This window comes from Thrips palmi, unplaced genomic scaffold, assembly GCF_012932325.1.
Source record: "Thrips palmi isolate BJ-2018 unplaced genomic scaffold, TpBJ-2018v1 HiC_scaffold_19, whole genome shotgun sequence".
Classification (NCBI taxonomy): domain Eukaryota; kingdom Metazoa; phylum Arthropoda; class Insecta; order Thysanoptera; family Thripidae; genus Thrips; species Thrips palmi.
In genome coordinates this window covers 8,913,689-9,046,750 of record NW_023144628.1, presented here as the reverse complement: position 1 = coordinate 9,046,750, position 133,062 = coordinate 8,913,689, and the positions used below count along the sequence as shown (strand labels likewise).

General features: G+C 58.0%; 12 protein-coding genes across 21 annotated transcripts; 7 read left to right on the top strand and 5 right to left on the bottom strand.

The window, feature by feature from the left end:
• Positions 1-17,943: 17,943 nt before the first annotated feature.
• Positions 17,944-31,729, top strand: LOC117646269 (diuretic hormone receptor-like). Of its 9 annotated transcripts, none has more exons than XR_004587772.1 (13): positions 17,944-18,028; positions 19,484-19,640; positions 22,315-22,513; positions 23,005-23,107; positions 23,217-23,307; positions 23,378-23,458; positions 23,836-23,912; positions 23,987-24,091; positions 26,868-27,086; positions 28,300-28,448; positions 28,959-29,176; positions 29,499-29,718; positions 30,820-30,944. XR_004587772.1 is itself a non-coding variant. In XM_034387108.1 (12 exons), exons 3-12 carry the CDS (start codon positions 22,383-22,385, stop codon positions 30,921-30,923), a joined length of 1,164 nt encoding a protein of 387 aa, XP_034242999.1. In that variant the 5' UTR covers positions 17,944-18,028; positions 19,484-19,640; positions 22,315-22,382; the 3' UTR covers positions 30,924-31,729. The 9 variants fall into 9 exon arrangements, 3 of the variants coding, with proteins under 3 accessions (XP_034242999.1, XP_034243000.1, XP_034243001.1); XR_004587771.1 differs by lacking the exon at positions 30,820-30,944 and adding an exon at positions 30,102-30,194; XR_004587770.1 differs by lacking the exon at positions 30,820-30,944 and adding an exon at positions 30,102-30,152 and having other exon boundaries at positions 29,499-30,022.
• An 8,677-nt stretch (positions 31,730-40,406) lies between these two features.
• LOC117645892 (chorion class high-cysteine HCB protein 12-like) lies at positions 40,407-41,438 on the bottom strand. Its single transcript, XM_034386434.1, has 2 exons — positions 41,298-41,438; positions 40,407-40,879 (listed from the first exon to the last, which is right to left on the bottom strand). Exons 1-2 carry the CDS (start codon positions 41,361-41,363, stop codon positions 40,625-40,627), a joined length of 321 nt encoding a protein of 106 aa, XP_034242325.1. The 5' UTR covers positions 41,364-41,438; the 3' UTR covers positions 40,407-40,624.
• A 3,045-nt stretch (positions 41,439-44,483) lies between these two features.
• On the bottom strand, positions 44,484-48,963 carry LOC117646494 (ATP-binding cassette sub-family F member 3). The gene is made up of 12 exons (XM_034387492.1): positions 48,804-48,963; positions 48,162-48,448; positions 47,849-48,072; positions 47,658-47,762; positions 47,404-47,562; positions 47,111-47,311; positions 46,820-47,002; positions 46,566-46,739; positions 46,312-46,486; positions 46,000-46,180; positions 45,698-45,918; positions 44,484-45,591 (listed from the first exon to the last, which is right to left on the bottom strand). The coding sequence occupies exons 1-12, from the start codon at positions 48,919-48,921 to the stop codon at positions 45,436-45,438; spliced, it is 2,184 nt and encodes a 727-aa protein (XP_034243383.1). The 5' UTR covers positions 48,922-48,963; the 3' UTR covers positions 44,484-45,435.
• On the top strand, positions 48,891-50,283 carry LOC117646497 (peptidyl-prolyl cis-trans isomerase H). The gene is made up of 3 exons (XM_034387495.1): positions 48,891-49,123; positions 49,529-49,705; positions 49,797-50,283. Exons 1-3 carry the CDS (start codon positions 49,040-49,042, stop codon positions 50,088-50,090), a joined length of 555 nt encoding a protein of 184 aa, XP_034243386.1. The 5' UTR covers positions 48,891-49,039; the 3' UTR covers positions 50,091-50,283.
• On the bottom strand, positions 50,152-51,688 carry LOC117646496 (coenzyme Q-binding protein COQ10 homolog B, mitochondrial). The gene is made up of 4 exons (XM_034387494.1): positions 51,453-51,688; positions 51,132-51,281; positions 50,851-51,042; positions 50,152-50,778 (listed from the first exon to the last, which is right to left on the bottom strand). Exons 1-4 carry the CDS (start codon positions 51,536-51,538, stop codon positions 50,505-50,507), a joined length of 702 nt encoding a protein of 233 aa, XP_034243385.1. The 5' UTR covers positions 51,539-51,688; the 3' UTR covers positions 50,152-50,504.
• Positions 51,689-53,051: 1,363 nt separating this feature from the next.
• Positions 53,052-62,171, top strand: LOC117646493 (splicing factor 3B subunit 1). Of its 2 annotated transcripts, XM_034387490.1 has the most exons (22): positions 53,052-53,082; positions 53,685-53,869; positions 54,012-54,098; positions 54,177-54,303; positions 56,648-56,727; positions 56,817-56,993; positions 57,131-57,353; positions 57,441-57,731; positions 57,846-57,986; positions 58,065-58,246; positions 58,380-58,661; positions 58,747-59,017; positions 59,110-59,342; positions 59,423-59,569; positions 59,654-59,779; positions 59,906-60,127; positions 60,247-60,429; positions 60,502-60,690; positions 60,775-60,950; positions 61,048-61,320; positions 61,398-61,614; positions 61,695-62,171. In XM_034387490.1, the coding sequence occupies exons 1-22, from the start codon at positions 53,052-53,054 to the stop codon at positions 61,851-61,853; spliced, it is 4,002 nt and encodes a 1,333-aa protein (XP_034243381.1). In that variant the 3' UTR covers positions 61,854-62,171. The 2 variants fall into 2 exon arrangements, with proteins under 2 accessions (XP_034243381.1, XP_034243382.1); XM_034387491.1 differs by lacking the exons at positions 53,052-53,082; positions 53,685-53,869; positions 54,012-54,098 and adding an exon at positions 56,106-56,166 and having other exon boundaries at positions 54,289-54,303.
• Positions 62,172-62,412: 241 nt separating this feature from the next.
• LOC117646495 (corepressor interacting with RBPJ 1) lies at positions 62,413-64,630 on the bottom strand. The gene is made up of 6 exons (XM_034387493.1): positions 64,366-64,630; positions 64,073-64,167; positions 63,811-63,960; positions 63,625-63,725; positions 63,268-63,535; positions 62,413-63,174 (listed from the first exon to the last, which is right to left on the bottom strand). The coding sequence occupies exons 1-6, from the start codon at positions 64,435-64,437 to the stop codon at positions 62,511-62,513; spliced, it is 1,350 nt and encodes a 449-aa protein (XP_034243384.1). The 5' UTR covers positions 64,438-64,630; the 3' UTR covers positions 62,413-62,510.
• A 1,588-nt stretch (positions 64,631-66,218) lies between these two features.
• Positions 66,219-74,288, top strand: LOC117645941 (mediator of RNA polymerase II transcription subunit 1). The gene is made up of 10 exons (XM_034386512.1): positions 66,219-66,381; positions 66,870-66,997; positions 67,121-67,254; positions 67,338-67,476; positions 67,557-67,794; positions 67,903-68,104; positions 68,190-68,421; positions 68,510-68,690; positions 68,775-68,976; positions 69,056-74,288. The coding sequence occupies exons 1-10, from the start codon at positions 66,321-66,323 to the stop codon at positions 72,936-72,938; spliced, it is 5,400 nt and encodes a 1,799-aa protein (XP_034242403.1). The 5' UTR covers positions 66,219-66,320; the 3' UTR covers positions 72,939-74,288.
• A 192-nt stretch (positions 74,289-74,480) lies between these two features.
• Positions 74,481-78,349, bottom strand: LOC117646309. The gene is made up of 13 exons (XM_034387170.1): positions 78,006-78,349; positions 77,817-77,930; positions 77,456-77,660; positions 77,374-77,420; positions 77,259-77,328; positions 76,925-77,190; positions 76,325-76,478; positions 75,997-76,199; positions 75,841-75,915; positions 75,465-75,650; positions 75,171-75,391; positions 74,848-75,000; positions 74,481-74,694 (listed from the first exon to the last, which is right to left on the bottom strand). Exons 1-13 carry the CDS (start codon positions 78,087-78,089, stop codon positions 74,481-74,483), a joined length of 1,992 nt encoding a protein of 663 aa, XP_034243061.1. The 5' UTR covers positions 78,090-78,349.
• Positions 78,350-78,761: 412 nt separating this feature from the next.
• On the top strand, positions 78,762-81,332 carry LOC117646376 (high mobility group protein 20A). Its single transcript, XM_034387257.1, has 7 exons — positions 78,762-78,986; positions 79,366-79,607; positions 79,723-79,847; positions 79,929-80,117; positions 80,207-80,267; positions 80,362-80,577; positions 80,671-81,332. The coding sequence occupies exons 2-7, from the start codon at positions 79,370-79,372 to the stop codon at positions 80,814-80,816; spliced, it is 975 nt and encodes a 324-aa protein (XP_034243148.1). The 5' UTR covers positions 78,762-78,986; positions 79,366-79,369; the 3' UTR covers positions 80,817-81,332.
• A 2,066-nt stretch (positions 81,333-83,398) lies between these two features.
• LOC117646308 lies at positions 83,399-98,868 on the top strand. The gene is made up of 4 exons (XM_034387169.1): positions 83,399-83,450; positions 90,513-90,648; positions 90,982-91,186; positions 98,815-98,868. Exons 2-4 carry the CDS (start codon positions 90,575-90,577, stop codon positions 98,866-98,868), a joined length of 333 nt encoding a protein of 110 aa, XP_034243060.1. The 5' UTR covers positions 83,399-83,450; positions 90,513-90,574.
• Positions 91,694-110,983, top strand: LOC117646307. The gene is made up of 12 exons (XM_034387168.1): positions 91,694-91,803; positions 99,392-99,620; positions 99,998-100,136; positions 102,856-103,260; positions 103,424-103,737; positions 103,927-104,065; positions 105,567-105,718; positions 107,647-107,785; positions 107,857-108,068; positions 108,668-108,854; positions 109,063-109,494; positions 109,561-110,983. Exons 2-12 carry the CDS (start codon positions 99,512-99,514, stop codon positions 110,129-110,131), a joined length of 2,799 nt encoding a protein of 932 aa, XP_034243059.1. The 5' UTR covers positions 91,694-91,803; positions 99,392-99,511; the 3' UTR covers positions 110,132-110,983.
• Positions 110,984-133,062: the final 22,079 nt, after the last annotated feature.

The window sequence follows — 133,062 nt, the reverse complement described above, 5'->3', positions numbered from 1 at the left end:
AAAAAAAAAAAAAAAAAACACGAAAACAACAGCAAAAAGGGATAACCGGCGAGAAAGAACAAGAGCGGCATTCTAATTCGGGCTTCCTGGTGAAAGGCAGCATCGTGGGGCGGCCATGGCCCTCTGCAGCGGGACGGGGGATCGGCGGGGAGCCGAAGGGTTGAATGTTTGGGAAAATGTCGGCAGCGTTTTGGCGACAGCCCCGCCCCGCCCCGCCCCGCCCCGCCCCGCCCCGCCCCGCCCCGCCCCGCCCCGCCCCGCCCCGCTAATGCTAATCCCATTCCAGCGCGCCGCGCTCCGCACAAAAAGGGCGCGCCGGACACAGCAGCGCGGCGCGCGGCGCACGTGGTCGCCGTTAGCATGCCGACGGCAGCCAGCGCCACTTTGCAGTGGACTGTACCACTGCACCACTGTACACCGCGCGGCCAATCGTGGCACGGGCGCGGCGTCCCTCGGCGACGGCCAGTGTCGCCCGTGGCGCCACGAGGGAATGGCGATGCGCGTTTTTCGGCTGACGCCCTTCAGATGAAAAGAAACAAAGACAATGTCCCTGGTGACGAATCTCAATAGGGCCTTCTCCCCGGTTCTGGGAAGCCACTGTCTGGCGGCCACTGGCCATGGGCACAAAGGCGGACAAAGGCGCTCGGCAAGTCCAAAGCCACGCTAATCGTCCCCGCCCGGCACCGCCGGACAATTTCGCTCTCATGGCTGATCTCTTTGCGTCCTGGCCGTCTGACCGGCTCCGCTATCAACTCCTCGCATCCCTCATTTTGTGCACCAATTTCCATTCCTCTTTCTTCCTTTTCAATTTTTGTTCGTGTCCGATTGATTTGACTGCGACTGTACGAGGCGACTTGGCGCCAGATGACGTCTTCTCTGGCGCGGCCCTGGCGGAGCGGGGCGGGCCGAGGCTGCTGTCCAAAGCGACTAGAGAACCAGAACCGCATTGAGGGACGAGTGGCACCCCATTATTTCGGCCGCCGCGCTGCGCCGCGCCACAACGCATGCCGCGCCCCTGGCCCGGCCGCCCAGGCCCGGCCTGCGACAATGCCGCCGCACAAAGAGTGTAGGGTTGCCGACCGGCCGATGCGGATGAGTGGGCTGTATTGGCTTGGCGGTTGGCGGGTTGGCCATGGGTTGGCGGCCCGCTGGACGAGGACGCCGATGGGCCGTCCTCTGGCCGTCTCTCTGCGTGGGTCGTGGGTAGGCGCCCAGCCCGCCCGGCCCGCTTTGTGTGACTGGCGGTCGCTGGCGGTCCATCCAGCATCCACTCCCTCTCCCTCGCCTCCGACGAGGCCGCCAAGGTGATTGATGTGGCGGGCTGGCTGGCCAGGTCGGGACGTCGTCACGATCATTGTGCCCCCCCCCCAACCCCGCCGCGGTCCCCGGATCGCCATCCGACTTTGCACCACTTGCTTTCAACTCAATTCATCGGGGCTCCCTCCCGGCTGGTGCAGCAGACTGATTCCGAGAGTGTTTCCGTCGCTCTCTGTCTCTCTCGCGCCAAGGGCCAAGGCATGCCTCTTGCGTGCGAGAGGGGCAGAGCGACGAAAACCACCCCGCGGAATCAGTCTACAGTGCAGCGCTCCAAGCAGCTGGGGCTCTTTCACCAAATTAGCCACGTCGCCCCCCTCCCCCCCGCCCCCGCGCCCTCCGCCGCCCCCGCCCCGCCGCGTCTACTCCGGGTGGATCGGACTAGAGCAAGAAGCTGCGGACGGGCTGCCGCAAGGCTGCCGTGCCGGGTCACGCCGGGTCGTGGCCAGTGGCCGGCAGAGCGATGGAGTCGAACCGCGCCCCGCCGGCCCCGCCGGCCCCGCCGACCCCGCCACTCTGTCTCACGCAGCGCGGCGGAACGGCACGCGGAACAGTGTCGTCTCTTGACGCGAAATTAGTGGAAGGGTGGCGCGGGGGCGGCGGGGGCGGCGGGGCGGGGGGGCGGCGGGCGGGCGGCGGGGCGGACGACGCGCCGCCCCAGCCGCTCCAGCTCGTTAAGCAGCTTCGAGGCGCTAGCGCTAGCTCGGAGGGCGCGTCACGCGTTGCGGTGCGTCGCGGCGCCGCGGTCTCGAGTGGAGTGGTACGCCCTGCATCTGCGGCGCCGCGCGAGGTGCGAGAGAGAGAGAGAGAGGGGGAGAGAGAGGGGAGAGAGAGAGAGAGAGAGAGAGAGAGAGAGGAGAGAGGGGAGAGAGAGAGAGAGAGAGAGGAGAGAGAGGAGAGAGAGAGAGCCCCCACCCCACACGCCACCTTCAGCATCGCCAGCAGCCTTGCCAGCCTCCAGCCTCCAGACTCCAGAGCGGCACACAGGACATGAGTGACTGGCTTTGCTTTATCTTGATGCTCTGCCGCTCGGGGCGCATTTAACACCCAACTCCGGGGCCCTGCGTGGGCGGCCTCAAACTAAGCCCCTCTGTCCGTCTCCCTCACACACTCACGCTCACGACACGCACCCTGCCGAAAGGGGGTGGCGTGGGTACCCGGCCGTGGAACGAGCAGCTAAGTGGCTCTCTGGCGACATCCTCAATGCCCTTTATAAGGCTGCAGGCTGCGGTCAGTGTGCTCTCTCTTTCTCTCTCTCTCTCTCTCTCTCTCTCTCTCTCTCTCTCTCTGACCCCCCCCCCCCACACACACAAATACACTCACAAGTACTCTGTCCGATACATGCCGCCACGTATTGTGGCCGCAAAGCCAAACAGGCGGCCGCAAAGGCGGCACGAGGTGCACAGTGTGCCCCAGTGCGCCCCAGTGTGCCCCAGTGCGCCGCAGTGCACCACCACAGAGTGCGCTGCGCACGCGGAGCGACGGAGAATTTCGGTCCCAATGAAAGCGGATCGGCATCGGCCAGCAATCCAATCAGAAAGTCGAGAAAGCCAAGAGGAAATGGAAAATAAACGGGGAATGACGTCGCGCCGCTGCAGCCAGCTCGAGCCAGATTCGTCGCTCTGTCTCTCTCGCACTCACGGCTGCCTCGTGTGGGTGTGAGGGAGACAGAACTCTCGGAAGCAGCTTGCGAGTGTGCTGCCAACGAAAGCTGTTTGCCGGACTACTTTGTCTGCAGCGGCATGCCGCGTGCAAGCGCGCCTCGAAGCGCGCCGAGGCGTTGGCTGGCTGGCCTCCGAGAGTCTGTCTCTCGTACCCCACGGGGCGCCAATGAGTGGGAGAGAGACAGACAGAGAGCGATTCTCGGAATCGGTCTGCTGGCTGGATGCTGCCTGGCTGTAGTGTGGATGCCGGCTCACTGACTGGCTGGGGCGGCGGGGCGGGCGGCGGGGCGGCGGGGCGGCGGGGCGGCGGGGCGGCGGGGCAGGGCATTCCGGGAGGGCGTTACACCGGGGCGTTCTGCCGCAAATGCATGCAAAGTGCTCCGCCACTGCCAGTGAAGAGCGAGAGAAGGAATGGAGTCGTCCCTGCACCGTCAGTGCAGGCAAGAACGCCCGCCCCTCCCCCCCCCACCACCCTGCTGCGCCAGCCCGCGCCAGCACACAAGACTCAAAACGTTCCCTGCGCCGCTGCGCGTCGACCTTGTGTTCCAGCGGGCAAATGGGGATGTCTACCACCAGGCTCGGGCTGGCCAGGGCAGACAGGCAGCCGGGGCCTTCGGGTTTGGGACCAGTAACGTCACAAAGTTGGTCAAAGAGTGACTGAATCTCCGAAAGTAGCCGTTTTCGCTGATTTTTGGCGGCAACTGCGTCCGATCTAGTTGCGGCCAACGGCCTACCTCGACGCCCTAGTATTCTTAAGACCCCACTCTTTCATGCCCTGTGTCGGGAAGGCGTTGACCACAACGATTTTGGCTTTGACCGCAACGATTTTACGACCAAGTTAGTCAAAAAGTGGTCGAATCTCGAAAATTTGCTGATTTTGCTACTTTAGGTGGCCACTGTGTCCAATCTAGTCGCCGTAAAAGGCTTCCCTCGACGTTCTAGTATTCTTAAGACCCTACTCTTTCATGCCCTGTGTCGGGAAGGCGTTGACCACAACGATTTTGGCTTTGACCGCAACGATTTTACGACCAAGTTAGTCAAAAAGTGGTCGAATCTCGAAAATTTGCTGATTTTGCTTACTTTAGGTGGCCACTGTGTCCAATCTAGTCGCCGTAAAAGGCTTCCCTCGACGTTCTAGTATTCTTAAGACCCTACTCTTTCATGCCCTGTGTCGGGAAGGCGTTGACCACAACGATTTTGGCTTTGACCGCAACGATTTTACGACCAAGTTAGTCAAAAAGTGGTCGAATCTCGAAAATTTGCTGATTTTGCTTACTTTAGGTGGCCACTGTGTCCAATCTAGTCGCCGTAAAAGGCTTCCCTCGACGTTCTAGTATTCTTAAGACCCTACTCTTTCATGCCCTGTGTCGGGAAGGCGTTGACCACAACGATTTTGGCTTTGACCGCAACGATTTTACGACCAAGTTAGTCAAAAAGTGGTCGAATCTCGAAAATTTGCTGATTTTGCTTACTTTAGGTGGCCACTGTGTCCAATCTAGTCGCCGTAAAAGGCTTCCCTCGACGTTCTAGTATTCTTAAGACCCTCTTCTTTCATGCCCTGTGTCGGGAAGGCGTTGACCACAACGATTTTGGCTTTGACCGCAACGATTTTACGACCAAGTTAGTCAAAAAGTGGTCGAATCTCGAAAATTTGCTGATTTTGCTTACTTTAGGTGGCCACTGTGTCCAATCTAGTCGCCGTAAAAGGCTTCCCTCGACGTTCTAGTATTCTTAAGACCCTCTTCTTTCATGCCCTGTGTCGGGAAGGCGTTGACCACAACGATTTTGGCTTTGACCGCAACGATTTTACGACCAAGTTAGTCAAAAAGTGGTCGAATCTCGAAAATTTGCTGATTTTGCTGACTTTAGGTGGCCACTGTGTCCAATCTAGTCGCCGTAAAAGGCTTCCCTCGACGTTCTAGTATTCTTAAGACCCTCTTCTTTCATGCCCTGTGTCGGGAAGGCGTTGACCACAACGATTTTGGCTTTGACCGCAACGATTTTACGACCAAGTTAGTCAAAAAGTGGTCGAATCTCGAAAATTTGCTGATTTTGCTTACTTTAGGTGGCCACTGTGTCCAATCTAGTCGCCGTAAAAGGCTTCCCTCGACGTTCTAGTATTCTTAAGACCCTACTCTTTCATGCCCTGTGTCGGGAAGGCGTTGACCACAACGATTTTGGCTTTGACCGCAACGATTTTACGACCAAGTTAGTCAAAAAGTGGTCGAATCTCGAAAATTTGCTGATTTTGCTTACTTTAGGTGGCCACTGTGTCCAATCTAGTCGCCGTAAAAGGCTTCCCTCGACGTTCTAGTATTCTTAAGACCCTACTCTTTCATGCCCTGTGTCGGGAAGGCGTTGACCACAACGATTTTGGCTTTGACCGCAACGATTTTACGACCAAGTTAGTCAAAAAGTGGTCGAATCTCGAAAATTTGCTGATTTTGCTTACTTTAGGTGGCCACTGTGTCCAATCTAGTCACCGTAAAAGGCTTCCCTCGACGTTCTAGTATTCTTAAGACCCTACTCTTTCATGCCCTGTGTCGGGAAGGCGTTGACCACAACTAGTTTGGGAGCGGTAGCCTCACAAAGTTGGTCATGAAGGGTAAAAACATAATGATGATCGGGGACCTTTTAGCGGTCTTATCCGCTGGGGCCTTTTGGGGGCCAGTCCGAGCCTGTCTACCACAGGCCCCGAGCAACGCCGAGACGCCGAGCAGTAGGGGGAAACGGCATCACTGCAGGGGAGCCAAAGATTGGCAATGATCAAAACAAACCCACCATTTTTCTTGCTCCCTTTCTTTTCGTGACTTTGTTGAGATCCGTGATTGCTCTGCGGGACACTGCATCCCCTGCTGCGACACAACGACACGAGCACGGCCTGCGGCCTGACTGCTCATTCCGGTTTTGAGCGGGAAATACCGTCAAATCTCCACGACCGAATCACGTGGAACGGAACCCGCGATTTTCGTTTACCGTTCGGCCGCATCGACGTGCAGAGACGGCATTGAAGCGAGGGGGTAACGACTTCGGGAATCCGGCTGACAGCAAATTGGTAATCCGTAATCCGGATAACCCGAAATTTTGGGGTAATCCGGGGTAGTCCGGGAAAATTTTGAGGTAATCCGGGGCAATCCTGCTAAATCCAAAGGTAATCCAGGACATTTCTTGCTGTAATCCGGAGGTACTTTGGGGGTAATCCGGGGTAATCTGGGGTAATCCGTAATCCGGCTGACACGAAATTTACCAGTCGTTACCCCCTCGCATTGAAGGCACCGACCGCCGCACGGTGGAGCTGTCGGGCCGAACAGTCGGGAGAATCGAGGGAGTCGAGAGAGTCGAGAGCGGCGAGCGCGGGCAAAGCGGTAAAGCGTGATGCGGGGGCGGGGCGGGGCGGGGCGGGGCGGGGCGGGGCGCGCCCTCGCACACACGTTTTTCTTCATTCTGGCAATTTCTGCGTTTTCAAGCGAACGCGTGCGCATTGGCTGGAGTTAGCGTGGAGCTATAGGCTCGCCACGATTCCGGGAGGGAACCAGCCAAGGGTTCCTCGCGCCCGAAAAGAAAATCAGCAACAAATTCTCATGGTTCGCTGAAAATTGGCGGCAGTGCCCGGCCAGACGGACGGACGGACGGACGGACGGACGGACGGACAGACGCACTGCTGACTGCTAGATTAAAGGAGAGACGTGCCGGCGCGTGGCGCGTTATGGCGCAATATAAGTGGGATAGTGGACCGATGAGCTGCTGTAAACAGTCCATGCGCGCCTGGCGTGGCTGGCGTGGCCCGGCGTGCCGAGGGAGAGAGAGAGAGAGAGAGAGCAGGCCGGCTGAATTACACACTAGAGGACGACCCGGCCGGCTAGCGGCGGGATGCCCAGGGATGCCCGGCCTTGTTTTTGGTCGCCAGTCGGTAGTTTACAAAAGCACTGGGCCGTGCCGAAAGCCGCACGCGCTCGCAAACACGCAGCTCTTTCTCTCCCACACACACTCACACAAACACGCGCAGACACAGACACACACACACACACACACACACACACACACACACACACACACACACACACACACACACACTTGCGCGGCGCAAAAGATGCGTGATGGATGACACACGGGACCACACTCTTCCGGCATCACACACGCCCACACCAAAAAAAAAACTTGTCTGGCGTGCATTGTTGCCCCCGAAGGCCGGGAGGGGCGGAGGGTCGGAGGATTGGCAAGCGAGCGCACTGGAGTGACTGGGAGTGTGAGCGATGCGGGGCGGGGCGGTGCGGGGCGGTGCGGTTGGCGGCACTGGCGCCGCGCCAGCCTGGCACTAATTGCCGGTGTTGCGAGGGTGGCTGCACTGTGCACTGCACTGCAACGAACCGCGAACCGCCGACGTCAACCGCGCGCCCCGGAGGCGTTCTGGAATGCCTGCAGCCCCGGCAGCCTTGGAGTCTGATTCCGAAAGTAGTTTCCGTTGCTCCGCCTCCTTTGCGCTTGTACGGAACGCACCACGAGTGCGAGAGAGACGTTGTCTCTCGGGAATGAACCTACGCTGGGACGCATCACTGCTTCCGGCGCAGACAAGTCACGGGCCAGACGAGTGGGCTGGGCTGGCTGGGCTGGCTCGCTGGGCGAGGCGATGGAGGTTCTCAAGTTTGTATCCCGCTTCCCTCCGTGCCGGCTGCCGGCCTCGGCCTGGGCCTCGGTCCGTGGTTAATCATTTAAGGGATCTCGGACTCGGCCGAGGCTCAGAGGCCGCTGGCGCGCTGGCGGCGTGCGTTGTCCGAAACATCCCTCGGCCGACACACGCTCCACTGTAAGTGGAACCCTTTGGCGCGAGCCGCTCCGCCCAGAGGGATTTGTGTCTCTCGGGTCTCGTCTCGGGTCGAGTAATCGACATCAAAGAGGAAACGGAGGAAAAGTTTTTTGAAAGACGCGTCGAGAGCAGTATATTGAATCAGTTTTAAGAAAATAAAACTTGGTAAAGATCCACCGAGGTCGGGCTGGGCTCGAACCCGGGCCTCGGCCGGCGCGTCTCCCGTCCACGCACAGGAATGCGAACGGGCGGGACGGGCGAGGCCTAAAGCAGCTCGTTCTCTTTGATCCCATCGGGCCTCGGCGTCGTCGCCGTTCTGGAAGGAACATGCCGGGATGCACCGCAACCACGTGGCAAAGCATCAAAGAATCTTTTGAAAATGCCTTGCCTTTTCGTATATTTTCCATCTCGGCTTGGCCGTGCGCCTGCTCGAGCTTGCCAGCCAGCCAAGCAGCCAACCAGTCAAACAGCAGAGCAAGCCGCAGCCAGGGTGTCGCTGGCTCATTTACCACGAGTGCCTACACTGTCGCTCGGCGGCCCCGGCGTGGGTACGCGTCGCCTTACGATCGCGTCAAACATCCCTCAAAGCCTTCCACAATGGGGCCCTTTGCCGAATGCCGCCGGCTGAAGGGCTCGCCCTTCCGCCTTGGGCAAAACAGGCCGGACCAGAAGGGCCCAAAGCCCCCCCCCCTCCTCACCACTTCCAGCCGCTTCCAGCTGTTTGAATTGAGTTCATCTTGGGAGCTTCTTGCGAGTCTGACCACGGACGGACCCCCCGGCCGGCCGCCCGGCCCGACCCGTGCTGGAGTGTCTCTCTGATTTGCGACCCGCCGCTGGCCTGGCAGGGCCTGCCACCCCATGGACACCCCATGGCCGCCCCGCCCCGTCTCCAGGAAGTGTATGCGGAAGCCCGTCTGGCCTGCAACAGTGCACGGCCACTTCCCGGTTTGTTTTCACCCCTTCCTCCCAGCTGGTCTCGCTGGAGGTGGCAAGAAAGGGCGTCCCCGACTCCACGCCCCGCCCCGCCCCGCCCCGCCCCGCCCCGCCCGCCCCGGCGGCGTGACTTCCTGTCCGCCACGCCTAGTCATTATCCTGGAGGAGCGCCTCAAGTCGATCATTATTCATCACTTTTTTTTCGGCCCTGGTAATCAAGCCGTTGGCGCCGTTCGCTTTTTCCTGTCCTCCCTTTCTAATTTTCCAAGGGCAAAGCAGGACTACATCTGCCGCGGAATGGCTCAAACTCGACGAAATAAGGCGCCTCAAAGTGCCGCCAGAATTCCAGCTCCAGCAACAGACGAAGCCGTTCCATTTTTCAAAAGTTTTGTGTTTAAAAAAAATATTTTGTCGTTTTTGTTGTTTTTGAAGGTCTAACTAATCGACGCGACGCGATGCTAGAGTGTAGGTAAATAGCTAAAGCGAGCGGCCCTAATCCCTAATCAGCCGCTGGCCGGCACTGTGAATATTCAGGCAACGCGCTGCAGACTGCTGTCTCTCTCGCACCCTCGCGGGACGCCCCTTGAGTGCGAGGGAGACGCCAGAGCAACGCCACCGATGTGCGGAATCGCTCGGCGGTCCACCGGGTGATTCCGCGCAGTGTGGTGTCGCTCTGTCTCTCTCGCACCTGTACAGGACGCCCCATGAGTGCGAGGGAGACAGAACGACGGCCGCTGTGCGCCGCGTTGCGCCGCGCGCCCCCGCGCTGCTGCTTGGCTGCGATATGGGATGCATATTCATTTCATTCACTGCCGGCCCGGCCGGCCGGCACTCGAAACAGAAACAAAAACGACAGCGGGAGAGAGAGGGGGGGAGGGGACAAAATCGTGAAACGGAGAAAGAAACGGCAGACGCGACGACGACTGATTCGGACCCTAATTTGGACTCGGCGTCTTGCTTTGAGCACGGCGGAATGACGCACTACATTGAAATGCGAAACGGATTGAATATTCAAAGGGGTGGCAAGCCTGCGGCGCGGGGCCGCCTGCCAGGCCGCGTAGGCCGTCGAGTTGACCACGCGACGCCACGCGACGCCACGCGACGCCACGCGACGCCACGCGACGCCACGCGACGCCACGCGACCAGCACGTCGCGGATCGCGGAGTGGAGGCTGGTCTGGTCCAGAGGGCTTCGCGCGGGGCTCACCGCCAAATTGACACGAGCTGGGCATGCGGTGGGGGCAGTGGGGGCAGTGGGGGGCGTGAACGGCGCACAGTGGGGTGCCTCGCTGCTCGACCAGTGGCCGGGCTTCCATCCCTATCAGTGTCGTGGTCAACGTGTTACTCGACAAGCGGGGAAGGGAACTGACTGCCCAACTGACTGGGACGGGGTGTCTTCCCTGTTGACCCACTCCAGGTGGACTCCGGATATCGTCCTAATGTCTCTCTCTCTCTCTCCGTCGCACTGATACGGTGTCGCGGAGGGGTTCGAGAAAGACAAAGTGACGAATCCGCCTCCGCGGGCGGCGCGGCACCGCCACGGGCGTACTCCTCTCTTACTTCTGATTGGCTCGACCCGCCGCCGCGCCGCGCCGCCGGCGGCCTTGAAGGGTATAAGGCGTCCTGGCCGAGGTGGCCGAGGTGGTCGAGGCGGCCGTGCCCGCGGCGGTCCGAAGGTCGACGGCGGTGTCTGGAAGTGTCTGGCAGTGCTAGGCCCGTCGGCCTGGCCGGGCAGGGCAGCGCGGTGCCCCCGAGACGTAGGCAGGCCGCAGACAATCGTGCTCGGCGGGGCCAGCCGCCCTGCCCGCCGCCGTGCCCACCGCCGTGCCGGCCCACCTCCAGCCTCTGTTGTTGGCGCCTCTGCTGGCCACGCCGTGCACGCGACGCTCGCCAACCTATTTCTATTTCAATGACGAATTTCGGCGCTTCCGCTCGGCTGGACGCATTTCACGAGATTTTCCCTCCGATTTGTTTGGCGGGCGTTTTGATTGTCCGGCGGTGAAGGCTTTCATCAGGCAAACCGGCGGCATTCATGTCGGGGCGGTGGGAGGGGGGAAAACGGGGGGAGGGGCTGTCCGGAAAACGAGCAAGACCGAAAGAAAATGGGCGAGCAGCCCGGAGCGCCGCGATGAATAAAATAGAGCCGTGCGGAAATAAGCAGACAAGGGGAACAGCGAACACAACCGCTGCATGTGTGCTCTGCGCGCTCGGCGACTCCAAGCAGTGCACGACTAGCTAGCTGGCCGAGGGGGCCGGGGCGCGGCACGCACACTGTGGGTGCTGTGGGCAAATACCTAGCACACTCGTCGCGCACGTCGGCCGCCAGGCACCGCCAGGCACCGCCAGGCCGTCCCACTATCAAGGCCCGTCCGCCCCTGCAAGGCCGATTCCGAACATTCGCTCTGTCTCTCTCGCACCCCTACGGACCAACCCCCGAGTGCGGAGAGGCGGCGCTGTTCGGAATGAGTCCCCTGCTCCTCGTCGCGTCGCTGGCGGCAGACACGGAGACACTGCTTGTTGTGGCCGCAGTAATTGTTTCTGCAGTGGAGCGAGTCCGTGGGCGAGGGTCGTGGGTCCGGGCCGAGGTCCGGGCCGAGGTCGTCCCGCCCCGTCAACCGGCCGGGGTCGAGGCGACCCTCTCGGATCCGGGACGGGGAACGGCACACCTGTGACTCACCCCGTCGCTCCGTGTCTCTCGCCCCCACAGGGGACGCTCAATGAGTGCGAGAGAGACAGAGCGAAGAAAACGACTCGGAATCAGTCTGGTGCGTTGGGACCGGTTAGGACGCGACGCAAAACAAGAGCCCGACAGGAGTCCGGCGGCGTCGTGGTGGGTTGGAAGCGGTTGGAACCCGAGTGAAGCTCCCTCGAGGCAGCAACTCACTCGGTCCCGCGGGGCAGCGAGTCGGCTGCGAGGCAGTGAGGTATTAGTGGTCCCTTGGAGGGAGGTATCTATTTAGAGCGGCGAACTCCGGCCACTCGGGTCAAGTGGACACGGCACTGGAGCGAGCGCCTCGGCCACACTGTGAGGTTGCACGTTGTGGATCCTTTTGCCCCCCAAACGGCATCTACAACCTCAGGATGGGTTGTGGCTGCACCCTCGGCCCCGTTCGACGTCGTGCGGCTTGCGGCCCCACGACTGTACCCCGCAACCCTCCCCGTTGACATCCCCGACCGAGCCAAGCCGGGCCCGGCGCCCACAAAAACAATTTTGGATCGGGATCGCTGAGAGGCTTACACACGGCCAAAGTCTCTCTAACTGAAAGGCCCCCCGTGGCGGAGGGGCTGGAGGGCATCGGAACGATACTGCTGTTGAACCGTCCTGCTGTCTGCGCCTCCCTGCCCCGCCAGCGATTCCAAACTGAACTGCGTGGCTGTACCGACGCGTATCGCACATCCAGGCCTCCTTCGACGGGAGCAGCGTGAGCAGCGCCAGCAGCTTGATGTGCCGCCGGCTCTAAGTTGAAACCAATTACACAATAGATCTCGGCCTCCGTCCGATGACAGGCAGCAGGCCGCAGGGCGGGTGGTCCCCTCCCCCTCCTTTTCCAGTGGGGTTCCGAGGCAGTCGATCCGTGACGCGGGCCTCCTTAATGAGCGCCCCGTGGGCCCCGCGAGGGCCGGCAGCCTCCACGTGGGGACCCCCGTCAAGTATGTGATCATCATGCTTGGGGAGGTCGGAGCCGAGAGAGAAATGGCTTCAGAGATTGCCCCCCCCCCTCCCCCGCCGCCTGCTGCGGACGGCACCGCGAAATACGAAGCTTTCGGGGGTCGCTGGGCGTCACGTTTAATTTTTTTCGTAACCCTCCCACGCACGATGCTCGCCTTTTTCATGGCTCGGCTCTTTTCACAGAGTCAAATATCAACAGCAGCGTCACCAATATTTTTTTTTTAATTCGTTTAGTTCTTTTAAATGGAGCAGGGAGAACGCCATGATACCCGTCGAATCCTGACAAACTCCCGGCATTTGCGTAAGGTAACGTAGGGCAACAGAGGGTGCGCGATGTGACCAGGGGTACTCAAAATGGCGGCGTGTGACTCTGGGTAGTTCTTACTACTCATTTATTTTTTGGGGGGGACAAAGCGAAGGTTGGTAGAATTGCGGCACGCTTGGCCCCGTGGCCAAGGAAGCCTTCGATGCTAACCGGGGCCGGTCGAAGCCTGTAGGGTGTCGCTTTGTTCTGGCACTCCGCGGCACTCCTTGGGCACCGCGTACTTTCACGTCATCCCACTGGATCGGCGCCGTCAAGGCCTAGCCAGCCGAGGCCCGGCCAAGGCTCGGCCTTGTTTGGCTGCTTGTCGACGTGTGGGCGACCCGCGCCGGCCTGTGGCTGGAGCCCCGCCGAGGCCGCCATGAATGACAGGCAGGCGGGCATGAGCGGAGCCCACTTTAGCACTACGCGTGGCGCGTTCCCCGAGCCAGCCTAAACCAGCCCGAACCCGCCACCGCGCGGCGCGTTGACGCACGCCATACTCTCCTGCTGACCCACTGCACGTGCTTGCCGAGGACGCAGAAGACGCCGAGGACGACGGGACAGATTGGCAAGGACGCCGGGCGACATTTTTCCAGACCACTCCCCGCCGCGCCGCTTCAAGTTGTCTGCCCGCCCGCCTCGCCCCTCCGCGCCCCGCCGCTCCAAACTTTGCCTGACGGCTGAGTGCAGCCGGGCCACGGGCCAGCCTGTCACGCAAATAAACCACCTACGACGGCGCGTGTCCTCTGCCCTCCCCCTGGCCTCCCCCTCCCCGTCGCACCGAGGTGTCCCGCGACGAGAAGGGCCTTCTCGTGTTCTCTGCGCGCGTGGTCGTGTCATGGCTGCTTCGCCCCGGTCGAGGGCTCGGTGGGGGTGTGTGGAAGAAGTCCGTTTGATGCACAGGGTAGCATGCCTGTGGCACGCCTGTGGCACGCCTGTGGCATGCCTGTGGTGGCCGGACCGGCCGAAACAAGGGATGACCGTGTCTTTGTTGTCCACGGCGCCGCACGGCCACGCACCACGCCTCAGTATTACGGTGGTAGGAGGCCTTGATCACGACCGGCCTCTAGTTTCACAGGCAGGGGCGGGCCGCAGCCAGGCCGCAGGCACCACACCGCCGTTTAGTACCACGCTCACGTTTCATTTTTCGAACCTCCCGCCAAATACTCCAACTTCACACGACAAAAATTAAGTACCGTGCGAAAACGCTGTAAAAAAGGCCACCCCTCCCCTCGTGCTGTCTGGACGCGAGCTGTAATTAGATCGGCCGAGGCAAACACTGCGACCAGTTAGTGCCTCCCCCTCCCCTGTAGTGCACCCCGCCCCCTTCCCCTCCCCCGGGTGTCGTCCAGCGGCACCCCCTCCCTTATTAGGCGCTGCTGGCGGGCGCTGGCGCGCTGGCGGTGCGGAGCCATGGCTGGCGGTGCCGGCGGTGCCCCGTGGTCATGCCGACCAGGCAGCCAGCCAGGCCATGGCCATGTGATCCCTGTGTAATGAGACCGACTGGCTGCAGGGGGGGGGGGGGCAGGTTATTGGGGCGGACGGCCGAGACAGGGCTTAGATTCGATTAGTTGTGCGGGGGGGGGGGGGTGAATACCACGCTACGTGTCACTCGCTATCGGGACTGCGGAGTATGGACTGCGAACAGCCTGCCAACAATGCTTTGTTCCTGGTCAGAACAGTGCACGGAACAGAATTACCGAGCAGTTCACCGAGAAGGCCCACGTCCACGATGAAAGAGGGAAAATTTGCTGTGTACGACTAGCGGGAGCCCCTCGCTGCTGTGGACGAGTGCACTACAGTGCACATCAAGCCTCGATGAGTGCTGAGCCAACAGCCACGCCCATGAGTGCTTGCGGCGAAAAGACCCAGCCCGCCCTTAGCCTTGCTCGCAATCTGTCCCGCCGTGCTGCCGTGCTGCCGTCCGCCGATCAGCCATTCTCTCAGTTTCAATTTCCCGCCGCAGTTATTACTCTTCCCCCCGGCACACGCCGGAAGTTTATCATCGGGTATGAAATTTTGATCGTCCCTTCCAGCGGTGGTGGCGCGCCGTGGCGGCGTGACCACGACGCGGTGTACTCCCTCTGTACTCCGCGACGCCGCGGCGCTGCGATGCGGCAGGTGGCGCTAATCTTCGCGTCGGAGGGTCGCATCATTATCGCGATCCTCGCCGATCCGAACCGCGACGTTGACAAATGGCGGCGGCTTCCTTCGCGCCGTGGCGTGCCGTGCCAGGCCGGGCCGTGGCGTGCCGTGCCAGGCCGGGCCGTGGCGTTGCCAGGCGGCGGCTCCTCGGCGCCGTGGCGTGCCGTGCCAGGCCGGGCCGTGGCGTGCCGTGCCAGGCCGGGCCGTGGCGTGCCGTGCCAGGCCGGGCCGTGGCGTGCCGTGCCAGACCGCCAGGCTGGGGGCTGCTGCTTCAAGGCCCGATCGCATCACCGCGGCTAAAGTGCGCAGTTCAAGCGCAGAGTATGTACAGGACGAGCCGCTAAAAAAAAAGGTTTGTTTACTCAAAAATGCGGATGAAACAAACAAAAAAACAAGAGGTTGCCGAACTTATTGTTCCCATCACTGGAAGGAAAGAAAAACGAACAACGATTGTTGCGCTCTTTAATTTTGCCGCGCTCCCGGCGGACGCGGTTCTTCCTGGAAGTTTCGCCTCCCTCTCTCTCTCTCTCTCTCTCTCTCTCTCTCTCTCTCTCTCTCTCTCTCTCTCTCTCTCTCTCTCTCTCTCCTTCCCCCCCTTATTAAGCCGGTGGCCCCGATGAGCCGTGCACTCAGCACGGCCCTCGCTCGCCGGCCTCGCCCACGTCGCCTCATCAGCCACGCGACGAGCGAGCCCGTCCTGGAAGACGATCTTCATCGGGGATAATCCTTCACCTCCAGCAGGTGCGCGCGGCAGCGGCAGCAGTGGGGCGGGGCAGCACGACCCCCTGGGGTGTGCACTGGCTGCGTCACAACTCACTGGCCGCCTGGCCGATGACATCGCAGCCGGCACGTCGCTGGGTCCATTTTTTCAGGCGGGAATGTATTTTTCCAACTGACGAATCCTTTACTCTAAAACGTGCCTGACAGTACAAGTCACATGAAGGCGTCAGTTTCCTTCTATTTGGTTTGCCAATCGGAAAATGGGTGGATTAGGGTGTCTCTTTCAAACCGGGGGAAGACAATGGTTGCGTTCGGAGGCAGCCGGCCGGGCGGGGCGCGGTGGGGCTGGTACTGCGGGTCGATTGGCCGATTAATCCCGGGATAAGCACTCCGCGGCGGTGCCCACTCCAAGGCTCCGAGGTGGTCCGCTAATTACTCCTGTACTGTGCGCGCTGTGCGCCGAAGACTCCCACCTGGCCGGTGGCCTTTTGGAGCAGCGGCAGGAGTAGCAGCCGCCCTCTGCTTCCTCCAGGCCGCCAGGGCCGCCAGGGCCGCCAGGGCCCAGTGGAGCGCATGATATCATTTATCGAAGCAGGCCAGCAGGGCGGGGAGGGGCGGGGCAGGCGTTTACGGCGCGGGCTATTTCAGCGCCCCTGGAGCGCGCGGCGGCGACGACGTGGGCCTGTTTGTTATTGGCGGCAGGCGGGGCTGGCGGGGCTGGCGGGGCGGGCAGGCCGACGGCGAACACGCCGCGCCCTGTCTCTCTCGCACTCACGGGGCGGCCCGGGGTGCGAGGGCCGCGGGTGTCCTGTGCTGCCGTTCCGGACGTTGCCGGCGTTGGTGGTCACGCCCCAGCCCCCCGACTGGGCTGTCCTCCTGGCCCTACCGGCCCTACCGGCCCTACCGGCCCTACCGGCCCTACCGGCCCTACCGGCCCTACCGGCCCTACCGGCCCTACCGGCCCTACCGGCCCTACCGGCCCTACCGGCCCCACCGGCCCCGGCGGCAAGGTGCCCGAGGCGGTGGCGCCCGGTGATCCGACCAGCACTGTGGCGTCTAATTGCAGGCCCATGAATTCATAACGACCACATCACTCCCGTCAACGGCCGTCGCCCAAAGGCCGGGCCCAGGAGGCGGGCCGTGGGCAGGGCGTGTTCAAGGGTTCAGGGTTCAAGGGTTCAGGGTTCAGGGTTCAAGGGTTCAGGGTTCAAGGGTTCAGGGTTCAAGGGTTCAAGGACGCCCGGAACATGCCTTATGCAGACGGCCTCGCCGCCCTCAATGGCACTTCAATGGGCCTCATTGGGGGCTGGTCGGCGTGGAGTGGACACGGCAGCTTAGTGGCCCCCGGCAACTCGCACCAACCCACGCCAACCCTTACTAACCCACACCAACCCTCACCAACCCACACGCCCGCCTCGCGAGTTCCGTACTGCCGTTCTCTACGCCAGGTGTGTCACCTCTGCTTTCCCAAGTATTTTTGCGGTTTATTTTTGCGGGGTTGGGCTGAGCGCGGAAGGGGTAGACTGGGGCGGGAGGCATGAGGAGAGCCCAACGCATCCTGCCTCCTGGAATCCCCAGCCCCAGGACGGCGAGGCGGGGGTGTCACTCCATTCAAATTCACACTGCAGTGAATCACCAGGCCGTCCATACTGCCCCCGGTCCCCAGCCCTCTCGCTCCACTTTGGCAAAGGCGGGGGCCATTTTTTTCGGTGTGTTCCTGTGTGAAAGCGGGGGGGGGGGGGGGCAGTGCGGCGCCGGCGTGGCGGCCCGAGGCACGCAGCAGATATCTGGGAGCAGACCATGCAGCACGACTAGACAGAGAGCCGTAGCGCTGCCGCCTCTGCCGCTGTTATCGCCCTGAAGGACGGCCAATGCTCGGCCAATGGGGGCGCTTCGAAACTCCCCCGCCAGGCGGCCGGTCCTCCTGGTTCAAGCGGGGCCCGGGGCAGATACGGCAGACTGCTTCATTGCGCCGCTCCCCGACCCTAACGGCTGGCCGACGTCGCAATCATTTTCATCCTCATTGCGATTGCTTCGCGCGATTCGCAATAATTCGCAATAACTCGCAATCCTCGCGGTTGCCGGTGAATGCGCCGCGCTGCGCGGCTTGCTTGTTAGCAGGTGTGCCGGAGCATTCCGGGGACGTTCCGGGGACGTTCCGGGTGCCGCGCCGCGCGCCCTCTGTCTCTCCGGGGAACTTTAGCCCGGAAGTACAAAAGCAGCTGTGCGGCAAACTCTCGAGTTTGGCGGAGAGAGGCGCACATGCCGCGGAGACAGAGAGGGAGCGAGACGGTGACGCGTTACGTCGCCAAGGGCCGGATTCGCTTGCTTCGCTCCCTGCCATTCAAACTGTCTGTCCTCTGTGTTGCAGCGGCGGCCGCGGACGCGCACGCCGGCGACGATGTGCTGCCGCAGGACGGGTCGTGGCTCGGCGACGACGACTACCCCGCGCTCAACGGCACCAACGTGGAAGAGGTGAGGTGGCCGTCCGACGACGGCAGGGTTCCGGGTTCAAATCCGCGAGGGTTGGTTTCGGAGGGAGGTGGCGGAAGCTTTCCAGCGCTTGCCGCATCGAGGGGTCGGGGCTGAGTAGTGACGCTCGCGGCGAATGTGGCGCGGCGCGGAGGGCGTGCCTAGGGTGCCCAGGGTGCCTAGGGTGCCCAGGGTGCGCAGGGTTCGCAGCCAACCAGACGCTGTCCGACTTGGCGCGCGCGGATGGCGAGGACGCAGGGCTGCCGGGACTCGGCCTCAGCCCCGCCAGCCTGGCTCCAGCCCGGCTCCAGCGCGGGGTCACTTCCGGACCGCGGTGTCCATGTCGCTGGAGTGGAAAAGGGGGGGGGGAGCTCTGGCAGCAACGTCTGGCCGCCTGTTGAATGGCGTTGCCGCCCTGCCGCGCTGCCGTCCCTGGGGCCGAGGGCCGCAGTCCAAAGGGCCGTGTGGCTGCCAAGAGGCCCGCGCGGCGTGTCGCCGAAACCGCCGCGTCCGCGCTGCCAGCGCTGCTGCCGCGAGGAGAAAGGCGGGGGGGGGGGGGCACTAAAAGCACGAGGCGAGAGGAATTAGGAGACAATCGGGGGGACGGCGGGGCGCGCCGTGTTCGGGGCATTATATTGCTGGTTGACGACGAGCTTCGGGGAGGCGGCGAGCGGCCCGGAACGCCCCGCTGTGCCCCGCTGCAGACCTGCACTGAATACATTTACTGCCGCGGAGCGGAGCACCCCGCCCCGCCTTGCCCGCCCCGCCTTGCCCGCCCCGCCTTGCCCGCCCCGCCTCATCCGATCGGCTTCCATGCGCCACTTGCCACTTTAATGACCAGTAAAGGCTTGTCTTAAAGCGGCACGGCTTTATTGTGTGGGCGGGGCGGGGCGGGGCGGGGCGGGGCGGGGCGTTCCCTGAAAGGGCTGAAGCTCGCGCGCGCCATTCAAAACGCGACAGGCATCGATTCAACGAGCCCCTCAAAACTTGCTCGGCGCCAAACTTTGTGTTCGATTGTAATTGTTGGCATGCGGCGCCTCGGCACCTCGCACAGCGCGACGCGGCGCGACGCGCCGTGACGCCACCAGGAAAAGGCAAGAGGTTCCGTAATCGTGAGAATTGCCAAGCGAGCCGAGGGAAAGGGGGAAGAAGCAAAGCCCGAGCGCATCTCGCTGCTCCGGGTGCGCGGGTTCGAATCCCAGCCAGGCGGTCGTCCTCACCTTTTTCCTGGCTCCGCTGGAACACGATCCGGTTGGAAGGCGCGCTTGAAATTAAAACGCCGGGCTGGATGCACAAAGAATGGCCTCCTTGATGGCGTGGCGGCGCCAGTCGGCGGCAATGCAGAGGCCCTCGCCGCTCTCCCCGATGAAAGGCGTGACGCTGCATTCCGTGCCTTAGGCGGCCGTCGGGCCGTCGGCGTTCCGGATCGCTGATTGGCTGACTGCCTTCTCGTTGCAGCTCCTGGAGTGCGTGGAGGCCGCGCAGCAGGCCACGGAGGACGGCCACTGCGCGCCCAGCTTCGACAAGGTGCTCTGCTGGAAGGGCCAGCCCGGCGGCACGCTGGCCACGCAGACCTGCTTCGCGGAGCTCAACGGCGTCGTCTACGACAACATCGGTGAGTCACGGCCTTCGACCTGGCCCGAGGTTCGACTTCTTGCCCTCCAGGATCATGCCGGGGCTAATTTAATCGCAGCAAGCGAAGCGGAACCAGGAAGCTGGCCTACATTGTCTTCATTGAGGCGGGCGAGGGGGCGGCCGTCTCCGCCAGGCCTTGCGCGCCAGGCGGCCCGTGCGGCCCGCGCGGCCCCCTCGCCGTTATCTGCGTTATCTCCGTCGGGGTGTTCTTGGGGAGGAGCCGAGCGTCTCGATCCATTATCGCTGCTGCGCGCCGCGCCTCGCTGCGCCTCGCTCGGCCGGACCAAGAAGGCCCTAATTGCGAATTGGGCGGACTGGGCGGTGGATTGGGGCCGCTGCTGCCGGCAGTGGCTCCACGCGCCGCCAAAAATACCCCGGAGTACCAGGCCAGCGCGGCCAGCGCGGCACGTGCGCACTCGGGCGGCACCGCCACGGCCAGCCACTACCTCCCGGGCCTCCCGGGCCTCCCGGCGCTGCTGGACCTCCTCCGAGGATTCTCGGCTATCTTGAGCCACACGGCTCCGAGGCCATCAACATATCAGAAGTCTCTCTCTCTCTCTCCGAGGATTCTCAGTCCACGCCAGGATCTATTCGTAACTATTCTGCAGTAAATCTACAGAGATATTTAGAGATGAAGTCTCGACAATGACACATGTTTCGAAATATTTCCAAAAACAATTGGCGGAAGAAACCGCCATCTCATAGAGGGAGTCCACCTTGACACAGTGGCCGCCGAAAGCGGGCCCCGCCTTGGCCCCGCCTTGGCCAGGCCTTGGCCACAGCACCGAGTCGGGCCCGCCCTGCTGCTGCACCCCGCCTGGCCCCTCTTGGAGCCCCTCTCCGTCCTCATTAAGACGCTCGGCGCCAGGACGTCGCGGCGCCCCGCGGCATCCATGCAGCCCCAGCGACGCCGAGGACGCGGCGAAGCGGCGAAGCGGCGCGCAGACCGGCTTTTATCTCCCTTTCCCCCTTCATCGCGTTCATCGCGTTCATCGCGGACGTGCAAAGTGCAAATCCAACTGGCGGCGTTGCGCCATACCGTCGTCCTCCGCGCGGCTCCGCCATCAACTCCGGCCGTGCCTCGAGGACCGCCAAGACGGCCAGGACTGTGAAAACCTCCCCCCCCCCTCCCCCACACACAGTGACAGTAAATATTTTGCACCGCGGGCAACGGTTTCCCTCGAGGAAAGGCCTGGCGCTTTTCTTGTAGAGGAATCAAGCCCGACGGAAGGCGGGATGAATCGTGCGGGGGGAGGGGGGCGGGGCCTCGCTGACAGAGCATTGCAATCCAGCGGCATCATCATCCATCTAGCTTGTCGGGCACGTTGGGGTAGCCCCGGTAGTGAGGCTGGCGGCGAGGCGGCCCACGGGGGGCAGCTTCCTCCCACCACCTCGACCGGCGACGTTTGCGAGGGCGGCGGGACGCGGCGGGACGCGGGTCCGGGTTACATATTTCACGTGTCGTCCATCGCCGCGCGGGCCGGGCACACCACCTCGTCCGCAAACTGTCACACACCGGCCGTGCCGACGGCGTCGTCGGGCAGAGGCGTCACCGCGACACTGTGCAGCCATCACCGTCCGTCCACGGCCCCACAGTGTCGCGGCTTGCTTTTAAACATGTCGCCGCCTAGCTACGCGAGACCGCTACGCGAGACACCTCTACGCGAGGCTAGCCATCCAATCGCCGAAACAACGGTAGGCGGTCCGGGACTCGGCTGGGCACGTCCGCGACGGCGGCGACGCGATGATGATTGCCTCGGGATTGACGGCCGCAAAGAGGCGGCCGCGGAACGGCGCAGTCCCCGCGGGGGTGGCGATGGCGGTCGGCGTCATCGTCCGCGCGTCGTCCTCCTCACAGCGGCCGCGCGCTGCCCGGCTCGGCCTCGGTGCGCTTTCCGGCGCCGCACCTCTATCAGACCCGCCTCATTCCGTTTCCCATTTTTATACTTTTCCCATGTATTTTCGTTGATGTCGATCGTTTTGTGTTTTCTGCTCGTCCTCGACCGCTCTTCTCCTTCTCGCTCGCGACTCCATGTTTGTCTAAGAGTTCTCAAGAGGGGCTTCTCCTCTTCGGTGGACGCGCGGACTGCGCGCGCGTGTGTGTGGGGGGGGGGGGATGTTTCGTGTGTGTGCTCCCCGGCCGCCGCAAAACCTGGCGCAAAAACTCTCCGGGGTCCTCCCCTCCCCCTCCCCTCATTCCGCCGCTTTTCTCTCTCCACCTTTCCCTCTTGCCTCTTTTGTGTGGCGACAGCCCGTTTTTCGCACGATTGCCTCCCGGAGCACGGCCGGCCCGGCGCGGCCCGGCGCGGCCCCGCACAGATCACCGGCACGCCATTCAGCTTCACTGTAAACAACAACAACAAACACAAACAGCAACAACAAACACAACATCAACAGCGAGTGGAATCGCTGGAGGGCCCGCTCGCTCCGCCAGACTCCGCGCGCTCTGTGTGCTCCGCGAGAGGCGAAGGGCAGCGAGGGCACGAGAGAGCTCTCCTTTTTATTTCGAGAGCTTGTACTACTTACAATGCGAACCAACTTTCATGAAACAACTTTCACGAAGACGCCGGTGCTGGGTGTCGATCCTGCAGCCTTCGTACCCGCAGCCCAGCACCCTAGCCACTGCGCTACACGCCCCTCCCCTTTGCCCGCAGGACGCAACGCGACGCGCTGGTGCCTGGAGAACGCCACGTGGTCGTCGTACTCCAACTACTCGGCCTGCATGGTGGAGCGCGTGAGCACGGAGCCGGAGACCGCGGACCACTCCGTCATCACCTCCACCATCTACTACGTGGGCTACACCGTGTCCACCGTGGCCCTCACCATGGCCGTCTTCATCTTCTCCTACTTCCGGTCTGTTGGAAAAGTAGCTAAATGATTGTTTGCGTTCGGCTTTGGCGAGCGGCCACCGCGGCCGTTACTGTGCCGCCACCCCGCCGTGCTGCCGAGCCGCCGTGTTGCAGCGGTGGCGCGGAGCCATGAAAAGATAATTAACCACAACATTTAATGCAGGCCGCGGATTGGCTGCGCGCCGCCAGCGATCCGTGGAGCACTGATTTATAGAGGGGGCAGACACTGCCAAAAAGTCGCACCTTTTCTGCAGTTTGCTAATTTGAATCACCCCGCGCTTTTTTGGGCTCGTTTAATAACCTGCCCGGACTGGCACCGAGCGCACCCAACACCGGACAATGGAGGCCTCCGCGGTCCTCAAAGTGGGGCCGTGGGGCTGGGGACAAAACAAGGATTTGTGCTCACGCACGGCGGGACTATTATTTCCTCTAGAGAGCGCGGCGAACCGCCCGTGTACTTGTTCTTACCGTCGTTCGTCTGTTCCTTCTGGGCAGGGAGCTGCACTGTCTGCGCAACCGCATCCACATGAACCTGATGCTGGCCTACATCGCAGCGGACATCGTCTGGATCCTCAACATGGCGGTCAACGTGTACCTGGTGCGTACCCGATAGTCGAGTACCTCTTGGCGGCCGAGGCCGTCGGGCCGCGATCCACCTCCATTCAAACTAATGCACTCTCCATTCCGCCGCGCCGCCGGCCTTGCAGATCGAGCACATCAGCCAGGCCTTCTGCTTCATCTTCGTCGTGCTGCTGCACTACACCATGCTGACGCACTTCCTGTGGATGTTCGTCGAGGGTAAGTCGAGCGGTGCTGCGGTGCTGCGCGATGGCCAGACGCTCCACTACACTGGTTGTTCCTTCGCCAGGACTGTACCTGTACACGCTGGTGGTGAAGACGTTCCAGCAGGGCACCGCCAAGCTGCCGGCCTACCTGGTCATCGGCTGGGGTGAGTACAGTGTACAGTCCGCGCCAAATCTATTTGCCGGCGCACCGCGAAGCCAATTATCGAGGGCGCTCCGCCGCGCCTCGCCGCGCCTCGCCCCGCCGGCCTGGGTCGGTTTGTTTACACATCGAGTCGCTCTGCATTAGGTACGCCTGGCAGCGGGGCGGGGCGGGGCGGGGCGCAACAGGTTGGCCAACCTGGGCGGGGCACAAAGAGGCCATGAATTTATGCAGCGAGGCCCCCGCAAGCCCCGCAAACACGCTTCCCTCCGAAGTGGATAAGCAGGGCGGGCAGGTGTGGGAAGGGAAGGAGGGGAGGGAACGGCGTTCCACGCCCCTTCCCGATAAGTGTTAAGTGTTGCGCCTTGCACGGCCTTGCAGGCGTCCCGCTGGTCGTCGTCGTGTCCTGGGTCGTGACGCGCCTGCTGCACCCGGAGGAGCAGACCGAACACGAGCAGGTGGGTCTTGTGGAGGTGACCGCCGAACCCGAAAGCGAGACGCCGCGTCAAACAACTTATTTCTCTGGCCGCAGGACTTGTGCTCGTGGCTGGCGTACCATTGGTCGGACTGGGTGTACCAGGCGCCTGTCATCGCCGTGCTCGCCATCAACACCATCTTCCTGTGCTTCGTGATGTATGTGAGTATCGCCGAGGACCGCACCGTGCGGACGGCCTGCTGCACGGCCTGCTGCACGGCCTGCACGGGGTGGATCTTGGCAACAAAGGCTGTCCCCAGGTAGCGAGGCAGGCCGGGACTGCCCTACTATGTTGCGTGCTTTCACCGAGGAGAGCGAGTGACTCCTCCCCCCTTTCAGGGGCCGTCCCCCCCCCCCCCTCCCACTGCTCGCTCCGCAGTGAAAAGAGCGGCCCGCGGCTATTACTTTGTTGGACTTACCCTCCGGCGAAAAGGTCGACCGGTCGGTCGTCGTCGCGGACAATCGCCTCTCATCCCCTGAATGCAAGTGGTCCCATCACATCAAACTACGTGTCTGCGCGCGCGCGCGTGTGTGTGTGTCTGAACGGCAATACGAGTCTGTCTGTGTGAGTTTGTGCAGCACGTGAGTGCGTGTGTACGTGCGTGTGTGTGCGTGTGTGTGTCTGAACGGCAATACGAGTCTGTGTGAGTTTGTGCAGCACGTGAGTGCGTGTGTACGTGCGTGTGTGTGCGTGTGTGTGTCTGAACGGCAATACGAGTCTGTCTGTGTGAGTTTGTGCAGCACGTGAGTGCGTGTGTACGTGCGTGTGTGTGCGTGTGTGTGTCTGAACGGCAATACGAGTCTGCCTGTGTGAGTTTGTGCAGCACGTGAGTGCGTGTGTACGTGCGTGTGTGTGCGTGTGTGTGTCTGAACGGCAATACGAGTCTGCCTGTGTGAGTTTGTGCAGCACGTGAGTGCGTGTGTACGTGCGTGTGTGTGCGTGCCCGTGTTATGGTTGCGCTTCGCTCAGAACTTTTCTCAGCAGTTTTGCGTTTGGCCTTTCGGGCCTTTCGGGCCTTTGGGGCCTTTCGGCGGCGGCGCGGCGGTGGCCCGGTGGCGAGACACAAGACACGGCGGCGCGAAGCGCGAAGCAGCGGGGCGGAGCGGGCCCGCTTTAGCCCAGCCAATTATCCCCACCCCTTGCCTTTCCCGCTCGCTTAACAAAAACCCGTTTTAGAGACTGCCGCGGCGGTGGCGGTCTTCGGCTCGCCAAAGTGGCGCAGTGCTCCCGGAACGTCTGCCGGCAAGGCTTTGTCCACCGGCCTTAATTCGAAATAGCCCCCTCGCCGGTCTGTCTCGCTCGCACGGGACGTCCCGTAGGGGTGCGAGCGAGACAGAGCGACGAGGCTGCTGGTCGTAATCGAGCTGCGTCTCCCTGCCGCGGTGTCGTATTCCTACTTATGGGCCACGCACGGCACGGCACGGCACGGTCAGCAGCGCCACTTGGCCACACTTGGCCACGCCGCCTTCGTCGGGCTGCCTCTCTCGCACCCATACGGGACGCTCCACGAAGGCGAGAGAGAGACCACACCGGTTCGGGACCAGTCTGCGGCGGCCCGTGCCTTGCCGTGCCGCCGAGCCTTCATTAGCACGTCCTCGAGGTGACCTTGACATTTTGAAAAGCGGGCCACGGCCTGGCCACGGCGCGCCCGGGTTCAAACACCAGCACGGCGCGGTGGCCTTCGCGTTCCTCGACCTGGCCAAGGCCTGGCCCCGTCTGGCCCTGACGGCTGGACGGGGTGTACACCCTCCTGGGTCGGCGCGGCGCCGAGGTTAAGGCATGTCTCGGGCTGGAGCGGGCTGGAGCGGGCTGGAGCGGGCTGGAGCGGGCTGGAGCGGGCTGGAGCGGGCTGGAGCGGGCTGGAGCGCCCGGCAGGTAGGCAGCCGCCGTCCGGCGACACAGCCGTGCGCGGCGTGCGGCCTACCCTCGGCTTGACAGGCGTCCAGGACCTCCTCGATGGCCTCGACGGCGACGTGCCTCTGGAGTGGCGGACGGCGGCTTCGGCTCTTATTTACCCGCCGCCCACCTCCCGGGGCGACAACAAGCAGTGCGCGTCGGAGGGGCGGCGCTGATCGCCTCCTGATGGATTAAATTTGGGGCGACGCGGCGACGGCAAGTCAAGCCTGCACGGCGACGCGCGACGACGTGCGCAGCGACGCGCGTCTTCGCCCCTCCTTGCCCGTCGGCACGCACCGCACGCACCGCACGCGCACATTTTCTCCGCGTTCCCCTCCAAGACCGTCGAGGCCGTCGAGGCCGTCGAGGCCGTCCGGGACGGGCGCAACGCGGCGCGAGGTGGTTCACCTCAATTCCGCGCTTCAGCTGCTCCCGCCTTTTCCCCTCCATTTTTGCCAATTTTTCCCTCGGTGGGCGGGCGCCTCTTTTACGGGCGTGGCGGCGCCGCCTCGTGTGTGTACGTGTGTGTGTCGGTGTGTGTTGTGTGTGTGGTGTTGTGTGTGTGTGTTGGTGTGGTGCTTGTGTGTGTGTTGTGTGTGTGTGTTTTTGTGTGTGTGTGTTGGTGTATGTATGTGTGTGTGTGTGTGTGTGTGTGTGTGTGTGTGTGTGTGGGTGTGGTCCCGATCCGTGTCCTTATTGGCGCTGCTGATCCAGACGCTGATCCCGGGACGGGGGCCTCGCCGCCTCGCCGTCTCGGCCGACGCCGCGCGCACCGGGCACGACACAGCGCGACGCCCCCGGCAGGCTGCGTCCGGGACGTGCATTCGTCTCCCTCTCTCTCGCACTCTCGCCGGAGGGCACCGAAGCCCTTTCGGAGTCAGCCCGCTGCAGCCCCCGTGCCTCGTCGCGGCTTACAGTGCCGTGTTTACGAGGCGCGAGGCGGGGCGGGGTGGTGCCTTACCCGCCCCCGCACTACCTGGCCGTGTGACAGTCGCGGTACTCTGCCAAACCCTCGTTGACGTTGTCTCCCTCCTGCTCCAGGTGCTCATCACCAAGCTGCGCTCGGACAGCTCGATGCGGCCGGGCGCCATGGGCCCGCCGGGCGACGCGGAGCAGCAGCAGTCCAAGAAGGCGGCCAAGGCCCTGCTCGTGCTCATCCCGCTGCTGGGCATCACCTACATCCTCGTCATCGCCGGCCCCACGGAGGGCCACGCGGCCAACGTGTTCGCGCACGTGCGCGCGCTGCTGCTGTCCACGCAGGTGCGTGCGGGACAAAAACAAAAGGGAATTCTAAAGTGTTTCATTCTGGCGCCGCCGGCGCGCACTTCCTGCCTGCGCTGCGCCCGAGGCTGCGCCCCACCTGAAATAAAACATTTACTGCGGCCGGCGGCGGCGAGGGCGTTCGTTCTCATTAGCCAAGCAGCCAGGCACGGCGGCGACGTGCCTCGGACTCGGCTCGGCTCGGCGGCGTCCTGCTGCCCCATGCCGACCCATGCCGCCCTCGGCGCGGCCCACGGTGTAAAGGGACCGGGGGGGCATCGAGGAAGTATCGGTGGAGGCCGGGACGAGATGCCCCGCACCATTAGTCGCCGGAAAGGGAGAGAAGCTCGCGATTCGGCGGCGGCAAGGCGGTGAAAGGAGGGAGAGAGACGCGGTGGCCCTGGCGCGGGATAAGGGGGGGGGGTACATTCAATTCGTCCGGCGGCCCCTCGGTGTCGCCTATCCCGTCCTTGGCGCCGCGCGATCCCACTGGTCGTCGTGCCGCGTTTTTACAGCCCCAAACGAAGTCCAAGGCCGAATCAACGCGGTGGTGGACGCAGTGGCGGTCAGCCTGCGTCCAGGGAGGGTAGGGGAGAGGGGGAGAGAGAGAGAGGCTCCATGTGAGTGGTAGCCGTGGTAGCCTTGACCAGCAGTAATTAACCCTCAATCAAATTGGATTCCCCCGCTGCCCTGCAGCGGCACTCTTATGGCGGCGGTCCTCGCTAACGGCCTCCTCGCAGTGCAGGCACGCGGCGACGCCCCGCGCTCCCAGGCCGCGGCTTGGCGGGGACGCCTACAACACCCTGAGGCACTCATTGAGGGGCGGGGGGACGCCGCGCGCCGCGCAGGGAATTGCTCCGGACCGTTCCAACTCACCTCGCTACCGAGGCCGAGGCCCCCGCCGGTCCGCGCCGCCACAGCCCAAAGGGTGCACATTGACTGCGTATAATGTTGCCAACAATTATTGGCAGTTGGCTCCACCCTTTCAGTGCCTCCATTAGCGCGTGGTCATAAAGGAAGGGGAAAGGGGGAGGGGGGCAGGTGTACCGCCACCCACTTTATCAAGGCATTTATCCGGGCAACAGATTTAGCGCGCCGGGTCTGTACAGTACAGTCGGTGTGCTGGGGCTGTGCCGGCCTTCAGTCAGACAAATGCTATTTAACTTGTTGATAAAAAACGGCTGTGTTTCTAATTTCTCATTTTCCCACGTAGGGTCTGCTGGTGGCCATCTTCTACTGCTTCCTCAACACGGACGTACGCCACACGCTGGCCAACCGGTGGGAGCGCTGGAGGGAGGTTCGCACGCTGGGCCGGCAGCGCAACGGGCGCGCCGCCTCCGTCAACTGGACCAACCGAGACACGTAAGGGAGAGGGAGGCTCCACTCGCCGTCGTCGCCGTCCTAGCCGTCCTCGCCGTGGCGACGGTGACGGTGACAACGGCGTGGGGCCGCGGCAGTTTGGCGCCGAGTCAATAGAGCGGGCATCTCTCGGCAAACTCTTAGAGTCAATACTGATAGCACCAATAGCGGACGGAGCGGACGGAGCGGAGCGAGGGCTAAAGGGCGTCTTAGAAATCTGTCCGGCCGTCTGACTGCGACTTTGCCCGCGCCTCCGCTTGTGTGTCCGTCTCTGAAAGTTGCAGCCGACGAAATCAAAATGTTCCTCATTTTTCGCCGTAAATTATTTCGTTAGTTTTGGCTGCAACTTTGTTACGGCGTTTCGTGTACGTGCTGAAACGGTGTGCGTAGCTATGTTTTCGTTTAGCCGTAGATAGGGGCAGGCCTGCCTTCCAGATCACGACGGGCCCGGGTTCGACTCCCCCTTCGATACACCTTCCCTATCCCTCCCTTAGCCCTTGTCTCTTGCTGTAGCTTCGGCCGCGGCATGGCGGAGGCGGAGACGACGCCCATCGCCGCCAACGAGCGCTGAGCTTGGCCCTCAAGCTGCCTTAGGCATGTCCATGACTCTTGACCCCCAAGGCGCCCAAGGCCTCAGGGCCGCGATCTTGCCGGCCTTCATCAAGGTCTTGACGGAGGACACGACACGCGGCGCCGCCGGGGGAAGTCCAGCGCGCACTGCACCGACGCAGGTACAACCCAGCCGTGCATTCAGTCTTTGGTGGCGGACCGTGTCGTCTTTGTGTGCGTGCGTGCGTGTGTGTGTATGCGTGTGCGTGTGTGATAAAGAAAGAGTCATTGTTCCGGCACCTGTTAATCAGACTGGGTAAATGCGCGATTATGTGCTTCCGTGTGTGCGCGTCTTGTGTCTCGTCGGTGTCGGGAAGTCCCACTATGGTGTTTTGTGCAGCTTAGCGACTCTGCGCGTGGGAGACAGCCTCGGTGTTGCGTCCTGCTGCCCACCAAAAGAGAATAAAAAGGGAAAACAAATACGAACTGGTTTTGTGTCCACAGGTCGGAAATGGTGACGGAGATCACGTGCATCGGCCTGTCCAGCGACTAAGTGCCACAAGTGCGCGAAGCACTGCGAGGCACTGCGAGGCACTGCGAAGTACGACCCCAAGGCACGTGTCGGACTTGTAGCCTTGCGGTAGCAGTGCGGTAGCAGTGCGGCCGTTGGTGCATGCCCTTTATTTCGAACGCGCAAAGAGAAAGGGACGGTCGCGTTCAGAAGGTATTTTTCACGAGTGCGGCGGGGCAGCACCGCGTCGGGGCGGTTTAGTTCAAACGTGGCCGCGCGTAGAAAGTTTGAGCACCCCGCCGCTCCACCCTGGAGCCCGCGCTCAGATAATCGGGCAGCAGTTTGCTGCTTTCAAACCCCCGCCCGCACCCTCTTCAAAATCACTACACCATTTTTTTTTAAAATTTTTCCGGATGACTATAGCTCTATATTTAGTTTTGTGAATCCAAACCAAGCGGATTATAGCCTAGCTGGCGATCGGCAGCTCGCGCTTCGCATGTCGGCCTGCCTTTGGGTTGTACGTACCACTTACAGTGGCACTCAGTGGCACGCAGTGGCACGCGGTGCAGCCACGGCCAGTGACGTTGTCTTTCCAGGTGGCCGCTCTGCAAGTGCCCCCTCCGCCACCGAGCACCGAGCCCCCCGCAGCCCCCGTCGCCCCCGCCCGGCCCAGACCCCCACAAGGAGAGCAGCTTCTCTGGTACGGGCTCCCCGTTCCCCTCCTCCTACCTGCCGCACCCTTCCGCCACTCTTTCACTCGCCAGTAGTATAGACCCCCCTCGGTCGTGGGACGCCATTTTGACTCCCCCATAGTAGCTGGCCTTTGCCATTGGTGGGTTCACTGCCCGTGAGGAGACTTTGGGGGAGTCAAAATGGCGACCCGCAACTACGCGGCATCCATACTACTGTTGCCTGCGGCGCGCTGCCGCGCTTGAGCAGCGCCATGCCATGGCCATGCACTACCCGGGCCTTGACGGCTTCGCGCGGCATCGCGCGGCATCGCGATACCGGAGACTAACAGCTTCAACTGCTTCCGTACTAACATGTGTCTGTCTGTCTCACAGTGTGTCGTGTTCGGAAGTGCTGCCACACTTTCCCCTGACTGACGGAGCCCCTTGATAAAGCCGCCCTCTCCTAACACTTCTGCTTTCGGGACTCGACTTGTCACTGTTAACAGAGTCGCGCTAACTAGATCACCTCACCGAGTCACTGGGGAACAAAGCTGCACGGGGGCCTAAACGGGAGGAAAAAAAAAGAATAGCCAGTGCTGGTGTTTGAACTCGCGACTAACGTCTCGGCATGTGTGTGTCACAGGGAGTCTTGCCTCACGGTCCACCACGCGCAAGTGGGGGACAGGTCGCCCGCCTTCAGGAACGGCCACGACCAGCAGTCCTGGCTGGACAAGCCCCACCACGTAGAGGCGCACATGTGAGCGCCCGGCCCGCCCGGCCCGCCCGGCCGTGGTCCACACTGGACGCCCTGGAGGCCCTGGGGACCCTGGAGACCCTGGAGACCCTGGAGGCCCTGAGGGTCCTGGAGACCCAGGAGGTCCTGCAGACCCTGGAGGCCCTGCAGACCCTGCAGACCCTGAAGGACCTGCAGCAGAAGGACGCTCACTCAGCACCGCGTCCGCGGCATGTGAACGCGTCCATACATAGCAGGTGGATGTGATGCGACGCGTTCTCCAGCGACCTATTAGTTCCAGCCTCAGTGCAACCATGACTTGTGATGGACTGTCGATACCACGGCACGACCGCCATCGTTTTCTTCTTTTCACTGCATCCAGAATGACGCGTTCGGCGCGGGGTTGCCAGTGTTCCTCCGCGACGTGACGTGACGTGACGTGACGTCCCCTCGGTGTTGTGCAGGCGCAACACGCCCGGGGGCAGAAGAAGTATGTCGCCAAAGTGTCGCTATTGTGCTGCTGGATGGATTCCCTGAATTCCCGGGGCGACAGCGTCCTCAGACTTTCCTCTTTTTCTACGATTGCTTTGAAGTGGCTTTTCGTTTATTTCTTGATGGGATTGCAGTGTAGAACCCCATCATGACGTTCGTGGAAATCAATGGAAATGTTCACGGTAGTCTTTTCCTCTCCGACATGATTGTTGTTGTGAAAATGGAAATCCCACGGAACGCAATGGAGCCGCGTGTTTCTGTTTCGCCCCACTGTTTTTAGGCTAAGACGACGATTGTGAAAAAGAACGAACGACTGTTGTAAAATGAATGAATATTGTTCTGTGTATGGTGGAGTGGAGGACATTTCTCGGATTGTCACCTCGCAGCCGAGCCCTGCTGGTGCAGGCCGTGGCGACACAGACATGAAACGCCATTTCGCCGCCTCTTTCGAGTGCGTCCAGCCGCCCCACTCTCTCGCTCCAATTCCCGACCCATTTCGCGAGCGCCTTCATTCGGCACGAAATATTCAATGCCTCTAATGTGATCCCGGAGCGCCGCGCCCACCTACACAGTAAAAAAAAAGATTTTTCGATGAAATGAAATAAAAACATTTGCGAGTACGGAGTGTCAATATTATGCATTACCAACCGGATGGCACTGTGGGGTCGCTCCAATTAGCATCTCTTTGTGCAACGCCAGGCAAATACACACACACACACACACACACACACACACACACACACACACGCAATGCCTACCAGATTGCTGCTCCCCGTAATCCGATTAAGTGCTAAAACACCACACGCACTCCGCCGCCAGTGGCGTGCCTTCCTCGCCCCGCGCCTTCGCCATTCAAGTTAATTGCGAAGAAGGAACGCGTCCATCGGCGCCCCGAGTGGGGCCTGCGACCCGATGCACGATCATCGTGAAGGGGCCTTCTTATATTCCAGAGGGAACCAAGCTAGAATTCAAACGACTATGCTCCTCGAGGATGCGAACGAACCTGGACCAGGAAGAGGTTGGCGGGAAATGGGACGCTACTTATATGTTCTAGGCGAACACTGTGTGCATAAAAGAGATTCGAACAACGCACTTTTTTTTCTCTACGCACTCCCTGCTTGAGGCCCATTTAGGCCCCGACACCAGGGTGACGGGCGGGGTCGCGGTACGGCAGGAAAGAAAGAAAGAAAATAAAAAGGGCTTTATTCAAACTTGGAAAAAGTTTACACAGGCGTGACAGCGAAGTGTCGAAAGGGTGAGAACGCATATTGGACGCGTCCGGCCGGCGGCAGCAGCGTCAGCAGCGCCTTCCCGCTCCACCGGTGGTTGCGCAGCGGGTGGGGGTGGCGTGGGGGCAGCGGGAGTGGGCGGCCTTGCAGAGATGCAGGAGCCACTTGAGACGTGCCGCCCCACGGCGCGGCCAGCGAGCCCGGCCAGAGAGCCCGGCCGACCGGCGCGCGCCCTGTCACGTCACATCGCGTCACGCGGCCGTCACGACCAGTGTCGCGGCCGTGACAAGTCTATGCATGGCAAAGCATGGCTCGGTGCGGGGTAGCTCCGGCCAGTAAATGGACCTCGGCCGGGGGGGCTCGATGAGGGCGACCCGGAGTCTCGTTTCGAGTAGAGCTATCCGCACGTCTCCTCTCTCGCTCTCCCTCCACCTTCACCTTCGCCTCGCTTCGCCTCGCTTCGCCCTCCACGATCCAATATCTGCACTGTAGACTGAAGGTCGCCGCTCGGTAACGCTGCCATGACACCGCGCCAGCAGCGCAAGCAGCGCAAGCAACGCCAGGCAGTCAACATGACTCATCTTGGCCCCGGTATTTTCACGTCAAAATGAACAGAAAAAAGTCCAACTATAGTCCAATCTTGTGTCGAAACAGGGGGCGATTTGAGGTCATTTACACCACCTGTTGACCGCTTCTTTCGTTGTGCAAGGAGTCAGCCAGGCTTGACACGAAGCTCGTAGCGCAGAGCAGGTAGTCCTGACGTCGAACGGATTCCCGCGGGGTGGAATGTGTTCCTGCCTCGGAAAAGCCAGCCGCCCCACCCCACCATTCCTGCTGTCCCGAGAACAAGGGACATTGTCGAAAAATGAGAGCAGGGTGGGGGCGGGCTGTCCGTCTCGGTGCCCCGGGGGGCCCCTCCGGCCTCCCCGGCCCAGGGAGGGGCCGCCCCGGTGGGGCTTACCGGAAGCGAATTCCTGAGGCTTCCACCCTCCCGGCGCCACTCCGGCATCAGCACTGCCTGAGGGTCTGCGGGCCTGCGGCCCTACGGGGCTCCGGAGGACCGGAGGGCTCCGGGGCCGAACGGCACACCCACGGGATGGCTTACGTCGGCCCGGCTTGTCTTGGCTTAGGACGGGACGCATGGAGTGTCAACACCGTCAACACTCGGACATGAGGAGTGGCCGCCAGGGCCGGGAGGCCTCCACACGCCTCTACACGCTTCCGCACCTCCGGAAAGCCAGTTCCAGATTCGCCCCGCTCCCCGCCCCGGCCGTGAGCCAACAGCCAACGAATCCGCGGCCCTGCGTGGAGGGAGGGCCCTTCCGCTGGGACATGGGATCAGGACTTTTCTCTTGACACTGCTCCATTTACCAAAATGGCGCTCCCTCCTTTATTTCGGCACGCGACGAGTACGTGTCCCAGTGGGTTCCCCGGAGCGCGCCGCACCACGCTGCACGAGGCGCTGCAGCGCCGCAGACTTGACGGCAAGCTGCCCCTGCACTGCGTGGACAACAAGGCCATTCAAGGCCGACGCGCCAAGTGACCGAAGCCCAATTTATTTCTCACTAAGGGGATTAAACTAGGATAGGGGCTCCCCCCGTCCCTTCCCCCTTCCCATTCCCCCTCCCTGCTGTACGACGCCGTGCCGCCGCGCCCTGTTCGCACCCTTTGATGTCGCCCCCAGACCCCGGCGACGTTGTGACGAGTGCCAGAGGCCGGCCTGGGACTGCCTGGGACTGCCCGGGACGGCCTGGGACGGAGCCGAGCGAGGTCCGGTCGGGCGAGGTCCGGCCGGGCCCGGGACGTTACTCCTTTTGAAGAAACGCAGCTGCGCAGCTGCTGGCTCGTTCCGAAAACAGGGCTGCTCGCGTCGCTCCGCCTCGGTCCGCCTCCCTCGCACTCATGGGGCGCCCACTGGGCACTGGGGCCACGGCCGGCCACGGCGACGGGGCTGACCGACCGTTCGGAACGAGTCCAGCCTAACTCACAGCGTTTCCAATGAACCAAGCACAGGCCAGTCGCCACCAGTGCCTCGCTTGATTAGAAGGCAGCGTAGGGGCACTGCAAAAGAAGCGGCGTCGCTGTGCTCTGCTGTTCTTGAGGACGCCGCAAGTCGTTATGGCGATCCTAACTCAGAATGTCGCACATTGATGGGCCATAGAGTGGCTCGAGTCACTCCTTTATTGTAATTGCCAGGGGTACTTGTCTTTGACGACCACACTGCCAAGCGGCCAAGCGACGCGGATTATGCGCCATTTTTGTACATTGTGAACAAGATACGCTAGTGGACATGCCAATGCCGGCGGTGCTCAGGCTCAGACGTCGCTGAAGTGCTGCTGCTTGCGCTTCGCGTCCGCCACGGCGTCGGGGTGCGCGTGGTCGCCGTCCACGTCGCCGTGAAGGGCGTGAGGGCCGTGCGCCTGCACAGGAGGCCACTTGCACGTCCGCGGCGATGGGTCCCCCGGCTCGTCCTGGACACCAGCAAGAGTTCCAAACTACAGTTTACCAAACCAAGGGGAAGGGGGGACAGCAGGGGACGGGGGCGCGCCGCCCCACATCAGGTTTTTGCTTCTTTTGTCCACGGTCGTGGAAAACGGTGGGGGTCGCGAGGAAGTCCGCGGCCTTTGCTTTCAACCTTTTTATTTTCCCCTCTCGTTAGTGTGTTTTCGAACCGGTTCCGGTTGCTGGGGCTCCTTGAGGCTGGCCGCGAGGCGAACGAAGCAGGGCGGCAGCGGCTGGCACGGCCTCAGCGACGCCGCGCTCGCCGCCACCACCTCGGCCGTCACCTCCACCACGCCGTCCTCGCCGCCGTCCTCGCCGCCGTCCTCGCCGTCGGCCTTGAGAAGCGGCAGCAGCACGGTGCAGGGCCGCACCTGCCACACGCAAAGCACGCCGTCGTTCTCCTCGCCTGTCGGACGACTGCTGGACGTGCTGCCGACCTTGTGGGAGGCGTCCAGGTTGACGGTGCTGCCGCCCGGCGTGCACCCCGGCGTTCCACCCGGCGTGCCGCTCGGCATGTACCCGGAGCGGAACCACGAGTTGACGAGCGGCTCGCTGACGCAGCCCACGCCGAACACGGACTTGTACTCCATGTTGCCGCGCGCCGCCACCACGTCCATGTCGTCCGCGTGTTCGTTCGCGTGGTCGTCCACGGCCCTGAGACTCTCCCTGGGGCTGGGCGGTTCGTCACTGTCCTCCGACCACCTGTCGGTGCGCACCCCCAGCCGGGACGCCGCGCGCGCCCTCTCGAAGACGGTCAGCATTGAGGGGACCTCGTCGCGGTGGCGCCCCGCCTGCAAGCCAAGGAGGCAGTCAGGCCGGACCGCAGTCGCCACGCGAACACCGGCGTCGTCGCTGCTCACCGTGTGCATGTGCTCGTACAGCCACGAGGTCGGCGTCGAGGCCACGCCGGAGGGGCCCGGCGGGTCGGCGCAGACGCTCATGTCCATCTGGCTGGTCTGGACGTCGTGCTGCTCCAGGGCCTCCAGGGTCAGCTGGTGGTCTTGCACGCGCAGCACCAGCGGCGTGCCCTGCATGGCGTGCTCGTGCACCTCCGGCGGGCCGCCCAGCACGCCGGTCAGGTAGTTGGCCTGCCGCCGCGTCAGGCTGTTGACGCTGATGCTCAGGGCCGGGTCCTCGGAGCCACGGCTGTCCATCCACACCTGCCCGTTGACATCGCGTTGGTGGGGATCTTTCAAGAGACGAGTTTCGTTTCACGGAGTTCACCTTGAACACCCTGCTGCACATGAAGTCCGTCTCCTTGAACTGCACGCTCCTGAGTTGGCGGCAGGCCTGCGCCACCTTGACCAGCGGCTGGTACGCCACCTGCCGGAAGGTGCGGCTGCCGCGGCACCGCCACAGCTCCAGCTCCTCCAGCTCGCGGCAGTAGCGCGAGGCCTGCGAGTCAAGCGCAGGGCCGGGGCCGGCCGAGGCTGTAGCGGCTGGAGGAGCAGTTGGGGGAGTTGGCGCAGAGAGGGGCGCGAACCATCCACGGCCCGGGCGCGTTGTTTTGGTTCCATCCGCACTTCGGAGCTAATTGTGAGACTGGGGGCCAGACAGCCAGGCTGCCGGGCCCCAGGGAAGCAGCGCGAGTAAGGCGGCCAGGTTATTATCTCAGGCTCTCCAGCGCGGGAGGCAGACCGACGACAGTGGCGACGGCGCGGGGCGTGAGAGAGAGGAGAGCATGTTCCAGGCGCCAACCGTCGAGCTGTGGGAGCGATGGAGTCAGCACCGACAGCACTGTTCGGATGAGCCTGAGGCTTAGGGACGGTCCCCGAAGCAGTGCAGCTCCACGGCCAGCTGATCGCCGCTGCAGTTGCTGACGGGCAGCCTGACGGACAGACCAGCTGACGCGCTGACGCGCTGACGCGGCACGCGGCACGACGCGCGCCTCTTTCTGCTGACACGGCGCTGGCGAGTCTGCGTTCCGCGCAGCCAGCCCACACGCCGATACTTTCTCAAAATCCCGACAGTTTTCTTTTCTGACGCGATCCGGCCTGACCTCGAGGAGGATGGTGTCGGCGTCGTGGCGGCCGTGCAGGCGCAGCGTCCGCAGGGTGGGCGCGTTGCGCAGCAGGCGGCAGGCGTGCTCGGTGGCCACGTCCGGCCCCAGCGTGCCCAGGTCGCTCCACAGCGCGCCGTCCAGCGACATCTCGTACAGCCGCGAGGACACGCGCGCCACCTGCGGCCCGACAAGCTCGCCGACAAGAACGCCGACATCGCCCGACGCCGTCGCAAAACAGCAGACTGATTCCGAGAGTCGTTTTCGTCGCTCTGTCTCTCTCGCACCCGTTGCGCGTAGGTGCGACAGAGACAGCGCGACGAAACGACTCTCGGAATCATCCACAGGCGGCGCCCGCAGCGCTAGTTCCTGTAGATGACGCTGCAACGCCACAGCGCCGCAGTCGCGTGCACTGTGTGGCACACTGTGTGGCACACTGTGTGGCACACTGTGTGCACCGGCGTGCCGCGACGCCCTGTGGATCACGACGCCCCCTCCCTGGAGTCATGCGGCGGAACGTGAGTTGACTAGCCTCCAGGGACTCGGGCTGCTCGGCGAGGAACCAGAGCCTCCCCTCCCCCCGCACCACCCCGCCGGCCAGCCCCCCCTCCCCCTTCCCCGCGACCCCTGACCTCCAAAGGGTTGAAAGCCCTTTGGCGTTCCTCGCCGCGACACCCCAGTTCGTCTGGCCGCCGCCGCACCGCCACCGTTGCGCGTTGCGCGCCCTCGACTGCCGAAAGGTCTACGAAGGGCCCACAGGAGGGTGTTGCCGGTTCCAGCTTCCAGGCCAGAACGTCTCCCCTCGTGAAAGATGGACTGCACCTCCGCGAAGTCGCCCACACTGCTGTAACAGTGTTGCTTCGACCGCTTCGAGGACATAATGGCACATAATTTGGGGAGGCTGAAAGTCTCCATCCAAGCAACAGTTGGCCGCTCCTACATTAAGACCCAAACTAGTCCTGACAGTATCTCAGGGAGACAAGTCACGTAATAAATCTTTTAAAAAATTAAATAAATTTGCCACGGCTGGTACTTGAACCCGGGACCTTGAGGACCGTCGCGGCTGCCGCACCACAGTTGCGCCCCAGACGTGTGTTCCTTCCAGTGTAGTGCTGCGGAGACGCGTGTCGCACCACTGCTAACAACGCCTCGACGCCTCGACGCCCCGCATTAGTAACTTTGGCACAACGTCACGCGTGCGCGCCGCGCGGCGCCGCGCCAACCAACCACAGTTAATCGAAACTCCCGGCTTGATGTGCATGATTCTGGGCGTGATTCAGGTCCAATCGGCGGAACAGTCATACTTGTACTGAGGTCGGCGCCATGCCCCCCCCCCTTTTTCCCCCTTCAAGCGTCACCGTGGGGAGCGAAAGGGGCTGCGAGTGCTGTCATTAATTACGGCCAAGTAAATGCTTTTCGGCTGCCTGCCTGCCTGCCCGCCAGACTGCCTGACCCGCCTCTGTCAGGCCGCCCTGCTCTGCCCTGCCTGGCGCCTCGCATCGCAAAATGAATCATTCCCAGACAATGTTGCCACACAAGTAGCAGAAAATCGAAAGCGTTGGCAACCTCAGGCCGCCTACTCGGCGACTTCTCGAGAGCAGAGCAATGAGGTTAGCCATGGCAAACCATTTCGACTCCGGGGGATGGTGGGAAATTTTACCTTCTTGTGGTGGCAACACTGTTCGGGGGCGCACTCGTCTTGGACGCCCACCTCGTGTTCCTCGACCCCGTGCCCTTCTACGCCCTCCTTGTCTCTCTGTGTGTCTCTATCTCGCTCTCTCCCGGGCCGCCGGGCTGCGCCAGGCCACGCGGTTGCCCGCCACACTGCCCCTTAATGAATTGACTTAGCGCTCGGGCCGCTCGGGCCGCACTACCTGCAGCAGGTCGGACTGGGGCAGCTCCTGGAGGACCCTCAGCAGCAGCTTGTCGGGCAGGTCCTCCAGGGTCCGCGTCGTCCGGGAGGTCCGCGCGGCCGGCCGGCCGGCCCGGGGGTTGTCTCGGGGCGTCCGCGGCCGCAGCCGCCTGCCAGTGGTGGTGCCACTCATGGGGGCGGAGCGGGCGGGCCGGAGCGCAAGGTGCACAAGGTGCCACAAAGCAAAGCCAAGCCGATCGGGGCGGGCGGGCTGCGCTGCGGGCAGGACCTGTCCAGCAGGACGCAGCTCAAGACACGGTTCGAGCTCCACAGTCCTCGGACCGAGCTCCAATCGCACCTTGAATCGTACACGTTGGGGTGCCAACGGCCCCCTCGCTGCACGGGCCAGCCACTGGCAGCGGCGCGTTGGAGGGACGCGCCTTGCTCACCTCACTGGCGCCGCAGGACGCGCAGGACGAAGGATGCTCTTCCACTCCGCACCGCCCTCGCTGCACGGCACGGCCGCGTCGCCGCGCCGCCGGGAAGGGAAAACCGCGCCCAATTGTTTTCCGCGCGACAACAATCCAAGACCGATTCCGAACTCTGTCTCTCTCGCAGCCGCGCGGGCCGCTCCATGAGTGGGAGCGAGGCAGCCAGATGGCCGCGCGCAGCAGGCGAGCCAACCGCCGCACACTCTTTTGTTATTTCAGGAAAATATTCCCGCCGCGACGTCGAAACTTTGCCGCTCCTGTTGTGTTTTGGCAGCCGCGCGCTCGGCGGCGCCCGGCAAGGCTAAGTGCCTCGCGCCCCGCGCCTCGCCCCGCGCCGAGCTCACACCCCCGGGAAAAGATGTTCGTCGTGAGCATTGCGGAATTCCTGTGGTGCTATGTGTGGCGGTGTGCAGACGAGGCGGTGCGCAATTTTCCATCCCACGGCTTTCCCCCCTCCCCTCCCTCCTGCCTGGTGCCTTTCATTGACCGGACGCATCAATCTTCCGATTCGTCTTGCCGGCATAATAAAAAGGAGGGACCGCCGCGGGGCAGAACGGCAGAACGGCAGAATCTGTAGTGATCCGGGGATTACAGCGTCGGCCTCGCAAAGAAAGGGGGATTACGGCGTTGCTGTGTCGGCCGGGGAGGCCGGGGTAGCGAGAGCGGGCAGGGTGGCCCCTCCACGGCGGCCCCTCGAAGAGCCTCGGAGCCCACCTGGCCCGACCCGGCCCGCCAAAGAGGCTGTCTCCAACGGGCGGGAATATTCATAGCTGTGGTGCTGATTTTAGATTCTGCTCGTCTTGGAATTGATGGATTTAATAATGGGCGGTAACTTGATTGTGCGCGGTCGGCTACTTGATTGATGGCCCTTGGTGGATGAGTGGGGGAGAGAGAGAGTGCAGTGGCAAGGACAAACAAGAGAACGACGCAAGTGGGAGAATCAGGTCACAGTTTTATTCCTACCACCCCGCGCGAGCTTTTCCAAGTGAAGCCAAGTCGACGAGTCGATTGGTCCGGGACGGTCAGTCTGGCGGTCTGGCGAGCGCCTCTTCAGTCGTCGTCCGAGGGGGTCTCCGCGGAGGCCTCCGGGAGGGGCGAGGTGCGCAGGGCGGCGGGAAGCAGCGGCGCGCGAGCACGCCGTCATGGCCGTCTAGTCCCAGCAGGAGCAGGGTCCGCGGCAGCCGCAGCCCTTGGTGCCCAGGGAGCCGAGCACGGGGATGCCGACGACGGAGGGGGCGCAGCTCTGCTGGACGGCGGGGGCGCGGTCGTGGATCACGGTGTGGTGGTTGATGCCACCGTAGCCCCAGCCGCCGTAGCCGCCGTAGCCGCCGCAGCAGCCGCAGCCGCAGCCACCGCAGCCGCAGCCGCAACCGCCGCAGCCGCAGCCGCAGCCGCACTTGCAGGCCTGCAACGCACAGAGGGACGGTGGTTAGTCAGGTCACACGAGCGGCTTTTTCCGACATGTTTTGCGCAGAGAGCAGACTTGCACCGACTGTGCAAATCCAACTTTTTACAAAATCGCTACTTGAGCAATCCCGGAGGTCCGTTCGGACTCACTGACACAAATCACGCACTGGCACTTTGAGGCACTTCGATGCAGAGCACGCACTTTCCCTCCGGACACTCCCAACTTCTCCAAACACTCAAATCACTTCGCACCGCGAGATCGCTCGCTCCCCACTTGCACGACGCACTGCACTACTCGAGTCACTAGCCGCGGCGCCTTGTCGCACTTCACTGCTGCTGTCCACCACACTGGCACACTGACACACTGGCACACGTTCCACCGCCGGCAGCGCGCTCCTCCCCGTCAAGTTACTCACCGAGGTGAACTCCAGGATCTGGAAGATGACGATGAGCGCCAACAGGGCGACGACGGCGATCCTCATGTTGGCGGTGTGGGTGACGGTGCTGCGGGCCGACACGGAGAGAAGAATGCTTGTGGTGGCCGGGCTGGCGTCGCGGCGCCGTTTTATACTTCGGCCCACTTCCAGCGCCGCCCCGCCCCGCCCCGCGACCGTGTTTACAAACCGCGAGGCCGCCGACGGCCAGCAGCGCCCGCAGCGCCTGTAGCCAGGGGAGCAGCAGCCCGCCGCGTGGCGCACCGGCCGGGCCGTGGCGTAGCACAGTGGGCCAGAAGCCGGTGGAGGCGGCCAAAACTCTAGACGCGTTTTGAGCTCCAGAGTCGCTAAATGGGACTCGAACCGAACGTGTGACCCCACCAATGGATTCCTCGTTCGGAGAGCAATCCATTGGTGGGGTCACACGTTCGGTTCGAGTCCCATTTAGCGATTCTGGAGCTCAAAACGCGTCTAGAGTTTTGGCCGCCTCCACCGGCTTCTGCCCACTGTGCGTAGGTAACACGGTGCAACCGTGAAACCCAGCCACACGCTTTCAATCAATTTATAAAAAAATATTTTGATGTGGTGAGGCTGTTTGTCAGCACTCTGGACGTGCTTCATTACATTTTTCACTATTTTTAAACCTATTTTTCCACGGTGTCCACACCCTTGATGGCGCCGATGATGGAGCCTTGCTTCCTTTGACCCGTCTTTGTCCATCTGCCTGCCGCGCCGCCTGCCGCCGTGAGAGGGCGACGAGACAGACTCGAATTACCGCCCCCCCTCCATTTTCCCGCTCCTTCTGCCGATGTCGCTTCCACTCATTCATTCCTGTGTAAAATCGACTTTGGAGAGGTGAACGCGGCGGCGCGGCGCCGTGCCCCGCCTAACCTAATTTACGATTTTATTTGATCGTGAAATTGAGCGTTAATTCTCTCTGCTGTATGCGACGCCGTCGTGCCCGGTCGTGCCTGCTGCCTGGCCCTGTCGGGGGAGAGCAGAGCACACAGAAGAGTTCCCTCCTCTGAACCTGCAAATTGCCCCCTCCCCTACGACACCCCGTTCCCCTCCCCCCGTCAGGGGCACCACCGTATAAATCACACCCCCACAGACGGGGTGCGTTCGAGACATCAGAGCGTCGCCGCGCTGGAGCGCGAGGCGGCGGTGCTGCGGCCTAGGCGGAGTGCCGGCGCCTCGTTCGCACGCCGCCTAGCCCTGCCCGGCCCGGCCCGGCCCGGCCCGCGGCATCGGTCTGAGAACAGTTTCCTCTGAAGGGCGAGGCGGTCGGGCAGGAAAATAAATAAGAACGTTTCGGCGAGGAGGCGGGGCATCGCGCGCCGCGGCGTGTGAGCATTCATCAGATCCTTTACAGCATCCGTCGCCTCGTCGCCGTCTCCGTCTCGGCCCCCTCCCCTTTCCCTCTACCCCTCCGGGTCCCTGCGGCCTTTTCTTCAGGAAGAATGTACGCAAGATCGCGTTCCTCTGTGTTCGTGTGTGCCCGGCCGTGCTGGGCCTGGGCCCCACAGGCCCTGGGGGTCTCTAGGGAGAGTCCGCCGTCTGGCAGGAGCCCCTGCAGGACCCGGCATAGGCACCGCGCCGCGCAGCCATGCCGTGCGCCGCGCGGCGCTGCCTACCTCGCAGGCTGACTGTCGAGGCAACCCAGCTCAGCTGCCTCTGTCTGCACCTCTGTCTCCCCCTGACTGCCTACCTCTGTCCACCTCTCTCTGTCTCTGTCAGCATCTCTGTCTCCTTCTGTCGAGCCTGCGTCTGTCTGCCTCTGTCTGCCTCAGCCCCGCTTAGCGTCCGGAAAAACGGACGGGCGACTTCGGGAGTGCTTTCCTTCGTAAGCCAATTTGGTAGCTACGCCGCTGGGCCGCCGGGTCGCTGGCGACGTTCCGAGCCGCGCAGCCGCGCCGCGGATTAGCGACACTCATCGTTAGTCGCGACACGGGTGGCGTGGCGTGGCAGGCCGGGGCGGGGGAAGCCGCAGAGAATGACGAGAGCCTCTCGAAAAGCACGCCGTTTGTCCTCAAAATCCTGTGGCCGACCAAAAGGCCAAAAGAGGAGATTTTTTTCCCCTCTGCGGTGTGTCGGGGAGGGGAGTGAGCCACTACTGACAACGCAGTATTTTTTCAGCATGCCATCGTTGGCAGTGTACGTGTTGTTGCCTGGCGCACAGACCGGGCCAGCCAGCCCCAGCCGGGCCGTGGACCAGACGGCTTGGCGCCAACCGGGCAGGCAGGCAACCCCTTTGGGGCACGGCGTCTCCCGCGAGTTCCCCAGCCGGATTCCTCGCAGTGTGCTTTCGTCGCTCTGTCTCTCTCGCGACCAACGTGACGCGCAGTGCCGCTGCAGCGCTGCAGGCCGTGCACTTTTCGCCGGCGGAGACAGAGAGAGACGGAGAGAGAGAAAGAGACGGGCGCTGTTTCCAAATAAAGAGCCGCCGCCGATTCATCGGGCGTGCTTCGAAGGTGTGAGTGCGAGGGAGTGAGCGAGACTTGGACGGTGAGTGTGAGTGAGACGGCGAGACGGCCCAAGGGACGCCACACTTGCGTCGTGCAGCACCCTGCTAGGCGCGGTGCGCGCCGTGCGCACCCAAGTGGGGCAGTCTGACGGCCGTGCGTGGCCTTGAATCGCGAAAGACGCGGGTAAGTTGAAGCTACTCCCCCTCCTCCCCCCTCCCTCTCTTTCTGTCCGCCACGCCCCCCGCGGACTCTATGGAGACGGGACGGCCGGCAACTCCCGTCGCGTCGCCTAGTGGAGGTGTCAAGTTTGTGTACTCTACACTGGGCCCCTGCCCTGGCGGCATGTCTGTGTGATTCCGCTTCCCACCAATGCATGTGAGACAGAGAAAGAAAAGAGGGAGAAAAACGAGAGCGAAGGGAAAATGAAAAAAATAGCCTTTTTGGCTGCTGGTAGCAAATGTCAAAGTTGGACGTCTTGGAGGGCAAAAAAAAAAAAAAAAATTGAGTCAAGATAAATTTAAAATCAAATTTTAATAAAGTTACTATTCTTTAAATAACTTGGGCAATCCTGTAAATTTGCAACAGACACTGACCAGCATTGTCTGTTGGGGTTTATGGACCTTTTCTTCCAGATTGGCCATGCCAACCACAAACTCTTCAACAGCCACACAAAAAATAAATACAGATCAATATAAAACATTGATGAATTTACAATGGTAGAGCACACAGCACATCACGATAGCCATACTTTCTGAATGGAGATGCCATGCACATGTAATAACCAACTTGGTAACAATGTGTATTTTAGATAATTAGGCAGAAAAGTTATAGCAGAGAAGGCAGTGATCTGCAGTTCACTTTACATCACAATTGGTACAATATCACGAATCACTTAGGAGAGCTTTCATAGTTGGGTGGAGAGTGTGACACATAGGAAGAATCCTACAAGTAACTCAAACAGCAGAGGGAGAAGGGAAGGGGATTTACACAATTATAACTGTTCCATAATAGTTGAGACTAAGCCACAGATACAAAAAATAATATAGTGATCAATCATAGCCTTTGGTTCAGAGATACTTAAAATGGCAAATTCTTTTTTTTTTCTTTTTTTTTCAATTTGACATGATTATTCCTTTACAAAGCATTCACAAAAATATAAGGAACGGCCAAAAATGGACACCAAATGCAAATGCATATTACTAGTTTTCATCAAAATTTTGAATTTTGAGGGAGATGTCTTTAACAAAATTGATGACAATTTGGTCCCTCCATATATTTCAATGGACTAGAATAGCTAAAGTATTGTTGTATTAAGGGGTACTTAAAGGTGAGACCTTAAAGATCAAACAAACAAAAAAGAAAAAACATAGCTCAGTAAACAACTAAACCAGGCTTAGATACCAATACATATAGGTAGCTTTTCTTGAATTAAAACAAAACTTTGCTCCATTGACAAAGGAACATCAATTACTACAATCAACATCCCTGATTGGGATGGTACATGATGATGATTTTAGGGTGAGAGCATTTGATGTATACTATCAATGTTTATATTGTGGTGGTACATTGGTAGATCAGTCAGAGATCAGACATCAGCAATATTCTCGAAGTGGCAACATACAAAATTTCATTATCATTTACGTATTTCCATTTTCTCATTTGTTTTGCTCTGCAAGTTCTTGTTCAACAATCCTACGATACTCATCAAAGCCACCTTCAATGCTGTGAACACTGCCATTTCCACAAATCCAAAGTTCTTTGCAGACCATTCGGATGAGTCTTTCATCGTGAGAAACAAGAATAACTCCTCCCTAGATATTTAAAAAAAGAGAGAGAGATGGGGAGAGAAAAAGAAATAATTAATACACAAGATACCACGGTATGTTAAAAGTATCACTTCAACAGAAATTTACATACCGAATACTTGTTGATGGCAAGACCCAATGCGTGAATGGATTCAATGTCAAGATGGTTGGTAGGTTCGTCAAGAACAAGGAAGTTTGGATTTCCCATGCACATGACTGCAAATGCCACTCGTGACTTTTGACCTCCTGATAAACTTGCAATACTTTGCAGGGCAAGATCGCCTGAGACACCAAAGCTTCCCAACTGTCGTCTGTACTCCTCGACAGGCTTTCCTGCAGGTTACCAAAAAATTTGACAAATTAGAAGAGCAACATGAGAATTAACTGATTCAAAATAACACTGTGGTAACAAACCTGGGAAAGCTTGCTGAAGCAATTCTACAGAACATAAGTTCATTTCCAGTTGATCCACATGGTGCTGACTGAAGTAACCAAATTTGAGGTTACGATGAGTGATGCGGTCACCTCGGCTTGGGCTAAGGATACCCATGATTATTTTCAATAGAGTAGTTTTTCCAGCACCATTGTCACCAACCTAAAAAGAAAACGATAAAAACAGAAGTGTGCTATAAAACAATCATATATCTTCACCTCCAACATTCATGAAAAACAATTTTTAAAAAATAACAACAACATAAATGCATAGAAGTACATAGTTCTACTTACAATACATATTCGAGATTCCAAAGTGGCATTCAGGTTCACATTACTAAAAATGGTCCGTTTGGAGTCATATGAAAAGCTGACTTCAGATAATTGAAGAATTGGTGGAGAGAGGGGGTCAACAACTGGGAACCTCAGTATAACATCAGCTTCCTTCTCTACAGGCTTCAATTCAGGCCTGAAAAATAACATTGAGTTGCCGTGAAAAAAAATTGGCGGACATTATGCAATCTTAGACAAATGTAGAGCACACTTACAGTTTTTCAAGCATCTTAATTTTGCTCTGAACGCTTGAAGCTCTGTTGGCATTAAATCGGAATCGGTCAATAAATGCCTGAACATGCTCACGATGCTGTTGTTGTGCTTCCCATTCCCTCTGCTGGTTTTTCAGCTTCTCATTCTTAGTTTTCTCAAACTGTTCGTAATTTCCTCTGTAAAAGAAAAAAAAATTTAAATGAAAAATCTAACATGTAAAACTAAAAAATTATTCAATTAAGTGGATAGACTTTACCTGTATGCCTCTAATCTTTGAGCATAGAGATGAATGACATCAGTAGGGACAGTGTCAAGGAAGTTGCGGTCGTGAGACACAACAAGCAAAGTTGTAGGCCAATTTTGAAGATAATTCTCTAACCATATGATAGCTTTGATGTCCAACATGTTGGTAGGTTCATCCAACAGAAGCAAATCAGGTCTACAGAAAAACAGTTAGGGTAAATAAAAAGGAAACAATCTACAAGTGGGTATTTCTTCAAGATTTAGGAAGTGGATAACGAAAGTAGGAAGAAAATTAAAAACGTACTTGGAAAACAAAGCTCTGGCAAGAGCTAAGCGCATTCGCCAACCTCCTGAAAATTCTTTTGTTTTGCGACTTTGCATTTCTACCGTGAAACCAAGACCATTGAGGATACGAGATGCTCTTGCTGGTGCTTTATCAGCTTCTATGGTCTGCAGAGCTACATAGACCTCACTTAATTCCTCTGCCATTTTACTATCAGCTGTCCTGTTCCATAGGAAAACAAGAATTGTAAAGCATAGCAAGTAAAAATGCAATAAAATTAAAAACTGAAAATTTCTATGAAAAACTATACGAACCCTGCATTGACAGCAGCGTTTATCTCTCTCTCACGTTTCAGTAAATCTTCACGTTTAGTATCACATTCCAGAACACTTTGAAGGGCTGGAGTTTCATCACCTACCACTTCTTGTTCCACATGTAATATTGAGACATGAGAAGGAATGCGAAGTTGACCTCTGGTAACAATTACAAAAAATAATATTATTTTGAAATTAAAGAATCTAAGGAGAGGAAGCCAAGCTTGCTGCGTTATAATAGTCCCTCCAATTACCCTGAGATCATACGAAGCAGTGTGGTTTTTCCATGTCCGTTTCTTCCCACCAGCCCATATCTTCTTCCAAATGAAAGCAGGAGGTCTGCACCCTGGAGAAGAACCCTGTAAAAGTCAGCAAATCAAATCAAATCAAATATTTAAAATCGTGGAGGCAACTCGGGAGTACACAGGCACAAGAAGAAATTTACCTTTCGCCAAATGCAACATCAAAATTCTCAATTCTGATGTCTTGAGTGCGGTTGGATCCTTTGGCTTCCATTTTGGCATCTTTTCTACTAGTGACTTGAGATGCAGAAGCAGTCTCTAGCTTGAGAGGTCCTGCTGCTGGTTTGGCTTGCATATCAGCAACTCGTTTCTCTTGTCTTTGCTTCAGCTTTGCCTCAGCCTTTTCTAATTTTTTGGCATCAACTTTCTAAAAAAAGAAAAAAAGAGTCCAGTTTAAAAAATTGTAATTTATTAAGATACTGAAATTCCATTGCATAAAAACGAAGAGACACTTACCAAATTATCATCTCGTTGTGTGACCCATATACTTTTTATCTCTCCCATGTCAGTTTCAGAATTATCAGACAGTGACTTAAGATGAACTGGTGCTTCCAAAACTCTGTTTTCCTTTTTGGCAACATTTGAATCATTTGAACCTGGTTTCATTATACCCCAGAGCTTTTCGCATATAACTTTTATATCGTCCTCTGATTTGTCATTTGCTACCTCTTGCAAAACTTCTCCCACGGCATCAAATATTTCTCCACTGTCTTCAAAGTCATCGGCACTGCTAGTGAGTACACCTACATAACAAACGGGTGCAGAAAGGTATATTACAAGGTTTTATAATTGTTAATAACGATTCAACAGCTGAAAACATGTTCGGCAGTATTTGCAAGGCATGTCAAGGACTTCCCCTACTACAGCATGGAGTGTTTTTTTTAAAGATACACTAATTAAAAATGTACGAGAATCACAGAATGATTGGGCAGGAACAAATAAGAACGCAAGAAAGTGAAATTCCAGCTACATACTCTAGCGAGATGTTCCTAACCTACAAAATGTGGGTGCTTTGACAGGACCACAGTTCCACAAGTAAGGCATAAATACTTAAAGTTATGACACCTGTCAAATTTTAATGGATTCAATTTAATATACCTTCAACATATTGGTATAATTCGTCGTCAATCTTGGGGAATTCTTGTTTGAGATACTCCAAGTAGGCTGCCATGATGGTTTCAAGATTCCATTCGTCGCGAAGGATCGGAAACGTCATAGAAAACGAGCAAGGCGTGCGGCTGCCGGCTGTTTGTGTATGTTTGAGAAGTTAGGTTATTTTTGTGTTAGAGTTTTAGCAGAAACGTTCTACTAACGGCTTCAACTACAGATCTAAGATGCCAACTTGGAATCAAATTCAGTCTCAGCTTCGACATCCTAACAACCCCGTTGTATTTTTCGATGTCAACGTAGGCACAATAGTAAGTGTCAATCCAGCGATTGTATTCTCACATTAGTGTACATGTTACATTTAGTCAAATCGTTTTGGTGTCCTAAGGTCAAGACCTCGGGTCTCCTCATTTCTCACTTTCGCCTTTTCCATAGCGCATGTCCCCACTCAATCAAAATTAACAACTTCTTTTTTCTTTGTGTTGTAGTTTAACATTTCCCGCTCATTCCTGTCCATTTTATTTTTCACTGAAATCATCCTTTATTGCTAGATTTAAGTTAAGACCAGCATATTCTATAAATATTAAATGTTCTGTCTTTTAACGCAGTTACATAATGTGCATAACCACATTTATAGTCATCAATTCGATAGCCTGTTAATGCATTGCGATTCACTCGTATATCCTTTTACCCTGTTTCTCAAACATTTTTTGCAGGAAATTGGCAGAATGGTAATGGAACTATTTGCAGACATAGTACCCAAAACAAGTGAAAACTTTAGACAATTTTGCACGGGTGAATACAGAAGAGATGGAGTTCCTCTTGGCTTTAAAGGTGCCCCTTTCCACCGAGTAATCAAAGATTTCATGATCCAAGGAGGAGATTTTGTCAATGTAAGTAAAACTGGGTTCTCTCCCTATATTAAGTTACGAGTACCTTGTCACAGTCAAGCAACTTATTTTATTTTAATATTTCTTTACACAGGGTGATGGAACTGGTGTCATGAGCATTCATGGAGGAACAGCCTTCCCAGACGAAAACTTTACTCTGAAACATGATGCTCCAGGGCTGCTGTCCATGGCTAATAGTGGCAAAGATACAAATGGTTGTCAGTTTTTCATAACATGTGCAAAATGTAATTTCTTAGATGGAAAACATGTTGTATTTGGTAGAGTTATTGATGGGCTTCTTGTCATGAGAAAAATTGAAAATGTCCCCACTGGTCCTAATAACAAGCCTAAAATTCCAGTTGTTATTTCACAATGTGGACAGATGTAATTTCATGTAAGATCTCAACAATGTACCATCTTTGTTAGTGTTCTTAAAAACATACAAATAATTAACTTTTCATAAAATATATTTATCATAAATTGGTCAAATTCATTTTAGCAACATGCAAGCGGTTCTCAATTCAAGAGAAAGAAGATAACAGTTGTTTGCTTATCAGAATAAATAACTTTTGTGTACAACATTTCATATTATTATTGGACATTAGCCTCCAGAAATTACTACCCATCATTAAATGTTTTAAAACTCCATGTTATTATTAGAGCGAAACATTAGTGAGAAAATAGGCAACTCATCAAAATAATTGGAGAACTTGTTAATATGAGTTGGGGTAGGAATTCAACAATAATTAATTATTTACATTTGCTTGTCAAAGCTTGTGTCTGTTACAAGCCTGAATACTTATCATTGGCTATCACCATTTTTCTTTACTTCTAGCTTGAGGGTGTGGATTGAAGGTTTCCCAAAGCGTTGCTCAGCTTCTGTAAAGAAAGCCCGTTCCATTTGTCTCACAAGCTCGTTGAAAAATACATGAGCCAATTGAGAGTGAAAGGCTGATCGAAAACTGAAGGACACATGAAAATCAATGACACAAGACTGTGGTTCAGTACTAAGACCAGGGCTAAATTTCCAAACAGTGGTTAGATGATCAAACAAGTGACCTTCAGTGCATTCAGCCCTGCAAAAAAAGATTCAATAATTAAATATTTTGGAAAAATTATGAAAAACTTGCAGAACTTGAGAAACTTACTTGACCAGTCGAGGGCGGATAAGAGTCACTGCTGACACGTAACTTTCAGTTATGGGAGGAAATCCTATACTGAGTTCTCCTTTCAAAAATCCAGATTTTCTAACCGTCACATCTGAACGTTTGCAAAAGGGAACAAAATTTTTGTAATTTTCAACATCAGACACTACATTATACATCTGATCCATGGAAAATCTGTGGAAGTGCAAAAGTTATGTCATGAATCGTAAAATTCAATCTCACTACTAGAATTCTCACTTTAGGCCAACAAATTATCTACTAACCCAACTAATTTTCTTCCTCTGTACTCTTTGGTTTTATCAGAAAAACTCGAACGATTAAAGAAAGAATTACAAACAGAGCAAGTGCTAAATCCTTGGTTGTGTATATGAGTCGATTGAGAATTCAGTGTTTGGACATAATTCGCAAGCAACCTGCAATAGCCACAGAAAGATGTTAAAGACAAATTAACAAGAAACTAACAAGATTCATAAAAGAAAATGTCACTACATGACGAAAAACAACACAATGACCACAATTTTATGAAGGATATTAACCCAACTCAACAAGGTCCTTAGGTTGTGAAATATAATAAAATTACTAGCCTTAATGGAATAACACTCCGTTTAGTAATCGTAGCTAGGCGTAAAATTCGAGCACTACTGCAACAGCACTGACGGATTAATGTCATTATGTCTAAAGGGATTCGTTCACGCTCCCAAAATAAATGTTATTTTGAAGTTTAGTGGTGTTAGCCTAACCCTAGCAGACGCTTTCCACGGCATAGCGGATCCCATTCGGCGCCGTGGCCGTGGTTTTATCACGGAGCAGAATGGTATGGAGCAACGGATCAGGCCCAGCGGCATAGGGCTGGCGAACTACCTTTCGCGGCGGCACTTGGTGCTTGCTCCGGCCGCCACCGCGCGGCGCTCGCGTCGTTATGGCTCTGCCCCGGCCGCTGGGCGCCTCTGCCGGCCACTGTGAGGCATGGACCGGGGACGGTTTTTCGGCTGTAAGTCCTAAACCGTTCAAATTAAATGGGTAGAGTAAGCGAGGCGATTGTAGGTCTCAGTCTAAGCTACAATCGGCTCGCTTAGCATACCCCTCTAACTGCAGCGGCCTAGGAGCTAGGACTAAAAAGCCATCTCCCGCCGGCAGCCCCAGGCCCCATGGTCCATACTACAATCACAAAAATATAAAACAATCCAGTTGCTTTCAATAAAACTGCATAATTGCGTCTCGGTATTGCATAGTTTAATTGTTATCAGGACATAAGACCATAACAGTGGCTGCATAGCCTTTTCGATTTAGAAATCAAGAACCTATAGTAATTGACGTAACTTAATTTGTAATGCCTGGCTCAAAAGCTTTGGCAAGCGAGGAAACTGTGGGAACCTAATAAAATTGGCTTCAATTTAATAACTGTGCTTGAAAGCATAAAGTAGCATTATACTCAGATTTTTTGAAAAATTAAAAAATAAAGAATCATTGACGCTTCATGTGCCATCAGGCAATACTTGAAAAGCAAACGTAAAGTCACCTTCTGACTACATCTTTAATGATTTCAGTTTTAAGTCACGACAACTGTACTGATTTGTTTCAAAAGTCTTCATTTTGACTTAAGCTTTTAAACCAGGCATCATAAAGTAAATTCCGTCAAATATCATGACTAATCGATTTCTAAAACAATGTGCATTCCAGCAATTGTAATGACACCATTTCCTAAACATATTTTAGCTGAACAATATTCAACCACAATCATGCAATTTAATTAGAAATTAATGGATTGTATAATGTTTTTCTTTATCTCTAGAGAAAAGCATAGACAGGGGCTGGGGCCTGGGGCTGCCGGCGTCGGCGGGAGATGGTTTTTCAGTCCTAGCTCCTAGGCCGCTGCAGTTAGAGGGGTATACTAAGCGAGCGGATTGTAGCTTAGACTGAGACCTACAATCGCCTCGCTTACTCTACCCATTTAATTTGAACGGTTTAGGATTTACAGCCGAAAAACCGTCCCCGGTCCATGCCTCACAGTGGCCGGCAGAGGCGCCCAGCGGCCGGGGCAGAGCCATAACGACGCGAGCGCCGCGCGGTGGCGGCCGGAGCAAGCACCAACTGCCGCCGCGAAAGGTAGTTCGGTTTTCGTGCATAGCTGATCCTCCATACCATTCTGCTCCGTGGTTTTATAAACATGAGCATTTAGCAAAATGGCGGCCGACATACCTCGGACTCACGAAGGTACAATTTATTTTCCGTATTTGCTTTACTACTCGAAAGCTATTTGCGTTAATTAGTGTTTGTAGTGAGCGAAAAACTCGTACGTGTGTGAGAGTTATCGAGTGATGTATGGGTTGTTGTTCTTACTCGAATATTGGCGAGTCCTAAATCGGCATGCCTCCTCGGTGTTTTGGCTCGTAGATGTTTAAGGATACACATACGTGACGTTTACCTTCGTAAAGATAGCTGCATTCCTCAACTACCGTCAATTTTTTCTCTGAAAACACCATGAAATTTCTGAGACGTGATTTTAGTGCAACCACTCTTTTTCTGCATGTTTTTTTTTTTTTTTCAACATAACCTTGATACGTCGCGAATAACTAACGCTTGTTTCAAATTCAAGTTTTTCATTAGAAAAGTGACCACTGTAAGAGGTGTGAACATCAGCCTATACGTAGAACTCGACCTCGAGTGTGTTAAGAACCCTACGTATACCAAGCAGTACGCTCATTTCCATCTGTTAGCTGTCTGTCACTATTGCCCCCTTATAACCACAACTAGCAGCATCATACATTTTTATTGCTGGTTGAAAATTTTTTTTACCACTATCTTTTCTTTTCCAGCTATTGAAGCCCAAATTTTAGACATTCAATCCCGGAAGAAGCAGATAGTTTCAGAAGATGGGCTCACAGAGAAGGATCGTGTTGGTCTCGGAGAAACTGGCTACTTTGACAGTGATATCTATGATGGCGGTGGTGGCAAATATGAAGGATATGTTACATCTATTGCAGCCAATGATGAAGTTGATGTAAGTTTTCTTATTTTGACATATTAGTGTGTTAAAACACATTTTTCCTCCTCCTTTCTTAAGATTTTTTCAAGGGATTTTTTGATACAAATAAAGGGCCTTTGGTCTCTTTATCATACTAATTTTAATTTAATTGATGCAGGATGATGAAGTTGATCAAGTTTCATTTACCCAAAACAAAAGACCAGGGTACACTGCACCAGCAGCCTTACTCAACGATGTTGCACAGGTATGTTTAGTGAAGCAGTTTTTGTTGAATATGGTTTGTAATTTTCATTCTAATTTAAATTTGTGTCTATCTTTGCAGGCTGATAAAGATTACGACCCATTTGCGGACAGGCGTAGACCAACGATTGCAGAAAAGGAAGATGAATACAGGCAGAAACGGAGAAGGATGATTATATCTCCTGAGAGAGTGGATCCATTTGCTGAAGGTTGGTGCTAATTTTAATCAAAAATTTAACTCTTTAGCATCTAGGATATTATGCTAGTGATCAAATGTTGTTCTCATGTTGTCAGGTTTAAATTTATAATGTTATGCTTCTCTAGATTCCCCCTCCCCCTTTTCCTCTCTCTTTTTAAGACTTAAATCTGACAACATCCTATGCTTGGTTAAATATGGCTGAGAGCTGATAAGTGAAAATAAGCTTCTTTCAAGACCAAGTTACTTTCAAGACTTAGTTTCAGAGGCTGTCCAATTCTCATTTTAAGTCACAATGATTTTTTTTTTTTTTTTTTTTTTTTGCCTATTTCTCTTTTATCTATCTCTTTTTTTTAAAAAACTTATCAGCTCTGAGCCTAGTTTGTATGGTTGTCACATCATTACAGCTGAACAAGCTTTAATTATCCATTATCCGTTCTCTTATTTAATCCAAATACTTCATGTTTATTGACTATAGTTTGAGTATTGTTTCCCTGTATGTTCAGCTGTAATAGACGGGCTTTCAACATTTTAGAGTTTTAATGACCCTGATATCACTCTAAAAGTACAATTGTTTTAACTAAGCATTTTGGACACTTGCATGTCACCCAATTTATTGATCTTATCTTTCTAAAATGTACTTTCAGTTTTCTGGAAGGAATGGTACTGTTGAAACTGCCTCTTTTTCTTTTTTTTTAGTGGCCTTGATTTTCCCTCTGAATTTTGAAAGCCCATGTTTTCCTGTTGCATGAATTATGTATTCTTGCTGATGCTACTTGTTCATTTTCTTCTTCTTAAACACAACTTTTATGCACAGGTTTTGATTGCAACATTCTAGTCTTTGTATTCACACCATTTAACTCAATCTGTATTGAAGTAAAGGTTCCTAAATTTATCCTGTACTTCCATTAAAATTATGAAATTTGAGAGGAGACATAAATTTAAAAAGGGATTCAGCAAGAATACATTACCTGGTTAGTCTTTTCTTGTTAGGGTGTGAATGGATCGGATGAGTGTGTGTATGTGAGTGCGTGTCAGTCAGCTACTATTCCATTGTCAAACAATTGAAGTTGGAGAGGTTGCCACTGGAAGGCTCCAATTGGGAGGCTCTATCATCCTGGGTTCAAATCTTCTTTTTGTAAACCCTACCTACCTCATTTTGAGTCAAAGGAAGAAGAAAAATTTCTTTGATTGAGACTCCCATTGGATCCAGAAAACTGAAACCATCTTCATTTAATGTTAACTGCTGACATCTGGATTCAGACTTTATATTAAGTAAAATGGTTGATGGTGCCTTCCAGCTAAGACATTTACATTTATGACCATGGTCTAGGTTCGCAAATTGATTTCACATACTAATAAAGGTGAATTTCTTCTCTCCCTACCCGAGGATGTCTAGCCCGAACCTGAGCTGCTCAACGGGAAGCCATCATCTCAAGTGTCTGGTGCGGGAAAGAAAGGACACCCTTGAATGCCTCATAGTTATTTTTTTTTTTTTTTGAGAGTACATACACAGATTGCCATATAATATTAATACAATATTAATGGATACCACTAGTAATTGATGAGATTAAGTAAAATGGGAGCTGAGGGCAGTTATTTTTGGTGTCTAGCTTGTGTTGCTAGCTGTTGTTTAACATAAGAAATCCCAGAATATTTTTTGAACCTTATTACAAGGTTAACTACAAAGACCTTTTATTGGTTTTCAATATCCCAATGAAACCCACAAATACTCTATCACCTTTATATATTAGATGAATGAAAGTGTGTGAGTGAGCTAACAGAAAAGCACTAATGAAACCAGATTGTTTATAGGTGCTAGCAGTTAAATGGAGATAGAAGCATCTTCTGGAAACATTTCGCCATCCGGCGTCACGTACGTACCCAAAGTGTTGCGTGCTGTGTTCACCTACTTATTTGGTCTCCTCATTTTCATTGTATTCTCTTACTGCATATTTGAAGTGTTGTGACTTGTAAAATTGAACATTCTCGTTTTACAGCTTCACTAATGTTCCCTTTTAGTTATTACAATTCTATAAGTGGTTGAACACAGCAACATTGGTATTGTCAGGGAAGCAACAATAGGAAGTGTAAACATTTTTTATCTGGTACATTATTTTATGTCGTCATACTTCCATGCAGCAATTACTTTGTCTGAAATTTGAAAACAACTGATATTTATCTTCATATTAATGTACATAGCTCTATTAATATCTTAACAAGTGGTGATTTAATCATTTCAATATTTGAATGGCACCCTGATAAACCAATCAAAGATGGCCTGTGAAGGAAGACAGGTAGTGAAACAGCATCTAATAGTTACGCCGCGTGCGTGACATTCTTTTTTGTGATTGCAGGTGGGAAGACTCCAGATGTTGGCTCCAGAACCTACACTGAGATCATGAAAGAGCAGCTTCTTCGAGGTGAAGAAACTGAGGTAAGAACCTACATGAAACTAATTTTGCTACTTTCTATGCTGCTCTCGTTTTATTAATAAAATGTTTTGTTCTGTTCAATTTGTTTCAGCTGAGGAAGAAAATTTTAGAAAAGCAAAAAGAAGGTACCTTGAAGGTAGTCAGCAGCAATGGAGATTCTGCTAAAGCTCCTCCCAAAAGGCGAGGCCGCTGGGATCAAACTGAAGATGCAGGAACTCCTTCAGAGAAGAAGAAAAAAGCCGACACCTCAGCTTGGGATAAGGAAGATGTGAGTTTTTTTTTATGCAGATGTTGTGATACCAACTTTCTGGTTTCACTTTATTTTTATTTTTTACATTGCCATCCAAGAGTGGTAGATGTATTTTACTTGTCACCTTGTTTCATAGTTTGTTCTTTCCTATTTAGTCTACACCAGCCATTTCTCGCTGGGATGAAACTCCAGGACATCCTAAAGGCTCTGAGACCCCAGGAGGAATGGCAACACCTGGAGTTAGCACGCGCATGTGGGAGCCGACTCCAGGCCATGCAACCCCAGGAGCAGTAACTCCAGGCAGGGAGACCCCAGGACACGATAAGGCAATGTCCAGCCGGAGAAACCGGTGGGATGAAACCCCTAAGACAGAGCGAGGTATGAGTGGCATTTCTTTGTGCAGGTGTTGGTTTCTTATCAAAGCTGCCATTGATTGTACTATTATTCATTATTTTTGCCTTGCAGAGACTCCGGGGCACAGCAGTGGCTGGGCTGAGACTCCTCGCACAGACAGAGCTGGAGCTGATCTCATCCAGGACACACCTGGCACAGCTAGCAAGAGGAGAAGTCGTTGGGATGAGACACCTTCTAATCAGATGACGCCTTCAGCAATGACTCCCTCTGCCATGACTCCTCACACACCAGGCACCCCATCAACACCTATGGGAACTCCTGGTGCAACACCGTCAATGATGACTCCCAGTGGTGTCACACCCACTGGCCAAAAAGCCATGGCTATGGCCACTCCCACACCAGGTATCAATACACATCACTTTAACTTAAAACAATTTTTTTGTGTGCTCTCCTTAGTGTAAGACCATATTCTCACAGGCCTCTTTCAATTAAGTGCTTTTGTTATTTGGTTTTCAGGACACCTCGTTACTATGACACCAGAGCAGATGCAAAACTACAGATGGGAACGCGAAATCGATGAACGAAATCGTCCATTGTCTGATGAAGAATTAGAATCAATGTTCCCTGTTGGGTATAAAATACTTCAACCACCAGCTGGTATGTCCAAGCTCAATTGACATTTTGTATTATTGTTTCATTTATTGTAAAAAATGTTAACTAAACTAACTTTTTCAGGATACATTCCAATTAGAACTCCAGCCCGTCGTCTGACAGCTACACCAACGCCCATCGCCGGCACTCCTCAAGGCTTCTTCATCCAAACTGAAGATAAGAGTGCCAAATATATGGACAATCAGCCGAAAGGCAACCTGCCCTTTATGAAGCCTGAAGATGCTCAGTACTTTGACAAACTCTTGGTCAGTCATGCAGTAAACTGGGCACATAAGTTCTTATTTTGAAATGTTTCTATGAGCTAAAACATTTGCAATCAGCCGTATGTATTCTAACTTTCTTAATTTACTAATTAATTCTTTTCATTCGTTCCTACAGGTTGATGTTGATGAGGAGACGCTCAGCCCTGATGAACAGAAAGAAAGAAAAATTATGAAGCTGCTGCTGAAGATTAAAAATGGTACCCCTCCTATGAGGAAAGCTGCTCTTCGTCAGATTACTGACAAAGCTAGGGAGTTTGGGGCTGGCCCCTTGTTCAATCAAATCCTCCCGCTTTTAATGTCGCCCACTTTGGAAGATCAAGAGCGTCACTTGCTGGTGAAAGTCATTGACCGTATTTTGTACAAATTAGACGACTTGGTGCGTCCTTATGTGCATAAGGTAAGTTACTAAATTTTGAAATTCTTTCATCTGGCAATTTATTTTTACATTAGTACATGGTAGACTACTAATGTTTTTATTGCAGATTCTTGTTGTTATTGAACCTCTTCTGATTGATGAGGATTACTATGCTCGTGTGGAAGGCAGAGAAATTATTTCCAATCTTGCCAAAGCAGCTGGCTTGGCTACTATGATTTCAACCATGCGACCTGACATTGATAACATCGATGAATATGTGCGCAACACTACTGCTCGAGCATTTGCTGTTGTTGCCTCTGCTTTGGGTATTCCGTCTCTCCTTCCTTTCCTGAAGGCTGTTTGTAGGAGTAAGAAGTCTTGGCAAGCAAGGCATACTGGTGGGTTTTCTTGAATCAAATATTTACTCCTTGAATTACCATTGGAATGTATGTACTTCTGAATAATAATGATGTTTCCAATTTGACTGCAGGTATCAAAATTGTCCAGCAAATTGCTATCTTGATGGGCTGTGCCATCCTACCTCATCTTAAAAGTTTAGTTGAAATTATTGAACATGGTCTTGTTGATGAGCAGCAGAAGGTGCGAACTATTACTGCTCTTGCTATTGCTGCTTTAGCTGAAGCCGCAACTCCATATGGTATTGAAAGTTTTGATTCGGTTCTGAAACCTCTTTGGAAGGGTATCCGTACTCACAGAGGAAAGGTGTGTTCAATCTTCCTACACCTGTGTGGATTAAAGTTTATGTTGTTATCTAACCTATGATTATTTTTGGTTCTTTTTAGGGTCTTGCTGCTTTCTTAAAGGCTATTGGGTACCTGATTCCACTCATGGATGCTGAGTATGCTAATTACTACACTAGGGAAGTGATGCTTATTCTAATTCGTGAGTTCCAATCTCCAGATGAAGAAATGAAGAAAATTGTATTAAAGGTAAGATATCTCATTGTCTATTCTTGTTACGTTTTGTTCTTAATAATGTACTTACCCTTCCCAAAAAAATTCTTTATATTTTAGGTTGTCAAGCAATGTTGTGGCACTGATGGTGTGGAGCCTCAATACATCAAAGATGAAATTTTGCCTCACTTCTTCAAGCATTTCTGGAACCACCGAATGGCATTGGATAGGAGAAATTACAGACAGGTATTATTATTATTATATTATTTGCATTTATCTTAAAGGTGTTTGGTTTTGATTCTTCCAATGATATTTGAATGAAATTGGTCTATGTACCAGTATGTCTCAATCTTTTATTTTATATCCTTCTAGCTTGTTGATACTACTGTTGAAATTGCCAACAAAGTTGGAGCATCTGAAATCATCAACAGAGTTGTGGATGATCTTAAAGATGAAAATGAACAGTACCGTAAAATGGTTATGGAAACTATTGAGAAAGTCATGGGCAACCTGGGTGCTGCAGACATTGACTCTCGTCTTGAAGAGCAGCTCATTGACGGTATCCTTTATGCCTTTCAAGAACAGACCACAGAAGTAAGTTCAATTGAATGGGCTAAATTAGTGTCTTAATAACTATAAAACTTCCTTTCAAACTTGGTCTTTCGTTCCGTCTATGTCTGTCGTGTCTTTATTAATATAGAATTGCCTTTCAGGATGTGGTTATGTTGAATGGTTTTGGCACTATTGTCAACCAACTGGGCAAACGAGTGAAACCCTACCTGCCTCAGATTTGTGGTACAATTTTGTGGCGATTGAACAATAAATCTGCCAAAGTGCGACAACAAGCTGCTGATCTCATTTCAAGGATAGCTGTTGTAATGAAAACCTGCCAAGAGGTAAGCAATTGTCAGGTGTAAATGAAATTTCGGACATGGTTGTTTTTTTCTTATACATTCAATGTGTTACAGGAAAAACTTATGGGTCACTTGGGTGTTGTGTTGTATGAATACCTTGGTGAAGAATACCCTGAAGTACTTGGAAGCATTCTTGGTGCTTTGAAAGCTATTGTCAATGTTATTGGTATGACAAAAATGACTCCTCCAATCAAAGATTTGTTGCCCAGGCTAACTCCCATTCTGAAGAACAGGCATGAAAAGGTAAGTCTTGCAAAAGTACCACCTCTGTCAAGTTATGTTTCATTTTTACTACACTAAGCACTTTTTATTATCTTCCCACTTCAGGTGCAAGAAAACTGTATTGACCTGGTAGGACGTATTGCTGATCGTGGACCTGAATATGTATCAGCTCGAGAATGGATGCGTATTTGTTTTGAACTCCTCGAGCTCCTAAAGGCTCACAAAAAAGCCATTAGAAGAGCTACTGTAAATACATTTGGCTACATTGCCAAAGCCATTGGGTAAGTCACCTGCACCTTTACAACAGAGTGTAACTTGAATCAAAATGCTTTTAAATAAGTTTCTTTAATTTCCTTCTCTCTTTTCCTCCTTTTACAGTCCTCACGATGTGTTGGCCACTTTATTGAACAACCTGAAGGTTCAAGAAAGACAGAACAGAGTCTGTACAACTGTGGCTATAGCCATTGTTGCAGAAACTTGTTCACCATTTACTGTTCTTCCCGCCTTGATGAATGAATACAGGGTACCAGAACTTAATGTTCAAAATGGTGTTTTAAAGTCTCTTTCATTCCTGTTTGAATACATTGGTGAAATGGGAAAAGATTACATCTATGCTGTGACACCTTTACTTGAAGATGCTTTAATGGACAGGTAATTTTCCCTTTTGTTTTGATTTGTCCATAAATCTCACCCTGTATTTCAACCTGCTTTGGTATTTTGATTTCCAGGGATCTAGTCCACAGACAAACAGCTTGTGCTGCAATTAAACACATGGCCTTGGGAGTGTATGGCTTTGGTTGTGAAGATGCACTTATTCATTTACTCAACCATGTCTGGCCTAATATTTTTGAAACTTCACCTCATCTTGTGCAAGCATTCATGGACTCCATTGAAGGAATGCGCGTAGCTCTTGGTCCCATCAAGATACTTCAATACACATTACAGGTAAAGTTTAACTATATCATGAAGTAGATTTATAAATTCTTAGAAATATGTGTACTCATAATGGTGGATGCTTGTTTCAGGGCTTGTTCCACCCAGCACGGAAAGTACGTGATGTATACTGGAAGATCTACAATTCTTTATACATTGGAGGACAAGATGCTCTTGTGGGGGGATATCCTAGGGTTGAAAATGACCCTAAAAACATTTATGCACGGTATGAGTTGGATTATGTACTGTAAAACCTCTTAGTCATACCATTGAAAGAATACATTTTCTTTACTCGGCATATTTATATGCTGGGACCAAGTGTGCCCTGCTTTCATCTTCAAATCCTTTGTCAAATGCGCCAGTCATTCAGTAATTTTATTTTTTTTAAGTTCATTTTATTTGTGACACACTGTCATGCAATGCTGTGTAGTGTGATTGTTTCATAGCATGCTAAAATTTCTTTCATGGGTGTAGTATAGAAGAAATGATGTCAAGATATGCTTTGCATTTATTATGTACATAATCCATTTGCAGAAGTATTACAACAATAAATAATTTAAAAGCACAAATCTGTAGTTTATTATCTTCAGAGGATCTTCCCAATGAACATGACATAATACAAAACTGTCCCAGTGATCACCAGAGCCCAACACATTTATCTTTTGAAACAGCACTCTAATGGACCAACCCTATGTATATTTAAGTATCTGAAAAGAATGGACACATTGGAGTGATTTAACTGAGGCAGAAATGCAACCTCCTAGGATCACACTGAAGGCAACATTTTTGACGGAGAGAAAAACAAGGCAGTTTTCAAAAAATTACATGTGTACTTTATGTACTTTATTAACCCTTCATTGTACATTTGGACATTGTCCATATTTCATGGTAACAAATTAACAAAAGCTCTAATGATATCTGTGGCTTGATTGATGTCTATTGCTCGAGTCTCGATAAGTCGGAGTTCTTGACCGGCGACGCGGCTCTCTGCTCCTTGAGCGAGATATTCTTCTGTTCCTATCTCTAGATGAGGGTCTTTCTCTCACTCTGGAACTCTTGTCATGCTTATTTCTTGAATTTAATGGCGATCCGGCAGGGGATCGGGACCGTTTCCTTGGCTCAACATTTCTGTGTCTTTTGGGATCATCTGGGTCTTCCTTGATTCTTGGAGCATACTTTCTTTTATCCTGTGATGGGCTTCTGGACCTGCTTCTACTTCTACTGTTCGATCTAGATATTCTTTTCCGAGAACTTGAGCCATTCTGGTGGTGGACATTTGTTGCTGATTTTGAGTGGTTTTGAGGTGGTCCTTCAAAGTCCATTTTACGCCCTAAGACGAAGTACAGTTCATTTTCCATGTCTTTCTTTTCTTGCTTGATTTTAACTTTATTTTCAAAGTGGTTTTCGGTGCTGTTTTGGACATTTCTTTTCCTTTTTTTCCGACTTGGGGAAGAGTCACTTTCACTTTCACTACCACCAGAATCACTCCCGTTCTTCTTTCTGGAACTTTCCTTTTTCTTCTTATCTTTCTTATTCTTCTTCTTCTTTTTCTTTTCCATTTTTTCCAGTTTCCTGCAAACGAATACCATTTGATAGGTGATGAAAAGTAGCCAATGAGTATTAACTTACTGACAGGACAAGCGCAAATAAACAAGGAGTTCTTACCTTAGAAGTTTTAATTTTTTCTTTGTAGATAGTCCTTCCAGAAACTTGAGTTCAGTTTCATTCATGTGTTCTTCATCCTCATCACTAGATGGAATGAGTTGCTGATTGGTAACATGCGAGGGTCCACCAGGCAATTCAAGTAGCCCAACAGCACCTTTTTTCATGGCAAGACCATCCTCTCTCATTTGTCTAATGAGATCTGACGGATTTAAATTGGACCCAGTCTCTCCACCTCCTGCAGCTTGATTATACATTGGACACTCCTTATCTGCAAAGAAGAGCCACAATTTTAGCAAAGGCTACTAAAGAACAAAGAAACTAAGGAAATTAGTTAGGAAAATTGTGTGGGAAACATACCAGTATTAATGTGCCCCCATTTATGACATTTGATGCATCTTACATTTCGAACTTGAATACCAAACGGCTGGTCTCTGATTTCTTGGTCACCCTTGCAATAGCTGAAATATCAAAAATTCATTAGCCAATGCCAGAACAATTTCCCCTTGTTTCAAATTACAAGTAACGTGAAGGTGTAACTGATACCTCTCACGAGGAGCATTGTATTTCCGTTGCCACTCAAACTTGAATTCTGGTTCATCATCTTCACGTTCTCTGTCTTTCTTGGTGCCAGGTGGAGGTTCATAAAGAAAATTAACACTGAGCTTTTCTTTGCTTTCTTTGCTCATAATAGCTCTGGAACAAATCAAACACGCTATAAATGGCACAAAATAATTTTAAAAAAATTAAGTTGACCAGAACAGAAACCGTTTTTGGTCATCAGAACTCTTCTTCACAAAACTCTTACTTGTTAGTATACAAGTCCTGCTCCTTTTCATATTGAACTCTGAGTTCCTCCTGCTTTTTCTTGTATGACTCTGTTTGCTGTTCAGCCATCCATACCTGAAAAAAAAAAAAAATAACAAAAATGACAGTTGTCATACATTAATTAGGAACGAAAATTGCAATCCAAGAGAAATTCAGATGATGGACAAGAAAATTAGACGGAGTGACTTGTCATATGTGACGCAATAGAGTGAAAACACTGGACTATGGGCATAAATCTAACTAAAATAAACAGAAAAACCATAATAAACATACTCGTTTGAGGTTATCTCGAGAGGCAGGATGGAAGAACTTCTTGCACATATAATTATTAAACCCTTTCCCCATTTTGAATGATGTAGGATTCTAGTGGACGGGAAAGAATGCGCTGTTTCTTGCTAATATACAAGATTCACCAAACTAGCAATGTACACACAAAACTATTTTCTTTCGCACTACGTGCTTTCTGCGACTAAACGAAGAGAGAGCGAATGAATGCTGATAGGCCATAGCCGCATTCCGCTAAGGAGTTGTGCTCAACGCGCAATCGTGCGGATTGTGCAGATCGTGCTAAAGATGAGAAATTCTACTGCTTGGACCAATCAAAGCGCGTCTTGAGATTCTTCGCGTGGAGTCACATGACCTCAAGGAGCGCTTTGATTGGTCCATGCAGTAGAATTTCTCATCTTTAGCACGATCTGCACAATCCGCACGATAGGCGAGCCAACCCAACGCGTCCCCACCATCACGTCACCCTGCCCCGCCTCACACCCTCGCCAGCCTGCCGCCGCTGAGCATGGTGAGCGTGCAGCAGTAGCACGCTCCAGCTGGCAGGTAGCGGCGGCAGTCAGACCCTTCCCCCCGCCCTGCCCTCCACCGCCCGCGCCCTCCAAAGCGAGCCCACCACCTCGTGCGGGTTGGGGGGGCTGGTGCGGGTGTAGTAGGATAGAGCGCTATAGCACCGCCTATTGCGCGTTGAGCACAACTCCTTAGCGGAATGCGGCTCATTGGCCTGGGCAGTCTTTGCTCCAGCCAATGAAAAGAGCGCAAACTACGACCTTGAGAGCGGGAAAAGGAGGGGGAAGTGGAAGGGGGAGGAGGAGGAAGGGTATGGGGACGGGTAGTGGAGGCGTAAAGGGGAAGCCCCGACAGAGGCTAGCGGAGAAAATGTATAGTAACTGCAGTAACTCCGCCATGATCTGACATGAAAGCGCTCCTTGAGGTCATGTGACGCGCTTTGATTGGTTAGGTTAGGTTAGGTTAGGTAGTAGTTCATGTCCTACTTTCATTTCATGAAATCTCTGTGTCGTCCTCTACCATGGCAGAATGCAATAAATTTGGACAATATGTGACATAACATTAAAATGTTTGATCAATTTTAAATCTGGTATTGTCAGAAAGATGAATTGCTCATTATTAACTTTCATTGACTGTTTATACCATGCCTTGGAACAAATTATCCTGAAAAGGCAACCATCCTGATGCCGTCAGAAAGTGACTTCCAAATTGATTGTTCTCAAGATTTCAACGACGCACTTTAAAAAACCTTGTGATTCGTCGAATGGTGGTGATGAGAGCTTTCAGAATTGCACAAAGAGTTGTGTGTATGAGTTGTACTTTTGATGATGAACCGTGTCAGGTAGAAAAGAGCAGTGATAGCAATACTCGTTCTATGGACATGACCGAACAGCGATAGTAGATTAAAGAACGAGTGAAAACTGAGTGAACAGGGAAGACGAAGGCATGAAATTTACTCTCTTTGGGGCAAAGAACCTTTAGACTATTTTTATCGGCATTAATTTTTAATGTCAGCCAGTGGGCCGGGCAATGATACCTTTGCTCTCCGATTTTCTGGCTGTGTTTTTGTTACAATCCTTTTGAACAAAATGAGTTTTAATTGTTTGGAAATGAAATAAATAAAACATCGAAACCATGCTTTCTGTCATTTATTTGATCCTGATTCTCACTTATTTCAAACGCCAAAACTATAGTCCCAGTCAACTAAAATTGCAACTCAAACACAGATGCAGGGCTTGCTTACCCATTCGAGACGCGCGCGCGCTCGTCGCGTGTGATCACTTCCGTTCCATTCTTCGCCAGGCATTTTGTACCCTCCCCCCCCTCCTCCCACCACCCTCTTTTACACACCTCGGCTGTCATGGCACGGCTGTGCAGCGTTTGTTCTGTTTACGAGAAATTTGAGTAAAGTTTTAAATAGTGAAGTATTCAAAATGTCATCACTTTATGTGTGTAGAAATGGTTTAGACGGAACCACCAGCATGAAATCACACCGTTAGTATTCTTGACCATTTTTACATGTTTTACGAATAGCACCAGACGAGTGGCTGACGCCAGGACTCTGGCTAGAAATTACTGCTTTCATTTGAACTGATTTGTTTACTACGCGAATCTATCGGCAACCATTTAAAATATCGTTAAGAGGGCTTCCTTTGCCTCTGTATTTTACATTCATGAAACGACTTCTTCAAGAATTAAGGTAACGGGGCTTGCGCACCTTAACCTCGAAGCCATCTTTCTATTTATTTCTGGCCAGTGAAGAACTGGTTTGTTTATTTACTCACGAAAACCTCAGCCGGCTTGGTTTAAGATCCCTTTAGCCAGTCACCAACCTTATTCGATGTTCCTGATGACGTTTTCTTACTCTTCTTTATTTTAAGACTAGTTTAAATGAAACCATTCGAATGAAGAAGTCCTTATATTGCTTGAATCTAAACCTAACTTTACCATCTTGTATTAAGTTCTTTCCTATCTGTTTCTAGCAACTCCACCAGTTGTTGACAAAGCCAAAGAATGGCAAATGGAACTACTCATGGAGAAGTTGCGCTCCAAAGCTGGACAGTACAAAACGTTTGGAGAGAGTGCCAAACTCTTACGAATGACATTGTTGGTATGTAGTGCCTTTTCTCCCTTTCTGATTTCATCTCTTCTTTCTCCTCTAGTTTGGTCCTTTCAAACATAGGTTGTGGTCCAACTAATTTTTTCTTATTATTATTTATCATTATGATTACAGGAAAAGAGATATCCTGTCGACGGTGTTGAGCGCATCCAGTTGCAAAAATGCTTAGACACTCTTCAGAATTCAATTCGTGTTACAACTCTGAGTGGGATGGTAGAAAGATTAGAAAGTATATCACGGCAGTTAGGGTAAGCTTTTTTTTAAATTTAATATGTAAACATTTGACAGGTGACAGTCATTCCATGTATTCCGTCACTTCTTGTGCTTTCAGGTTAAAGTTCATGACAACTGGTGGTGCAGGATTAGAATGGTTTATTTCATCTGACATGTTTTATGTAGAAGTTGTCTTGGAACCTTCAGGAAATGTGAAGGATGTGAAAATTCATCATGATGGGAAGACAGAAAGACAAGTAAGTCAAATCAGTAAATGATGTATCTGTGACTTCTTCCCAGAGTGTTGATGATCTAATCCTGGTGTTTGGTTTTCTAGAGTTGTGAAGAGTTAGTAAGTTGTCTGCAGCAACAAGATTTTGCAGACTTTGCTGCTCAATTGGAAGGCCTAGCAAGCATTTATCAACTAAACGCAGAAAAGCCTGTTAAAAGCAATGCACTGAACGCACTTCAGTCACTTGAGGCTGATCTTACAACTTTGTTTAATTTACAAACAATGGATGCTCAATCTATGCTTTGCAAGTCCCCTGTGGGAATACTTCAAAAGAGACGAGGAGGTAAGTTTTCTATTATTTGTTTGTTCTCCATTGATTGCAATGATGATTGATCGATTTTGTTTCTAATGACTTTAACTATATGCATTATTGTGTCTTTTCATTTTCCAGGACATGCTATGCGCCTAACTTATTGGGTGTCACCATATGACTTGTTGGATCAAAAAACCTTGTCAGAAGTTACTATGACTGTTGAACAAGTCAACAAACACAAATTAGGGTATAGTGTAACAGTCTGTATGGAGGCATCCACTGCTCATAAACTTCAAATTTCCCCTCTAGTCACCTCTCAGAGGGGAAGCAATGGCAACAAGTGAGATTCTACTTTTGTTGCCGAATTCTGTCCGCAATACCAAACATGCGCTGAAACTAAGATACCTGCTTGATTTACCTTTCAGTGTTCCCAGCTACACGTCTCTGCAGGCCATGAACAGTGCCACTCTCCCTGCGTGTTTTGCCTTGAAACTTCACGAGCCACTTCCACTCTGTGTTTCATTGGCTCGTCGAATTCACCTCATTACTGATATGGAATGTGGAGACTTGTCAACCCCCCATCCACTTCTATCCCTTATCACCCAGCATTCTTCACGCGGTCAGTTGGACTGTGCTAACAACAATGGGCTTTTTGTGGTAAGTTACAACTGCATTTTTGTGTTTTGGTTGAGCTAATCTTTTGATGATTTTCAGTTTGTGTTGTTATCATGTCTTCTATTTGCAGAACCTTCCTGACCAAACTCATTGCTACCGAATGACAGAGACCAAAGGGCTTGAAGCTGTGATGGTCAGCAGCATACCTTTCACACACCCCAAACAAGTCCCTCACATTTTGGGCTTATTGCGTCAGCAGGCAATTTTTAACTCATTGATTTCAAGTTGTATCCGCAGTGGTGGGCGCCATGGTCCGTATATGTGTGCCTTATCTTTTGATTTTATTTGTATCACTACTCTGGTATGTAATTCCTGTCCTGTTTGACTTGTTTCAGACTTAGATGTCATTTTGCTCGAGGTGACTGCATTAACATGGCAGCATCTCTCCATCTCCTTAGAGCATCCTTATGAGGAAAGCATGACTACTGTTGAGATAGATCTCACAGATCCTGCCAATTTCCAATGTAACTTGTTTGGTGCTGGTACGTCAGGCCAATCAGCAGTTACACCGGAATTTGCTGCCAAAGTTTTTCAAAGGTTTGTCATATTCTCTCTCACAGTTTCCCTCTTGTGGAAGGTGATAAAATATCTAATTCCTGTGTTTGATCCCCACTAGGTGCATGTCCATACCTGTAACCATGCGAAGTCTTATCAAAAAGTGGCAGCATCAAGCTTCTATATCTAATGGACACACTAATGGAAATGGAAATTTTAATTTACCCCTCGGAAGTGGGGGTAGTGGCGGAGGTGGGGGAGGTCACCATGATGATTCAAGCCGCCATGGAATGTCAGATTACAACATGAGAGACCCTCATATTAAAATGGAGCCTCATGACGGTTCTAATGACATGGGGGACTCAGCCAGCAACTTTCCCTCTTTTAACAGCCCTTTTTCTGGGGATATGTCAAATGCGTCTCCAATGAGTTCGTATGGAGCAAGTTCTTCCATGATGGGCCACTCAAAAGAGCCAGTGGTAATTAATTTGATGAGTGATGGCATGCCGAAGAAGAAGGCACGTAAGCGAAAAGTCATGGATAACCTATGGCCCAAGCATAAAGGAGATGAGTGTGAGATACTTGTTGAGAGTTCAAGCAATGACTCCACACCTCATGGTACGCCCACCTCAAGAGATGCACCTGCGGATTTTCGGATTCCAACCCCCAACTCCATTGAGCTGTCCCATTTAATGGAGGACGGGAAGCTGGATCCGGCATTAACCGATAAAGGTCAGTCAGAGCTTGAGGGTATGTCAGTTGAAGATGTAATGGAAATTCAAGAAATGGATAGTGTGGAAGAGATGTTGAAAGCTGTGTCTGCGAGGAAGATAAAGAAACCGAGAGAAGAAAGAAAATCCCCATCGTCAATAATGCTTGACATTGATGGCAAAAGCATGGTTCCACCATCTGTAAGCATAACACCCATCAATACATCCTCGTCCTCTTCCTCCAGCTTATCCTCTAGCTTAAACTCAGTTTTGTCTGGAATGGGGCTAGAACGTCGCCCTGGAATAGAAATAATTCCTATTGGTTCAACTCCTCCAGCTTCTCTTCCTAGTACTATCACCATCACACCCATTCCTCCATCTAAAGGGATGAGTGATGATAGATCCCGTGACAGGAAAAGTCGAGAAAAAGCTAGATCTGAAGAAGAGGAGAAACGCTTGGAAAAGAAAAGGAAACGAAGAAGAGAAGATAGCCCAATGGGCCCTCCAGACAAGCTACCTCCAAAACCAGACCCTCTGTCCAAGCCGGTTTCTGTGAGCATCAAGCCCACAGACAGCCCTCCTATGTCAATGCCTCGGCCCTCGTCTCCCGCGGGAACTCTTCGCAAATTCAGCACATCTCCGACTCACACAAGCCCCCTTGTTCTGATGAGCAAATCTGCTTCAAGTCCTGGAGGAATGAGCAAATCTTCAAAACCTTCACCGACTCATCAGAGTCCCAAGCACTCGCCTGCCTATTCGACCAGTTCCCCTAAGCACAATCCAATCACTTCTAGTGCAAGTCCTAAACATCATGGAACTTCATCTCCCAAACATACTTCTGGAAGTTCAGGGAAACCAAGCATGTCTACTCTCAAGTCAGCTGCAAATTCACCATCGTCAGTGAAATCTGGGAGTTCTGATCCAATGAAAGTGAAACCGCCATCTTCAAGCAAGGATGGAAGTGGCAACAGAGACAAAGACCGGAGTAGGATGTCAACGTCTTTACCAGGCTTGGTCAGTAGCAGCAGTAGTAGTAGTAGTGGAGGGGGGAGCAGTAGTACAACGAGCAGCAGTGGTGGGGGTGGGGGAAGTGGCAGTAGCTCTAGTGTCTTAAGTTCAGGGCACCAAAGTCCAAAGTTAAAGTCGTCAAGTATTAAGGTGAAACAGCCTGACTTCTCTATTGGTAGCGACACTACAGTAACGCCAATTCCCCCACCCCCACCCCCAGCTGTTAGTGGCTCATCTACTTCTCCCTCCTCATCCCAAGACTGCAAACTATCTTTGGCATCCCAATTGCCCCAGATTAGAAACCGGAAGAACTCTCTTTCTGCTGTCATTGATAAACTTAAATCACAGCACACAACTGGTGATGACATAGCAGTGACTATTAGCAATAGTGGTTTAAGTGCCAACCCTGGTGGTCCATCTGCGATGGTGAGCAGTGACTCCAGTGGTGGAAATGGGAGCCGAGAACGTATTCCCACTCCAACCAAAGGCCCAGATATGAAAGGCACTAGTATCACTGGTAAACCAGGGGATTCCGGCAAAAATCCTGGTGAATACATGGTCAAGCCTGGTTCTGAAGGAATTAAGCTAACAATTAACAAAACTAGAGCAAAAGAGACTTCTTCCAAATCATCTCCTTCATCTTCCGGTATGATGAAATCATGTTCTTCGCAGTCAGGATCAGGTTCTCCCAAACTAGGCCACACAGGTCTCAAACCCGGGGTGAATAGTGGTCCTGCTTCCAAAAAGCCCCAATCTTCATCTTCACCGGGTCTCCCTAAGATATCATCAAGTAGTGGTAATAGTAGTGGGAGTTCTTCATCCAGCACCGGTATTAAATCTTCCTCTAACCCTTCCTCTTCAAAGAATCCATCGTCATCTGTCACATTATTGTCATCGTCGTCGTCATCATCATCATCCTCAGCATTTCCCAAAAGCAGCAGTTCAAGTGGTTCGTCAAAGTCCATCTCCAAATCAAGTGGTTCTCCAAAGTTAGGCTCCTCAAGTAGCAGCTCGGACCCGAACCGAAGCAGAGACAGCAGTAAACCGCGACCACCGAAAACCAGTAGCAGTGGTAGCAGCGGTAGCAGCAGTGGCAGCAGTAGCAGTGATAAGTCTCTGTTTGCTGGCAAAGAGGCACGCAAGTCTAGCCCTGCACCTCCGCGGGACGAAGAGAGTGATCGCACATTCAAAGCTATTACAAGTAAAATGGATGCAACCTTTGGCCTGGAAGGATTTGTCAAACAACTTGATACAAAATTTCAAATCCCAAAGTTATCTGCTCGGTCTAGTAATTCGGATTCTGATCAAGGCAAGAAGACAACGCCAGAGAAATCGGAATCCGGATCTTCTAATCGGAATACAGATTCTAATAAAGCACTAGACCTTGTGAAACCAGAGCCGAAGTATAGCACAAACTCACCCATTCCATCTACATCCCCATCATTACCTCCCTCTAGTTCTGGCATCACCGTCACCCCCATCACCAAATCTGATGACAAGCTAAGCAGTAGTCAAATTGAATCAAAGATGCCCAAAAACTCTTCCGCTACAATTACTCCCAGTCACTCATCCCCAAGCCCTCGACTGACTCCTTCTCCGTTACCGAAATTGGAAAGCAAGACCCCCTCGGATGGATCACCTATTCCAGGCCTAACCATAACTCCGATTGGTAGCATTACAAGCATGAGTGGTGGAGGGACAGGTGGTGGTAGCTCTAGCAATGATTCTATGGACCTTTCCATTGATTTGAGCCGGCCTTCATCCGATACCAAGTCTAAATGTGAATCTCAGCGTGGCGGTCTGGGACTCTCTATTGTCCCATCTTCATCCAAAGACGATTTAAGTATTAGGTCTGTTAGTCCTAGTGATTCCTCTATGCCCAAGACAGATAAACCAAGAGACTTTTCCATGGTTGGCGAAGAAAGTAAAAAATTGGCTTTGGAAACAGCATTTGCAAGAATGGAAGAGTCACGTGCAACACCTCCTAGCAGTCAATCCTCACAAGATGCTACAGAGATGCTGTTGGACTTCTCTTCAACTAGCAAAGCTCCTTCTGAGCCATCTGTCAGAAAAATGACCGTAGCAGAACGAGTAATAGCTGCTTTACCTTCTAGGCGCAATACCACTCCACCACCTCCCATGTTTCCTGCTTCTCCATCTGTTACCATGCATATTGTCAAGTCACCCTCATCGCTCATTATACCTTCCCCTCAGTCAGGGTCCCCATGTATTACTGATGATGACTTAATGGATGAAGCGTTAGTAATGGCAAGTAATAAGTTTTAACAATTTTATTGGTTTTAAAATAATTTATACACAAATATATATATTCTGTACTACATTTTGATTGTTACTGTAAAGATTAAGAATTGCTGCATCTCCATATCTAAAATGCCAGAATGTTCCACTTGTTATTTTGTGTGTGTGGGTGTGTCTGTCTGTGTGTCTCTCTGTATGAGTGTTTGTGTTGAATTTAGACAATTGTTTATTGCTAAGTCTCTCTGTTATTGCTTTCAGATGTACTGTTGGTTGTTAACTTCTCTACAAGGACAAAAAAAATTTCCCTTTAATCAACTTTCTTTAAATCAACCCAATTCTTCTCATTTTTTCCAAGTCATTTTGGATCAGTGAATTTCACGTTTGTTTTCTGTATTGCTTGTTATTATTTCATGCATGGTGAGATTCCATGTACATTGCTTCTATGTGTTGTCTTCCTTCTTTACTTCAGATTAAAGATGGCAATCGATTTGGTAAGCCCTTGAGTGCCATGATAGATAATCCAGTTCTGCCAGCTCTTGTCTTCTTAAACATGCTGTGATTTTGAAGAACTCTGTCAAAATTTGCTTTGTTTATCTTATTGACTGATGCGTTGAAGAGAATCTGAAATTTCAATCAGTTCTTCACAAGTGTGTGTACCGTATATTGTGTGTTTTATTGCAACAAGCTGAATTTCCTCCAGACCAAATGTGTTTTTTCCTCTCAAGAAAGCTCTCTGTTAGGTGATAAAAACAAACATCTCTTGTTGTCTGTGAGTATTTGATGGCTCACTCCCTCAGTTTCAAATACCTTGCTCTTGTCAGAATCGTTTTTTTTTTTTTTTTTTTTTTTTTTTTTTTTCATTTCTTTCTTTAAATTGTTGTTATACTCTACTTTTTATTATCCCAGAAGGAAATGATATGTCTTTTGCAATTTTGTCTGTCAAATCTTGATTTTGGCTCCTTGTTTTATTCTTACTAGTTCTGATAGAACTGTGAACAAGAAAGGGACTTAAATGAAAGCATTTTGCTTGTAATATCTAAGAATAGAGCTATATTTTCTCTCTAGTTCTATGATTTCTATACATTAATGTTGCTGTATATACTACATATATATATATATTGAAATTGTTGGTTTGAGGATATCATACAGTCCTGAGAAATTCCTTTAAACTTGTACATATTTTCACTTGTTACATATTGCTGCAATACTAGCAGTAAATAATTAACCAAGCGAACCTCTGTGCTCTAAGAGATATATGATTTGTATATTTTGTGAATTGTTTTGTTCTTTATGCTCCATGCCAGATTCTCCCACAGTGTATATTTAAAATTTATGCAAATATGCAGGTTTAAAATAAAGATAAAATGTGATACCATGGCTTTTGTTGTCATTTCTCTCACCCTGTTGTGTTCACAAAAAGTTAGGAGGAAGCCGAAAGGACTCTGAGATAGTCATCCACATTATTCCGATAACTCTTTTCCTCTCCTGTGTCATTTTTTTATTACAATAGCATTCGACTTTGGAGTGGTCAAGAGAAATGAACCAGAGCACAGAGTACTTAAACTAGGGCTACCCGCACGACGCCGGGGTGGCCGGGGTGCACGGCTGGGCTACAGGGGGCGAGGGGAGGGGGAGGGGGACGACGTGGGCGCGCTCCCTGTGGGCGACGGCGACCCTCGCCCCCACGGGGGTCACGGTGTGGCTGCCGCCGCAGAACCTGGTGACGAGACGCACCGCGTCGGGCCGCTCGGCCCAAGCCGGGCCCTCCCCGGCCCCGGAGGCACTGCCAAACAAGCAGCGCAAGCAGACACCGTACACGCGTGCGTCCCCTCATGCACACCCAAGGCACCCCAACTTTACATTTCGTCGAATCTAGTCCATTTGCTTAAGCTTAAGTTGCCAATCAAGATACTTTTCTAAAATGAGAAGTGCATACCCTCGCGGGGGCGGGCTGGCCTGGCACGGCATGCCCGCCATGTAGGGCCGCGTGGGCCGTCGCTCCGGGAAGCTCTCGCAGGTGGGCACGGCGGGGCACCAGTCGTCGCACCGCATGGCCCGCGGCCCGTCGCACGAGATGCACGTCAGGTTCCTGCAGAAGAAGAGAGCGCGGTCTAGCCCTTAATGGTAATGGTAATGGGCGGTAGGCCAGCTCGTGGAAGCGCCACTCGGCCGCTCGGCGGGCGGCCTACCCCGTGTTTGTTGGGCGCGCGTCGAACCGAACGGCCGAACCGTCGCCGCTCTTCACTTCGTACTCCGTACCTGATCAGCCTGACCTTGGTGGCGGCCGCGAAGTGCTCCGCCTGCAAGGCCTGCGCCTGCTGCTGCTGCAGCAGCAGGAGCGACGCGGCGCCGAGGCTGTGCTTGCTGAGGTTGAGCTGCTCCGAGGGGCGTTCCGACACCAGCTTCTCGACGCGCTCGGCCAGCTCCGCGGCCATGGCGGGCAGCTCGTCACGGTCCAGCTTGGAGTCCAGCCGGGTCTCCTGGAGGGCGAGGTTGTGCGACTTGAGGGACTTGAGCGTGCTGTGTCGCTGCTACACTGAGCGGCGCATTTACCGTCTCGGTCAGCTTGGTCTTGGCCTGGCCGAGGTCGTTGTGGATGTTGGTGCAGGCGGCGGTGAACTCGGTGTGCGACACCTTGGCGGACACCAGGCCGCGGTCCGCCTTCTCGGCCAGGGCCGCCTCCAGCTGCCACCGGTCGGCCTTGAGCTGCTCCAGCGTGTGCACGCGCTCCTGCAGCCCCTGCGCACCGAGCACCCAGCCCACCCAGCCCAGCTAGAGGTCCAGGCCCCAACCGGCGCCACTAGGTTTGATTCCGCGCACTGCTTTCGTCACCGTCTTTCTCGCACCGTCGCGGGACGCTTCATGAGAGCGAGAGAGACAGAGCGTGCCCGGAATCAGTGGAGTCTGCAGCGGCTACCCTCGCACTAACCTTGATGGCGCTGGACTTGTGGTCCCGATCTCTGAACAGGGTGCCCAGGTGCGTGGCCGCGCTGTCCAAGTCGACCTGGGCAGGGAGACCATCTCAAGCTCGCTCTCTCTGACGGCCGGCCCGGCTTCACCAGCCACCCCTGGTCGAGGCTCTGACCTGCATGGCCTGCAGCCTGCCGTCCGCGAGGGCCAGCCCCTGGTCTATGCCTCGGCTCAGGCCGCTGGCCAGGGCGTCCAGGCCGTCCAGCCTGGCGGCCAGCTGGCGCTGCTCGGACTGCAGGACGCCCAGCGAGCGCCCCTGCTGCGCCAGGTCGTTGAGGATGCCGCGCACGTCCACGACCGCCAGCGCGCTGCCCGCGCCTGCACCGCCAGCACCGCCTGCACTGGCGGCAACAGGAGCGGACCGAGTACAGGAAGTACAGGGAGACTCCGGTCTGCGGCGCCGGCCCCTCGCGCCACGCGCCACGTCCTTGTGATATCCTTACCATGGCCTGCGGTTGCTGCGGTCGGCGGCAGCACGGCCATCTTGTTCCTGAGCTCCAGCAGCAGGCGGTCGTCGGCCAGCAGCAGCGCGGACAGGGAGTCAGCATTCACGGCTGCGAGGCACAAACCACCGAACTGCGGCCAGCGGTTCTCACCCTTGGGATGCGACCCTCCGTGCGGTATATGAATATTTTTTTCTGTGGAGCTGCCGCTTTTCGGTCGCGAGCGCGATCCCGGGGAAAGGTTGAGACCCGTTGTTGTAAGGGTGGGGTGGAGGCATGGCGTTCAATCGCCAACCCCTCGAGAAGAGCACTTGGCGCGGCGTGGACCGTCCAGGGTCCAGGGCACCTGGCCTACCTTGTTACCTGTCGTGGTGCTGCTGCTCCGCCGCGGCCGCTGGCTGGGGGAGAGTCCGCGGCCTCCCAGCACCGCGTCCTCCAGCGCCGCCAACCGCTGCAGCGCGTCCTCGCCTTGGCCCGCCAGCTGCGTGCGCACAAGGCCGCCGCCGCGGCCGCCGCCATGCCGTCAGCGAAAGCAGCAAGGGTGCAGCAGACTCATCCCGAGAGTCAGAGCGATGAGTCTGCCCCGTCCCCACTCCCCACCTGCGAGACGCGGCTCTCCACGGCCTCGGTGCGGCCCTGCAGCTTGTCCAGCCTGGCCCGCCTCTTCGGCGAGGGCGGCCCCACGTCCGTGCCCTCCGCGCACACGCCGCTCTTGGTGGCGTCCAGCTGCGCCGACGACTGCAGGGAGGCGGCGTCCTCCGACAGCCGCTCCAGCCGCTCCAGGCGCTCCAGCCGGTGGGAGCTGGTGAGGACCTCCAGGAGGTGCGCCGAGAACCTCTTCTTCCGCGAGTGCGCCGCGCGGAGCACTGTGCAGCATGTGCGAACTGAGCGGGCTGCCTCCACGGCCGGGCCACGACGCCGTCCTCGGACCTACCTTCCTCGGCCTCGTCCACGCCGCTGCAGCGCCGGCAGCCCTTCCTGCTGCGCGCCTTGCCGACCTTGGCCTGCGTCTTGGCCGTCGTGGTGGTGACCGCGCCCGGCACCGCGACCGAGGGGCCGTCGCTGCCGCTGCTGCTGCTCCTACTGGCGCTGCTGTCTGCGCGCTGCCGGAGAGGACAGCCCCCATCAGGCAGAGGCCAAAGGCGGGGCACCGACGGCGAGGTCGAGGCCGAGGCCGCGGCAGTGGACCCACCGTCCGGGATGACTCCGAGTCGTCGTGCTGCTGCGCGCGCCTGGCCACCTCCCTGTCCCTCCGCAGGCTCCTGTCCCGCACGCGGTAGTCCGACAGCTTGGCGACGGGGACGGCGCTGGCCGAGGCGCTGCCGGCCATGGCCGCCTGGTTCGCGCCAACGGCACCGCGGCATTACTCTACTCTCGCCTTTCCACCCACTAGCAGACTGATTCCGAGCGTCGTTGTCGTCGCTGTCTCTCTCGCACTCATGGGGCGTTGCGTACAGGTGCGAGAGAGGCAGAGCGACGGAGCACTCCGTACCTGTATCCGCTCCGAATCGGGGCCCCGGAACTCGACGGCGCACTGCTGCAGCTCCAGCTGCTTGATCATGACGTGCAGCAGCGAGTGGAGGATGTTGAAGTTGACGGAGCCCACCTGTACGACCAAAACACAAGGAAAGTCATTTTTGGAGGAGATTCGGCCAGGGGGACGCGACGGCGACACGAGTACCTCTGGCGACCCGAGAGCGAGGTCCACCATCTGCGGCAGCGTCAGTGACACGCTGGGGCCTGCCATGGGCCCTGCCATGGGCATGGGGGCCGTGAAGGCCTCACGGGCCCAACAGGTCACCGGGGTTGTGTGCTGCTTTGCTGCTACACGCACTGCGCGCTGATCCTCGTTCACAACGCTGTCCTGCGAGTGCAAGCGATAGCGGTAGCGAAGAGGGCCATAAACTGGTCATACACCGGCCCATGAAGCTGACCACTGCGGCTTGCGGCTACGCGGAGCACACGGATCTCTCGCCATGCTCGTCGTGCCGGCCTGACAATAGTGGCACACTGCTCCCAAACAATGCCCCCAACAATGACGGCGGCTGCAGCTGCAGGACCTGCAGGACCTGCAGGACAGGACGGCACTCTTGTCTTCGCTCTTTTCTCCGTACAGGACAGATGTAAACAGGGGCTTCATATCTCAGTTTAGTTTAATAGCGGTGCTGCACTGTATATGAGTTTTGGATTTTTCCTAGACAATTTAAGGAGGATTTCTGGTTTGTTTTTCCACCCGTGATGTGTTCTATGTTAGATGTTCAACTTCACTGTTGTATGCCGTGTGTCGCGTCGCTCGTGCCAGCGACAAGTTTGCTTGCTTTGCGACTGGCTTTGAAAAGCCCGCGCCGCGCCCACCGCCTTTTTAGGCCACCGTGGGTTTTCCCTGTTTTCCGCTGGAAGGCCGTGAGCACGCGTAGCAAGCGCTGTCTCTCTTGCTCCTCCTCTGTGATCATATGCTTCTTTCTCTCACTCCCTCTCCCTCTGTCATCCAACAAAAGCAAAAGCACAGCACCGCGGTGTCTGTTCGGCGTTCGACAACAACATTCCACTAGAAGTCTTATTGTTGAACCGTGTACATTCAAGTCAAAGCTGAATGAACTTCTAGTCCATCCCTGACTCTTCCAATTTCTGCCGGTTTCGCTCCCCGGAGGCTCTGGATTGTGTAAGTGCCAAAAGTACGCTTGCATGTCTCTTAACCTAGAATCATGTCTGCTTGCAAATCAAGTACCAGTTATGATGGTATGGAAATCAGCTAAAAGTCAATTCCATTTCGTTATGAAGTTATTTTGTCTAGGTTTCTTGAGTTTTATTCTTGACTGCCATGTTCTGTCATCTGCCTTCATTTAATCTCTTTTGTTTTATATTTGACTTCCAAGTCCTCTCTAGTTTGTAAAGAAGGGTTTTCTCTATTTTGGTTTTAAGAAACTTTATAGGAAAGTTCCTGAACACTGGTGACGCTGCTGATGTGGATAGCAGCTACCACCTCATCTGTTCATGCTACTGTCTGCTCATACTTCTTTCCATGCTGTGGTTGTCAACAGAAAAATGGCAGCGGTTCCTAAGCCAGAGAATGCGGCTGAAACTATAGCTGCTGCTGTGCCTGTCACTGTGCCTGTCGCTGTGCCTGTCGCTGTGCCTGGTCCTTCACCTGGCGATGCCCCTGCTGCTGTGCCCGTGGCAGTAGCTGAAAATACGCCCGACATTGAAGTGATTAAAATTAAACCTAAGTCTAAGAAAAAGAAAAACAAGTTAGGTCTTTCAGCACCCCGTCAGCCATTAACTGGTGAGTTTGAAACGTTGTCAAGTGACGAACAGATTTTGCATGACTTGTTTTGTCTTGTTTCTCACATAATCAGGCAGTCTCTGTTAAAATTTTTCTTCGTCCCTTTCTTTTTTAGGCTATATAAGATATCTAAACAGCCGGCGAGATACATTAAGAAATGACAATCCAAACTTGACGTTTGCTGATATTACAAAAATTCTGGCTCAGGAATGGGCAAACTTACCTCCTGAGGAAAAGAGAGTGAGTATTGATGGGTACAATACTCAAACAGTTGAAGAGGCTCAAATCACCAGTGTTCTAAGTACCTTCTTTTATTTTTAGCCATACCAAGAAGCAGGGGAACAAGATAGAGAGCGATACCTTCAAGAAATGGAAACATACAAGAAGACAGATGCTTACAAGGAATATCTCCGTCAGCAGGAAGAGTCAAAACAGAAAGGAAAAGAAAAGATAAAAGAAAAAGAACCTGAACCTAAAAAGGCAAAGGTTATAGCTGAACAAAATGATGAGGTATTTACTATAACTCTTTTCATTTCTGAAAAAGCTACACCATTTCTGTATTAATTTTGTGTTCTCTTTCTTTCTCTTTCTTTTCATAGAGCAACAGTAGTGGTTATGATATTCCTATCTTCACAGAAGAATTCCTGGACCTAAATAAAAGTAAGAAATATCTGCTTTGATCAAGAAAACAGAATCAAGTTTCACTTCTTCTAATGTGATGCATATTTATTATATTCATTATTTTTCCCTTCAGCTCGAGAGGCAGAACTTCGTCAATTGAGAAAATCTAGCACAGACTATGAGTTACAGAATGCCTCATTAAGCAGAATCGTGGAGAGCATGAGAACTGCTGTAACGAATATGGAAAGTGACGTAAATGCGCAAAGAGCCAATAACCTAGCTCTTAGCAGACACTTGGATCAACTGCGAGCTTCTCTAGCTGCAGCATTCCATGCAGTAGCGTTGCCTGGTGAGCCTTTCATACTTTGCTGGTGGCTTCATACTTATGTCCTCCATGAAGTGACAAATTTAAATCCTTCCATATTGTTTTTTGTTTTTGTAGATACAAATGAACGGCCAACAGTTGACTCTATTGATTTCTATATGCAGAAAATGCATAGCCTCTTCACTGGACCTTCTGCAAATCAACATTCTCAACTTCTTGCTAGGGTTTCTGGGATTGTCGAACGTTTGGATCTGCATGGCTGATACATTACTTAGTTTGTGGAGCAAATTTTGATGTTCAATGTTTAATAGTTCTTCCTTCCCTGTGAAAGACTGCTTTAAGATCTCAGTTTAACCCAGATTGAAATTTTTTCTTGTTTTGTTGTTCAGTTCTGACAAAAATATTTTTCACTCTGAACTCCCTGTACATTAATTGACCCGGAACAATTAACTCCAATTGTACCTCCCATAATTCGTCAAAGAACTTTCTGGAACCAGGCTCTTGTATTTAGTATTTCCCTACTTGGGAGGTAATGTGATTTATATTAAGTTGATTTTTTTGTGAATACTGTAAATTTTTTTTGTATTAGGATGGATGTGAAAAAAAAAAATGAAATGTATGTACCTTTTGTTGAGACAAAAGTCCCATTTTGTGTCTCATGTCAATGTTCTGCTCATTTTTCAAAACAAACTATCATTAGCATTCAGTATTTTGTATATTTCTTTGCAATAATATGTGACTGCAGGCATTCATTAACAATAAAACATCAGAGCAGCCACCTTGACATGTTTTCTTTTAAATCCTTGATCCTTGATTTTAAGACCCTTGGGCTTAAGACATCAAAAATTTAAAACAGCCCAAATTGGAGTATGTCGAGCTGCACCACTCCCTCATGACTCCTGAATCATGGACTGTTTCGGCCCTAGAAAGCCATTTTTCTGGTCGCTATCGTTACACCGCGCCGGGAAGGTAGACCACCCTTTTGGCACGTTTCTGGGAAGACTTGCAGAAGAAGACACCAGCCTAAAGCCACGCCCGTGGGTCGAACCCGTTGCTTTAACGCAGCAGCCGCTTCCTCTGCGCTCTGAGCCACTGTACACACGTCTCCTTTCATGCTGGACCCATGGCCGAGCGGCAGCGGGGCTCTCCAGCTTGTGGGACACGCTTCTTGAGCCCTCTCTGGTCCGGCCCAGTCCGGCCGCAGGGCGCCGCTGACGCCACGGCGAGCGGCACGGCGAGCGCCAGCCACGGCCTAACAATGGGAGGATGGAGTCACGGACTCCAGTCTGCAGTCCAGGATGAGCTGCTCTGCCTCTGCCGGCGTCTGGCCTGGTCTGGGCGCTGCAACCGCTGCAACAGCCACACCGAAACCCAGCCAGCAGCCCAGCCCGCCAGCCCGGTCCGCCCCGCTCGGCCTGCATCCTCGGGGAATCGACCATCAACCTTGGGGGCTCGCCGCCGCTGCCGCCGCGGTAGCGCGGTACGTGACGTGCTTTCGGAAGGCACTCGTCCTTGGCTGGAACGCGTTAACAGTGCGTCGTGCGACTGCACCCCGCGTCCTGCATCCTGCCCTCTAGGGACTCCGGGCGCTCCGGGCTCCGGCGGCGGCCTTGTGGTCGTAGCTTCGACTCCCGCGCCGGCCCAACGCCGCCAGACGCGGCCAGAGATCCCTTGCTGCCTGCTGAGCAGCACGCTAGCGGCAGGCTTGGCGATGACCGGGCGAAGCTCGGCGAAGCTCGGAGAAGCACAGGATGCGCCGCGCCGCACCACGGCATGGCTGCCGGCTTGGCTGCCCCCCCGGTTCGCACCGCGGGGAAAAACGAGGAAGAGGAGAGGGGGCGCCGGCGGGTCTCCGCCGCGATGCCTAGGATGTTCTGCCCGGAGGAGCCCGGCCAGAGTGCCCGGCCAGGGAGCCCGGCCCGGCGAGGCCCGGGTGCACTCAAGTGTTGTTCAGTAGTGCGCCGTCCGCCGATGCCCTCCGCCCAAGTGCAGGAGCCAGGACCGCGACGAGCCTCGCGCCTCGCGCCAAGCAGTGCCGCCACCGCGCGCGGCCCGACGCCGCACCGACTGTCCGCGGTTCAAATTCTGCTTCGTTTTGTATTTTCGCGCGCTGTGCCATGAAGGACCGGTGGTCTGCTTGTCCGGGCCACTGAGCGCGCCGCCGTGAGTGCATGCACGCGTGCGCTGGGGCGTGCTCGTGCACGCCGACCGCGGCCCCCGAGGCAGTGACCCCGAGGAAGTGGACGTTGACTCCCCCGGCCGGCGTCCAGACCGTCCAGACCGCCCAGGCCGCCCAGCCGGGCGCGGACTGCAGGCCTCTGCACGCCGCCGCGCCGCCGCCCCCGCCAGAGCGCGCGGCTGCGGGACCGCGGCGTGTGTAGTGGCCTCACTGGCGTGGCAGGGCGGCAGGGCCTCCGGTGGGCGCCAAGGCACGCCACGGCCCGCCACGGCCCGCCACGGCCCGCCAAGGTGAAGGCTGCGGCCCGATTGGCGGCCGCGCGCCCAGGACGCCGAGACCGCGCGGCGGCGCTCCGCCTGGAGACAGGGGCCACGCCGGCCACGCCGAGCCCATCCTTGCAGACGAGCCGGCGCGCGCGGCCCGTGTGCAGTACTCCGGAGGACGCCGTCGTCCCGCCCCCGCCGACGGGCTGCGCAGAATGCGGCACTGCGCCGCCGACGCCAAGTTGCCGTCGTCGTGGTGGTGAAGGTGTGCACCACGAAGAGGTCCCCGTCGGACCACATGCTACTGAGGACCATGTTGGTCGGCGTGCTGGCCGCCTACCTCCGCGTGCTGGCCGGCGTGCCGCAGGGCGCGGGGACCGCGTCGGGGACCGCCACGCGCGCCGCCAGCCTGGAGGACTCGCTGGCCCACAACGTGATCCACGGACTGACCAACGGTGAGACATGCACGATCAAGTTCGACTCTTCAGCGTGCATCCTGCCAGTGCGGGCGCCTGCCATGCCGGGGGTAGGCAGTCCCGCCGAACTGGCGTGCGCGCCGGGCGTGCTGGCTGCATGCCTTCCAGGCGGCCCCGCCCTGCCCCGCCCTGCCCCGCCCTGCCGCGCCCTGCCCCGCCCTGCCCCGCCCTGCCCCGCCCTGCCGCGCATCGTTCTGCAGCCCCGAAACCCTGGGCCGCCCAGGGCGCGCCTTTTTCTGCCGCCGTTTCCATCTCGCCGCAGTGACAGACCCAGGCAGGGCAACCCTTTTCGCTTTTCATCCTTTATTTCCCTCTTTTGGCGACGCCGCCGTGTTCCCCGGCGTCCACGGCCAAACGAGCGGCACTGTGTCGCTGCTGGGTGTGGTGTGGCGGCGCCCCGCCGCGCAGCCCCTGGAGGCCGCCGCCGCGTTAGAGGGCCTCAATGGGGGCAAAGGTGCGAAATCGCGTCGTGTGCGCGGAGCCTTGGGGAGCCTCCGGCAGGGCGGAGCCTTGCGCGGAGCCTTGCGCGGAGCCGCGCACCACTTGTGTGCCTGTGGCTGTGCTGGGGCGGAGGGCGGCAAAAAGGCGGACAAAAATGGAGTTGAAAACACGCGCACACACACGGAGAGAGCGACAAGTTTCTGTGCCGCCCCTCTGCGCTCGCCGCCCCGCGCCCCACATCCGCGCACACTTTGCACTGCGCTGGCTGCAAAGCCCGGTCCCTGCACACTGACGCCGGGACTCGTTTTCGGTCTCTCTCGCACTCATAGGGCGCCCCTAATTGCGCGAGAGAGACGGAGCGACGAAAACGACTGTCGGAATCAGTCTACTGGCTACACGCGTCGGCGCGGCCGAAATAAACAGAGAGAACCCCCCGGGGGTGTAGGGGTGGTCGAAAGAGGTGGGAAAAGTGGAGAAGGGGAAGGGGCACCTTCTCGGCCCTGTGTTGGTGACTCTCTTTGTCGAACCATAGTGTGTAGTTGCAAAGCTCATACACTCCGCGCGATCCCTCCGCTACAGGCAAGCACACACACGCACACACACACACACACGGCACACTGAACCCGTTTTAATGAGATACGCGATACACGATACTCGTACATGCTCGGTTTTATTTTTATTTTCTTATTCATGCAATTACGGTATTCCCAGTAATATAGTCCGCTCGTGAAACGGCAAGTGCCGATAAAACTAGCGAAACGAAGGACGCCTCGCGCCCCGCCGTGCCGCCGACTCATTCCGAGAGTCGTTTTTTCGTCGCTCTGTCCCTCTCGCACTCATGAGGCATCCCGTATAGGTGCGAGGGAGATGGAGCGACGAAAACGACTCTCGGAATCAGTCTACCGAGCACCGGAGCGGGTCGACGTTGGCTGCCGTGCAGAGCGTGGTGGTGGGTGGGGCACTGGGTGCGCTCCTAGACAGACAACCTGGCGACGGCCATGGCGACGGCCTCCCAGGCCCGCGCCGCTCTGTCTCCCGCACCCCGGCGGAGCGCACCGTGAGTGCGAGTGAGACAGCGACGCAGCCACAGTCCGGGATCGGTATCTATCTGCCGCATAGGTTTTGCAAATCGGCGTCCGCGGTGAGCAGCGCGGTGAGCTCACCGGGCATGACGTCATGACCACCGCGACGACGACGTCGCCCTGAGGGCCTCGGCGCCGCCAAGGATGTATTCCAATGAGAGGGGCAAAAACAAAATAATTTCCGCCAGCGGCCGGGCGGACGGGGCTGGCAGGCAGGCAGCCAGGCAGGCAGCCAGGCAGGCAGGCAGCCGAAATAATAATGTCCGCTCGGGTCGCGTCCGCCCCGTCGCCGTCGCCGTCCGCCCGGCCCGAGAAGATGGAGGGACGGAGACGAGACGCGACGTGTCAGGCCGTCGTCCGGGCCGTCCAGGCCGTCCAGGAAGCCGCCTGACCGTGGCCGGGGGGACCTTGTGGTCGGCCGCGTGCGCGGCGTGGCGCGCAGTGCGGCGTGGGAGAGGCAGAGGCAGCAACAATGAGCTGTAAGATAAGGCGGTGTGCAGCGCGGGCAGCAGAGCAGCGGACCGGAGCCTTGCTTGCCAACGCGCGAATGCCCCCCCCCCACCCCTCTTCCTCCCATATTACTTCCAAATGCAGGCAGCGTATCTCATACAGCACGGCGGAAGCGACCTGCCCCAGGCCGGACTGCCGGAGTGCGCCGAGGCTCCGCCGCTCTGCCGTTCTGCATTTGCACCCAAAGCATCCCGTTCTCACGCCCTAGTCGCTCTGTCGCTCTGTCTCTCTCGCACTCGTGGCACGTCCCGTACAGGTGCGAGAGAGGCAGAGCGACAGAGCGACTCTCGGAATGAGTCTGCAGGGCCCAGGGAGCCCCGCCAAGTCCCGCTCACAGTGCAGATGGACCGAGCCTGCCATCGTCCGGCAGCTCCTTTTCGACTCCCCCGAGAGGCTGGCTTGGCTGCTTGGCTTCAGCCTCGGAGTCGTTTTTCATACTTTTTGTTCTGCGGATATCGGAATTCTGCTCTGCGCGCTTGTTCCTTTCCGACAGCAATCTCGCCAAATACCATTCCGGAAAGGAAGACGGGCGGGGGTTGTTATGAATGTCGTTTTCTCGCTCACTCTTCCCAACATGCTCTTCAAACATTCGACGCAGCTTTTATCTTTTGCCAAACTTCAACCCCGCGCTGGACTAATTAAGCAAGGTTCCTCCGGGGATTCAAGAGCAAGGGGTGGTGGCTGGCACACTGGAAGGGAGGGGGCAGGCAAACCGCGCCAACGGCTCTGCTCCGCTCGGCTCAGCGTTTTGGGAGTCGAGGCGAGAGAGGTACTAATGTGAAGATCTCGCCTAACGGATCCGCGATTTTCTTTTTTTCTCTAAGCCGGGCGCTCTCGCCTTTGGGTACAGACACCCCTTCCCTTCCGCGCACACACACACACACACACACACACACACACACACACACACACACACACACACACACACACACACACACACACACACACACACGCAGGCGCGTGCCGCGCGGCTGACGGTTGTCGGTAGGGGTGGGGAGACTGGCCGGCTGGCCCGCGGACGCACCCGCGGACCTGCAAGCGTATCCGCCCCTGTAAGGAAGGAAATGGCAAATTGCCCAGCCCGGCCGGCCGGGTCCGCCTCCTCTAGTTCTAATGACACGAGAGCCACTGGCCACGTGTGAGTGTGTGGGAGTGGGAGGTTGTGGTTGTGTGTGTGTGTGTGTGCGTGTGTGCGTGTGTGTGTTGGGGCGTTGACCCCTGGCGTCCTAATAATGCTCTGCGCGGAGTGCGATCTCGAGATTCGCAGCGGGATTCCGTTGCCTGATTCCGAACTAACATGGCTGCAGTGTTACTGGGGTGCGAGAGAGACAGACGCACTGGGTGTCCCAGAGTGTCCCGGAGTGTCCTAGGGTGTCCCGGAGTGTCCTAGGGTGTCCTGCTCGTCCGCCCAGGACCGTCCAGGACCGTCCAGGACGGCAGGGTTATTAAGGCAATGTCAGCAGGTTCATTATGGCATTATGGCGCGCCGTGCACGCGAGGCTAGGCGGCGAGGCAGGGCCCGGCCCCGCGCGGCGTCCTCGCCGAATCCCTCGCGACTCCCGGGACGTCAAAAAAGTGTCAAGCGGCGGCGACCTCCCTCACCTCCCCCTCGTCCTCCTCCTCCTCCTCGTCCTCCTCCTGGGGCAGGTCCGAGATGGCAGCGCCGCGATAGTGGTTCCCGAGGACCGCGCCGACCGCGCCGCGCTGTCGTTGTGTCTCGTTCTCTCGTTCTGTTGGCGGACGGGCCGGACGCGAGACAAATTAAATAACAAACGACTGGAACAGGGAGATGCTTTCCCGCAGTAGCGAGCCGCGTCGCCGTGGCGTCGCCGTGGCGTGGCTGTGGCGTCGAGCACGTCGCACTTCCGGGCTTTCGGCCGCGCGCTCGCCCTGTCGCTGCACTGTCAGTTTGCGGCTCTCCGGCGCCAAACTTGCGACCGGAGTCACTTGGCGTGTCTTTGTGTGTGTGTGTGTGTGTGTGTGTGCGCGTGCGCGTGTGTGTGTGTGTGTGTGTGTGTGTGTGAGTGAGTGTGTGAGTGGGATCCGCCGGCAGAGGGCTCCTCACACCTCGCCGTGGACCGAACCAGCTGCCCCGGCGACGTGACGGGGGCTCTGTGATGAATAAGTAATCTGTGTTCAACGGGGCGTGGCGGAGCGTGGCGTGGCGGCGCGGGGGGGGGGGGGGGGGGGCAAGGGAAGACTGACCGGGGGGGGGGGGGAGCGAAGATGCCGATGCCGAACAGCGAGGGCCGGGCAAAACGCAGGCAGGATGCTGCCGACCTGCTAAACACCAGGACTGCCGGGACCAGGACCAGCTCGAGGACCAGGATGAGGATCAGGGCGGTCTCGGAGGCGCGCAGAGCGCAAGACAGCGAGGACTTGCAGACGAAAATAATGGCGTCCGTAGGAGCGGCACCACTTCGCCCTTTTGTTAAGGGACTCATCACAGCCGCAGTCATAGCATGGCATAGCATGGCACGGCACGGCACTGTCGAGTTCGTCGAGTTGGCGGCCTGGCGACAGCGCTGTCGGCCTGTGGACACTATCCCCGGGATTTACTTCTGCTTCTCTTTTTTTTTGTGAGCCTCTCTAGTAAATGACTGCGAGGCCCGAAATGAGACAATGAAAGGCAAGGCAGGCAAGGCAGGCAAGGGCGAGGAGGGGAGGCACGTCGAGGATGAAGTCGAGGACTGCAGCCGCGGAAGGACCGCGCCGCGTCTTGCTGCCACTATGCTTTGCCGTGCCCTGCCGTGGGACGCGACGCGGCACGGCGCGGCGCTGTGTGACAACTTCGGGGAATCGGGAAACCGAGCGGAACCGATGCTCGGAATAGGGAAGAGCCCTGCGACTGTTCCATCTGGCATGACGTCTGCTTGTCCGCGGTGATTAATTCCCCCCTCCCCTTTCTCCCTCCCTCGAGCAGTTTTTACAACACGCAACAACAACAAGCCGAAACAAAACGAAAATCACTCACCATTGACACTCCTTCCCCTACATCGAAAAAGGTTTTCCTCTCTATTTTTCTTATTCGCGCGTTGGCGTTGGCGCTGGCGGGGCGTCGCCGCGGCGGTCGCGGGGGTCATCGCGCCCCTGGGGCCCTCGTGGACTCCTGGCGCCTTGCCCCTGTCTGTCTCTCTCGCACCTCCACGGAGCGCGCCGTGCGGCCCCGTGAGTGCGAGAGAGACAGAGCGACGAGTCGGCCTGCACCGTCATCGGCCATCGATCAAACGGGTACTAGTCCGTCTAGGCCGCGATGACAGTGTTGTTGTCATTAGGTGGAAGGGCGGCAGGGACCCGCAGGGACCCGCAGGGGCCGCGATGAGGACTCGCCGAGGGGCAAGGGCTGGCGAGGGCCACCACCCTGGCCCTGGCCCGCCCTGCACCCCCGCCCTGCGCCCTTCCGGCCGGCGGGGAGGGTCGGCGGGGAGGGTTGACGGCCGCGGGGTGGCCTGAGGAGCGCCGCGCGTCCGTGAACCCCGCGCGCCACGACCCACGACGCGGAGGGGTCGGTGGGGTGCCCAGGACAGCGCCGCCGACGCTGCTGCCGCGCACCTCACGCTGATGGCAAACCGATGGCGCCGCCCCGGCTGCAAGCAGGCAGGCAGGCAGGCAGGCAGGCAGGCAGGCAGGCAGGCAGGCAGGCATGCCGTCAGGGTGATGATCCCCCATCACCTCCGAGCCGCGCCCCGGCCCGGTGCGTTGAGCCGCAGCAAGCTGATTTTCGAACGAGGCTTTTGGCGCAGTCTCTCTCGCACTCATGGCGCGTTGGCCAGGGGACCGAGAGGGACAGAGCGACACAAGACAGTTCGAGTCGGCGCTGATGCGCTGCGAGCGAAGCTTAGCAGTCGCGCAACCAGGAAGGGCCCTAATGTCCAAGCGCGTTGTGCCGCGTCGCGTTGCGCACACACTGTCTTCTGCTCCGGCCGGCCTCCAATGCAAACGGAATGGGGCGTCCCTCCGATTGTCCCAGGCCGGCTAATGGCCGTCGCGTTGCACCACGGGGCGGGGCGGGCGGGGCGGGGCGGGGCGGGGCGGGGCGGGGCGGGGCGGGGCGGGGCGGAAGCCACCTCTCGCTCGTCTAGCCCTTATCTGCCGGGAGAAAAGTTGCGCCCCGCGAGTGTTCCCGTGTTCCGCGTGCGGCTCGGCGGCCACAGCGCAAGCAGGGAGATCACAGTGTACAGACCAAAGGTGGCCGTCGCGGTGGACGGGACAGGAGGAACAGCTTGCAGTCGAATCAAAGCTAGCACAGCCGATGGCGAGGAAGACTAGATACGTAAATTGATTGGTCGGGCATGAATGACAAAGAAGATGCCTTGTTTCATCCTCAGACGATTCACATCCGATCTTTCGGGTCACATCGATCTTACCTCAAATGCTTCTGCTAAATTTCTCTGTAAAGCATCTTATTTTTCGGCTGTCCGGTCAAGCGCGGATCCGGGGGGGGGGGGCAAAAGGACAATTGCCCCCCCTTGACCCCTAGATAGCCGCCTGAAAGGTAGGCAAAAAGCACCAATTTGCCCCTGTAAGTAGGCAAAAAGTGCTACTTTGCCCCCCCCCCCTTGGGCCGACTCTGGATCCGCCACTGTGTCCGGTAGAAAACCTCTATCCGTACCACTTCATCATTTTTCTGTTTCTGCCGAGCGGACGGGTTCATCTGGGCCGCGGAGAGAGACGGTGCCTCTCTTCATTGTCTTCTTTCTTAATTATCTTTGACGGAAAATGGAGCGCAGAAGTCGTTCTCCCAGCCTCTAGAAGGCGCGCGAGAAAGAGAGAGAGAAGGATAACCGCTCTTGCGCGCTCTTGGCGGCCGAGAATGGTGCCGAACGATACTGTCATACGTTCCACAATGTCCACAAAGACGTTTTGGCCACCTTTGGGGCGCCACGATGATCCTTGCAAATCGCTTACAGTGTAGCCGAGGCAGCCCGAGGCAGGGCACGAAAGAGTCCGTAAGGAGTACGCAACAGGCTTCCCGCCCTTCCCTCCATTTTTGTCCGTGTGTCCGCAGGATGCTTCGAGCGCGCCGCGGTGGCAGAGCGCCTTCCCTCCGGTGACATCGTGGACGTGGTGATGGGCGTCAACCTGAAGCAGTGCGAGCACCGCTGCAGCAACACCCGACCGCCGTGCGGCGCCTTCAGCTTCGGGTCAGTATGCATTCGGCCTCCTGTTCCACTCCATGTGCGCCGGGTGCTCGGCGGCGCTCGGCGGCGCTCGGCGGCCAGCTCTCGTTGCCCCTCGAGTGAGCAGCGCGCGGCTTCCGGCGCGCGGGCCAAGTCCCCCGTGCCCCGGTACGGCGTGCGCGGAGTGTGGAGGGGGAAGGAGGGCATCCGAACGTCACGGAGCGGATCGTGAAGTAACGGAAGCACCTGCCGTGCTATTGAGCCATCGGCCACGTCCCCCCGGCGCCACGCACTCACGCAAAAAATTTTAAGAAGCGGTATTCGAACCTGCGTCTTCCCTCTCTGTCCCTCTCGCAGCGTGCACAGTGGCGGCAACACGACGTGCGAGCTGGGGCGGACGTCCTCGGCGCGCATCAACCAGGACCCCGACTTCGACCTGTACGTCCGCCGGCCCGAGTGCGACGGCGAGCCCCCGGAGGCGCCGTCGCTGCAGCGGCCCCACCGACTCAGGCCGCCGCAGCCGCCGCAGCCGGCGGCGTCCTGGGCAGACCTCCGCGCGCAGGTGAGTGTTCCCTCGCCCTCTGCGTCCCTCTGTCTCAGCCCCCGGCCCCCAAGCCCTCCAGGGAGCCCCAATCGAGACGCAGTGGTCTCACCGTCGTCCCAGCTGCCTGCTGCAGGGGCTCCGGCCCTGCCACTCCAGCGCGACGGCCTCCTGGAGGCCGGCACGCCGGCATTGACGCGAGGCTGCGCGCGGCGCTCTGTTTGTTTCGAAAGCAATCACACACAGGGTGCCGATAGGGTGGCCGTCGACAAAGGGTTTGCTCTGCGCTCCGCCCGGCTCCGCCTCACGACCCCTTCCTTGATCACAGCATGCGGGCCACGCGCCGTTCGACAACCTGGAGCCGCAGGACCCCCTGCAGAGCGCGTCGCACGGCGCCCCGCAAGGCCCCGCGCCGCCCCAACCTGGGCCGCCCCTGCCTCACGGTCCACCGCAAGAATTCCACCAGGCGCTGCCCCAAGGATTTCCCCAGGGGGAGGCAGGATTCCCGGCGGGGCGGCCCGACTTCCAGCAGGACCAGCACGGCCAGCACGGCCAGCAGGGGGCGCCGCCATTCAACCCGGAGCTGTGGGTGCTGCCGCCAGACCACAACCCGCTCACCAAGCCAGCACTCGAATTCGGTGAGTCCGCGCCCTGGGGCCCGTCGCGCCGGGCCATGGTCGGGCCATGGTCGGGCCCAGCACGACTACCTCCCCCGCCAAAGAGCGAGAGAGACAGAGAAAGCGCGCGCCGCGCCCGACGCGTCCCCTCCGCCCGGCGAGCAGGATGGGTGGCCTACCTCTCGGGCGGCTGCGAGCTCGGCGCTACACTGCTGCCTCCTCAAGCCACATCGCCTCACCCAGCTGCTCCCAGCGCGCCCAGTAGACATTCCGAGAGTCCTTTTCGTCGCTCTGTCTCCCTCGCTCTCATGGGCACCCCGTATAGGTGCGAGAGAGACAGAGAGACGAGACGTCTCGCGGAATGCGGCCACTGCCTTCGGGGTTCGAGGTCCGGAGAGTGGATAAACCCGTTGGTCCCAGCCCGAGTGCGAGGGGCCGTCGGGGCCGTCGGGGCCGCCCGCCGTCCCAGGCCATCCCCCGAACCGTTTCAAAGGGCGGCCCAGCGCCGCAACGCCGCACTCCACGCAGTGCACGCAGTGTGGTGGCCGAATAAAGCGCGCGCTGCACCGCGCGGTCACTCGAACAACAACAACACGATGGCAACAACGACAACAACAAACAGCCCCACAGACAGCCCAGGCCGAGCCAGGCCTGCACTGACAGACGCAGCCAGCCAGGCTGGGCGGCTGGGCTGGGCCAGCCTTGTCCGGGATACCTTGCCGGCCCTGCCAAAGCGGGCGCTTTGTCCCCTACTCCCGAAACAATGTTGCCGGGAATGCACAGCCCGGCCAGGCCAGGCCGAGCCAGGCGAACGGCGAGGCCCGGATTCCCGCCAATGACGAACGCGCCGCTCTTCCCCTGCCGCATGCAGTCCACGCAGTCCACCCCCACTGCCCGCCTGTCCGCCAGTCCGCGACCCCGCCAGGGCTGTTGCGGATAATGGAATGATTAAGGCCGCCCTGGTCGCGTGGCTGGGCGGCCGCGCCGCTCAGCGCCCCATCCCTTCTTTCCGCCGCACCGCCAAACCGCCACACCGCCCGCCACCCTCGCACCCTCGCGGTCGAGCTCGCGGTGCGGAGCGGAGAGGAGAGTACTCCAGTGCGGTGTCGGCCAAACCTGTCGCTCCATCCATTCTCATAAGCCCGGGGGAGAGCCGGCCCCGTGCCGGCCCGGCCACCGCGCGGAGGGGGAGGGGGAGGGTCACTGGAACGGGAGAGAAAGGGAGGGAGGGACGGAGAGAAGAGGAGCGAGCGAGAAGAGTGCAAGAGAGTGGCGCGAGAAATGGCAGAAAAACGGCGCGTAATAATGAACGAGAGGGCCTTGTCTTCTCTTAATTGATTCCGTTCTCACGCGGCCAGGGCGCCATGCCACGCGGAGAGGGAGAGAGAGAGAGAGAGAGAGAGAGAGAAAGAGACAGGGAGAGAAAAACGGAGTGAGGCGATACGGCAGGACTATTACGTGCCGGCAGCCTAAACAGTTTCATAACGTTACGACGACGGCTGCGATAAAAAAAATAATAAAAGTAAAAATACGCCAATTCGCGCTTCGGCAATAAAGCGGCGCCAAATGACGGATTGCCAATCTCCGTGGCACGGCCAGGCCCGGCCAGGCCCGGCGTGGAATGAATGGGCAGCGTAACGGTCTCGTCGACGTCGCCCTATGTCGCCCGCGAGCCTCGAACAGGACTCAGATCGACCACGTGATTGGAGCGTGGAGCCCATCGGTAATTGGTACCGTCACGTGCTGAGCGGGCTGCGCGCTCGATTCGTGTCCTGTTTGAGGACCGCCCCGCATAGCTCGAGACGTGTCCGGAAACATGTTGGCCTGTGCGGCGTTTTACGCGCTGCATCTCGTCGCCATATCGTTCCCGGCACACTGGGACGGGCAACGACTAGCTGCAGACTCTCTCTCTCTCTCTCTCTCTCTCTCTCTCTCTCTCTCTCTCTCTCTCTCTCTCTCTCTCTCTCCTCTCTTTTCTCTCTCCCTCTCTCTCTCTTCTCTCTTCTCTTCTCTCTTCTCTCTCTCTCTCTCTCTCTCTAATTTTAAAAACTAAAAAAAAAACTCTCTCTCTCTCGCATCCCTTCGGGTCGCCACGAGAGTGCGAGAGAGACCGCGACGAGAGCTGTCTCCTGCACTGCAGGGCGGCCCTTCCGCGAAATCCTTCTTTGCGCCGAGATGCGTTGATGGCGCCGTCAGCCCCGCACATCCCCGCCGGCCGAGCGAAGCAGAGCGACGCCGTAAAAGCGAACCCGCGCGCCGCCGCGCCGGACGGACGCCCTGCATGCTGCCAGCACGGCCAGCGCCGCCGTCGTCCTGGTCGTCGAGGCGAGTCGTACAGTGTGCTCCGTCCGTCAGTGCAGTTCCGCGTTTTCACGCACTCGACCATAAGGTGTGTGTGTGTTTGTGTGTCCGACTGTCTCTGTCTGTCGCTCTCTGTCGGACAGTCATCAACAGCACCACCGCGGCGCATCCAAGGCCGTCAGTGCCGGCGCTCTCGCGTCCCCAGGCGACAAATTTCCTGGCCACCACCGCCTTCTTGCCTCTTACTTTTGTACACCGCGCCACGTCGGCCACGTCGCTGCCGGAAAGACGAGGACCTCATCGTCGCGCCCCCCGAGGCCGAGGCCGAAGCCGAGGCCGCGCGCCGGCTGCCTTGGCCCTGCCTTGGCCGCGGGGCAAGAAGGGGCTTCCCTCCCTCGGCCACGTCTGACGCCGAGCAGCGCCCGGTTTCTCCGTCCCTCTCGCACCACCGCGGGACTGTGGGCCGCCCCACGAGTGCGAGAGGGAGAGAAGCAGCCGAAGCGGCGCCGTTCGGCACCACCCTGCCTGCAGGCCGTCGACGGGCTGCGTCCGGGACCGGCGGGGACCGACGGGGACCCCATCCGCCGGCACGTCGTCGTCGCGCTACCGATCCCCCGCGCACCTTGTCCAAATAACGGTGGCGTTATTTGGAAGAGAGGGAGGGAGAGAGAGGGAGGGAGCGAGGTCCCAGAGGAAGGCGTCGCGACGGCCCGGCGCGGCGGCGCGGCGGCGGTCAGGGTTGAGGCTGCGTAGGCTGCGCAGCCTGCGTGCGTCCGGCGGCCGGGCCGGGCCGGCCGGACGACGGAACTTGAGGGTCACTCTTGGCGCGGTGGCGGGGGCCTGCCTGCTTGCCGACCCGCCTGCCTACCTCCCAGGCGGCGGTGCCCAGTATCTCATTATTTCCACGAGTGGCGGCACGGCGGCACGGCGGCTCTGCGCCCTTGGGGCGTCTGGCGCGTCAAAGCGCGTGAGAATAGAATAAGACGAGGTCCCCGCCGGAGGTCCCCGTCGGCCCGGCAGCCCGGCGGTGCTGGAGTCGCGAGCTGATTGTCACCGCACTGCTCGGCGGCTCGGCGGCGCCGCGCTGCCGGACGGCTGATAATGACCTGGCCTTGGCCGGCCTTGGCGCGGTTTGATTACCTGCCGAGAAGTAACCGCGGCAACGACAGCGACGCGGCGGACGCGGCTCAGTGACAATGCCGCGAGCCCGCGAGCGATTAGCACAGTGCGCCGCCGCGCTCCGTCTCCCTCGCACTCGTGCACCGCCCCGCAAGGGCGCGAGAGAGACGGAGCGCCGTTTGGAATGAGCCCGACCAGGCCTCCGACTGAACAGGATTTGCTCCACAGTTGCGGTCCTTTTCCCCGGCCTGATCGTCCTCCTGGTTAGCGGTTAATAGTTAATGCGGCCTGCTCTTCGTTTGATTAATCCTGCTTCCCTTTTAATGCGTCCCCGGTCCGTTTCTCGGGCGACAGCTACACTGCTCACCGCCATGCGTCACTCAGGTTGGCGCGGTCCGAAACGCGGTGGTCTTCGCGGTGGCGCCGCGCCTCCGCGCCTCCGCGTCGAGGGCGTCTGTGGCGGTCTTGGTGGCGGTCCGGCCCCGCCGGAAGGGGCGAGTGGAAAATGCGAGGCAAAATGGCCCACCGCCGCTCCCTCGAGGGCCCGTCGTTCTCCGTTCTCCGAGCTTGTCCGGGTCACTGGCAGCCTCAGCCTCCTCGGCTCCATTCTACTCCTATGATGAAAAGAAGGAGGGGAAAAAAGGCGCCGATTTTCCGGAAGTCGACAGCAGCAGCAGCGTCCGCCCAGCGCGTTCGGCGACGGCGGCGGGGCCTCAGCAACTTAACGAAATTACTCAAGTTTAGGGCGCCGTCGTCGGGCGGCCGACGGGTCGGAAAAAATAAGGTCCGGAATGAGAAAATCGGCTTTCTTGGACGCCGCCACCGGTTGTTTAGTATTTAGGGTGTCGTGAAAAGAGGGTTCAAAGTGGGTGCGTGGTGGGCGTCAGGGAGGCGTGCCTTGTCACCGCGTGCTGCCGCGGCCAGCGCGTGCTGCGGTCCCCCGCCGCCCCCACCCACGGCGTCGTCCAGGCCGCCTGGCCGCCCGCCGCCACGGCCGCCGAGGATCGCCTGCTGGCGCCGGAAACGGAACGTGTCCCAGTGCCCCGCTGCAGGAGCGCCACAGGAGGGGAGGGGAGGGGGGCGGAGGGGCGGATGCAGAGTGACCAGGAGGAGGCCAACCTTGCGGGCGATGGCGTTTTGGCCGCGCGAGCCGCGCGAGGCTCGGCCGTCGGCTTGGCTTCCCTTTCTCACACCGCCTTAGTTTGCATTCGAGCTTCGGGCGGAGAGGCAGGCGAGGCAGGCCAACGCGTGAACTCACGTACCTCTGCCTTTAACGCGCGCGAGGGCAGCAACGCAGCGACGCACTGATAGCATAGCCATGGCGGCGCGTCGTCGGTGTGAGTGCAGTGCAGTGTAGTGTCCTAGCAGTGCCGCGACCGCCGACATATTGGCGCCCCATCGCGTGTGTGCGTGCGTGCGTGCGTGTGCCGAGAGGGGACTGCGCTCTCTCTTTTCATCGTGGAAATCAAAGTGGAGCCACCGCCGCGCCGCGCGACGTGTTATTGGCTCGGTGATTGAATGTGTACAAATAGGAGATATAAAGCAAACAGCGAGCACCGGCAATCAGAGAGGCACCCGCGTGTGTGTGCGTGTGAGTGTGTGCCATCCCGCGTCATCCCCAGGGGGTCGTGCCGACTGCTTCTTACTGGCGGAGGTGGTATTGGGACCTCCAGCACCATCAGCAGCACGGCGCCGCTCCTTGCAGCAGCACTTGTTGTTGTTTTTGTTGAAGTTGGTGGCGATGATCCTCGCCGCCACGGCCGCCACGGCCGCAACGCCGTCGCGAACTTGCAAAGGAATGTAGCGGAGGGTGCCTTCGCTCTTGCCACCTGGGTGCGCCTGGGAGGGAATGTGTCAGGCGGCGGCCAACTTGCACAAACTCACTCGCATCACGCACACACACACGCACACACACACACACACACCACACACACACACACACGCACACACACACACACACACACACGCACACACACGCACACACACGCACACACACACACACACACGCGCATACACACTCACACACCGGGGCGCACACTCACGCACACGGAGACGCAGTGCGTTGCAATGCGAGAACCGTCACGCGGGCTCGGGTTCGAATACCGGCACCGCCATTCTCCGTGGGCCCGATGCGCTTTTGTGGGCTGGATGGCCTGGACGGCCTGGACGGCAGCGCGGTCGGATTGTGCAACAAAACGACGTGGCTGTCATCCAGCCCGTCCAGCAGACCGTCCAGCAGACCGGAGGGCCGGACTCGGATCATCCGTTGCGATGCACGGACACAGCGTGGGAACACGCACACACACACCCACCCACACACGTGGGCCGGGTGCCACTTGGATGTCACATGGTGTGCTGGCGTGGAGGGGAGGGGAGGGTCGTGACAGGGCGGTGGCGCCGGTGGACGCGGTGTTAGGAAACGCGCCCCTGGTTCGGCCGTGAGCTTATTGTGTGGCAAGCATCAAAGGATCAAGGATCACCAGGTCAGCATTCAACTCCAGCCAAAGGCCTGCGAGGCGACTGGCTGCAAGGGTTCGGCGCGCGGCCCTGCTGCGACTGCGGTGCCGTGCCGCGGGGCGCGGGGCCAGCCACCCGAGTCCGAACGGCGGTCTTTGTCGCCTTGTCTTTGTCGCACTCGCGGGTCGGCCGGTCGGAGCCGTTCGGCCGGCCGGGCAGGGCTACGTCTCGTACCACTGCTTTGCAAACAATGTTTCGTCCCGCAATTAAAATGGTCCCAGTGTTGCGTCCGCGGCGCGGCGGCGGCGCGGCGGCGGCGCGTCCTGCTGCAGGCCATGTAGCGCCTCATTACGTGCGCCCGGTCGGCCGCGACGACGGCGACGTCCACGACGGCGACGTCCGCGACGTCCGCGATGACGCCGCCAGGACGGCGGTCCTCTTCTCCTGCTGCGCGGCCCGCGTCGGCCCGCGTTCCGTTTCCTGGCCCAGTGTGCCCCGCTGGCCCGCTGCCGACGCGAGGCGCGCGGCCCCGCCATGGCCTTCCCACGCCCCCGCCGCCGGCCGCCGAGCCGCCGACGGCGCACTCCGAAGAGAAGCCCGGCGCGGCCGCCGTCGAGGTGCATCGCGCACCGCGGCGCACCGCGCACCGTGACGTAACCATCTCTTGGTTTCGGCGCGCGGCCTGCTCCCTCTCTCTCGCACGGCCGGGGCACGCCTCGAAGGTGCGAGAGGTGTGCTCGCGAGAGACTCCCCCGCCGACGGCTGACGCTGCGCTGACGGCATGCTGACGCGCTGAGGGCGGCGGGGCGTGGTCGCCGCCCACCGGTATCAGTTCGTTAGCGGGAACACCGGCACGGCAGACTGATTCAGGGGGCCGTTTTCGTCCCACTGTCTCTCTCGCACTTATGGGGCGCCCCGTATTGGTGCGAAAGAGACAGAGCGACGAAAACGACTCTCAGCCTGCTGGGATCGATGCTCCCACCCCTCTTTCCTCCGCCTTGGCATTATTGTCCAGCGCCAATGATTTGGCGGGGCGCGGCGGTAAGAAAACTAAGTTGTTAGCGTCGGCCCCCGCGCCGCTCCCACGCCGAGGCCCCCGATGAGCCATTCGCTGTTCCAGCAGCACTACTTCCGGTCTGGCAGTGTGCCCTCCAGGCGAGCCTCCAGGAGGCGGTGGAGACGTCGCCGCCTCCAGGGAGTGACGCGTGAGCTGACTTCGTCGCCGTCCCCTGGCGGCCGGCAGCCTGCGCCGCTCCGTCTCTCTCGCACCGCTACGAAGCGCCGCTACGAAGCGCCCCATGAGTGCGAGAGAGACGGAGCTGCTGGGCGTCCAATCAGCGACGACGGCGCCATATCGGCGACCCGGCAGACTCCCCGTACCGCCAATCGCCCGCCCCGGCATGGCCGGGCACGGCCGGGCATGGCCCCGGGCTGCGCTGTGTTTGTGTTTCAAAGTCCCACCGCGGTGTTACGTAGAATGTGGACGAACGGCCGTGTCGATGGCGCTTAAATGTGGCTCTCGTGGACTCGGACCTGGACTCCCCCGCCCCGCGTGGCTCCGGGGACGGCCCCGAAGGCCCGAAGGCCGCCCGCCGGGCTGCCCACCTTCTTCGACACGTCCGAGTCCATTTCGCAACTCAACGCGTTCTGTTGACTCTGACAGACAACTGAGTCTCCCTCTCCCCCTTTTTCCTCTTTCCAACCGTGTCTCCAATTCCTGTCGCCCCGACAGGACACGGCAGGACGCGGCAGGACACGGCAAGACGCCATGCGACGCTGCCCCGCGACCTGATCTGACGGAAGGACGGGACAAATAGAAAGACACTGCGAGACTGCGCGGCAGGAGAGAGACATGCGGGGACAGGCGCTGCTGCTGCTGCTGCCGCTGCTGGCCGAGGCGCACATCCACGGCCACCCGCCGCTGGACGACGAGCCCCTCATCATCGTGGAGGACGCCGACGGTGAGAACCCGCGCGCCGCCCGGCATGGCGACGCCATTCGTCCTCGTCTTCTGGTTTTTCAATCTTCTCGGTTCGGCGCGCTGGGCGCGCTGGGCGCCTCGAGTTTCGAGTTTCCAGTGTCGAGTGTGATTCACGGTCGCCCAATTTCTCATCTTCGAGTGCAAGCGGACACGGGCCGCCCGCCCGGGCCGTACCGCCACCCTGCTTTGCAAACAATGGCCGCCGGCAGTCTGATTCCGGAGCGGCGCGCCGTCGCCCCGTCTCCCTCGCACAGTGTCCCCCACGGAGCGGCCCGCGAGTGCGAGGCAGACGGAGCGACCGGCCCGCAGTGCCGCAGTGCAGTCTGCCGCCTCGTTGCAACGCCTTTTCTTTTGCAGTGTGCTTCCGGCGGGTGCTGGCCGGCGGCCGCCTCCACGAGCAGCTCATCCGGCGCTCCCTGCCGGCCGACCACGTGGACCGCTGCCAGCACGCGTGCAAGGTCGAGGACCACTTCACCTGCGAGGGGTTCAACTACCGGTAAGGCATCCCGCTACGACCGGTGGACGCGCCCAAAACTCTAGACGCATTTTGAGCTCCAGCGTCGCTAAAAAGGACTCAAACCGGATATCTGACCCCACCGATGGATTCCTCTTTCGAAGAGGAATTCATTGGTGGGGGTCACACGTTCCATTCGAATCCCATTTAGCGACTCTGGCTGGAGCTGAAACCCCGTCCGGGATTTTGACCGCCTCCACCGGTCTTCGCGCCCACCTTGCGGTCCCGCCCCCGCACGCCGCGCTCTGTCTCTCTCGCACCCCTACGCGTGAGCCCCATGCGAGCGAGAGAGACAGAGCACCGCTCGGGACGGAGCTATGCCGTCAAGATCCTCTTCCTTCCTCGCGCCGGGGTTTCGGAGCCACAAATATTGGGCAAGCTGCTCTGGCATAACATGAGCGCGGAGCGGCCGGGACGACTTCCGGGAAACGGCCAATGAGAGCAACGCAACGAGATGGGCCACGGATTATACACGACGGGGAGATTAGTAGCTCAACCCGGACAACGGCCGGCCATTGAATAAATTCATCCGATTGTCTGCCGAATTCACCGTCCATTCATTCAATTACAGCCATTAGAATCCAATGGATTCATATTCATGTCATCCATTCACCCGAATTTCATTGAATCTGATCCGCTGTTCAGTCATCCCCCAATTCGTCCGTTGGCCCCAGCCCCCTGCAGCCCCCGGCCACTCTAAGCATTCATTTTCATTCATGGCCACGTGGTTTTTCCTTTGGACTCTTTCTTTCTTTCTCTCTCTCTCTCTCTCTCTCTCTCTCTCTCTCTCTCTCTCTCTCTCTCTCTCTCTCTCTCTCTCTCTCTCTCTCTCTCTCTCTCTCTCTCGGGCTTTCGCCTTCGTGGACGCGCTGAATAGGGTGAGCGGCCACTGCGAAGGGCTTTCGACCTGCGGGCCTACGCCGGCCTACGCCGCCGGCCCTCGCCCTGAAAAGACTAAAAACCTCTCTGCTCAAGTCTCGGCCGGGCCATGCCGGGCCTTCCCCTCCCCCTTTTACACCTGAGTTTCGCTCTCCTTTATTCCTGACATCACGAAGTGGTGCGAAACGTGGGTGGACGCCTGGACGGCTGGAGTGTCGCCTATTGTGGTGCCGAGAGAGAAAGTGACCGGGGCGTGGCGGGGCGAGGCGGGGTGGGGCGGGGTGGGCGCGAGGCTGGAAATGAATCGGATCGCCGCGCGCTCCGCGCTCCGCTCCACACATGGCAGGGCAGCCCACACGCGCGCAGCCATCCGCAGAGATATGCGCGCCGCGCCTTTTGCTCATTTTCTGACTCTCAAAAAGGGGCGTCCAGGCAAGCCAGCCGAGCGATTCAGAAGAGTCGTCTCGTCGCTCTGTCTCTGTCGCACTCGAGGGGCTCCCCGTACGGGTGCGAGAGGGACAGAGCATGTGGCTATCGGCAGGCAGGCAGTCTTTGGCCTTCGCTTCCCTCCCCGCCTTTATTTCCTTCCCTCCGAACTTTGAGGCGCGGCATCTCCCTCCCTCTGGCCGCCGCGCCGCCGCCGCGGGCGCCGACAGTGCCGAGGAGAGGTGGGGTGCGTCGCTGGTCGTCCAGCTGCCTCTTTCCGAACGGCGTGGTTCGTCGCTCTGTCTCTGTCGCACCTCTGCGCACCTCTGCGCAACGGCCCACGGGTGCGAGAGGGACGGAGCGACGAAAGCAACCGCTCGGAAAGAGCCCTCAGGGCGTGTTATGTCGGTCGGGCGACTCGCTGCGTAGTATGTCCGTGTGTGCGCCACGCCACGCCACGCCACGGCACGCCACGGCCACGCCACCGCGTCGCCACACCGATGGGCTATTTAGTTCGCCTCGCGCCTGACGGGAGCGAAGGCGCGAAGGCGCGGGCGAGAGCGCCTTGGGGAGTGGTGGGGGGATGCGTTCGGTGCCTTCGGCTGGGCCAGTTCGGGTCTCGGGTCCAGCCGAAGGCAGTCGAAGCCCGAACCGATCCCCCCACCACTCCCCAAGGCGCTCTCGCCCGCGCCTTCGCGCCTTCGCTCCCGTCAGGCGCGAGGCGAACTAAATAGCCCACGAGACGGTCAAGACGACGTGGCGGCCTGGCCGCGGCCTGGCCGGGGCCTGGCGGGGTGGACAGGCCTACCCCCGTGTCGCTTCGCCGGCGTCGCCTCGCCATGACCTCATGGACGAAAACACGCCCTGGCAGCGCGTGACTGGCGCGTGGAGGGGAGGGGGTGGGGTGGCGGTCCACGTGGCGCCCGAGGCTCTTTTATTTGGCGACCGGGGCGCGGCCGCGTGCGGGTCGGGTCCAGAGGACGGGCATGCTAAATGAAACGCTGTGCGGACGCGCGTGGGGCGTGGGCTCTAGTAGACTCAATCGGAACAGCACTTGGTGCTTCATCGTTCTGTCTCTCTCTGTCATGCCGGTAGAGAGAAAGAGCACGGTTCGGAATCAGCCTGCAGTCTGGACAGCCCGTCCGGACGGGTTCGAGGAGTTTACATCTCGTCAACAGATTCGGACAATGGGTCCTGATTTGAATGCCTGATTCCAGTTTTTGCTGCTCTGTTGAGCGCGCGGCTCTGCCATCTCTCTCTTTCTTTCCCTCCTCTCGTCCGTCCGGATAGAGGATGCCCACCTGTCTGCCGGCGTCACGTTCCGGACTCGGAGGACTCTGCGGACCCGGAGTCCGGCTTGCCGGACGACTGACCCATCGGTTCGGCCTTGTTGCAGCCCCAACGTGGGCAGCTGCGAGCTGACGGCGGTGCCGCTGTCACTGCTGGAGGCCAGCAGGGACTCGCGCGCGGACCGCGACTACGACTACTACGCCCGCGACCGCAACGCCCAGCCGCCGCACTGCCCCGCCGACGGCCTCAGCGGCCCCGGGCCCATGTGGGGCCCCGGCTGGGGCGCCACGGGCACGGCCTGGGCGTCCTCGGGGACGCCGTCGGCGCCCTCCGCCTGGAGCGGCGGCAACAATCTGGGCTCTGGGTACGCCCCCGGGTACGCCTCGGGGTACGCCTCGTCGGGGTACGCCCCCGGGTACGGGGGCGCGGCGGGCGCGGCGGGCCAGCATAGCGAGGTGGGCTTCTACGGCGCCACGGCCTCCGGGAGTGGCGCTTCGGGCACGACGAACAGGTGAGTGAGGGCCTTGACTGCAGCAGCAACCTGACGAAGCTCTCTCTGTCTCTGTCGCTCCCATGCGGTGCTTCGCAGGGGTGCGAGGACTAAAGTGATGCAACCACCCTTCTGAGTCAGCATCCAGGCCGGGCGTCCACAATCCACTGACCTCTGGTTTCAGGAACGACTACGGCTACCACAGTAACGAGGTGGACTACCACGGCCACGGCATCGCCAAGCCCGGCAAGCACATGTACGACGGCTACGGGCTGCTCGGCGGCGCGCAGGGCGCCGGACAGAGCCCCGCCTGGGGCTACGGAGGTGGCTACGCGGGTGGGTACGCCGGTGGCTACGCCGGTGGCTACGCGGGCGGCTACGGCGGTGGTTACGGTTACGACCTGCCGCCCAGCTACATCACGCCGCCCCCGCCCCCGGCCCCGCTGCCGCCCCCAGCGGGTGCACCGCCGCCCGTCGGACACCCACCTGTTGGCGACGGTAAGTTAGGGGACAAGAAAACTTCGCCTACAAGATTACCAGTGGAGGTCTCTCTCTCTCACTCATGAGGCGAGTGCACGAGAGAGACAGGCTGACGAGAGCATTCTTTCGCCGCACTGCCGCCTTTGTGCGACAAGGCCGTGGTGTCCGCCCTCTGACTGACGGCCTCCTTGTCCACGCTGTCCGCAGGCTGCTTCGTCCGCGCGCACGGCGGCTTCCGCATGTCGGAGCGCGTGGTGCGCACCACGCTGGCCGCCACCTCGCTGCCACACTGCGAGCGGATGTGCACCGACTCCAGCCAGGTCCGCTGCAACGCCTTCACGTTCCGGTGAGTGCGTCCAAACCGCGACCAAGCCGCGGCATCGCGACGACCGCGACGGTGTCCAAGGCCCCCGTGGCCGTGGCGATGCAGGCCCGCCGCACAGCGCCGCGCCCGGGACTGCCTACCCTCCATTACCATTACCATTAAGGGCTAGACCACAAATGATCGTATGCCATTTCGGGCCCGACACATGCCCGCCTGCACTGCAAAACGAGACATGGCCGTCCTTACTAAGGTGACACTTTATCCTCCGGTGCCCCCCTCCAGGCGCGAACCCGCAATTTGACTTCGCGGGTGGTGCTGCGGCTTCGCGCCTGGAGGGGGGGGGGCACCGGAACCGGTTGTGCTCGCAGAGGCTGTTCCGGGGTGTGGGCCTGCATAACCCCCTCGGGGGGGATGTAGACCTAGCAGCCTCATTCCGAAGATTTCTGTCTCTCTCGGGCTCGTGGGACGCCCCGCAAGGCCCGAAAGGGACGAGGTGGCGGAGGTGGCGCGGCCTACCTCGGCCGCCGGCCTTGCCGCGGGCTCCCCGACGACTTGAAAGCGACAGTGCGAGATTCGGCGCCAACAATATCCCCCGGGACGGCATCGGCAGCCCGCTTCAGTCGCCTCGTCGCGCTGACTCTGCCTCTGTCGCTCTCACGGGGCGGCTCGCGAGAGAGACAGCGTGACGAGGCGACGCGGCGGAATGGCCGGGCTGTCACGGCCGCCTGACAGACGAGGGGTCGAATCCCCGCGGATGACGGAATGGGCCGGGCTGGGCCTTCCCGGGCCTTCCCGCATGGCGCCATGGCCGTCCCTGCTTTAGCCCGCCTCGGGCCGCCCCGCCGCCCCGCCGCCCTCGACTCGGCATGGCGGTTTAAGTCCTAGGCAGGACGCGGAGACAACATGGCCGCCATGTGGGCCATGGGGGTTCCGCGAAGGGCCAAAGGGATGTTCTATCCCGCCGCCAAGGCGTGCCGTGCCATGCCATGCCGTGCCATGCCGTGCCATGCCGTGCCATGCATGGCCGCGGGCAAAGACAAAGGTTATCACAACCGTCATGTACACGGCGGCGCGGCAGCACAGCGGCGTGGCGCACGCCGCAAAGGCGGCAAAGGCAGAGCGCCATTTCTGGAAACTGCCGGCGGAGCGGGGCGGAGCTGCGCCCGGCCGAGCTGATACTGTCCCTGAAGCCTGAAGCCGCCCGAAGCCAGCCGACGGCAAGTTGTCACGAACAGGAGCTGTCGGGGCTCCTCCAACACCAGGCGTGCGAGGGCTGCGGTCGGATTTCTCTGTTATCGTGCCGCAAAGTGCCGCCGTCGAAACAACAGGGAGGATCTGAGACTTACTTTTTGTGGCTGGATTTTTACCAGGTTTAATGCCGCTATAAAAAGACAAATGCTGGAGCCTTGACCAGCACCGCCCCTCTCAGGGTGACATCTCAGGGTGCCCCTTCCCTCCCCGATGTCTCGATCGATGTCTCGATCGATGTCTCGATACCGACCCGCTGCCATTTGGTTTCCAGGTACAACTCGTGGCCGTACAACTGCGACCTGTCGGAGCTGCCGCTGTCCGAGGTGAACGCGTACGCCGAGCTGGTGCCCGACCGCAACGCGGACGTGTTCGGGCGCGCGCCCCGGTGCGCGCCTCCGCCGACCGACTGGGACCACGACGCAGGTAAGGCTGGGCTGGCTGGGCCACCGCAAGCACCGCAAGCACCGCAAGCACCGCAAGCACCGCAAGGCGCCGAGATGACTATTGCCAATTACGGGCTGCGCGGCCAAGTAAGATTAAGGCGCCCCGCCCCGCCGCGCCCCACCCCGACCTACCGCGATCGAGATTTACGGCGGGCAACATGGGCCGTGGCGCAGTTAGGGCCTTCATTTGGAGGCGCGGGTGCGCGGCGGCCGCGCCCACCGCCCCCATCCCCCTCCCCCTGCCTCCCCGCCAGTGTTGGCAGTTTCGGCCAGCCGAACACCCGTCGCGCCGCGGGCCACGGCGTAGGGCGGAGGCCCTGTTGCGTAGTAGTGGACCTGCCGCGAGGCCCGACCCTGTCCCTGGCCCTGTTCCTGCCGGCCCGGCGGACCTTCACTGGCTCGAAAACAACCCTCCAGCAAGCTGCAAGAAGCTTCCAGCGACCTTCCCGCCCGAGGCCAGGCCGCGTCCGATTAGAGGCCCCGCACGGGGCTCCTTGGGGCCTCGGCGGCCTCGCCGGGGAATGCCACGGCCACGCCACGCGCGGGACAAAGGTATCTTTCATCGCAGCAAATTGGGCCGAAAACGCGTCGGAACAAGCATTCATCGAGCTCGCCTCGGAAGGGCTTCAATTACAATGGCTTCCACTGCCACTCTCCCCCGGCGGCGCACGCGCGGAGCAAAGGGGAGGAGGGGAGGAGGGGAGGGGGCTGCGATCCATTATACGGGACGAACGTGCCCCGGCTGGCCATTCCGCCACGAAACTGGCTGACAGGTCTCCGAAAATTACAATTGCCTTTTTTTCGCCGTCCGACCGGACCGTCGTCTTCGTCGTCGCCGTCGTGCTGGTGTGTCGCGGGGGACGCGACCAAGGGCGCCGTCAAGGGCGCAGCAGGGTGGCTGCGGCTGTCGCCAGGCGCCCGAGAAGTCGGAGCTCAGTCAGATCTTCTTACCGCCGCCGCGCCGCGCCGCGCCGCGCCCCGCCCCACACCCCAGCGCCGTGTTCCGATTCGTCTGAATTAAATCACTGTTTACCAGTGCGGTTCCTCCCCCCGCCGCGGAGTGGCCGTGAAGCGTCGTGAAGCGGAGCGAGACAATCTTTGAATGTGGCTGTTTGGAGGACAAGGACGCCGAGGACGCCCACACCGCGCGCCGCGCGCTGCCGAACGTGGGCGTTGTTTTGTTTGCCGGCGATGCGGCGCTTTCTCCTTCGGCCTACCCTCACTCACACTCCCTCTCCCTCTCTCCGTCTCGCGCGCGCCACCCCGACGCGACGACACCTTGCAGGAAGAAGTCTGGCATGCGCTGATGCCGAGCGAGATGTCTCTCTCTCTCTCCCTCTCTCTCTCTCTCTCCCTCTCTCTCTCTCTCTCTCTCTCTCTCTCTCTCTCTCTCTCTCTCTCTCTCTCTCTCTCTCTCTCTATCGCACCCGCGGGGCGTGCCGCGTGGGTGCGAGAGAGAGAGAGAGAAACAGAGAGGTAGTGCCACTGGGAAGCAGCCGGCAGCTTTCCGCCGCGCAGCACGCGCCGAAGAAATAATGACGTTCGAGCCTCGCCACGCTGCCGGCGCTGCCAGGCGGGCTGCTCGCATTCCAGCAAAGGTGACTCGCGCTCTCCGTCTCCGTCCTCTCCGTCTATCGGGGACGCGGGACGCGCGGCGCCGCGTTCGAGTTCATTCTTTGAAGCCCTGCCGGCGCTGCTGTCCTTGCCCCAATTTCTTACTTTGCGCTTCGCGTCGCGAGCGTCGCGAGTTGCGGATCGACAATGAGGCGAGCGTGGCGCTCGGCGCGACAACAGGCAGCCAATTCGTTTGTCATGCAAAGTTGGAGGCGCTGAAGGCAGCACTGCAGTCGCCTTGGAATTACCGTCCTGACGCCGTCCTGACGCGGGGCCGTCTCTCTTCTTTTCCAGAATGCTTCGAGCGCGTGCGCTCCGGCCAGCGCCTCGCCCCCAACGCCGTCAAGGACCTGCTGCACGCGCACGGCCTCGGAGCGTGCCAGACGGCGTGCCTGTCCGCCAGCGCCTATGTGTGCAGAGCCTTCACGTTCAGGTCCGTGATCGAGTGCAGCGAGTGCAGTGTAGTGTCGCTCCGTGCAGCGTGAAGTTGACGCTCGTTTGCAGGTTCGGCCCCGCCGGCCCGGACGGCCCCCCGGAGAACTGCATGCTGTCGGACTGGCCGTCCGACGAGATCCTGCCCTGGAAGGACACGGCGCCAGAGCCCGGCACCGAGATGTACCAGCGCTCCAGCTTCGGCCGCGGCTGCGAGCTGTGGCGGCGGGCGTGGCCGGGCAACGGCGCGGGCGGCGACGGCAGGCCCACCGTCAGGGACCAATGTGAGTGGCGTGGCTCTGTCTCTCTCGCACTCATGGGGCGCCCCGTCAGGGTGCGAGGGGGACAGATCGACGAAAACGCGTCTCGGCATCGGCCTGCCGGACTCGCTGAAAACGAAGAAGCTGTTGCAGACTGCTACGTGGGCTACGGCGGCCCCGCGCGCCTGCTGCCCCCCGCCGTACTGCGGCCGCTGCGCGTGCCCACCGAGCTGGACTGCAAGGCGGAGTGCACGCGGATGTGGGAGGCGGGCCGCGGCCGGCCGGGCGACGCGTCGTGCAGCGCGCTCAGCTTCCGCTCCGAGGACGCCGACGGGCCCAACTGCCTGCTCAGCGAGCTGGCCATGCGCGACCTGCGCCCGGGGCTGGAGCTGCTGCGCGACCCGGCACACTGGCTGTTCGTCTGGAACGACGACGACCCGCGCTGCTTCCGGGGGCACCACGCCGTCGGCCGCCACCGCCAGCCCGGGCCGCCGGGCCGCGACGACGGTGCGAACTGCCAAACAAACTGGTTTTTATTGCTCTGGAAAACAAGAAGCCGAGTCATAGACGAAGCACCGCGTTTTAGTCTCTCCCCAGTGCAGTGACGGGTATGAATGTTGCAGACCTGTGGGGCCGCGAGGAGCAGGCGGGCGTGTGGCGCCGCTTCTCCGTGTCGGGGCAGGCGTGCCGCAGCCTCTGCGCGCCGCACCCCGTGGGCTTCTGGTCCTGCGCCCTGGAGACGGGCGGCTGGGACTACTGCTGCCGGCCGGGCCACTCGTGCGGCTACTCCGAGGGCTACGACTACCCCTGGTGAGTCGCTCTGCCCTTGTCGCACGCCTGGGGCGGTCCGCGTTGGTGGGAGAGAGGCAGAGCGAGAACGCAGGCAGGAGAAAGGCCCGCTCCGCTCGGGCTCGGCGTGTTTGACTTGGCTTGTTTGCCGACGCCACGGCGCGCCGCCCGATACAGTGCAGACTCGGCCACTCTTTAACTTGTCCTAAACTTGGCCGACACTTTGCAGGTGCTACGTCGGCTCCGCGGCGCTGGACCAGTGGCGGCCGTGCTCGGAGCGCTACAAACCGTACCCGGGCGCGGAGCAGGACGCCCGCTACTGGCCCGTGTCCTACCTGCACCCCGCGGGGCCCCCCAACGGCACCAACGCCGCCACCGGCTACGCCCCAGGGTCCCCCTCGCCGCCGAGGGGCGGTGCCGGTGGCAACGTCGGCAACGGGAGCGGTGGGTACGCGCCCCCGCCCTCGCCCACCACCACCACCACGCAGCGGCCCAAGGACCTGCAGTACCCCGCCGTGCCGCGCCACCGGCCGGGCTTCACGCCCGCCGACGACGGCGACGACTCCCGGCGGTGGATGCCGTCGGTGCCCAACCTCCCCTCCAGGACCTCCAAGTTCATCCTGGACCACCCCGAGTACTACAACTACGTGCGGCTCAACGGGTCGGTACTTGGCGATACTGGTTTGCCACTCACACGGCGGCAACGACCTGAAACCTTGCTTTCCAGGCCGAGCGGCAACGGCACAGGGCGACACCCGCCGGCCTCGGGGGTGGGCAAGGACTGCACGACGTCCGCCTCCGCCTCCACGTCGCCGCCCAGCACCACCACGCCCGCGTCCAACAACAGCCACGACGTGGTGCTCATCGGCGGCGACCAGAGCAACAAGGACGCCGTCGACGACGACGACGACTTCCTCAGCGCCGCGGCGGCCATCGTGCGCACCAACACGCCGGCCTCGCCCACCAGCAAGAGCGCCAGGATCGCCCTGGAGGCGACCACAGCCCTCACCCGGCCGCAGGACGACGACGAGGACATCGAGCTGGAAGTGGTGGACGCCGTGGACAGCGCGGGCACCATGGCGTCGCGCAACGGCACGCTGACCGTCAAGGCGCGCAGCGGGCACGCGGACGACGAGGAGGACGCCGAGGAGAGCGGACGCCTGGAGCGGGTCGCGCTGGTGGAGCGCGTGGACCCCAAGCTGGGGCTCAGCCTGGGGCAGGCGCCAATGCACGCCGCGGCGCCGAGGAAGGCCAAGATCACCGTGTTCAGGAGGGCGCGGAACGACGCCAAGGGCTAGGACGGAACCCTCGCGACACACAATCCGTCATTGCAGGATTTTCTCCTTTCTGGCCCGACGGAAACAAAACCAACAAGAACAACAGCTTCGAATACATAAATGATCAGTTCCTCGCCATTTCAGCGCGTGCGCGAAGAGAAGCCTGGTCGGCTCGTGAATTCCGGGAAATCCATTAATGCGCGGACTCTTGGCGTCCTCCAAGGCGTTCGTTAAGGCCTCGGCCTGCGCGAATCCGGTGGCCGCCCTCCGCCCCACCTACCTGCACCGTGTTCCCGTCGGTCGCCGCGCGCCCGGAGGAGCGCGGCCCGAGGACGCCGGGCAAGCCAGGCAAGCCGGGCGCGGCGCTGACTAAAGTTTGGCCTTTGAAACAACTACACCCTCAGCAGGCCTAGGCCCCCTCATCCAGTTGTTGGCCCGGTACCAACAGAGGCACGTGAGAACAAGGAGTACAAAGTGTCGCAGACCTGACGCGCGTGTATGTGTGAGTGCGCGCGCGCATGTGTGCGAGTGTGTGAGTGCATGCGAGTGTGACAGTGTTTTGTTGATTCCCCGGTGTGCTGCGCCGACACTTCCCTGTGATTATTATAATAACTTTACCTAGTTTATATTTTTTACGCAAAGTGGAGGAGGTATGGGACAGAGCGGGATGGAAAAAGATATTTTTTTATTGCGTTGTTTTGTAGAACCTGCGTCCTGTTTGCCACGATACGTACTAACCCCCAACGTGCAAAAACAATGACCTCCCTCTCTCCTCGTGATATTAATTAGAACACACCTGTAACATACCGATATCGATCCCGTGTGTAAACCGCACCCATAGATGATTAAGTTCAATGTATTCTCCTATTAAAACATTACGTCAATTACTCACGTTGTTGTGTTTGCATTTCTGACTGTGCGCGGGCCAAGCCAGCCCACGAGCTTGCTTGTTTAATAAACGTTTCCAAATTCCCTCGGTCACCCCGCCACCGCACTGGTCTTGTCCATTCACGCTGCCGCCACTGGGGCCCGCCCCAGCGCTCCTCATTGTCATGATAGTCATGAACTGGGAGATGTGCGCCACACACACACACACACACACACATACGCACACGTACACGCACACACACGCAAACACACACGCACACCGTGGTATGCGTGGGCGCGACTCGCCGTGGCATTTACATACCAGTTGCTTGCGGGGTCCCCTCATCCCCCTCATCCAGTCACCCCTTTGACCACATGTTGTGCGTCGCCCCGTTTCCCAGCACTCATTCATACCACCAGCACATTATTGGCGCTGACGCGTGTCCCCCCTCTCCCCCAATCGTGCAGAGACAGCGAAATAAAGGCTTCACCGCACTGCCCTCGCAGCGACAATGCGCGTCGCGGCGTGGCGGCCGTCCGATTGGTCCGATTCCAACGCGCCACTCTTTTGTTCGGCCGCTGTGTCGCGCCATTGACGAACTTGGCGCCAAAGTAGTCGTCTGTTTAAATGGGGGCCTCTGTCCCATTGTTAAGACCTCGAAAAAGAAAAGTGCCATTGTGCGCAGTGCTATTGTGCGTGGCGGTCTGGGTGGTCCAGCCAGCGGCAGGTTATTCGAAACTCGCAACGGAATTGGAGATCTCGCCAGGCATGTACGGCCCGATGACGTACAGTCCAACTTCAACTCTTTTCCTCCTCTTTCTCCTCTTCCACTCTTTTTCCCGCCCGATTTCGATTTTCCTTCAATACCCGGCGGGCTTTGCAGCAGCGCCCGACAGACAGACTAAAGAGACAAGGCGTCGAATTCCGCTCCGACTGAGTCGGTCCCGTCAGCGGCAGGGCCCTGCCAGGCCCTGCAGGGGGTCCGCGAGCTCCGCGCTCCACCCGCTCGCCGAGCACGGCGAGGACGCGGCGCGACGCGGGGGGATCCTGTTTTTCTTTGGCTCGGAAATAATACGCGAGCGCGCCGTCCTCGCTCACGGTCCGTTTGGCCAGGCCGGGCGGCGCGCCGCGGACACGGCCGCCGTTCCGAGCATTACCAAAGTTTTATCAGTCTTGGGGGCGGTGGCGGGGCGGGGCGCGTCGTCCACGGGGACGGCATAAACGCGCTGGCCCCTTTCCGGACGACGCCCCAATATGCCGAACGCCGCACGTCGCGACGCGGGGCGGCGACGCCGGCGGAGGGGCCCGCGCGGGGTGAACGGCCACGGCACACCTCGCGGCAGTAAACACGTTCGCCGCGCAGGACAAGACCCCCGCGACGTCCTCGCCCGCCGTCGAGCAGGAAGGCGAAGCAGCTAAGCTCCGCGGCCACCAGGGGATTCATGCAGACAGCCCCGGGCCCCGCCACAACAGACATTCGCACGAAACGCACGTGTGTGTACCCACACACGCACGCGCGCACACTGATACAGGTTTCCTGTGCAAGCGCACGCTCCTCCAACGCTCGACCCGAGAGCGCCTGTGGTGGCGCGGTTAGGCCACCGGCACAACACGCCTGCCCCGCGGGCCTGTCTACGCACGCTCGCCGGGCGCTCTGCCGCGCGCGGCGTGCTTCGCTCGCTGGGGAGCTCCGCCCCCTCCCTCTGCCGCGGCCCACGGTGGTGGCTCACGGCGCGAAAACAGCTCTCAGCACAGCACGCCGTGAATGGGCTGACAGGAAAGGCGAGTTGAAGAGGGGGAGGGGGAGGAAAACCACCGACGACAACAACACAGGATATCCAGACAGACCGCAATGCGCAATGTCCACCTGTTTGTGACACGCTTTCAGCTCGCGCATGTTCGCGCCACTGTTCGGGGAAAACTGGCCTATAATTATTTCATTTTTACAGTGCCAATTAAGGCGAGGTGGGCCAGGTGCGTACCGGGGACTGCTCAATCATTCACGAGCCCGTCGGGGCCGCGGGGCCGCGCGGTGGCGCCGACCTAAGCCGACAGAGGGCGCGTTGCCTTGCAGGGGCACAAATGGTCGCTGAGGAAACTATTGTTCGGCGCCTCCGGCCTGCCTCCGGCCGGGCAGGGCCTTGGCCAAGGCCTCGACCAGGTCGCCACCCCACCTGTGAGCTTTAGGCCGGGCGATTACTGCAGACGATTCGCTCAATATTTCAGCGGGACCGCGCCGGGGGCACAATACAATCTCCGAGTCTCACCCACCCAGCGGACTGCCTCCTCCGAGCTGTGCCTCACCGCCGTGCTCACGCCCTTGCGGGGCACCTCGCGAGCGCAAGAGAGACAGAGCTACGACAGCCCTGCTCGGAATGAGAGGCCAGGCCGTGTGACTGTGACGCGGCAAATCCGCGCTGAGCCGCGCTGAGCGCCTTGTTCGAGGGAGTGACCGTTGCTGACCGCTTCCTTTTGTTTCAACCGTATCGAGCCGAGAGGGCGATGGGGATGGGGCCGCGGGGCCGCGGGGCGAGGCGAGCCCATTTTCCCAGAAGCCCCCGCGGCGTCAGCACATTCTCGCTCATTATTTGGCCATCAGAGCACTGCCGCTGCGCCGCGCTGCTCTCATTCCCTGCCGTTCTCCATTTTCCCGGAATCGGCGTTTTGCCTTGCTCGCCGGCTGCGAAGTTCAACGAAGCTCGGTGAAGCTCGGCGAAGCCCCCGCTCCTCGCCTCGCGCGGGACCATGCGCCGCGGCCGCGGGCTGGGCCTTCTTTGTCCCTCGCGTGCTCGGGCTGCGTAAACAAAATGCCAGAGTCTATTATCGTAAACAGACAAAGTTCCCGGGAAGTACGAAGTCCCGTGATTAAAAAGAAAGCTTTCTCAAAATAATGTCTGTTTCTAAACCGACGCAGCCCGCGAGGCACTCAAAGAATTTCCGACACTCAGAACATCAAAAAACAGCAACTTGTTTGCCAGCACACGGGTGTGTGTTTAAATGGAATGGTGTTTAACTCATGACGGTATTGGTTTTCCGGGCACATTCATCTAGACACTGACCGTGTGGCCGATGGCGCCGGGAAGTCCACTGACTCACATCGGGACATTTCGAGCGGACGGTCGGCGGGCCATCCCGAGTTCACTCGGCGGAGACCCCGCCCCAACCCACCGCACCCCGCGCTGCCCGGCCCTGCCGCCCTGCCACAGTCTGCCTTTGGCTGCTCGTTGTCAATCCTTTATGTCTGTCCGACACTTCCGCAAACGTCTGCGCTATCGAGTCCCCCTCGGCCCCCTCCCTCTCTCCCGCCTGTCCGTCCGGAACAACTCGAATCTGTTTCCTCGCTCGACCGATATAAATTATTATGTCCCCCATTCCGCATCGCGTGCTGCGGACGATGCTTCAAAGGCGGAGAGGACGCCACCGCGACGACCGCCAGCACCACCGCCTGCCCGGGGAAATACGTGGGACGTGGCTGGCGGTGCACCTGCTTGTAGAGCACCAGGAGCACGAGCACCAGCCCCCAGGGAACTCCCAGGGGGTCCCGTTGCCGTGCCGCGTTGCCGCGTTGCCACCACCGGCGCGTTTCTCGCGTCGCCGAGCGCCGCGCGCCGTGCCGTTGCGGTAGGTGGCTTTCCCCGCTGGTTCGCTGGTTGGCGCCGTCGCCGCCAGGGGGCGCCCCACCCCTCCCCGATGACGTGCGAAGCAGCAGGCAGGCCGGGGCTGGCGCAGGCTGGGGGTTGTTTACATGGCCGGGTGGGGGGTGAGCGCGGCCGGCGGTGGCGGCGCCAGGGCAGGCCACAGTGACGGTGCCACAGTCGACCGGCTGCCGGCCCCAGGTCCAACCCGCTGCTCCGCTCCGCCGCCCCGGCCGCCCCGGCCACCACAGCGAGTCGCGTGCCACCCGACGACCCGTCCGACGACCCGTCGGCCCCTGTCGCCCGCGCGTCCACCGTACCCAGTCAGGGTGGGGTGTCCTCACAGCACGCTGCCCGCCAACGCCGACACCACCACGAAGAAGAACAAGCGTGGTGAGTGGTGCTGCCCAGGGCGCCGCCCGCCCCAGCGCTGCAAATTAATTTACCGTGACGGCGCTGATTGACATTGTTACCGCCCGCCACCGCCGCCACCGCCACCACTGCCGCCCCGGGCACGGTGTCAATCAGTAGGGCCGGGCTGGAGAGCGCGGCGGTGAGCTCCGCGGGCGGAAGGCGGGACTCAACTTTTTCAATTAATTTAGCACTGCACCAGGCGAGTCTGCCAAGGGCTTGTCCTAATTGTGGCACGGCGCTGGCGGTGACCCATTTCCAGGTGCGCGTCGGCGGCTTACGTTGTTGGCGCGATGCGTGTAGCGATAGCCGCGAGCACGTCGTTAGCGCCCCGGGCGCGGTGGCCTGGCGCGGTGCAGTGGGGCGCAGGCACTGCCGCCAGCACTCGCGCCAGCATTAACCCAGAAGCAGCCGACCCATTGCCCTCGACGCGACCCAGCCCGACCCTCAGCGACCCTTGACCCCGCCAGGTCTTTGTTGGCGTCGGCCTGGCTGCGCTGCCACGCCATTGTTCCCCGCGCGCCACGCCCGGTGCACCTGACAGTCTCGAGCCCTTGTCGTCGACGCGGAGGCCTCCGAGTGGCGGCAAGTGCGCCACCGCGCGGCGCGCACAAAAGCCACAGGCCGACCCTTCGATGGCTCCCTCCGACCCTACGAGGCCTCGACGCGTGCCTTTCAACAACGGCCCCAGTGGAAACACCTCCACGACGACCGCCATTTTACTGGTGGCGCGAACCTCTGGGTTTGGGTCGCGGTCGCCGCTGCCCTGACCCGACGGCAGGACAGCAGCAGTCTCGGCGGGGCGAGTCTGGACCGAACCGGCGGGCCCTCGAACTAGGTCAACGGCGCGGAACAGCAACGCCGCGTCCCATTTCACGGAGTCGAAAACGGCCAACTCCACACGCGAGTCAACGTCAGACGGCGTCTGCCGTCAACGTCGTCCGTGACGACGTCCCCGACGGTGGCAGCGTGGAAGCGACACGGCCAGACGGTGCATAATGAACGACGTCCGGCTGCATCGCACTGCATCGCACTGCATCGCACTGCCGCGCACGAAATGCTCGGAAATCGCCTGGAAATGAATGGCGGTCATGAAAGAGAAGCACTAAAAGGCCGCGGTGCGCCGCCGCGGCCCTTCCAGCCCTGCTTCGCGTGAATCCCTCTTTCCATTCATTCCCGTAATTAATGAAGGCAATCGGCCGGTGACGATCAGTGATCGCAATGGAACGAAAACAATCAACAATCAGAAAGTTTTTTGAGCGGCGCGGCCAGGGCCAGGCGGGGGGAGCCGTCCACGGCAACTCGCAAATGAGCGAGCAGTTTCGCGATATGAAAAGTCTTTCCCCGTCCGGCTGGCGTGGCGGTCGGGGGCTTGTTCGCCTTGTTTTCTGGTCGGTTAGAGACGGTTGGCCGGGCAGGGCAGACGACGGCCGGGGCGAGCTTGCCGGCGAGCGCGGCGCGGCGCGGCGTGCATTGCCAGAGACTGGACGAGGCGGGCGAGGAGCGCAAGGCAGGCGAAAAGGCGCAGTAAATCTCATGGTAATACAGAATATCGCCGCTGCAGGCCAAAGACGCCGCCCCGGCCGCCGCGGCCCCGGGGTGCTAAGGACCTCTGGACGACCCGACCAATACAGCGATAAGAGCACAGACCCCGGCCTGGGCTGGGTCAGCGACTGGCCGGGCGGAGTCAGACTCGCCGCGATCGTCGGCTTGCTTATTTTTCAGTTGTTAATGTTGTTGTAGGGAAGTTGGGAAAGAAAAGTACAGGGTAAGAAAAGTACAATCTTCTGTGGCCCACTGCAGAGATCTGAACGTCCATTTGACTGGGATTTCAGGCTTAGGTTTTGATGTTCAGTATGAAAATTTTGAACCGTTTCTGGTTGGGAATGGCTCTTAGCCAAGATATCAGCTCCAGAAGGGTGTGCCTTTCTCAGCACGTTTCTCCTCCAACTCACCCATATTTAACGCATTTCCGGCAGCTCAGTAAATTGTTTTCGTCAAAACCTTTTCGCCAGCAAAGGTTCCTCGAGCTTGGAACTGTGTGAACACTGGAGGCTGCGCTGTGGAACTCCGAGTGACGTGGCGAAGGACGTGGAGGACGAGGACGTGGAGGATGAGGACGAGGAGGACGCCGAGTGGAACTTCAGTCCGACCTTCTTTTCCCTTCGGACCGACCGGCCGGACCCGGAGCAGCGCGGCCCCCGGCGGCCCCGCCCCTTGAATATGAATGATTACTGCTGCCTGCTCGAATATAAATGCGAATGTGAATATGCAGCCGGCTGTCACCACTTGAGTCTCTTCCCTTTCAGCGCGCACCTTGCCCGGCCGTGCCGCGCCGCACCGCGCCGCTGGAGTGGAGCGGAGTGCTCGTCCCCGCGGACATGCCGACTACCTGTGTCGCGAGGCGCGGCGGGGCGCGGCGGGGCGCGGCGGGGCTGCAGACACTAGAGACCTCGTTTGGAAAATCGGATGGAGTTCTGCGCGAAGTGCTTCGCTGCTTCGCTAGCGTCGACCTTCGTTCGCTTCGGTTCGGCGTCTCGAGCACACTCGAACACGGAATTACAGTTCGCCGTGTGCCGGGCTGCTCCTTCCTTCCTCGATGAAACTTTCTAGTGGGGTCTCCGGATTGAAGCACGGCGAGGAGGATGATGGGGGTCATGAAGACGTCGACGGAGCCACGGCGCATCCGGGCCGCCCGTGGAGACTCACAAATAAATGGGGTGTGCACGTGTAGACGCGCCGACGGCACGCCGACGGTGTGCACACCCCGGCCTTGGACACGGTGCCGCGCCCCTCACCACGCCCCGCCCCGCCTCGCCACGTCGGCCGTCTCCTGTTTCCTCTCTCTTTTGGCGGGAAAACGAATGATGGCTGTCGCGTCCAGGCCATCCAGGCCCGTGGGGGATTAGATTGGCACGGAGAGGGGGGCGAGGGGCAGGGAGGCTCAGTGGAAATATGAGGGAGGGTCGCGCAGCCAGTCGCTAAGGGCACGCCGCGTCCCGTCGAGACCGCCAGGGCCGCCAGGGCCAGCAGGGCCAGCAGGCGGGGCGGTGGAAGTGTCCAGGTGGAAGTGCCAAAGTGCGTGGTGGTGGTGGTGAGGCGGGGCTTGGTTCGCGAAGACCGATCGGGCGATGGCGGGCGAAGGGCAACGGGTGCGCCCCGCCCCGCCCTGCCCCGCCCCGCCCCGCCCCGCCCTGCCCCGCCCTGCCCCGCCCCGACGGGCCGACAGCGTGGGCATACCGACGGGCCGAGGACGAGGGCGCCAGGCCGCGGCCCAGGTGCGGTTCGAGGCGGAGGCCGCCGACAGTGTCGCGGTCCCACAAACTGTCTCAACTCCGCGTCACCCCGAGAGCTCCATGGACGGTGATTGAAGTTGCTTGAGCCGATTTGTCGCTTGGGGATCCGGGGGATTAGGATGCCTGGCGTGAGGCTAGGCCGGGCCGCGCGGTGAGTCCCTCGTCCCCGCAGCGAGGCTAGCTGGCACGGACAGCCTCGTGCGGCGTCTCGAAGCGGCACCGCGCAGCACTACCGCCAATTGGTATCCGATTGTCGCAAACGGAAAGTTGGCGCGCGGCCTTGGGCGGCCTTGGCCCTGGGGCTGCTCTGCTGCTCCAGTGACTCGCTCCAGCGACTCCAGCACGCGCCGGCCGGAGTGAGCGTGACCGGGCGCACTCGGCTCCCTCCAGGCAGCACCGCTCCAGCCATCCCAGCCCCGCCTGGCCCCGCCTGGCCCGGCCTTGCGATGCGAGGGACCACCTCCCTGCCCCGCCCCCGCCAGCGAGCCCTCGGGCTGGCACTCCCTCGTGTTTGACTCTAGCTCCGCTGCTCCTCCGTGCACATCCTGCCGCTCGCCGGCCCCCTCCCAGCAGGCCGATGCCGAACTACTGTCGCTGTCTCTGTCCCTCCCGCAGGCACGATGCGCCCCGCCCCAGAGGTGCGAGGGAGACAGCTTGGCGATGATGTGCGCTCGCTGCTGCTGATATTGGCAGCGAGAGGAAAGCGCGCTAACGAGGCGGCCTGACCGGCCCGGCCACACAACGCGAGGGAAAAACGAAACAAAACAAAAACAAAAACACCTACAATGGGGGCGCGAAACAGCAAACAACATACGTGCCAGGCGGCGTGGCGGCGTGGCAGGGGGTCAAAGTGTTGCGAGTTAGCGCGACGTGGGGCGAGGGGTGGGGGATTCAAATTGAAACGGACAGCCGTACTCGCGGCGCGCCGTGAGGCCCCGGCCTGGCTCCGGCCCCCGCGGTGCGCCGCTAACGGGTGTGCGAGAAGTCAGAGCGGCCCGGCGGGCAGGGGCAGCAGGGCAAGAGCCGTCCCACGGCACCTCCGCAACGCAGGGCGGCACGAACACGACGCGGCCGCACAGATTTCTAGATTTCCGCGAGTGCCCAGCAATGATTACCGTCGCGTTTACCTGAACCGGCGCAGGTTCGACTCCCCGTCCTTCCTGCGTTGTTTTTTCTTTTTCGTCCGCGGGCGGCCCCATCCCGCTTCCTCCTCGTGGCGGCGGACCCGCAGGCCGTCTCCGAGCCGGGCTGTCTCTCTCGCCCTCACGGGCCGCTCCACGGAAGAGCGAGAGAGGCAGAGCGACAAGGCGGCCCCGTCCCCCGGCTCATTTGCACTGGAAATAAAGAAAGGGCCCTCGCCGCGCGCGGCCGCGGCCCTTTGCCGATCGTCGCTGATTTTGCAAGCGGGGGAAAATGATTAAGGTGCTGAGTCCTCGCGCTCCACGCCGTGCCCGGCCCTGCCGGCCGTGCCCGCAAGGACACCTTTGCCGCGGCCGCCTCTCTTGCCTCTCTTGGCTCTCTTTGCCTCCCCGACGACGCGCCGCCATCTCCGAAAGGATTACGGCCGTTTTGATGAAGGGCTTTGAAAGCGTCGCGGCGAATCCATCGAGCCTTGCATCCGCAAACAGGTCAGGCTGTGCCCCGCGGCCCCGCCGCGGCGCTGCCTCCACCTGGCGGCCTGGCGGGCCGTGCTAGTCTCCTTTATGAATACCAAATCCACGTCGTTATTTTATCGTCCGCCCGACTAAATTGCGGCGGTGAGACACAAGCGAGGCATCCGGGAGGGAGAGCGCGGCTCGGCTCGGCTCGGCTCGGCTCGGCTCGGCTCGGCTCGGCTCGGCTCGGCTCGGCTCGGCTCGGCTCGGCTCGGCTCGGCTCGGCTCGGCTCGGCTCGGCTCGGCTCGGCTCGGCTCGGCTCGGCTCGGCTCGGCTCGGCTCGGCTCGGCTCGCCTCTCCGATATAACATCCCCGACAAAGAGACCTGACCTCCACCCCTTAACAAGCAGCCCGCCCTGCCCCGCCCGGCCCGGCACGCAGGCCTGCAAAAATAATTCCTCGTTTAAAGCATTTAGTGCGACAATGGCGCCGCGTCGAAATAACGCCTGAGCGAATCCTGCGCGCGGGGCCGGGCCGGCCGGGCCACGGGGGGCACACTGCCATCCCCATCCGCGGCGCGAGGTCGGTGCTCGGACGCCCTCCTTTCCAAAACACGCCGCGCCCGGCACGCCCAGCAGCGGAGCCGTGGCGGAGCAGCAATAACACGCCTGCAGCGTGTTGTTCTTTAACCATCCTCCACTCCTCCACGGCTGCACGTACCGTATACACTGTACTGCTCCGCCCGCGCTCCGCACAGTGTACAGCACCGCGCAGCCCGGCCAGCCCCATGGGGCCAGCCAGCCCCGGCCCAGCGGAGCCCAGCGGAGCGCGGGGACACGGAGCGCCCGACCAACTGGGGGTAGGCAACCCGGCGGCACGGCGGCGTGGCGGTGCGGTCTACGGCCGACTCCACAGGCGCCCTGCTCCGCCAAGGCTGGCTGCAAGGCTCCACTCCACGCAGTGCACCGCCACCGCGGCCGCACCGCCGCGTCTCCACGCCCAGCACCTGTTGGCCGCGAAGCGCGTGGCGAAGCACGGCGACGCAACGGCGGAGCCACCACCGCGCCAACGTCACTGCGAGACTCTCCTCGTCCGCGTCCTCGCCCCGTGATTGGCTCGCCGCCCACTTAACGCCCCAATCCGGCGGCCTTTCATGCGCTGACCTTGCCGCGCCACTGTAGAGTCAGCGGCGGCTATGATGCTGCTGCTGCTCTAGGTGCCAACATCGAGGCCGCAAAATTGGCCGTGTTGCCCTCGGACGGATAAAAAGCAGCATCAACAAAAACAAACAGCAACAACAACACAGCCATTCATTCGGAAAGCCATGCATCTATGCATCAGGATGACTGTCGCCAACACTCGCGCTGGCAACGCGCGCATTAACATCGGCTGTTGTTGCTGCTAACAACGCTTTTTTTTTGCATTACTCGTCCATGCGGGCTTACACGACGCTCCACCGGTGTTGCGCGTCACACACGTAGGCGGGGGCGCGTGGGAAAGAAATAAAATAATAATTTGCGTTTCCAAATCCTCTGTGACGTCGTCGTCGGTCAGGCGGGGGCGGGTAGGGGCTGGAGGAGGAAAAGGGGGGGGGGTGACGGACGAGTTCACCTCTGTGTGGGGCTGCAAGTAATCCGTTGCCTTCCCCTCCCCCTCTATCCTTCAGTCCAACGCGCTCACCTCGCCATTATGCCTGTACAGTGTACACCCTCTCCCAATGCCGCTTCGGCCGATCGGTGGCCGACAAGCGCACAAGGGACGCTTGGAAGGCGCGTGCATCGGCGATGGACCGATGGACCGCAAACAACAGGAGCATCGCGACATCGGGCAGAAAAAAAAATCTCATTCAACGAACGTTAATGAAAGCAGATGATACTTGTCTGGTGGTGCCGTGTGTCTAGTTTTGGCCCCTCTCCCTTCCTCCTTCGCCTCGCGAGGAAGGCGGTGTGGCTGGCGCATCGTGTAGATAGACCGTGAGGGGGTGTCATTGTTTAGGCGCGGTGCCGCTGGTGCTGTACCGGGGAGGGATTGTCAATGTTCCGTCGCGCGCGAGAAGGAAGTGCCATTGTTTACGCCCGGTGCCGCTGTACCCGGGGGAGGGCTTGTCGATGCGTCGCGCAGGCTGAGCTTCACGCATTCACTCACCAGCCCGCCCCACCAGCCAGCCCCTATTATTGTTAGGATACAGCCTTGGTTTCTGGACTCTCGAGTAAAAGCCAGCTGAAACCTTTAAGTGTCTTGTAGTGTTCTAGGTACGTTAATGTTTAAGTCGTTACTAAAGGTATCATCTGCTAAAAAAGATGGTACAAATATTTGTGACTGAACCGTGGCGGATCCGACCGAAAATGGTTTCCCGCCCTCGGCACGAGGTTCACGGGGGAGGTTTAATCAAAGACTCCGACGCGGCGGTCGGAGAGGTGGTCGGGGCGGCCCGGTCGCGTGGGTCGCGTCGCGCTGCGGCCCGGGACTTTCCGCGGAGAGTCCACGCGAGGGAAACGGAGGGTGAAGGCGCGGACGCCGGGGGAGGGGGCTATTAAATTGCTAAAATAAATTGCATTCTGGTGTACACCTTGTCGAGGCCCCCGTGTCTTTGCCGGCACGCAGCTTTTCGACACCGCGAGATCAAAGGCCGAGAGGCCCCGCCCCGCCCGCAGCGCCGTCTGGCGCCGTGGCGACGATCTGCGCCGCGAAAGCCACAGGGTTGGAGGCACGGCACGGCACGGCACGGCACGCCACGCCACGGCATGTGAGGACGACGTTAATGAAACGTGACACGCCACCCATTACCTGGTTACCAGAGATTCCGCAGGGCTAGTAGTGTAACCGGCACTAGGTAGTCCGTCCTTCCCTTGTCCTTGTCCTTCGCCCATATCGCTCTGCGAGTGCGAGAGGGATGGACACTGCTAGTTGACACGCTGACAGCGTGCCGACGAAGCGCGGACGAGCGCGGACGAGCCATTCACGCCGACGACTTCCCTCACCGCGGCGTTACTTCGTTAGGGTAACAAATCCATCCAGCCGCAGCGCAGCTCAGCGCAGCTCGCGCGGCGTCGGCGGGCTGGTTCCGAACAGCGCGCTGTCTCTCTCGCTCTCGTGGGCGGTCCGCAGGCGTGCGAGAGAGACAGAGCGACGAGGCCGGGCGCCTTTTGTTCGTCGCGGATTCCTCATTTCCCGCGTCCATATCTCGGCCAGTCTCGGCCGTGGAAGGAAGCGCCGCGCTCTCTTGTTGTTTAATTAAAGGAGTGGTTGGTATTCCCGCGAGCCAGCGCGGCCGCCCCGCCACCCCGTCGCTCCGTCTCGCCCGCACCACGGGCCTTCCCCTAGGGGTGCGAGAGAGACAGCGCGACGGAAAGCTCTTTTGGAGTCGGCCGGCGGCGAGCGCGAGGCCCGCAGACCGCGGCCTAGCCGCCGGCTGAGCAGCCCTGCAGCAGGGTGCTGCTTGGGGGGCCGCCCCGGCATCGCCAGGCCCAGGGACGTCCAGGCCGCGCGCCGTCAGGCGCCGTCCGCCAAGCAGGATTTGCAAGTCAAATGGACGGCTGCCGCGCCAAATGCCTGCGTGACCCGCCGGACACGGCCTCGGCGGCGTGCTTGCCGAGGGCTTGGCGGTGCTTGCAGCGGGGCGGCGGATGCGCGCGGCCGCGCTGCCCCGCCTAGCGCCCTGCTGACCTCGTGACCAAGACGGCGGCGAACTTGGCCTGGGGTGGCGTGCTGCGCGGTGCTGCGCGGTGCTGCGCGGTGCTGCTCGCTGCGCCGCGTAGGTGGACTTGGCCCGGATCGACCGCCTCGCCTCCCTCCACGACATCCTCGCCGAGGTCCAGCTCGCGTCGAGTACGCGAACCCGCGAGTCCACGACCAGGGCCTATCTGCCGCGTCCACCTCTCGCTCGCCGGAGGCTGCCACACTCCCCGTTGCCGCCGAAACGAGCAGAAAAACTTAATTCCTCGGGGCGGACCGGGGATCTTCCGCGCTCAGGAACCTCATCAGGGCTGTAATGACGCTGAGCAAAACACAGCGCGCCACGCACGCGCCTGGGCCTTCCAGCTCTTGCCTAACCTTGTCCTTGCCGAGCACGTCGCGCGGTGCGTCGCGGAGACGCAGGGCCGCGCTTGTGACCTATATGCGGGGCACGGCACGGCACGCCACACCGCCTACGCCGCGGAGGTGCGCACCCGCAACGTCGGCGGTAATACTTGTGACCTACATGGATCGGGGTGAGCGCCGCGCCGCGCCACGCCGCGCCCCGTGGGCCATACACTACAATACGCTTAGCGCCCCCTCCATCCAGCCTTCCGGCTGCGCGGGCTGCGTGCTCCACTCCTCCAGCAAGACAAGCAAGACGTCCCCGAGTCCATGCTGGCGCTGACTTGTTGGATGGGTGCTCCCCGTCGACTGAGTGATTACGGCTCCGCTGCTGCTGCTGCCCTGCATGATGAATGGCAGACTCCGCACTCCGCGCGGCGCGGCAACCCTCGGGGTTCGCCGCGGTTCGAGGTTCGATCCCCGCTACGCGCCACGCGCTTTCACCGCTTTAAGGCGGACGGCCTGACACGGGAAATGCGAGCAAGTTTGAGCTGCCGCGTCCACGCCGCCCGCGGAGCGCGCACCCCGCCTGCGAAGAAAGAGAGCCCGTCAAAAGGGGGCAGTGAAAAGAGATGTTCTCTTGCGTGCTGGTTTATGGATGGATTCTGAAAGGCTTGGCCCGTGGATTTGAATAAGGAAACTCAAAGAGGAAACATGATTCATAAACACAAATGTTTTAAGAAAAATTCGTTGAATTATGGCATTTTTTTCCCCAGCCAGCCCAACTTACCGATGCGAATCGACCCGCAGAACGATTCCGAATTGCGTCTCCCGTGCGGCCCTGGGCGCCATGAGCTTGAGAGAGACCGAGCGACGAAAACGGCTCTCTGAATCACTCAGCATCCCTGCAGCCCAGCGGCGCAACGCCACTGCCAGGTCACTGCCACGCGCGGCCACTTAGCTTCCTCGGAGCGATTCGGGTTTTCCGCGGGTCGCCGTGTACACGTGGCCAAGACTAGACACGTGGCACGCTGGCGAGGTCGGGCCGCCGTTCCTAGAGGAGCCCGCCACTCCGGCCGGGGAAACTAAACTGAGATCGATTGGGTCACAACCAAACTTAACCTAACTTAACCTAATCTAACCTCACTTCACCTCCCAAGCGCTTCGTCGCCCTGTCTCCCTCCATCCCCCTCTCTCAACCATCTTGGGCGCCCACTGAGTGTGACAGAGACAGAGATGCGAGAGCACTGCTTGGAATAAGCCCGCTGGGCTGGCAAAGAACGGGATTGGACGCGCGCGGCCAAACTTTGGGTTGCGATGGCTGCCAGCTCGGCCTGCCGGCACACACGACACCCACGCCGGCGACGCCAGCCACTCCTCCTTCTCTCTCTTCTTCTCCTCCTCCGAGTCGCTCGCAAAGTTGCGGTGGATAAAAGTGTCGGGAGCCTCCGCTTGAGGATATCCCTCGGGGAAGGTGCAGCGATCGACACGATGAGTGTGTGTGTGGGGGGGGGGGGCGTGTCAGCCGTTTTCCATACATCACAGAGGTGTATGTGTGTGTGTGTCTTCTCGTCACGAGCGTGTCACGCCCCCCGTCACGCCGCTCCGCGTCACCAGGGCGGCGTGTGGTGCAGTGCGGTGGGGTCGGCCGCGCCGGGGTCACGCCTAGGGGTGCCCCCGTCGCTGTGCCCACGTGTGCGCCGAGGGGTGAACGACCGGCCGCCCCCTAGGCCGCCCCCTAGGCCGCCCCCGCGCCCCCGCGGGCCACCCCGCCGCCCCACCGGCCCACCCGACTCGCCACCCCCAGGCCGACTGCGCCGCCGCGCGGGCCTACGTGAGGGTTGCCTACTGCAGCAGGGCGCCGGGCGCTGTCCTCTTTTTACCCCGCGCGGCAGTCTTGGTGCTCGCCGTGAGCCGCGCGCCGTGCGCCACTCGTCCGTCGTGCACTTCTTGTTGTGCGTCCGCGTCGTCCGCGTGCACTCGCCGGCCATCCTCGTGATTGATCGCACAGCTCGCCGGCTTACGTACCGCCTCCACAGCCTCCACGCCCCCACCAGCGCCGCTGAGCTGCAGGCAAGTAGGCCGGGCAGGCACGGCACACCGTGCACGGCACGCACGGCTCGCTCGGCGCGCACGGCGTGCTTTGCCCGCTTTGCCGCACCCACCTGCGCCGTAAGTTTGCCGCAAGTTGCTCGGCCTGCGTCACGTGCGGCCCGGGCTGGCCGGGTGGGGCTCCCCCGGGACGGGCCACGACGGGCGGGGGCGTGGACGTGGCCGTCCCCTTGATTTAGGAGACGGCGAGGCGCCGAGGCGCCGAGGCGGCAGCCCCAGGTACTTTCTCAAGATGATATCTTGCCCTGGTAATCGGACGCCGGACGCCATGGAGCCAGGCCAGCCCCGCCAGCCCCGCCAGCCCGGGCCGGCCTCCAATGCCACGCCACCGACGAGATGACTTTGATCCCTCCGGATGCCCCTCGACGACGACGGCGACCTTGGCCGGGCGAGTGGTGCGGACCTGCGGCCCTGCGGCGCCGTGCGTGTCTCCCTCGTCGTCCCGTCGGTCCCGGCCAGAAGCGCCCCGACCCCGTGGCCCCTTCCGGTGTGCCGGCGTCGTGGGCGCGGCGCTCCCGGTCGACAAGACAGGCCCGTGGGACGACGTGGAGCCAGGAGTGTCTGGAGCATGACGGCTCCATGCCTTATTCACGGGACTTCGAGAAAGCGCTCTCGCGGCAGCCGCCTAGTCGCCAGGTACAGGCAAGTCAAGGCAGGCAGCGCGGCTGGGTGGGGCCGCCTAGTGTGGCGCCTTGTCTGGACCAGCGGCGCTGCCCCCCCCCCCCCCCCCCCCGAACCGCCCCGAACCGCCCTAAACCGCCCCACCTCGCGGCCGTCGTTTGTCCGTCACTTTGGCCGCCGCCTCGCCGTTCTCCAGCGCTTCCCGTGCATCATTCATCCGGGCCTGGCCGCCGGGCCGCCGGGCCGCCGCCGCGGAAGTGTCACCGCACTGTGAATCATGGTCCGCTGTCCGCCGCGGCGAGTTGCTTAATTTCTTCCGGCCGACCGGCCAACCGCCATTCATCTCGGGGGTGAGGCGACGGCGGCGTTGACGGGGACGTGCTCACGGCCACGACGACGTGCTGGACGGAAGCGAGCACCAGCAGTGGCAGGCTGAACGCTCTGTCTCTCTCGCACTGGTGCGGTGTCCCGGAAGGGCAGGAGAGAGACAGAACGACGAGGCAGAGGCCACTAGGCGCCGCAGCCCACTCACTCGTCGTTTTGGCAGCATCACCGCCGTGCCGCCAAGCGTGCCGCCGCCAGGTCATCAGAGAGACGCCCTTCTTCTCCTCCTCCGCGCTGAGAGGCCGCCGAGTCCCGGACGGCAGCCTGCGCCAGCCCGGCCGCCGCGAGGCGTCTTTGTTCGCGTCGAGCTGCTCCTCCGTCCCCGGAAATAAATAGGCCCCCCGCCCCGCAACCCGCAGCCCCGCAGCCCCGCAACCCCGCAACCAGCGCACTCACTTGGCCGCATAAATTGGCCAGCCCTGCCTGCCTGCCCGCCTGCCTGCCCGCCTGCCAGCCCGCCTGCCTGCCCGCCTGCCAGCCCGCCTGCCTGCCCGCCTGCCTGCCCGCCTGCCTGCCCGCCTGCCAGCCCGCCTGCCTGCCCGCCTGCCTGCCCGCCTGCCTGCCCGCCTGCCTGCCCGCCTGCCTGCCCGCCTGCCTGCCCGCCTGCCAGCCCGCCTGCCTGCCCGCCTGCCTGCCCGCCTGCCTGCCCGCCTGCCCGTGTCCGGGGCCGGGCGCTAAAGCGGACAGGCGGGCAGGCAGGCAGGCAGACGCATCCTCATTACGCGGAGGGCAGAACCGTGCACATTATTCCAGAGACAAAACAGGTCGGGCACATTCGCGGCGCGCGGCGCGCCAGCCCGGGGGACTTCCCCTCCCCTCCCCTCCCCTCTCTCTCTAGCCCCGTGTTCTCGCAGCCTCTCGCCCCCTCCCCCTTTTGCAACGTCCGCGGGGAGAAGTTGGCGCTCAGGTTGGCGCTTTCCGCGCGGCTGGTTCGGCACCGCGCCGCACTGCCGCACGCCGCCGCGTCGCGCCGTCCCCGTGGTCCCCGCCGTCCCGCGGGGTGCCGCCGCCGCACCTCTCGCCGCCTCTCGCCCGGCGCGCCGCGGAGGCAGGCAACCCATCCGGCTGCAGCGCGACGCCTCCGGGCACGGGGCACAGCGCGGTCCGATTGGTCCGAGGGAGACGGAAACTTTTCCAGGCTCCCTAAAAATACTTTTGAAAAAAAAAAGTAAGTAGAAATATTCCAGACGCAATTAAGTGCTATCATCTTCGATCATCTTCAAGACATTTTAAATTAGAAATAGACATTTTAAATTAGAAATTAGAAATTTAAAATGTCTGGAAGATGATCGAAGATGATAGTACTATTGCGTCTGGAGTATTTCTACCGAGGGGGAAATCACTCTTAGAAACTGTGACCCGACTACTCCCTATTACGTTCTAGTACGCTATTACAGAGGGCTCATTACGCTCGAAAATATCCAGATTTAGGCTAAAATCGGACCCTAAATAGGGAAATTTTTTAAAAATTTGGCTATTACGCTATTACTATTACGCGTAATACTAGGAATCGGTGACCCGACTATTACGCGAGTGATTTCCCCCTCGATTTCTACTTACTTATTTTCAAAAATATTTTTCAGGAGCCTCGAAGATACACTTTTCTGAATGACTGCTTGTTTGAGATTCAGGTGGTGCTTCAGATGTACACATTGTGCCATGCTAAATCAGTGGTTCCTGTCCTCTGGTGGAATGCGTCATTTTTATAATTCCCTATCAATTTATCTAGAGTGGAAATATGGGTAGGTCTGGGTCAACTGATCCACCCTGCGATGAAATAACCCTCGGTAACTCTCTGCGTAAAGGTGCTCGCAAAGCAGGCCGTTTTTTTCTGTCTCTCAATCGATAAAAGAGTAAGACACGAGAAAAAAGTCTCAAGGGGTGTACTATACACAAAAATGAAAAAAAAAAGAGTTGTTTCCCTCTCTGGCCGATCCGAGGCAGGCGGACGGGCTGGGCTGATTGAAATTGACGAACGCGGAGTGATTTTCATCCGAGCCGGTCCTGGTTGGTCCTGGTCTCGCAGATCGTAAGGGCGGTGCTTTTGCTGCGTGGCGCCACGGCGTTTTCCAGCGTCCGCCGCGCTGACTGGCCAACGCGGACAGCGCCCGGACTGGCCCAGGGGCTGGCGCGGACTGGCGTTAGGGCGGTAATCCGGGCAGACTTTCGATGGACTGGGAGCCTGCCTGCGCCTCTGGGTGACGGCCTGACGGGTGGAGGCTCCTTGGCGGACGCGGACATGGCGAGAGTGCACGCGGGGATGGGACGTATACTCCCCGCCCCCTCCTCAAGTCTCGAGCAGCCTCGAGCCCCGGAACCAATAGCCGGTGGTCCCCGAAGCCGCCGGAGTTGGCCGCAGGCCCTGCAGCCCCGGCTGGCAAGGCGAGGGGGGAGGGGGGGGGGCAGGTGGCGGTGCCTAATTTCCTCATCTTCCCCGCCGACTGGCAGAGTGGCCGAGAGTGGCGGACTAGCGGGCCAATTTCCGGTCTGCTGCCGGAAGTCGGAAGTAAGCGACTTTCTTTGCGGCTGGTTCCGGGCCGCGTCCGGTCCGCGCCCCGGACGCCACGACCAGCCACGCCGCGACGTCGCGTCCCCCGAGCGGCAAGGCCGGCGACGACGGCAACGCCGGCAAGGACGCCACTTTCGCCCTTTGATGGCCACTTTCGGGGACTTATTGTCCTCGGGGCAGGCAGGCAGCGCGCGCTTCGCTTTCCGGCCGTCGACCCCGCCACCCGGAAACGGCCTTCACCGGAAACGACCGGAAACGGAGATAAACGCGTCGATAGTCCTTGCCGATCCGGCGACGTGAACACAACGGGTGTCGAAGTGTCAAGTGCCGGCCTTCCTTGCGGACGCCTCGCCGACAGTGAAATCGACGAGCGGTCGTGGGGCGGGGCGGGGCGGGGCGGGTCGAGGTGGCGCGGAGTGGACTGGGGCGGGGCGGGGCGGGGCGGGTAGAGGCGGGGCGGAGTGGACTGGGGCGGGGCGGGGAGTTGAGCCGCGAATTAATGCGCCAAAGGAGCCAAAGGAGCGGGCGAAGGACCACGGACGGAGGACCCGGCGGCACATTGAGTGCCCTAATTGGACGCCAGCAGACTGACGCGGGGTGTCCGTCTCTCTCGCTCCCCTGGAGTGAGAGCGAGACAGACCGAATCAGCCCGCAGCGGGTCGAAGGGCACCAGCCGATGCGAATCAACACACCAGCGGGCTGGCTGCCGGGGCTGTGCCGGGGCGGCCTCACGACGGGCTGGTTCGTAACGGTGCGCTTCCGTTACTCCATCCCTCTCCCACCCTTACGGAGCCGGCCGCGGGCGCCGCTTGCGCGAGAGAGACGGAGCGACGAGGCACTGTTGGAATGTAGACTGGGCGTCGTTAGGGCGCATGGACACCCCGCCACCGCCGTAGTGGCCAGCCGCCAGTCGCCTGCCAGGGTAGGCCCCTTTGATGTGGACGTGGACGGTGACCGGAGAGCCGCAGACCTCGGCCAACGGCCTGCCTCCAAGGACAGGAAAGTTATTTAAAAAAATTCTTTTCAATTCGCTCTCGGTATTTCTTTTCGATTCGCACTCGACCGGGCACCGCGCCACGCTACCCTTATCGGCGTGCGGCTGGTGGGTAGCCCAACCGCCCTGGCGGGCTGGCGGGCGGGGCCTGTTGTACTACCGCTGCGTTTGATGTTTGATGTATTCGGCGCGGGCCCTATCTTCTTCGGCCCGTCCATCCGCTCGTCCGCTCGGCTGGACCAATCGGCCCGCCGCCCGTCTGTCTCTGCGTGCGCCTGACCGACCTGACCGCTGTGCGATACGCAGCCAATCAAAGCCAGTGCACGGGTGCACGCCCCGCCCTGCCCCGCCCCGCCCCGCCCCGCCCCGAGCGGACGGGGCCACTGCCGCGGCTGTGTGTTTGCGTTCACCAGCAAACACTTGCTTGAAATGAGCAGCGGCGAGGCTGTGCCGAGCACTGCGCGTGCTGTGATGCGTAAAGTTCTCATTGCAAAGGGACGCAGGAAGGGGAGAGGAGAGGGGGGTGGGGACGACGACTGCTCATCATAAGCACCAACGTCATGCGTCGCATGGCGTCACGCACTCTTACACACACACACACACACACACACACACACACGCACGCACACACACACGCACGCACACACACAAACAAACAAACGAGACTTGCAGCACTGAATCAGGACGTGCCTCTGCCGGGGAAGGCTCGGGAAAACCATACCGTGTGCCATGTGCTAGTGCAGTCTGACATTCCGACCCCACACACAGTGGCTCGGCTCCGTCGTGTCTCTCCGTCTCCCTCGCACCTCTGCGGGAAACATTGTTTCGGCATGAGCAGCTGGTGGAACGGCGCGGCGAGTTGCAGTGCAGCAGCCCCACGGTGGCGCGTCGCGTCGCGCGGCAGTGCATGCTGAATAAGGCATGCTACATCCACGCTGCGCTGCTGCGCTGTGCAGAGTTTCCCCGCGGGATTAAATTAGAGGCCGTTGTGGCGACAGGCCGCGACAGGACAGGACGGGACCAGCTTTTTGCACCAGACTGTCCTGTGCAGCAGACTGATTTCGAGAGTCCCTCCCGTCGCTCTGTCTCTCTCACACTCATGCGCGGAGTCCCTCGTAGGTGTGGGAGAGACAGACTCGCGAAATCAGTCTGCTGAGCGTCCGGCAGGAAGCGGCGACCATGCGGTGCTGTCCGCCAACACGCGTCGTCGCGCAGGTGCTGCGGCCGCGCCCGTCGACGCGCACCTGCCGCTGGGTCCTCCACGGGTCCCCATGAGTGCGAGAGAGACAGAGCGACGAAAAGACTCTTGGACTGCTGGCCGCGCTGGCCGCGCTGGCCGCTTGGCGAAGCACCAGCCGGGGATGATTTGGACGGAGCCGAGGGAGTTTGCGAGTTTGTGGACGCTGGAAAAAAAAAATGAATCAAACAGACAACTCTATCTGCACGCGCGTCGCGCGGTCGCGCATACTCCCTCCTCCTTGCCTCGTTCCTTCCTCTTGGTCGGCATTAGTGAGCAGGCACGCGTCCCCTGCACTGCTTGCGAGCTTCATCTATTATACACGACGTCGTTTGACGACGGCAGTTCACGCACACGCGCACACACACACACACACACACACACACACACGCACACGCACGCACACCGGCCTGTGCCCTAATCTCCATGGAGGAGGTAAGCGAGCTGACGCTTTGAAGGGCGCGCCGCTGTAAGGGAAGGGGGGGGGGGGCTTTCGGGACTGTCGAGGAGGCACCTGTGCCCTGCCTGCCTGCCAGTCTGTCTCTCTCGCTCCCTCGCGGACCGCCCTGTGAGTGCGAGAGGGACAGAGCGGCGAATGTCGGAGTGCTGCGCGCTGCGCCCGCTGCAGATCGGCTGAAAGGGAAGCCCCTCTTTGAATGGCGCGGCGGCGCGGCCGGTGGCGCGCGCGAGAGATTTCGGATCCCGCTTCAACCGCTTTAAGGAGTCTCCGGCCCCGCTCGCTCCGCTCGGGGGTTCGGCGGGCCCAATGGGCGGGCCCAATGGGCGGGCCCGCGTCCGGCGGCGTACCGCGTGCTTTCGGTATTCCGAGCGCCGGTCTGAAAGCGCGGCTGAAAGCGGAGAGGGAAAATAAACTCCCCCAAGAAAGTCGCGGCGGAGTGCGGAGTGCCTCGCGGGCGGTAAAAAGAGGCGGGCCGGGGCCCCGGCGGGGGTAGTCGGGGGCGCGAGGCATGCAGGCGACCCGCTTCAAGGGGAGCTGGAGTCTGCAGGAGCAGGGTCACGGCGTCCAGGACGGCGGCCCTAGGTTAGGTTAATCGATGCTCGAGGGGGAAGGGAGGGGCAGTTGGGCAGTCACCACCTGGTTTGCGGCCGCTCCACGGACTATTTATACTTACATTGTGGCGACGGCGACCCAGCCCGGACCGCTGGCTGGGCGGCCGCAGCAGCTTGACCCGGTTGCGGCGCCGCTGTTGCTGGGGTGGTGGTGGTGGTGGTGGTGGTGGTGGTGGTGGTGGTGGTGGTGGTGGTGGT

Excerpts from the sequence above, each read along its gene's own strand:
- LOC117646269 (XM_034387108.1), top strand. The coding sequence starts at position 22,383 with ATGGTGGAGCGCGTGAGCACGGAGCCGGAGACCGCGGACCACTCCGTC. Across the intron at positions 23,108-23,216 it reads TGGCGGTCAACGTGTACCTG|ATCGAGCACATCAGCCAGGC; the intron begins GTGCGTACCCGA and ends CCGGCCTTGCAG. Across the intron at positions 23,913-23,986 it reads AGCAGACCGAACACGAGCAG|GACTTGTGCTCGTGGCTGGC; the intron begins GTGGGTCTTGTG and ends CTCTGGCCGCAG.
- LOC117645892 (XM_034386434.1), bottom strand. The coding sequence starts at position 41,363 with ATGAGGATCGCCGTCGTCGCCCTGTTGGCGCTCATCGTCATCTTCCAG. Across the intron at positions 40,880-41,297 it reads AGATCCTGGAGTTCACCTCG|GCCTGCAAGTGCGGCTGCGG; the intron begins GTGAGTAACTTG and ends TGTGCGTTGCAG.
- LOC117646494 (XM_034387492.1), bottom strand. The coding sequence starts at position 48,921 with ATGACGTTTCCGATCCTTCGCGACGAATGGAATCTTGAAACCATCATG. Across the intron at positions 46,740-46,819 it reads CAAAGATTAGAGGCATACAG|AGGAAATTACGAACAGTTTG; the intron begins GTAAAGTCTATC and ends TTTCTTTTACAG. Across the intron at positions 46,487-46,565 it reads ATTAAGATGCTTGAAAAACT|GCCTGAATTGAAGCCTGTAG; the intron begins GTAAGTGTGCTC and ends GTTATTTTTCAG.
- LOC117646497 (XM_034387495.1), top strand. The coding sequence starts at position 49,040 with ATGCCAACTTGGAATCAAATTCAGTCTCAGCTTCGACATCCTAACAAC. Across the intron at positions 49,124-49,528 it reads ATGTCAACGTAGGCACAATA|GAAATTGGCAGAATGGTAAT; the intron begins GTAAGTGTCAAT and ends CATTTTTTGCAG. Across the intron at positions 49,706-49,796 it reads AAGGAGGAGATTTTGTCAAT|GGTGATGGAACTGGTGTCAT; the intron begins GTAAGTAAAACT and ends TTCTTTACACAG.
- LOC117646496 (XM_034387494.1), bottom strand. The coding sequence starts at position 51,538 with ATGACATTAATCCGTCAGTGCTGTTGCAGTAGTGCTCGAATTTTACGC. Across the intron at positions 51,282-51,452 it reads CGGAGTGTTATTCCATTAAG|GTTGCTTGCGAATTATGTCC; the intron begins GCTAGTAATTTT and ends TGGCTATTGCAG. Across the intron at positions 50,779-50,850 it reads ATCCGCCCTCGACTGGTCAA|GGCTGAATGCACTGAAGGTC; the intron begins GTAAGTTTCTCA and ends CTTTTTTTGCAG.
- LOC117646493 (XM_034387490.1), top strand. The coding sequence starts at position 53,052 with ATGGCGGCCGACATACCTCGGACTCACGAAG. Across the intron at positions 57,354-57,440 it reads AACCCCTAAGACAGAGCGAG|AGACTCCGGGGCACAGCAGT; the intron begins GTATGAGTGGCA and ends TTTGCCTTGCAG. Across the intron at positions 59,570-59,653 it reads TGAAGAAAATTGTATTAAAG|GTTGTCAAGCAATGTTGTGG; the intron begins GTAAGATATCTC and ends TTTATATTTTAG.
- LOC117646495 (XM_034387493.1), bottom strand. The coding sequence starts at position 64,437 with ATGGGGAAAGGGTTTAATAATTATATGTGCAAGAAGTTCTTCCATCCT. Across the intron at positions 64,168-64,365 it reads CTCGAGATAACCTCAAACGA|GTATGGATGGCTGAACAGCA; the intron begins GTATGTTTATTA and ends TTTTTTTTTCAG. Across the intron at positions 63,726-63,810 it reads TACAATGCTCCTCGTGAGAG|CTATTGCAAGGGTGACCAAG; the intron begins GTATCAGTTACA and ends TTGATATTTCAG.
- LOC117645941 (XM_034386512.1), top strand. The coding sequence starts at position 66,321 with ATGTCATCACTTTATGTGTGTAGAAATGGTTTAGACGGAACCACCAGC. Across the intron at positions 66,998-67,120 it reads TCTTACGAATGACATTGTTG|GAAAAGAGATATCCTGTCGA; the intron begins GTATGTAGTGCC and ends TTATGATTACAG. Across the intron at positions 68,105-68,189 it reads AGGGGAAGCAATGGCAACAA|TGTTCCCAGCTACACGTCTC; the intron begins GTGAGATTCTAC and ends TTTACCTTTCAG.
- LOC117646309 (XM_034387170.1), bottom strand. The coding sequence starts at position 78,089 with ATGCCCATGGCAGGGCCCATGGCAGGCCCCAGCGTGTCACTGACGCTG. Across the intron at positions 77,421-77,455 it reads GTGCCCCGCCTTTGGCCTCT|ACAGCAGCGCCAGTAGGAGC; the intron begins GCCTGATGGGGG and ends GGCAGCGCGCAG. Across the intron at positions 75,001-75,170 it reads ACCAAGGTCAGGCTGATCAG|GAACCTGACGTGCATCTCGT; the intron begins GTACGGAGTACG and ends CTTCTTCTGCAG.
- LOC117646376 (XM_034387257.1), top strand. The coding sequence starts at position 79,370 with ATGGCAGCGGTTCCTAAGCCAGAGAATGCGGCTGAAACTATAGCTGCT. Across the intron at positions 79,608-79,722 it reads ACCCCGTCAGCCATTAACTG|GCTATATAAGATATCTAAAC; the intron begins GTGAGTTTGAAA and ends TTTCTTTTTTAG. Across the intron at positions 80,578-80,670 it reads CCATGCAGTAGCGTTGCCTG|ATACAAATGAACGGCCAACA; the intron begins GTGAGCCTTTCA and ends TTGTTTTTGTAG.
- LOC117646308 (XM_034387169.1), top strand. The coding sequence starts at position 90,575 with ATGGGCGTCAACCTGAAGCAGTGCGAGCACCGCTGCAGCAACACCCGA. Across the intron at positions 90,649-90,981 it reads TGCGGCGCCTTCAGCTTCGG|CGTGCACAGTGGCGGCAACA; the intron begins GTCAGTATGCAT and ends TCCCTCTCGCAG. Across the intron at positions 91,187-98,814 it reads GGGCAGACCTCCGCGCGCAG|GCGAGCCTCCAGGAGGCGGT; the intron begins GTGAGTGTTCCC and ends TGTGCCCTCCAG.
- LOC117646307 (XM_034387168.1), top strand. The coding sequence starts at position 99,512 with ATGCGGGGACAGGCGCTGCTGCTGCTGCTGCCGCTGCTGGCCGAGGCG. Across the intron at positions 104,066-105,566 it reads TGCAACGCCTTCACGTTCCG|GTACAACTCGTGGCCGTACA; the intron begins GTGAGTGCGTCC and ends TTTGGTTTCCAG. Across the intron at positions 109,495-109,560 it reads AACTACGTGCGGCTCAACGG|GCCGAGCGGCAACGGCACAG; the intron begins GTCGGTACTTGG and ends CTTGCTTTCCAG.